Source organism: Nilaparvata lugens, chromosome 13 (genome assembly GCF_014356525.2).
Source record: "Nilaparvata lugens isolate BPH chromosome 13, ASM1435652v1, whole genome shotgun sequence".
Taxonomy (NCBI): domain Eukaryota; kingdom Metazoa; phylum Arthropoda; class Insecta; order Hemiptera; family Delphacidae; genus Nilaparvata; species Nilaparvata lugens.
The window spans coordinates 19,625,432-19,769,610 of NC_052516.1; the positions used below are offsets into that span (position 1 = coordinate 19,625,432).

General features: G+C 34.3%; 7 protein-coding genes across 11 annotated transcripts in view; 2 read left to right on the forward strand and 5 right to left on the reverse strand.

Moving 5' to 3' along the window:
• LOC111050703 overlaps positions 1-21,811 on the forward strand; it is a 159,674-nt gene extending 137,863 nt beyond the window's left edge. The window contains 8 exon segments of the mRNA XM_039440380.1: positions 8,272-8,457; positions 9,426-9,588; positions 10,337-10,508; positions 11,365-11,470; positions 12,206-12,416; positions 13,623-13,796; positions 15,032-15,106; positions 16,491-21,811. Coding sequence (XP_039296314.1) covers positions 8,272-8,457; positions 9,426-9,588; positions 10,337-10,508; positions 11,365-11,470; positions 12,206-12,416; positions 13,623-13,796; positions 15,032-15,106; positions 16,491-21,811 — 6,408 coding nt within the window.
• Positions 21,812-34,852: 13,041 nt separating this feature from the next.
• LOC111057014 lies at positions 34,853-45,783 on the reverse strand. Its single transcript, XM_039440013.1, has 8 exons — positions 45,455-45,783; positions 44,719-44,920; positions 43,424-43,515; positions 41,834-41,983; positions 39,588-39,806; positions 37,609-37,825; positions 35,960-36,062; positions 34,853-35,079 (listed from the first exon to the last, which is right to left on the reverse strand). Exons 3-8 carry the CDS (start codon positions 43,496-43,498, stop codon positions 34,884-34,886), a joined length of 960 nt encoding a protein of 319 aa, XP_039295947.1. The 5' UTR covers positions 43,499-43,515; positions 44,719-44,920; positions 45,455-45,783; the 3' UTR covers positions 34,853-34,883.
• Positions 45,784-48,281: 2,498 nt separating this feature from the next.
• On the reverse strand, positions 48,282-50,426 carry LOC120348794 (S-phase kinase-associated protein 2-like). The gene is made up of 2 exons (XM_039440014.1): positions 50,243-50,426; positions 48,282-48,942 (listed from the first exon to the last, which is right to left on the reverse strand). Exons 1-2 carry the CDS (start codon positions 50,417-50,419, stop codon positions 48,937-48,939), a joined length of 183 nt encoding a protein of 60 aa, XP_039295948.1. The 5' UTR covers positions 50,420-50,426; the 3' UTR covers positions 48,282-48,936.
• A 3,484-nt stretch (positions 50,427-53,910) lies between these two features.
• LOC111057013 (S-phase kinase-associated protein 2) lies at positions 53,911-70,068 on the reverse strand. 5 transcript variants are annotated; one of them, XM_039440016.1, is made up of 7 exons: positions 69,910-70,022; positions 68,830-68,935; positions 68,196-68,469; positions 66,082-66,592; positions 63,590-63,877; positions 56,665-56,854; positions 53,911-55,364 (listed from the first exon to the last, which is right to left on the reverse strand). In XM_039440016.1, the coding sequence occupies exons 1-7, from the start codon at positions 69,936-69,938 to the stop codon at positions 55,359-55,361; spliced, it is 1,404 nt and encodes a 467-aa protein (XP_039295950.1). In that variant the 5' UTR covers positions 69,939-70,022; the 3' UTR covers positions 53,911-55,358. The 5 variants fall into 5 exon arrangements, with proteins under 5 accessions (XP_039295950.1, XP_022200121.2, XP_039295952.1 ...); XM_022344429.2 differs by lacking the exon at positions 56,665-56,854 and adding an exon at positions 58,989-59,178 and having other exon boundaries at positions 53,956-55,364; positions 69,910-70,025; XM_039440018.1 differs by lacking the exons at positions 56,665-56,854; positions 69,910-70,022 and adding exons at positions 58,989-59,178; positions 69,392-69,674 and having other exon boundaries at positions 53,956-55,364.
• LOC120354046 (60S acidic ribosomal protein P2-like) lies at positions 64,619-65,185 on the reverse strand. The gene has a single exon (XM_039440019.1). It carries the CDS (start codon positions 65,168-65,170, stop codon positions 64,634-64,636), a length of 537 nt encoding a protein of 178 aa, XP_039295953.1. The 5' UTR covers positions 65,171-65,185; the 3' UTR covers positions 64,619-64,633.
• A 2,227-nt stretch (positions 70,069-72,295) lies between the features above and the next one.
• Positions 72,296-103,916, reverse strand: LOC111054589 (E3 ubiquitin-protein ligase RNF167). The gene is made up of 13 exons (XM_039440381.1): positions 103,534-103,916; positions 94,090-94,261; positions 93,025-93,198; positions 89,199-89,394; positions 84,447-84,558; positions 82,742-82,856; positions 81,728-81,778; positions 80,488-80,616; positions 79,343-79,517; positions 78,812-79,023; positions 75,840-76,197; positions 74,073-74,205; positions 72,296-72,768 (listed from the first exon to the last, which is right to left on the reverse strand). The coding sequence occupies exons 3-12, from the start codon at positions 93,187-93,189 to the stop codon at positions 74,129-74,131; spliced, it is 1,590 nt and encodes a 529-aa protein (XP_039296315.1). The 5' UTR covers positions 93,190-93,198; positions 94,090-94,261; positions 103,534-103,916; the 3' UTR covers positions 72,296-72,768; positions 74,073-74,128.
• A 23,438-nt stretch (positions 103,917-127,354) lies between these two features.
• Positions 127,355-144,179, forward strand: part of LOC111054586 — a 17,996-nt gene continuing 1,171 nt past the window's right edge. Inside the window, exons 1-4 of the mRNA XM_039440020.1 lie at positions 127,355-127,494; positions 129,440-130,003; positions 131,123-131,222; positions 143,190-143,291. Coding sequence (XP_039295954.1) covers positions 127,445-127,494; positions 129,440-130,003; positions 131,123-131,222; positions 143,190-143,291 — 816 coding nt within the window. The 5' untranslated portion in view covers positions 127,355-127,444. The remainder of the gene's footprint in view (positions 127,495-129,439; positions 130,004-131,122; positions 131,223-143,189; positions 143,292-144,179) is intronic.

Consider the following 144,179-nt stretch of genomic DNA (forward strand, 5'->3'; position numbering starts at 1 on the left):
CTTGGCCCCTGTGACTCTCCAGCACTTTTCTTGTCATGATTTTGAACAATGTAATGTGTATATATTTAAATTATATCAACAACTGGCACATTTTCAAAGAATTCTTCAAAGTGTTTCATAATGATTATGATTGACTGATTTTGGATAATAAAACCTCAAATTCAACAAAAATCTCCACTGTACTTTGAACGAAAATCTCAAGGTTTTAATATTCGAGAAATCCTCCATAGTTTGAAATGTTAAGGTCAATACAATATTTATTCGTGTTTCCATAGATCACGAACATTATTAGTGTTTCCATGATCATGCAGTTTATGAATTGATGAATTGCATTTAATATATTATTGAGAAATGATTTGAGATTTCTATTTTTCCCCACGACCAATTATATAAAACTTATCCAAGATTTCTGTTGGGTTTTTTCAGTATTAGATGCATTATTAACAATTGCAGAAGTTAAAAATCTTTGAACCTTCCTCAATAAGCACTAGAAAATTACAAATAATACAAATATAATTTAACCTCAAATAAAGCAGAAAAGAGAAGATAACTAAAAATCGAAGATACAAAAACCTAACCTCAAAATCTTCTGCTCGAAGCCTCTCGCTGTAATGACACAACAATGTATGACGTGAAAATGTATCATGCATGTTAATCATCCATGTACTACCGATAGTGGCCAGCCAAAAAGTACTCTTTGAGTTGAAGTTTGCGACACCTATCGGCGGAAAACAGAACTACAGTCAAATAGTTATAATGTCCCACGTTGGATGACGGTAGATACAATTTTTCCGCGTTGTCACAAGCAAATATATAAAGTAAATATCACTTCATTTCATCCAGTCAGCACTCCTTATGAATAACACCATCATTCACCATTCAACTAATACTGACAGTTCATGAGATTTTTCTCATAGTCAGCATTTCTTATGGAATAGCACCAACGCTGCACATCCAACCAGAGATGTCAGATAGAAGTGAATCTGACTATAGTCCTGTTATCAGAGTTCCGTGCACTCCTAAATGCTTGATGTACATTGTTTTAGTTTGTCATTTTAATTAAAGTTTCAACGATGAGCGCTGAGTACACTCTGGGGTGTTTTCTATTGAGTGTGACATAGATTCTGATTGAAAATAAAAATGAGTGTTGACAATGCAACTGAGAGCTGAGCAGAATGGGAAAGTAGAATGGATGAAGTTCCCTCCTCGGTATTTTTCTGTTGACGGATTTTAATTAACTGCAAACTACCGGAGAATTTATTCTTTCATTGTTTTGTTTATTCAATTATTTACTCATTCATTTATCAGGCTACTAATATTTATCCAGAATGGAATGATATTCGAACCAATTAATATGTTAAATTAATTATGTTTAATATAATGAACAACAAAAAATAACCAGTACTAAATGTAGGATCAGAGACAAATGACAGTTGCATAAGTAAACAGCTGGATATTTTTAATGAGCTACATTGAGATTGGTAATTTTTGAACAACATATTAATACTACATCTTTACTCTATGGGAGGATGTAATCCTGCATAATATGTCCACATCTTATTTTGGATGAGTGATTTATTAGAAATATGATGTGATGGCCAATCTTTCCGGTCAATGTTCGGCGGGTAGTATAACCGACGCCTTCCATGCTTCAAGATTAGCTGCTCAAGAAATCCCTTTTGAACTATTCGACGACACTACAGTCTAATTTTGAATATTTGAACTATTTCGACGACACTACAGTCTAGTTTTTTGAATATTAGTTATTAAAACTGGTAAAACTGGAAATTTTCAAAGTGTTGAAATTGGATTTCAAAAATCCGAAAGCGCTCCACATGTGAGTACTAGTTTTATAACTAATATTCAAAATTAGACTGTATGTCGTTGAGAATAGTTCAAAAACGGATTATTACATGCAGTTAGTCATGTATAGTGAAATAGATGAGTATTAAGAAAACCATTGTACATAGAAGGCTCATGATTCCCCTTATCATCCACGTTTCTCGAACAATAAATTTGTCTCTCTTCTTCAATAAATCCAATGCATGAATTTCAATGAACCTAATAAAATAATTCCTTTACAATAAATGCGATATTACATTATTATGGTACTGGCACATCTTTTAAAGTTATTCTCATGGATTCCCTTGTTATTCTCGTGTCATTTATTCTTTGCGAACCTTCCCTCCTTCAATATTCACTTTTCTTCTCCATTAAATCAAACCAATCTATGAATCTTCGATTGGTTTGATTTATGAATCAAATCACCTCCCTTTGATCATAAATGATGGGTTATATTCTCGTGAAGATAATTTAGAACTAAAACTCATCGAAGCTTGGTATCATCCATTCTATTCTTCTGTAGATATTTGAGATTATGGAAGTCTTTATTTTCAAAGTAACACCTTATCAGTGTGGGTTAGATTTTATTTTCAATAATACTGCTCATCACTCTTATTGAAATATTTAAATTAAACCTTCCAGCTCCGGAAAATATCATGGGTCATGAACACAAATTTTTGGATTATCTTATTCACCCTTTCACAGACATACGAAAATTAAATTGAATTACCTTTTGATCTTGATCCTGATCAAGATTTGCTTGAACTACAGAAAGCGTCGCTGATTAAAGAGGTGATCTCAGCTTTTTCTTGATATAAATGAGATCTCATTTGAAGAGAAGACTTTCTGTCCTGTAGTGAGATTCATTGCAAGCAGTCAGCATTGTTTGAATTGGAAGCATTCATTTAATTCATTAGTAATGCTGACAGTTTGAAGTTGATTCCACTGTGTTAAGACTAACTTTCAAGCGTCACTATTGGTTTAAATTGGAAGTATTCATGTTATTTATAAAACATTCTGACAGTACGACGTGAAACTAAATTCCCCATTTATCCAGCACCAGTTTGAGACGCAGGTTCAAATCTTTAAGTCTATTGTCTTCAAGCAGCAGGCGAACACTAAGATTTATTAGCTTAATTAAAATGTTCCTATAGGAGAAAATGTCATGCTGTATTCTTTATTGGGCGACCTGACGTGGACAAGCTTCTACCAACTTTAGATACAAGTAGATTTTTGTTGAAAGTAAAGCGCAGCCTCCCAATGAATTCACTGCTGGACAGGGATAGAATACCGTTAATTCTTATAGGAGTGTTCATACATTGATCAACTAAGAATGTGTGAACAGTCACATAAAAATCTGGTGTGGTACACTCACACTACTTTCCTTGCTCATTGATCTATAAGCCTCATTCTTAAACGAGGATAATCGAGGGGAATAACATAACATTATGCCGATTGGCGGCTTAATAATTTTATTAAAACTACAATTATACTATTGTTATTGTTTTCAGAGTACATTTTCCTTTGTTTGAATTATGAAATTAAGGATTTTTTAAAAGTTGTCAAAAACAGCTGTTCTACAAATAAAATATCGACGTGTGTTCTTTTGAATAAACTGCTCTACCCACCTACCTCAAGCACGAGAAGGAGGTTACAAAGTAAATTTCTCAAGAATGGGGTGGACCCCCTGTTAGTTTCTCAGGAAAGAAACTCATTCTAGTTTATAGAGCTGATATATAACTATACAGGGTATGAATTTGAAAAAAATCGGTCAAGTCATTTTTGAGAAAATCGTGAAAACATGTTTTTATTTTGCGATTATCCGTCATTTTTCTCAAGAATATTACGGAGCTCCTGCAATTTTCCAAGAAATGAGACTCATGTCAGTTGATAGGGCTTATAAATAGCTATCCATGGTAAAAATTTGAAGAAAATCGTTAGAGCCGTTTTCGAGGAAAACCGTGAAAAACATGGTTTTTTAGTGATTATTCGCCATTTTTCTCAAGAATATTACGGAGCTCCTGCAATTTTCCAGAAATGAGACTCAAGTCAGTTGATAAGCTTATAAATAGCTTTCTAGGGTATAAATTTGAAGAAAATCGTTAGAGCCGTTTTCGAGAAAACCGTGAATAACATGGTTTTTTAGTGATTATCCGCCATTTTTCACAAAAATATTACGGAGCTCCTGCAATTTCCCAGAAATGAGACTCATGTCGGTTGATAGGGCTATAAATAGCTATCCATCGTATAAATTTGAAGAAAATCGTTAGAGCCGTTTTCGAGAAAACCGTGAAAAACATGGTTTTTTAGTAATTATCCGCCATTTTTTCCGCCATCTTGAATTGAATTTTATTGAATTTCTTATTGTCGGGTCCTCATGGTATAAGGACGTTAAGTTTAAAATTCCAAGTCAATCGGTTGATTAGGGATGGAGTTATCGTGTTCACAGACATACACACATACACACACACACATACACACACACACACACAGACCAACACCCAAAAATCATGTTTTTGCACTCAGGGGACCTTGAAACGTATAGAAAACTTGAAATTTTGGGTACCTTAATTTTTTTTGGAAAGCAATACTTTCCTTACCTATGGTAGTAGGGCAAGGAAAGTAAAAAGGAATGGTGGTCTATATTTGCTCTTTAAAGCGAAGAATAATTGGAAAAGGGTGATTCAAAACCAACCTAGAGTTGTACTGGTATATTTAATTCATCTCTTATCATTTTGGTAGAGAGTTGGTGGGAAGGATATTTTTAATATTCTCTCCAAAGAATGATCATTGATATGTCCAAAGCTCCGCCAATTCATGTAGATGCATAACAATATAATTATCTATGGTTATTTTATTACAAATTGCTTTTTCATATCATATACAATTCAATAATTATTTTCTTAGTCTATATTATGTAAATTCACCTATAATTTTGCTGTATTGTAAGCTATTATATATAAGTGTATAAGCCAGTATAATATATTTAATCTACATAAATAAAGTACTCAATCAATCATCTCTTCTATTACCCAGATACAAGCACAAAGGCTTTTGTTGACATCACTCACAGGAAAAATCACTAATACGTTAAATAGTAAACATTAAAGTGGGAATGTTGTGGTTTGTAATGAAAATGTAATGAAGTTGATTTTGAAAAATAATTATTCAGTTGACTGTTTAAGTTAACTACTATTCATGAAACGATAGTAGACGAACTTCACCTGATTTGTACTGAAGTAGAATACACAATTATTCATTCATTCATGCCCATTTTATTTATACAATGCAGGATTAAGAAAATTGTGTAAAACCTATTATGGTGGAACAGTACCATTTATGTGAATTCAAAATGGGCTGGGCATCGAAGCATCTACTTGAATTAATATAACTGTCCTGTATGATAGAATTATCTATGAGATAGCATTCTCAGCATTGGTTGAATATGATGCTATTTATGTGAATTTTTGAAAATTAAGAGTAAATCTCACTTCAGACTCCAATAGTGAATATACAGAAAAACCATAGAAAAAGAATATTTAATTCAAGAAACCAGTTTCAGTAGTGCCTAAATTAGTGCCTTACAGTTTTACCTGAACTAGCAAACATTTTCTTGATATTGACAATGGTGTAACAGTGTCACAAATGGTGATGTTTTTCCATGTTTCAATCAACAGATTCAGTACTTCTCAATGGATAATTTCTCAGCCAATTGGCTGAGATAATTTCAAGTATTTCATTCGATACTGACGTCATTCAAGGAAATTCTACCCTCATTTCTACGCCCCCATTTCAAACTCTACCACAAAGCAATTGATTTTCTCTTGAATGAGCCCACCCATATCTATCAAGAGCAATCTATTGTCAGATGAATCCATACAACTGGAAGAAATCAATAGGATACAGGATATGAGTGTGGAAGATATGAAGATATGAGAGTGTGTATTTCCCGCCTGAAATATATATTTCCCACCAATATCTTCCCAGCTTTGGTTTCGGTTTTACATTCTCCTCTTGATAGAAACTCTGATCATGAGAGAAATGTTCTAGGTTTTCACTGATAATTTTCCATAAAATGAGACTCATATCACACATGAATTTATATTACAACAAAAATACAGTTTACAGATTCGTTTACAAACAAATTAATTTGTTGTTTAATGCTGTTTTGGTTTTCAGACAGACCAAATTGGTTTCTCATTCAACCCATTAACACATTTTAACCCAAATTCCACAGGGGTCTCTCCCCACTCTCAGTAAAATTTTCCTCCCTTGTCTATTACTTCCACTCATTTTCAATCCTCCTGAGCTTTATAACGCTTTCTATTTTCAATTCATTATCATTTTTTTCTATTTTCCTATTCTAACTCCTTTTTTGCTCTTCACACGTTATTCGTCTGATCTTATCTCCCACTCTTGAAATCTCTCCTTAGTACCTTTCCTATCGTTATTTTTTTGTTTCGATTTACAATAGCTATTCTTAACTCTTTTATTAAATATAAACTCTCATTTCTTCAAATTTTAATTTTTTTCTAGTCTTTGTCATCTGCTTATCTCGCATTCTATGTCTTCTTCCTACTATAAGCAGCTTTCTCCCTCATTTTCATCCGCAATTTTTGCTCTTCTTCCTTCTTCTCTTCACTCCTTACTATCAAATATCTTACTACGATACCCTTTTTAACAAGCATTCATGGTATCTTAATATCAAATAGGGTAGACTGAACACACTCTCTTTCTTTTGATTTCCGTTTTTTTCATTAACTGCTTCTTCCATATCCTTCTTCTCTCCCTCTTCACCTTTCTCCATCGCTGTCTACTTCTTCCTCTTTTTATCATTCATACCTTCCTCCATTAATATTCCTCTATTCTCGCCATCTCTCTCCTTGTGAAAATTCTCCTTTCATCTCATTCCAGTTCAGGCTTTTCAGCGCGTCGCTCTGTGTGTTTCTATTTTGAATTTTCAGGTTGAATAAGCTTGACATGCAATCTGGGCTGTTTTTGCGAGCAGGCTGACACAAATAGTAGCAAATATATACATAAATCACTGGATTCATTGGATCTTGAGTTATTTTCAGCGGGGTTCCCTTCTCGTAAATGATTTTGCTGCATATGTATTATTTGAGTTTCAAACTGTCTTTTCATTTTCCTGTTACATTTATAGTTTATTCCGATTATGAGATCCTCCGTCTTAGTATCCTTCTGTCAAAGCCTCCTAATATTTCGAGAAATTTAAGTTTGTTTTACTATATTAAATCTTTTTACGATTATTTTCATATCCCGGATCGTTTACTTCGTTGAAATATCACTTTCAAGTGTTAGACCGATTGATAATGTGTTGATATCTTTGCAAACAATTTACATATACCCTCCAGCTCTATGAATTATATTTCATTATTCAAATACATGGATTTTTTCATTGCATTCATATTCAAATCGTAAAGTATAATCTTTCTTTCATGTATTGAAATGTGCGTATAATATTTTTTATGCACCACGAACACGCGCATACAGCTTTTCATCAGCTGATGCTATGAGTATAATATCTGTATCAATATTTTTATTTATTAAATGTGAATAAATAAATCGTAAGCTGCGTTTACACCAAAGTTGATAACAAAATGTTAATAGCTTAATCCTAATAGATTCTATTAGATTGAAAACTTATCATAGCCTACACATGATGAACATTTATGTGTTTGTCAGTCAAGTTCCGTTTAATCTAATAGAGTCTATAAGGATTAAGTTATTAACATTTTGTTAATAACCCAGCTTTACTGTTTCTTACTGCAAATACAGGATATATGCACGTGTTTGTGGCACATCATTCTGTACGCACCTTTATACGTATATAGAACATTGGTTTTGCGCAATAATTGAAACTACAGCATTCTCAAATATTCCCCTTGCTTGTCATCTTCCTCCAGCCTCTTTCACTTAAATTGAAGATAGTACACTAATCTAAAGCTGCGTTTACACCAAAGTTATTAAAAAATGTTAATAGCTTAATCCTTATAGATTTTATTAGATTGAGCATAACTTATCATACACATGATGAACATTTGTGTTTGTCAAGTTCCGTTCAATCTAATAGATTCCATAAGGATTGGTGTAAACGCAGCTTTAGATAGATAAATGAATAGGTGCATTATATGCATTTGAATAGACCAATATGCCTTTACATTGCCAATAAATTTTGTATTTTTACTCTATAATTTACAGATGTTGTGGGTAAAGTGATGGTGATGGAGTGATGGAGATTTGAGGCTCTTATCACTATTCTATAGTTCTAAAAACTATACTATTTTATAGCTCTATAGTTATTTAAGTCTTGATTCTTTCAGAACTTTCAATTCCAATTTTCATTTCATTTTCATTTTTCATTTTTGTTTTTCATTTCTGGTGATAATATTCTCTGTCCTTTTTTTACAGGATCTGCACCGCACAGGTTGCAGTTTATTCTGCGGTGTCTCGGGTCAGCATAACCAGGCAGTATTACGCAGGGTGCTGCTGGCCTATGCCAGGTGGAACAAGGCGGTCGGCTACTGCCAGGGCTTCAATATGCTGGCCGCTCTCATCCTGCAGGTTATGGACAGATCCGAAGCCGATTCTGTCAAGGTATACCGACCCAGCAATATATCCTAAAAATATTGAAAATTAGTTAAAAATTGAGAGAAAGGCAAATCAAGAATGGCACTATCACTCTTCATAGAATGAGAAAATGGCAAATTATGAATGGCACTAGTTCCCTTTATAGCATGAGAGGATGGCAAATCAAGAATAGCACTATCTCTCTCTATGTCATATGAGAATGATTATAGAATGTATAGATGAATGATCAATAATATCATTTCATTATTAAATCCGAAATAATTGAAGTTTGTTTTTTTAGTTTAAAGACAAATCGTTTATCAAAAATTACTAGTGTACGAACAAGAGCTTTCTTTTGTATTGACGAAATATGAATTGAAACTTTGTTACGTTTATTTTATATCGTTGATGATGATCTGATAGTTTATATGCTGGTTGCGCAAATCAGGTTGAATTTCAACCATGATTAAATCCACGACTACCAATCAGAGAAGGCTATTTTGGAAAGAAGACTTCTCTGATTGGATCTTGTGAAATTAATTATGGTTAACATTCAACTGGCTTTTGTGCAAGAATATTTCTTTGATCAAATAGGTATCTGATAGTCCAAAGCCAGGTAGGCATGGACGTTTGATTATTTCTTATCCCATCAAATCACCCACGCTAAAACAAGTTAAAAGCTCATTTAGGCAAGAAATAAAAGAATCACACCATTATGCATTATGCATCTTTCCAATCACGGATGATGACGGCCTAGAATAGTGCATGCCACACATGTCCATCATGTGATCTATCCTACCACTAACCCGGCGAAATATCGGACATGAGACGGATCGGAACGCTGTATGATAGGTGTGGCCCCAGCTTAACACGGGTCCAATAGGGAAACAAATCTTTGTCAAAATTTAGTCAAGTATTTATGACCTTGTTGCATATGACTGTATAATGTAGCCCTTGTTCTATTGCTCACCCGTATTCTATTTTCCAATTGCCAGGTTATGATCTACCTGATAGAAGGTGTGCTGCCTGAGAGCTACTTCGCCAATAACCTGCGAGGTCTATCAGTGGACATGGCTGTATTCAGAGATCTGCTCCGGCTGAAGCTGCCTGTGCTTTCCAAGCATTTGGAACAGCTGCAGTGTGACTCAAAAGATGCTGGTCAGTAGAAAAATTAATGTTATTGTGACTGACCAAAGAAAATGATATAATGTTTTCGTTCTCTTATCCTCAATGATAGGATTGATAGATTCATAAATAAAAGGAATTTTGTCAAAGATGCTGGCCAGTGAAAGAAAATTAACACTCTTTTGACCAAAGAAAATAATATAATGTCTTCGTTTTCTCATCCTGTTTGGTAAACATTGATAGTTTCATGAATAAAATAAATTTACTGACTTCAGCAAATCAATTGATTATAATTCATCAATTCACATGAAATACGATACAGAACATGAAAATATTACAACTCAAAGGCCAGGTTGCATGAAAGCCTATTTAATTTTAATAACTATTAAATTCCACGAGAGCGAATGAGAGAAGGTTTTTCTCAGAAGACGGACTCTCTGATTGGCTCTCTTGGCATTTAACTGGAATTTAAAGTTAGCAGACATTTGTGCAACCGGGTGAAAGAGTTTTACATCTTAACGCCGAAACAAACCGTTGATGATAGTGTTCACACATTGACAGAAATTCAGCCCATGTTTGCATAGTGAAATTTAAATTTGGTTGTATTATTGTCCTGAGCATTATTCATTGATTGATAAATGAAGATGATGGTAAAAGCTATATAATATTTAGTTATAAAACTTACTGCTATAATATTTAAAAAATGTTGAAAGTTGATTTTAGAGCTCTACTTCTTCAAGTTGAATAAATGAATGAATAATGAATTTTGCGTGTTTTGCAGGCAGTAGCTATGAGCCTCCCCTCACCAATGTGTTCACAATGCAGTGGTTTCTGACCCTGTTCTGTAACTGCCTGCCTCAGGAGACTGTTCTCAGGGTTTGGGACCTCATCTTCCTTGAAGGAAACAGTGTTCTCCTTAGGACTGCACTGGCTATATGGAGTACACTATCCGAGTAAGTTGAATTAACCAACAAGTTTAGTAAACATTTTTAATATTAACCAACAACTAACTATCAACCAATATTTACTATTTCAATATTCCAGAAATTGATTAACAAGTTTTGTAAACTCTTTCAATACTACACTAAATGTTTCACGTTTATTTGATTAGTACAGGTAGTGAAGACAATGAAGCGATATTGTGCTAACTACATCACGAAAATGGCGGTTCATACATCGCAACAAATTGTTTTCTTCAACAAATAGTAGAATTTTGGAAAACAAACGGAAAATCCTCAAATGACAAAAATGTAGGGTATGAAACATACGATGAAAATGTAGTAAATGAAACTTTGTCACAATAACCACAAGTACATTCAAAATTATGAGTTTTCGGTTGACACACCATTACCAATATTATTTGATAAACTAAACTTCAAGTGAAGAGCAGCAAATTTTAAAGTAGTATTGAGCGAGCGATGTAGATTATATAAATTATATATTATTAATAATATATTGGTTTGATTATTAAATTATTATATTGGTAGATGTATGACCTATCAGGTCGATGATCGTCTGCCATTGGCTAGACAAGCCACTCGTGTTCATGTAAACGTCACAGCAATGGCGGTTCATGCACCAAACATAGTAATGAAATAAAATTTACATTTGACAAAAATCCAAGGTATGAATATACTATACATACTGAACTATATGCTCTATGAACCAATTGCTCTATAATTTCTAGTTAATTAAACCTTTCTTCATTTGATTTGTCAAGCATCCAGTGATATGAGATATGACTTACTAGAATCGAAATGTTTCAAGTCAGGATTAAAAGTTTCAAATGTAATAATTATTCATTTTCAGCCGCATCCTATCAGTTGAAAGTGCAGACGAGTTTTACAGTATAATGGGAGTTCTAACTAGAGAGATGCTTGAGTTTGGACTCATGGATACCAACAACTTGATCAAGGTATTTATTGGTTCTTTCTTTTCAAGTAATCATAGTAATAGTAATATCAAGTTTTCGTTCAACCGTGAGAGAAATAAATATGTCCGTTTGTTCCATTAATAGATAGGGATGATATCAATAGCATGGAGTGCGAAAGAAATAGGTGATGATTTTGGTAGTGGATAAGAATGAAGTTTTAATATTCAAAATTCATGCGATTTACAGTTTCGTATCAAGTGTATTTTCTTCAGATACTCTTGTTCAAAGTACAATACTTTGTTCAAAATCTCTGGATTCTCCTCCCTGTGTAACCTACTGGTTCAACTTACAATGATAATAATAATACTTTTCACAGTAGAATTTTAATTTTTCCAAATTAGCCTATCTTTATACAGGCATTCTTCTTATCTTCTCAATCATGAGTTTCCAATTTTACAAAAACTCATATAATTTAGTGTCGTTGCACAAAATTAATTCTATGAGAACCAATCAGAGAAACCTCCTTTTCGAATCAGCCTTCTCTGATTGATTCTTCCCCAACCATTCCAATGAATTGTGTTTTGCGTATCATTGAATAGATAAATAAATTGTTTCTCATGAAATTAACCACTATTAAAATTTAACCGGCTTTTGTGCAACCGGGCCCTAGACTTGGAATTCTGGGCATTAACCTGTGCAGTGTATATCTTTCATATCTCTATATCACCTCTATACATTGTAGTAAATCTATTCAACAAATGTTGATTGACTTTGAAGGCGGTAGTGACGATTACACTGCCAGAGCTGAACGAGATGCGAGAGAGATACATGTACAACATCACGCCGTGGACTCAGTCTGTGTCGACGGTTGCCAGACGAGGATGGAAACTGTTCTACACTGATGAGGACGATGAGACAGACGAAGATGACGAGAAGATCGCCATTGCCACCGCTTATGCACTGTTCAGATCACCTAAAAGGAAGCCAGGTCAGAATCAAGTCAAACACGAATTTCATACATTATTTTTTGGCCATATTGGACCACTTGAGTCATTCAACTAAAATCGTCCTTGGTTCTGAAGCTGTCTGGCTTTTCAATCAGCCCAATATTTCTTCATTCTCTCGGATCGTTGTCGTCTTTCTGCATCAGTGATTACAATCTCCCTGTGCATTTTTGGCAAATTGAATGTGTGCGTTTAGTAAATAGATTATTTTCACTTTATCAATGTCATCCTCAACTTCTAAGCCTATTTCTTGAAGATCATGTTTTAGTTAATCAACATACTTCTCACATTTCACTTTTTCAAGTAACGAATTACAAGCTGTTTCAGAACTCGATTCTCAGGCATTCTCAGAACATGGAAAAATGAGAAATTCGTTGCTTTTTCATTATACTGAGGATGGGCTCTACTTCCTTATAGACAGTCTCATTGGTTGCAATTTTCCAGACTCCATTCTTTTGATAACTTTCATTTATGATAAAAGTTCTTATGGACCGTCTTTCTGTTTTGCTCACCTGATCTGTCTTGTTCTCATTTCTGATTTTAAAGAGAGTTCGTGATGGAAAACATCATTGAACAATCAATTATATTTATTTAAAGGGCTACTTGATTACTATAGGTAGCTTATTTATAGAATTAAAAGTACCCTACATATTTTTTTGACATGACTATTTTGGACACTATTTTCTTCCATTATCAAGTACCCAAATGAATCATAATTATTAGGAAGTAAACAAATATTCTAATTCTTCATACAGTTAATTACAAGTTTATTGAAAAACAATTTTTGGCCGGGTAAGAGTGTAGTCAGTATGGCAGTGTACTACCAGCGTCACATACCTTCACGAAAAATAGCATCTATAGTGAGATCCACGTTATAATGACAGTGGATTAAGATGGGAGAACAGCGTTGCCGATTCTCTGCCTTGATCAGTTATCTTTCTACATTGTCAAAAACAGATTTGGCATCGTTGTGGAGCAATAAAAGGATAGTACTACCTGCTTTGTCGAATAATAGACAAGGATAGCAAAACCAAAGTTGATCAACTACTGTCATTATAACGTGGACCTCACTATAGGAATATTGGATTGAGCTAACATTTAAATGTGGAACATAAACGCCCTATACCATGGGACATCTTCTTAAGATATCTTTTCTCTATGGTAATAATGATGCTTTCTATAAATTTCAGCCGCCTGTAGCGGCCAGTCAATTGTGGGCGTTGGTGCACCTCCCAGCACTGCAATGAATCATCTCCTCTTGGGCAAGTCAGCCCTGGTCAACAATAAGGGCAGAAGGTTGGGGCCTCCACCGGGAGCAGTGCCCGCGAATGCCAAGTCTCCACAAACCAAGGATAAGGATAAGAGTGAGTAGTGCACCTTCCAAATATTTCTGGTGTGTTAGTTTTTTATTTGTACTTTTTAGACCATAACTATTATGGGCTTCATAGTAACGCTGAATTTATTTCCATCATCTTCAGAATGCATGACTTCTATGCATTATGGGAAGGATCTATTTTGTTTGCATTGTTCACCCCACAAGAGACAATTCATCTCATTTAGTAGAGGCTTAATGTGAATATATAAATATATACTTGAATATAATTTAGTGAACTCCTATTTCAATAGTCTCCCTAGTTTTGAATAAAAAGATCCTGAGTTACTTGCTTACGATTAAAATCAGTTTGCACCCATTTGATTGCTTCAGTAACTTATCATCAATTGTTTTGTTTGTTCTGTTAGTTTAGTTTCGTAGTACTCCTTTTCATTTCTCCTTTTTTTAATTAACTTGTTCATAGTATCATAGTAGTACCGTAATGTAATTAAATATAATTATTGTCATCGTTGGTAATTGCAAAACCAATAGGTTCCATAAGCATAACTATTAAATAACTATGCGAACTTTGTTGTTCAATTAGTCTGATGCTTGTTTTATTCATGATCTTGCTTTCTTCTTTATAATTATAATCTCTTCCACCTCATCTCTGGAAAGTTTCCACTTTTATTTTTTTAGGTACCTACCTACCTAAGTTATAGGTATAACTATCGTATAGGTTAGTTATAATTATCAACTCGTTTGTAATTTTCTTTGTGTCTTTGTTTGATTTTTTTTAATAACCTACCTGCTCACAGGTTTTAAACCTATGCAGGTATCATTTTCCCTCAAATATTACCCGTAATTATTTATAATAAACATTATATTTATTCTAGCAGCAATGTTACTTTCTCATCAATAAACTATAAATATATAGCTACATTTAGCATCAACTTGCTAATGCAATAAGTAAAAGTTCCCTTATTGTTTTTCGTTTTCTTTGTTTGTAATGTTTTTTTAGAAAATAAAGTTCAAAGTTCAAAGTTCAAGGATACGGGTATTCTTAAATTTTCAACGATAAATTTAATTGGAAGGATAATCTTGAATTTTCCACGAATGCACAGCTACCTGTTCGAACTCTGATGCTCGAAATACATGTTATCGTAAATTAAATGATAATTTTCTCTAATAAATTATTATTCAAAATCATTTTTAATTGTGATATGCATTGTTCTCAGTAGGAAGCCTCATTATTTCATTGATCTAACGTGTGGTGTATGTTTGAAGGTGAAAACAGCAGGTCAAGCTCGGAAACCTTGCACTGGAGAGATGAGAGAAAGTCAAAAGCTCAACAGAAAACCGGTAAGAGAGTCATGTTCATTCAACTCCATACAAATATAATATTTTTCGGTTCCATATCATTTGAATAAGAACCATTCACGATTCCATATTCATTTATTAGGTCACGAACATCACAATAATTATAGGGAAGGTTTATGTCCAGTTTTCTAGATTTCAGGATACATTATAGTTACTGGGGATAAGTTGATAACACAATATTAATGACCAGGTTCACAAAAGTTTGCTGAATTTTAAAAGAGATTAAATGCCACGAGTATTAGTCGGAAAAAGGTTTAAAAATTTACTTTTCTGATTGGTTCTCATAACAATTAGTCACCATTAAAATAATTGTTTGTCAGCACCTATATTGCTTAATGCTTGAAATGGTTTACAGCCTCTAAATTAAATGCCTTTGTTCTATATGGATGTACATATACTGGTAGGAATCTATCCAAGCATCATATCTTCATAACATGAAAGAACTAACTACTGAATTTAAAATAAGAGTAATTTATCAAGATGAGAGTTTATATTAACTGCAGAGTTCGATACTCTTCTATTAGATACTGATGTTTTTTAATACATCCAATAGAATACAGTCATACTTAATTAGGTACCTCATACTCACAATGAATCTTGATCTATTTATTTATCTGGTGATTGAGAGAGTTGTTATAAACCTTTTTTATGCCAATCTCTAAGATATGGAGTGGCTGTAGTCGAATGGATTGGATGCTGCTTGACAATTAAGTGGCCCCGGGCTTGAAACCCAAACCGGGTTCGATATTTTTATTGAGCCACTCCCGTGATCCGGATTGACACATTAATGCGTCGATCCTGACTGCCAAAAAAAAAAACAGTCGTTAGGTTATGTCAGAGGCACTAAAAATGATAAAGTGCGTCCTGAAAACTCTACACCAGTCCTTAGCCAACCAAGTTCGAAAGCCTCCTAAATGGCTGGGCTCTCAACTTAGGAATAGAGAGTCCCACACAAAGTGGCCTTAGCTTGAAAGGCTCATATCTATGTGTAAATAATACATTCAACCGTCCTTTAAAGGAAAAAACCAGATTTGGTTCCATCATAAATTATTATTTTTATCATTATTGACTGCTTTATTTTATGCTTATCATCAAAGCATTCTGAATAGCTTACTGTCAAAATAAATTCTTATCATACTGCAGGAGAGACTCTTCTCGCTCTTCTCATCTCCATATCAGCGAAATCTCTCAGTAAGACTTTTCCAAAATAGACTTCAAATGAGGCAGTTAATAACTATAATCAAAAGGTTCTCGAGCTGAAGGACTGCTGCATGAGAATAAGTTTATAACTTTATTCCTTCAATTATACTTCTTTTTCATACTCAAACTCCTTAATAACTGTATAAACTCCTGTTGGATTTTGCAGAGCCAGGTTCCCCAGGGTCCGAGTCACCCTCGACCTCATCCTGTTCCTCGCGACGAGGCAGTCAGTCATCCTCGACATCGACCGAGCTGTGCGACGAGCCAGGACGAACCTCGGACTCGGAGGACCAATCCTCGGAGTGTGCCGAGTTGGCGGCAAGGCCTCTCTCCCGAAATAGCCTCCAACATCCGCATCTGTCGGACTTCAGTGAGGAAGACGAAACACCGGATGTTGTCGACAAAAAACGACAACAAGAGAAAAGTGTGACTCTGACAGAAACCAGGTCTGGAAACGTGGACAGTGAGACAGAAACCAGGTCTGGAAATGTAGATAGTGTTGTTGGTGATGACAGTATACAAAATAAACTTGTAGATAGTTTGAACCAAAAAGGAGTGGTAGTAAGTGGAGTAGTGGCAGATGTAGACAATGTCCTGAGGTGTGGTAGTGGGAAAGTAGCTGTAAACAAGAAAAATATACTTGTGGAACCTCCTACTAAATCTAGCGTGGTACAATGTAATAACACAGTAGTGCAATCTTCTACTAGTATGGTGCCGTCCCTAATCAAGAATATAGGCTCTGCATCCTCAGTAATGCCAATTGATTCTCAGGTGGTTCCTAAGAATAAGTTGTTGCCTTCTCCCAATGTAGTGTCTACGTCTCCAACAGTATCTAAGTTATCAGCAGATAGTTCCAAAGTAGAATCCTCTGCTACTAATAATAAATTGCCTTCTCCCAATTTAGTTTCTAAATCTCCAACAGTATCTCAGTTATCAGCTAAGAGTTCCAAGGTAGAATCTTCTGCTTCTAATTATAAATTGCCTTCTGTTGGAAATCAAGATTCTGGATCCTCAGGTGTAGTTGTTGGTACAAGTGGAGAATCTTCAGTTTCAGTTTCATTAAAGTTGCCTTCGGCTGTGGACGTCACGTCTTCAGAGAGTAATCCTGTAAAATGTAAGTTGCCCTCTCCCATTAAGAATGGGGATGTGATGGTGAAAACTATACCGTCACCACCAAAAGTGGAATCACCTTCTTCACAGCACCTCAAATCACCTCCGCCCACAATAAGGACACCAGCTCCACCACTGAAATCATCACATTCTTTGAAATCACCGCGCTCACCCAAGTCACCTCTGAGTCCTGGTGGTATACAGAGTGCGCCCCCAGTGCAGGTCAAAGATCACGACGAACTGGACAAAGTTCTGTTTCCGTTTGACCGCGACTATTTGACCAAATATAGCAATGAAGACTCTGACCACATGTGTATCAGTAGCTGTCCCGCCTCACCATGTGCCTACATCAATGAACTTCACATTGATAACAGGAAACGGTTATCGGACACCACCATGCGTTACTACGATTTCCCCAGCACAGGCTCGGGTATAAACAGTAGAAAGACCAGCAGTGTTTTGTCGCAGATCTCCCCCTGTGAACTGAATGAAGAAGAAGAGGATGAACTGGAACGAGAACTGGCTGAAGAGAAGGAGAGAGCTAGAGTGGAACAGCTGAAAGAGCCTCTCTCTTTATCCAGTGACGAAACAGGTGATAGCAATAATTTATCACAGAAACAGAGAAAATCTGTCACACATGATGAGGTGGACTCCAATGAAGAGAAAGACCTACAGTTGAGGAAAATCTGGTTGGAGAGCTGTTCAAAAGATGACATTTCTGTTTTTGTTGAAGCATTACCTCCAAAAAATAACATCGAGGAGGAAATTATAACTGTTGAGCCCATAGTTGAAATAATCATCAATTCTAATTCATGTGATGATATTAAGAGCTATGATGATTTGTGTAATGCAACTTATGTGAAAAATGAGAGTGACAATGTGGATTCTAACCAGATCACTCCAACAAATGATTCATTCATAAGCAATATTGAAGGGGATAATGAAGAAGTAATAAGTGATAGAACAATAGAAAAAAGCAATAAAGATGTTTTAGACACAAATTTTGGTAGCAATGAGAGTTCACCAATGAGGTTGTCCCCTGATGCTAGTACTATTTGTGCTGATATTTCTGATGAACAACTTAGAATCAGCGACTCATCTCCCTCTCCCACAATAAGAGCCTCCCTAGAAACGTCACCTACTCTGACAGGAAGGCGTGGCAGTGAAGTGATTTTGAACCAAATTTTGAAAGAAAATCTGGAGATAATTCAGAAGATACAACACACCAGACGAAATACATTGATATTGCACAAGGAAGACTTGTCAGATATTGAAAATGAAGATGCTGTGAAAGGGGGTGAAGATACTGAAAAGGACATCACAACAATCGAACGAATTTATAAAGAGGATACATCAAAGTCTAAACAATTCAGCTGTGAGGAGATCACTAGAAAATTTGATGATTTAACCACAAGTATTGATCTCAATGATTCAAAGTCCAAGGAATTCATCTATGAAGAAACTGAAAAGAAATCAGATGTTTTGAAAGCATTAAGTGTTGATTTTAATGATGGAGTAATAGATAAAAATAACTTGGAAAATGAAAAATTACAAGAAAGTGTTAGTCCTGGAAGAATTATGGATGATACTGAAATCGGCAGAGAGACAACATTAACATCTTCCACAAAGGATTATGTGAGAGAAACTGTTGGTGAAAATGTTCACAGAGAAGTAAAATCTACTCAAGAAAATGTGACGGAAGAAATTGTTACTCAAGAAAATGTAATAAAAGAAATTGTTACACAAGAAACTGTGACTAAAGGAATTGGTAGACAAGCAATAAAATCATGTGATAAAACTGACTCTGTAGTTGACAAACAGCTCACAGAGGAGACCTCATTGGAGAAAACCATATCAGTGGAGAAAAATGTTGTTGACAGCAATAAAATTTATGCAAATCAGAAAATTCAAGAGAATAATAGTACTGACAAAAATTCGAGTACCTCCACTGGTAACCAAAGTATGGAAGAAGACAGTAGTGGAGGTAGTAGAGGTGCAAGAATTGATAAAGATTCAGATGAAAGCAGAAGGAGGAGTAACGATTCCGAAATACCTTCCACTGAACGTGAAACTGATAGCTCCAAAAAGCAAGGACGTTTTCGGTTTCTAGAACAATCCAGCTCGACTATTAGTTCAGCCTCGCTAGACATCAGTTCTGATCTGAGTTCCAGGAAATTCTCTTCAGACATTGAAGCGTCTCTAGAATCCGGAGCTGAGACACAGAGACCTGTAACAAGAAAACTGAACAAAGTGAGTAAAAGTAGAAGCTCTTTGGAGGATGTAGATGATGAAGAACTGCCTCAAAGCAGGAAAACCAGTGAGGTTGCTGAGATGAGGTTATCTGGTGATATAGGATACAGAAGAAACTATAGTACAACATCTGATGAAACTGAACTGAGTACTTTTGACAGATCTTTTGTGAGTGAATACGAACAACACAAGAAGGCCCCTTCAAGGAAACATACAGACCCTGATGAGACACCCGAGAGTTACTGTTCACAAATGAGACAGCAGTACAACCGTTCCAGGAGACCCAGCAAAGAAGTGTCAACTCATTACTCAACCGAGTACTCTCTGGATGATGATGCTGGGAAATCCGAACCTAAACACACGAAACTCACTCAACACTATTCATTTGAATATACATCTCAAAAGAAAGTATCTGATCCTTCCTTCTACGATTTCAAAACTAGAAGAACATCATACTCACTAGATAGTGCTCCTCTGATCACTGAAACCAAAGTGGATTCATGGCATGCTGAGAGTTTAGATTCAGCCAAAGGTAGTAGAACGTCAGTTTTATCAGGGTCGGATGAAGGAACAAAAACTGGCAATAAAGGGATGGGAGATTATGAAGATGTGTCAAAATTCAAACGTTGGAAGAGTTACTCAGTGGATACTGCAGACGATAGAGCATCAAAGTATACTAATAGGAGAAGCTGGTCTCCAACTAGTAAAAGTGTTGGGGAGGATGTGATGTCACCCAAATCAGAAATGAATAGATCTAGTTCATCAAGTTCTTATGATTTTGACGATGCTGATGTCAGCTCATCTAGGGTTAAACGTGAACGCCAGTCAAGAACTGGTTACAAGAGTTCAGATGAAGATGGGAAACGGTTTAAAGATAGTAGTGGTCGCTTGTTTGAAGAGGATAACGATGATGATTTCTTGTCAAAGTATGTGACACGTAGAGGAGACTTGAGCACTGATTTGCAAGAGCCAAAGACAAGCTCCATGTCTGCATACTCGTCGTCGAAACGGTTCAACTACAGTGATCGCCGGTACACTGTTGAGGATAGGCTGGCATCACGAGAGGGAAGTATCTATAGGTCTCTGTCACCTCAGACAGACCTGTTGTCTTCAGAGTCATCGAGTGGCAAGAAATTGGGTGATGACTTTGAGCGCTGGAGACGAAACCGCACAAGGTCGGTGAGTCCCAAACCTGACACTAAGATGTCTGACGATGTCAGTAGTGGTTACGGTTTGAATAAATACAAGAGTAGTTACCGCTGTGAATACACTTCCATAGATGAGTTACCCCATAAAACTGATGATGGCTTCTTGGGGCGGGTTCGTTTGGAATCCACAAGAAATGTAGTTTCATCTCCATCCTCACTGACATCCTCACCAGTGAGGTCAACTGGTAAGAAATCCGAGGACTACTCTCCAATGAGATTCAGGAGATCCGCAACAATATCCGAGACTGATGATCGAGTTTCAGACAACAGCGTTAGTAGATCGTTACTCTCCAGGATAGATTCTGATGATGTCAGCAGTTACAAGGTGCTTTCGAAGTCGAAGACAGTGGATTACGATGATTCCAAGACTAGTTTGTATTCGAGGGAGCCTTCATTGAGGATATCTTCTACACGGTTGTTGTCCTCAGATGAAGGCATCTACCGGAGTGGTAGTGGAGGTTTGGAGGATAAAGAGAGGAGGAGCCGTTGGAAGTCGAACGAGGAACTGTTGGAAGAGGTCGATGACCTGAAACCTGCTGAAGACGACACCTACCAGTCGAGAAGTAAATACGAATCTTCAAAATACACTCCCATCAAAGATTACAGTTATTATTCAAGTAGATCTGAAGCCAGAGATGTTGTTTCTCCACCTAGGAGAACCAGTCCGCTGGCTAGAAGAGATGATTGCGAATTTTCTAGTAGCAGGAAATATGAGCAAGAAGGCAAACTACCCATAGAAGTTGTGCCAACTAAAGGTCAACTATCCTATTCGCGTTCATCCACAACGTCTAAGGACTTTGGTAGACCTTCACCACCCACCAGTCCTTCTAAATTCAAACCGTTCCCATCTAGGATTTCCGATAGGCAACCAAAAGAGCTAGGGGTTCGCCTAGGGATGTATTCTCCTAGCTCAAAGTAAAATAAATTCAAAATCAACTAATTTTTAAATCAATTTGGAGAAATAAGTACTGTTTGTCTAAGGATGAATTCTCCTAGGAAAATCACCTAACATTAGTAGATTTTTTTAGGCATGCTGACATTCAAGAGTGAAGTATAACTCTTGAAATGCTTCATTTTGAACTTAATTTCTGTGAGGCACATTTCTCCTGTGATAATGTATTGCAAATGTCATTGGATTTGAAATGTTCTGATTCCTTCTGGTCTATCTTGAAGTAGTTGGACAATATCTATCTGCGTAGTGAGGAATGAAAATAATTTGAATCATGTTTACTGGTAAAGTGTTCATGTTTTCAATAGTATACTAAAATATATTTATAGGCTATTATCCTGCAGTGTGTGGTTCAGAAGAGTATTACTGGATAATAATTTTGTATTGCAAAGAAGTACTTAATCGACTACTTCCACCAATGAGAAGATTGATTTTTTTATTTATCAATTTATTTATCCACTCACTACTACTGATAATTATATAATCTGGTATGATACTCATACTACTATGAACATTAATACATGGAAATTACCAAGATTACTATTGTTTGATTTTTGTTTAGCTAACAGGTTTTGATTTTTGTCCAATTGAACAGGAATGATTATCATAGAATGCACTGAGCTCAATGGACTGTGTTGATTGAATAGAGAAATCGGTCCATTTTGTTAGCGGAATAAAGTTAATGAATTAATCCACACAATAGAGAGGTCTAATAATTGACCTGATTTCCAATTGATTCAACGCCAGTCTATAAGTAGAAGATAATGTGAATTGTCATGAGAAAACCTGCTATGCTGATTAGAATTTTGATTTTTTTTGAGTATAAGTATTCCATTGGTTTTTATTTTATAACATGGTGACCAATTTAATTTTGCTTCCTCTATTGTTTTATTATTTCAGAGAACCAGAATGAATTAGGATGTGAGAGGAGGCGTATGAAGAAAAAAATAGACGTTATTCGCAAAAAAAATGAAACTGCTTTTGTATAAAAAATCACCTTTATTCTGTTGTATTATATTGTATAATATTATTTGTGGCTTTGTTAGAAAATTGAAAACAAAATTTAATAAAGCTATTAGTAAAAAATCAACTACTTCTAATGAGAGTGAAATAATCAGTCTTTATTAACAAAATTAAAAATTTGAAAAGAGTTTAAAAATTTTTTCAAGAGTTAATAAGGCTTTCATCATGGAAAAATGACAATAAGTTAGTGAAGATAGTCTTTAGACCTCTGTCTTTTTGAATTAGTTAATTTTTTTGTTTTCTAGGGAGGACAATAGATTATTTAGCAGTATTCATGAATGTTGTTTTGTAATGGTTGACTTTGAAATAGTTCAATAAAGATCCATTCTCTAAGATCTCTTATTATTCTTATATAATTAGAGTACATTTATTGTTTAGGTCTATAGAATGGATTAGGTCAAGAATAAGTTAAAACCATCAGAATTGATGTTTCCGTCATCGAATTGATGTGAATTTTAAATCAAGTTGCAATATTTTGACGTCCGCAATGATAAATGTGTAAGATTAAGATGTAAACTTACTACATCACATAAGAACAATAAGGTGAAGAAAATACTGTATTGTAATATCTGCATTTTGAAAATGAATAACATCTTGAAACGTCTGTTGTTAGGAATGGCTTTGATAAAATGCGAAATTCTTGAATATATATTATTACAAGCCTTTGTAAGATAGAGTATTGAAGAATTGAAGTGATAGGCTGTTTGAATGTGAAGAATTTGTAAATCTGAATCTGTCGTCTTTGTAATAATTATTAGTCTAGTCTAGCTGAAAATTATAAACCCAAGAAATTGGAACAGTATTCAATTTAAGAACAAAACGTTGAATTGATAAACAATTTGTTGGCCATAAAGACACGGAGAAAAAAAATCATTTAAGAATTATATTCTGAAGTTGTTAAAGTTATGGAAATGTTAATATTGTATAAAACAGGAATAAAATAATTTATTCAATAATTTTGTGTGATACAGTCAAATATGTAAGGATATATCTTTCAACTCTCTATTATTAGAAGGAATTAATGTAATTTCATCTTTTGTATAGGTAGGGTAAAACATCTTCATAAATTTAATTCTAAATCTCAAGTCTAACAAAAACTCCACACTTTCAATGTTAATAAAATTATAACTAAAAATTCGTTGAAATGAACGAGTTTAATAATTTCAACAATCCTGTTTGATCATCTTCAATGATGAATAATTTCACATTGCATTTATTTATGCGATATATTTGATATTTCATGATTCACAACTTCAATAATTCAAAGGAAAAACACTTTATACTCATACTAGGGTACTGGAATATTGGAATAATACCTTACAGTATTTGAGAATATTGGGATGTTTTTTTATTTCATGTACAGTTTAATGGTATCCAACGGATTAGAATAATTATTGAATGTTCTAATTTTTTTTTCTCTCACTACATATGAATTAACTTTCAGACTTGGTATACAATATGAGAATACATGTAAGGATAACTTATTATGTTATGCTACTACTGTTCAGTTAATCCTATGAATGAAAGACTATGACTTGACATTTTATCTGGTATAGGATTTTAGATTCTTTTAAGATAGGCTATTGTAAAATAACATTAAACATCTCTGGCCGACAAATATTTATGTATATAGTATATTAATAAAATTGTTGCAATTCATTAATTTTATTTCAAAACCCTTGATATACTTTTTTGGGCAAGTTATATGCGTTGCTGTGAGAATTCACCACTGAAATAATTAGTAATGTGGATGCTAGTATATATAGCGGCTAAAACTGTAGCTACTGATTCCCACAAATCAGTGAAAGTAACCAGCACAGTAAAAATTTAATTTCCATGAATTCTGATTGGGCTATTCCACTTATCACGGCCGAGTGAGTAGCCTACCATTAGAACTTATGGGAATGATATTCTCATTGTACCGGTCACTTCACTGACAATGATATGAGGGAATCCTGGTTGAACAGGGAAATAGACGAAAGGCGAGCGCAGTCCTATAGTGAGGTCCATGTTATCATGGCAGTGGCGAAAAATGGGAAAACAGCGTTGCCGAATCCCTCTGCTTTGTCAATGCCTTTTATAGAGGATAGCTGATACCGGTATATATGATGTAATATGAATATAAATAAAACATAGAAATTCAAGTACCCTTTTAAAATTGTTCAATCACGACATGTTTCAACTTTATAATGCCATTATCAAGTCAATGGACCGATATAGGCGAAACATGTCGTGATTGAACATTTTTAAAAGGGTACTTAGATTTCTAATTTTTATTTATATTTTAATAGTACCCTGAAGAAAAAAAGACAATGATGTAATATCAACTGGTCATTCTTGTTTTAAATAATCAATTGAATTTTATTCATGCAACGGTCGTGGGGAATTGCATAAAATAAAGTAATTATACATCAAATTGAAGAGAAGTCAATTCTCTATAAGCATGGTATTTTCATCAAAAATTAAAAAGGTATGAGGTCAAAAAAAGCGGAGAATTGGATGAAAACGCGTTTTTTTTCAAAAATGACACACCTTGAAGCTTGAATATCCTGTATATTTTCCTATTTTATGTTGTCTGAGTAATAAAGTATTTTTGCATGAAACATCACTTTCGGGATTCCTGCAGTGAATTCTTAAGCTGCATACACATATACGCTCTTCCAACCCGCACCGAGCACGCTCCACCCTCGTACCGCCCTCGTTCCTCCATCGAAACACAGTCGCTCCGCCCCCGCACCCATCATGAACGTTACGGAAGATGTTAGATCTTCTAGTGTTCCCCGGTCGAACCACTGTTGCTCCCCGGTCGATCATCAATCGCTCTGCTGGAGTGACGTTCGGAAGCGGAGCAGAGCGAAAGTCTGTACGCACCTTTAGATGTTTGGTGAAAGTTGATTTGTATGTTGTTTTGTAGTCAAACGAGTCACAGATGAAGAGTGCTTCTCTAGTGTGTCTCTCAAGATGTTGGGTGAGGCATGCTTTAATACTTTGTAATTACAGAGGTGACAGCTGTACTGTACGGGGTTTTATAGAGTAAAAGGTAAGTATCAATTGATAGAGGGTCCATTACACCACAAAGGATATCTTTTTTGATGGAAAACCTCCCATTGAATCCTATCTCAGCAGGTCCCTGAGACATCACAGCAAGTGAATGGCACTTTCAATGAGACCAATTAGGAGCTATAAAAGGGTGCAAAAACTTCATTATGAAAATTGAAGAAGACAGTTGGGTGGTCGACACTTATCATGATTACTATCCCCAGATTCAGGGTCAGCTGCACCTCACAGGAGCACAGATGTGCCACTTGCTAGTATGGCTAACAGGAAACTGTTTAATTGTGTCATTCGTGTGTAATGATGAATGGGTCTCCAATATAGAGGTTCTTCCAGAATCTTATGTTGATCAATATCTGAGTACAGTAGATTTAACATCTGAATAAACTATGAATAAACTCTACGTTGGATCATCTCCAGAGTGTCAATCAGCTTATTGAGAAATGTGAAGAGTTCCAAGTTGGTGTATACTTAGCCTTCGTTGACTATAAAAAAGCATTCGATTCTTTGGAGCACCAGTTTCTGTTCACGACTCTACAAGCGCAATTAGTCCCATCAACATATGTTAATATAATAAAACATTTCTACAACGGCAGTACAGCAAGACTATTGTTGGATAATCCGGGAGAGAGTTTCTTTATTCAGAGAGGTGTTAAGCAGGGTGACCCACTCTCGCCGGTGCTCTTCAATGCTGCTTTGGAAGAAATTTTCCGACAATTGAAATGGGAAAAATGCGGGATAAATATTAGAGGAGAATGTTTGAGTCATTTACGCTTTGCAGACGACATCATAGTCATTGCAAAATCGGCCCAACAACTGCAAGTTATGCTCACTGATCTGTCAGCAGCTAGCAGACGAGCTGGCCTTTCTATAAACCCCTCAAAAACCTATTTGATGACAAATAGAAAATCGGAAGCTATCGTTTTGGATGGATGTCCACTAAGGTGGGCGGACGAGACTATTTATCTTGGGCAGCTAATCTCATTCAGTGACAGGACGGAGAGAGAAGTGAAGCGGAGATGTGCGATCGCCTGGAGTAAATATTGGGCTTTAAAATTCATACTCAAGAATAGAAACATTCGCACAAGTACAAAAATGGAGATACTAAGGAGTTGTGTTTTCACTACACTGGTCTACGGCTCGCAGACATGGGCTTGTAAACAAAGTGTTTTAAGAAAAATAGGAGTCACCCAAAGATCCATGGAACGCAGCATTCTAAATATCAAAAGATTTGATAAGGTGAGGAACACTGAAGTTCAAGCGATAACCAAATCAGAAGATTGGGTGAGAAAGGTGCGGAGTCTGAAGTGGAAGTGGGCGGGCCATGTGGCCAGATTGAGCGACGATAGGTGGACGAAGAGGCTGACGTTTTGGCAGCCGGTCGGCAGAACACGCAAAGTCGGCAGACAGCGAGTCCGGTGGCAAGACGACATCGTCAAGGTGGCCGGTGCAACGTGGATGCAGTTGGCGGCGGATCGAGACAAATGGTGTGACCTGGGAGAGGCCTTTGCCTAGTAGGGGCTTGGTTTCCACAAAAGACAAAAAAAATGTATCTAATATTCTCAATTAAAATAATTTATTGTAAATATATATTCATTTATGAAGAGAATTCATTAAGTAAATTATGAGGATATTCTTTCCATATTGTGTTATTGTATAATTGTATTTGTGAAGTGGAACAATAAAGGCTTTATTTATTATTATTTATTATTATTATTAAACTATTATGTTTTTTCACATACTTTGCTATAGGCCTATATTTTTGCAAATAAATTTTAACAAAGATGTGAAAATTGCGTGCTATGTGTATTGACTTTCAACTTTTGTTATTTTACTTAACCTGCTTTGTGGCAGTTTTTTATTTTCTTGATTTGTTCACTTGTAGACATACATATTATGTAGTATGACAACATCATGAACAGAAACACTTTATTATTATTAATATCGGGGGACCGAGCTTTGCTCTGGAGTACAAAAGCATAAAAAATGTATTACGAAAGAATTTATAATATATTTGTAGTTCATACAGAAAGGTTTTATCTAATCACAGTGGATTGAGATTAATTCCCAAAGGAATGCAGACATTTCTCTCACAAAGGCCCGGTTGAATTTTAATCCTGATTAATTTCACATGAACCAAATCAGAGAAGACCATTTCAAAAAGCTGGCTTCTCTGATTGGTTCTACTGGAATTAATCAGGATTAAAATTTAACCGGCTTTTGTGCAACCAGCACTAAGTACCTGATTCAATGATTACAAAAGTTCAACAGCTGAGTCATAATATTGCCTCAGTCCCACACACATGCACTCGCTCACTCACTTCCATCATCAACAGACGACGAAATTATCAGCTGTTTTTCCAAGGATGAATAATTATTAACCATTTCATGTTCTTCAGCGAGTTTTCCCAGGGATGAGACCTAGTGCAATCGAGTTTTTATATTATACAACCCTATTAGATGTATAAACCTACTACGTTTTCAAGATCCAGTGATACAAACATAATAAAAACATATGAACAGAAATTGTTCGTTTAATAGTATAGGATTAAGGAATTGCATCTTGAGATGTGCAAGTTTCATTTGATTTGAAAAATACTTCTCAATTTGGTCAAAAATATAAGTAGATTTGGCACTATCTGTTAATTTCTTTCAGTATTAGGCTGGATTATTAATTTTCTATACAACAAAACATGAAATGACTAACCTGAATGACTTTCAAAGCATTTCACGCTAAGAAGGTGTTTTGAATCTTGATTGGATAGAAATATTATGTCAGATTATTTCAATATTTCTGAGTATTGAATTAACTTGAATTCACAACCTCAAATCTATTAGATATTAACAGTTTCTGTTCTTACAACAATTTGCTACAAAACTAGAGGTTTTTAAAAATAACAGTGTTCAGACAGAGGAGAAAATAATTTGAACATGTACATACTAACGTAATTACCAATTTTAATGTTATCAAAGTACAAATATATTGATTAGTTTCACTCAAGCAATATTTTATAAATAATGCGTCAACAAATTTAAAAAATGCTCTTATTACTAGTTGATTAGGTATTTTATAATACAGGCCAATTCGAATTTTAAATCTCCATTTTTTTTTATGGAAAATGAGATCTTTGAACAAGGGCTGGGAATTTAGAATTGATCGTGGAGCTATTCATTTAGACTAATTCGAATCGTTCGATGAATTACATTTTTTCGAGAAAAAATGTAAAAAATGCAGAGAAAAGGAAGCCATTTTTTAAATCTCAGTAGAAAAATGTATAAAACAATAAAGATAGATACTAAAGGGGTCGCAATAAAGATATGCATGAAGACACGTTTCCCTAAAATTGTGTGATTTGAACAATTCCTAAAGGTGGGTTTTCGTTTGTGCGTATCGTCGTTCGGCTGCTTATGCGTATAGTCAAAATAGAAACTTTCCAAACAATAAATCGTATCTATTCACTCAGTTGATATCGTACGTCGTATTACAGTATTTTAATACCAAATACGATATCAACTGAATGGTTATAATACAAATAGATAAGATTTATTATTTGGGAAAGTTACTATTTTGACTAATTGCATACGCAGCCGAACGCGGATCCGCACAAACGAAAATCCATCTTTACATAATAATAAGAGTAATTAAATTGTACCAATTAAGGGGAATAATTCCAACTTCTTGAAAATACCTGGTCAATAAATATTATTAAAAAGTATAGTATATTTTCAAATTAGTGTAAACCTTCTAAGTTGTACTATTCATTACTTTTACGAAGATTATTACGTTAATTCACATACTCATACAGGCTCAAACTACTAAGTATCATTCAATGTAATGCCAACTCAAGAATTGAAAGATTTCAAACCTAGGGTATTTTCATACCCTTTTGTACGATTCTCAACCTGCAATAACTTCCAATCTATATTCCTATTAGCTATGCTAATCTATCTATAACTTATATTCTTAAGGTATATTGGTGTTCCTATGATATCATATTTCAACTACAGAAAGATCACGAATTCGTAAACTTATTTTATAGTATCTGAATATCAGGATAAAAGGCGTTGCTAGCAGTAATTAATTTTTTTAAACCTTGTAAATATAGTAGGCACTAATCAAGAGGAGGCACAACCGAAAGATCTATTGACAATTTACAATAAAAATATTCTAAGTTATACATTTTTGCAAACATTTTACATAATTCATACAAATAGATAACAAAATTATTTCACAAACCTTAGACTAAGAAATCTATACTGGAGTTTAATGAGCTATCAGTTCTAGAAGCAATCATTGTTTTGTTACTATATTTTCATATGAGATTTACTTTGATAAACTGTTTACATCAATACTTGTGCTTATCCTTATTGACTGTTAATCATTGCAGTATTAATCAAAAATTTAAAAATGGAAACTGTTGATTTCAGCTTTCATTAATAACTGATTTTTATGTATGTATTGTTCTAATTTATGCATAAGTCTATGAAATATTTATAATGTTGTATTTGTACTGTTAGATTCTATTTTATATGCTTTGTTGATGACAAAACCTTTATGACTTAAGCTCGGGACACATATAACCGCACCGAGCCCGTGCCGAGGTACGGCCGAGCTACGTCCGTGACACGGTGATGATGATAGGAGAACACACATATCCGTGCGACAGCCGAGCGGCAGCAGTGTCTCAGTTCTGTAGTGCTACTGTGGTCTGATTTCTGAATGTGTTAAACTATTGTTAATAATATAACACTATTAAAGCTTGTTACATCCACTTTAAATTCATATTTTTCAATTTTAAACTAATTACCTGTAGACACAGAAGATGAGAATCATAGTGCTGGTATATATTTCGGTGCATAACAGTACCACAATCAGTCATGTATCGTAAATATATATCAGCAATAAAATTGTTGAGGATATTCTGCCTCATGTATCTAAACGTAATTAGTTTTAAATTTAAAATTTAAGACATAGTCACGGGTTTCTTCTTTCACACTTTTTGTTGTTTACTTTATTATTATTATAATTATATTACGCCTATTATACCTTTGGCTCAACTTATGATTTGGTTATACTTTTACTTTTGGTCTAACTTATTTTTTCGTTCAACCATATTTCTCATCACTCTGATCGTACAAAAATGAAAAATTCCTTATCTCTTCAATCAGTTTTTCATTCTCCATGTTGAACGAGGCCGCACCGTCTCCGTCAAAAAGTAAATTGAACTAGTCGGTGACGGCGCGGGCACGGCGCGGGCAACAAGCACGGTGACGGTGCTGACGCGGTGCGGTAGTATGTGTCCCTACACGTTTGAAAGCATTTTGTTTTCTCACTCGCCGTAGTACGTTCGTCACTCGGCCGTGCCGCGGCGCGGGCTCTTTGCGGATATGTGTGTCCCGACCATAATTAGTATTTAAAGTATTGCCAATATTAACCTAAATATAGCTTATGGTTTCTATATAAATAAGGCAAAATTTTATCTTTCAAAGGTATTTCAACATAAGTATTGAGCTCTATTTGACATTTTTATAAATCAGCCTTGAGAATAATTGGGTTCATTAATATTGACGACCTCTATTCAGTGGATTACCCCTACTTATTGTTTTATTAAGTACAGTATTTCACTATGGAACAATTCTGTACTGAATTATATTTCCCATCAATTCCAAAGTGTATATAAAAATCTATGTAAATACTTACGCACCACAAACACACGGCATACGCGTTTCATCAATTGATGATATACAAATTATATTACGTATCTTACTGCATTTGTACTGACACATTATAAATCTTACCAGATATCTGTACAAATACATTATCTTCTTGTATCCGTACAAATACAGATATAATAAACATAATATCAGATGATGAAAGTGTACGGAGTGAGTTCGTGGCGCGTAAGTTAGTGCACAGCTTGAGTGGTGTACAATTTATTGATAACTACTTTGTAATATTATATTACGGTATTTATGCGAGTAATATCCTACATCATTAAGTATATTATTCGTGCTTGTAAAAGTTTTAAAAATTTATGGATTATAATGTAGGCTAATAGTGAATACTTTAGATCTATTTTGAATAGTTCGTTTGATATTTTTAAATAGTTTCTAAATACTAGAGATTATCACAATTTCAATATAGATTTTATAGCATGTTCTATTATCCTAATTTTAGAATATAATTTCTTCAAAACTCTCTGGCAATAGTCTATATTTTGAAAGCAGTGTAGGATAATTTGAAATAACCTTTAAAATTCATGAAAAAATAAACGCTTGTTCTTTCTTGATAATTTAGACATTTTACGACTTCTTTATCTGGCTCTAAATTCAATTAAAACTCTTTAGAAAAAAGTTTTATTGATGAAGAGACATTTGTTCCGGAGAAAAGAAACTTGAGAAATGCTATTAATAGATCTGGAAACTTATTAAAGCTCTACTTTCCAATATGTTTCTGCTTTGCAGGAGAGAGGCAATTGGCTCATATGGGAGAGTTCACACATGTCTATTCTACCAATGTGTGAATAATCCCATAAAAAACAATTACATTATTTTTTGTGTCCAGTAGAGCAAAAATTCACAGACAAACGAATAGCATTTTACAAGATTCTAAAAAATATTTTTACAATCATAATCGTTTTAATATTAATTGACCATTGCAGTTGAAATTTTCATCACTGCTGCAAAAATATATTTTCATCGTTGCTTTGTGTATCATTGAATCAATTAAAATATAAATAGTTTGAAAGCAAATCTATTTCTAAAAGCATGAACATAATAGGATTGCTAGTGTCGTGGTAACCCATCCAAGTATGAACTGAGCCCTTGTTACTGAGCTTTGAAAATATATCACATAACTAAATATTACGAATTCCTTATTACTCTACAGACAATTTTATAATTTACATAATAATTACAAAGTTTAAAAACATTAGAATCAAATATACATTTTTTTACAATCAATACATGGGTTCGAAATGAAGGTACTGTATCCTTAGTTTGATATACATACAAATATATTCAAAATTTAAATTCTGTGAACTTTACTTAATTGTAAACTATTAATAAAATGCAACTGTTAAAATATGAAAATTTTAAAATCGTGTATTCTAATGAAAATCCTTGATAATCACATAATTGTATTTTTAAATTGAAATAGCAAGAGGTTTTTCTATTAGCTCAATGTCCGTTTCTTCCAATCAATCATTTCTCGGATACAGATCCAATATTTTAATAAAATTATTCAAATCTTACAATCATCACACCCAACTATTGAAAAATATTCGCTAATATAACGATCACATCATGAAAATGACATTTTCAAATGCTGTATATTATGAAAATAATTAAATTTTCACATAAGATCTTTATGTTATTAATACTATTTCCATTGTAATTGTCATATATAAAACAAAATTATTACTGTTCTATTGAATAAAATGATTTATAAAATTATACGAATAAGATAGAACGTAAGAAAAGTTAGAGTAGAAAGTTAAGAAACAGGAGAAAATCACTCAATAATCATCTTCACTTCAATTTAGACTTATATAAAGGCGAATTGAGATAATTAAGAATGGTTGAGAAACCCTTATTAAAACCATTTATTAGACAAGATAAAAGTAAATTTTTGACTTCTCATTTAGGCCTACGGTAAATTATCTGTTCATTACAATAGGATAGAACCAAGAAATATAATCCGAAACTTCTCTTCATGATAATTTTTATAAATTTTCCAAATGGAGTTTGGTATGTAACTAATGTGCTACTATGCTGAATAGATAAATGGAGAATATTCCATTTAATTGTATTTCCACAAGCACAAAATCAAAACAATGATTGGGAGAGAAATAATAGGATTAATCCAAAACTGTTTCTCTCCCGCATTTAGATTATATGCTTTTAAAATCTAAACGAGGTTATGATACCTATACAAAAAAAAATCTGGTGTGGCGCACTCACACAACTTTCTGATAAAACCTTATGGAAGAGGTTTCCTTGCCGTTATGAAAATTGATCAACTGACGCTAGTGTTCCAGCGCAACTTAAGTCTACTATTTAAAGATCTAAGCCAGCTGGTGACAGGACAATAACGCTGCAGACACACGAAGTCTGCTATCTCTTCATAGTGAATGATTTAATAGAATCAACAGTTGCCAACAGTTTGCAATTTAATAATCTTATTTTCTCGAACTTCGAGCTTATTTTCAATTTTAGGTGAAAATTAATTGTAGAGATTTTCATGCTCAATCTCTTCCACCTGAATTTTTTTGTTTAAATTGTATCTGAAGCCTGATAATTGGGAATCTAAAATCAAACTTTGCATGAATGGGGCGCAGCTCCTGAAATTTTTTACAGATATGGGACTTGTGGTAGTTGATAGAGCTTATCAATGTCTATTTTAGGTATAAATTTGATCAAAATCGTTGGAGCGGTTTTCGAGAAAATTGCGAAAAACCCTGTTTTTGACAACATTTTCGCCATTTTAGCCGCCATCTTGAATTGCATTTGATTGAAATTGTTTGTGTCGGATACTTTTAGTGTAAGGACCTTCCAAATTTCAAGTTATTCCGTTAATTGGGAGATGAGATATCGTGTACACAGACGCACATATACTCATACTCATACACACACACACACACACACACACACACACACACACACACACACACACACACACACACACACAACACACACACACACACACACACCACACACACACACACACACACACACACACACACACACACACACACACACACACACACACACACACACACACACACACACACACACACACACACACACACACACACACACACACATATATATATATATATATACACATACACACATACAGACCAATACCCAAAAACCACTTTTTTGGACTCAGGGGACCTTGAAACGTATAGAAATTTAGAAATTTGGGTACCTTAATTTTTTCGGAAAGCAATACTTTCCTTACCTATGGTAATAGGGCAAGGAAAGTAATAAGACATAAAAGGATACACTCATCGTAGGGTGATATGTCGAAATCCTGTATATCTCCTTTATGCCTCAACACCTCTCCTAGATATTCATGATGATCTGGATATCTCCTATACCTCCTCAACACTCCGCCTTCACATGCCGAGTACAAAAGACTGCCCTGTGATGTGTACCTGAAATAATTTGAGAATATCACTTTAATAATATGCATCAATGATTTTTAATCAATACTGTTTGAAATTTAAATAAAAACAATTAGGTACAACCGGATCCTAACATTCTAATTCACTTATTTATTTATTTACAATGCAAATGACACTAATGTAATAAAATTGGGAGATAAAATAATAAGGTGGTCCTTGTGCTATAAAAACTAATGGACCATAAAATCTGTAGGTTTAAAGGTCCATTTGATTTAATAAATGTCCTAAGAACCGGGCCTTAATAGGTACTTTTTCTCAAAACTATTTGAAAATAAGTAAATCATCTATTGAGAAAATGAAATGAGTGAGCAGATAAGGGCATAACTTTTGTTAGCATTTCGCTGCGTTTACACCAAAGTTGTCAACAAAATGTTGTACACAAATAGATTTTTAAAAAACAGTTGTCTTTTCATTTTTTTTTTTGAAAATTGTTTGCTGTTCTCAAATAATGTAGAGCAAAAATGTTGTCAATATTTTGCCCAGAGAGCATGATTCTAGAGGAAGAAAATTTTGTTGGCAACTTTCTCAGTGTTTCCCACACTGAGTGAAACATATATTTTTAGAATGCAATAAGTTGACGACAAAATATTGCTGTGATTTTTAAGAAATTGGCAACGAACTGCCGCGATTTGTTGACAACTGAGTTGACAACTCTTGTGTAGACGCGGCTTGATCAATATTTCAAATTCAAATTCTTTATTTAACAAAACAAGCTATAGATTACAAAAATTTGTTAATCGCCCATATGGACCTCAAGCGTCTGTATTTGGGTCGCCGAATCAGTAGTCGATCAGAGACATTTCGACTAATAGATCAATATAATATTAAAAATGTTGATTGGAATAGCTACCTCAATTTCCATACAGGCATATCTTTGTTTTCTTTTAGTTTTTCTTGGTTTCCGGTATCTGGCACATACGCTGATATAATATCACCACCATTCATTATCACACCTGAAAACAAGAAAAATATTCTTAAAGCATAATTTAAAATTCAAGTAGGTTGATGTTTGATTGGGATACGAATATTTGATCATGATTGCTGGATAAAACCATGTTGTAATTATACAATGAGATCTTCTCATTGAAATCCTAATAGAGATCAGAGAATTATTAAGACGATTTTTTAAAATGAAAAACTTTCCCTCACTGGAGGGAAACCCCCTATATTTGATTAAATTTGACATGTCGTACACCGTTTGAGCTGTGCTCATCAAATGCGGTTTGACACGTCGAAATAACAATAATAATGGAATTTTACGGTACTTATGAGTTCCATTATGACAGGTTTGAAAAAGAGTTTTGAAATACTGCTATATTATATCAATATAGTTTTGTGACTGTAATGTCTAGGTGACATGGTCTTAATGGGAGCTTTCCAATGAATTCTGCCCATTTGAGCAGAAAAAATACCAATGGATTATATGGGAGTATTTTTATAAAATTACTGAATGAATGTACTGTCAACTACATCATTAAACCGTTAAATTTATGGATGAATATACTGACTACTAATCTAACCTACACAATTAAATTACTGAATGAATATACTGAATTCTACACTAAAACTATTAAATTACTGAATGAATATACCGAATACTAAACCTATAAATAAATTTTTCAATGATATTGTGTACGTTCTGGGAACACGAAAAATTGGTAAATTGTTCATAGTCCAGTGGTAAATTGTTCAATCACGTGACTAGTGCAAAATGTTCCCATGGAACGCCATTTCAAAATCGTTGGTTCAAGCTTTTGGCGCGCACTTATGAAGTTTATTTACACCAAAATTTGTCGTTTAATAGATACGTGAATGAAGAAAGGCTGTTTTACGAACTTACCATTTAGAAAATTGTGCATTTCTTTCATTCCATTAATAATAATAATAATAATTTCTCTGATTACCAATGAATTGCAACCAGAGGAGTTTATTGACAAGACATATACATAATTATTATATTATACATACAAAAGTTACTAATACTAAACTTAATTCTAATTATGATAGAAGAGTTCATTACTCTCAAATTTTCTATAGAGAAAAATTTATTTAACGAATGGATATCAAACATCATTTTGTTGGTTATGCATTCTAACGCTATGTTATGGTTAAAAAAACAAACAAGCTATCAGCGCATGTGCAGAGAAGCAAGCAGACTGAAATTCAATTGACCAATGAGAGCTCTGAAAGTTTGAACTGTTACAATTTACCAGGCTTCGACTGTGGAGCAGGAACTTGGAACTGGAACTAGTTTTTGGTACAGAATCTGTCAAAATTCTTCCCATGGGACGCGGAACTTTTTACCTAGTAAATTGTGAATCGGACAATTTACCAAATTCCATGTTCCCAGAACGAGCTCATTGACTTGGAAATGACATTAATGTTGAAAGATGTTGTGAGTAAAAAAAAGGTACCTATTCGAATTTTGTATTTTAATTTATTGATAATTATTCAATTGAACATTAAACTATAAACTGACTGAGTGAATATTTGACTGACTATTGAATCCGGTGTCGTCGTGCGCCGAGTGGTAGGGCTCGGGGGTGGGGCAGACAGTGTTCACCGAGTGGCCGGCGTGGTACGTGTGCAGGAGGCGACCGTCCAGGGTGCACACTTTCACCGCCCCCTCCGCCGAGCTGCTCAGCAGGCCGTTGCAGCCGCCCCACGGCCAGCCGCCCCCCAGGAAGCACACGTCACGGATTATGCTGCCGTGCAACTGCAATCACAAATCATCAATACAGTTAAGGTGAACTGAAAACATCATCAGCCAAGGCTGTGTACCACGCTATTGGAAACGTTTACTGGTGACACAGTTTTTCGATTTGGATACTATCATAGAGGAGAGATAGGTAGATACCAATCAGTCAAGGTTGTGTACCACGCTATTGGAAACATTTACTGGTGATATTTTTCACTGTTCTTCGCATTTATAGCTTTAGTAGATATCCTATGGTATAGGTCGTTTATGTTCCAAATTTCAAGCCGATTTTCCGTTAACTCAAGCCGACTACAGTTTTGGCCGGGTGAGAGTGTAAGAACGGCACAGTAAGAGAGAACGTCACGAAAAACGACTAGGACTATCGGTTTAATTTAACAGTGAAATTTAGAACATAAACGCTCTTTACATGAGATATCTTATTATGCTATCGTCTCTCTATGATATTAGGCGATGCCACATCCACATGTTGGCCTAATGACGGCCAACGACGATCAGCGCCAATGTGTGGATGGGTGGTTTGTCAAGGCTGACTACCGCTCACTAGTAGATTGCAGACTGGGCCAACATGTGGACTGGGCATAATACATTTCCCTCACAATGTAATGAATAAATAGCTCGACTCACATCGTAGACAAAATCAAGGGGCAGAGGCATGTGGAGATCAAGCAGAGTGATTCGAAAAAGCGAATAATGCAGTGCTACATCAGCATTATATACGAAGTTACCAAATGTAACTGCAGACAATGGGCCATATGAATAAAGTTGAGCATTTGCTTATACTTCTAAAATATGGAGCATTTGCTACATTCTCTATGAATAAACGTGAGCAAAACCTTTTGCTCATGCTCATCAAAAAAATAGTTTGAGCATTTGCTCAAAATAGTAAAAGCTTTTGCTCAAAATTGTATGAATAAACTAGAGCATTTGCTCAACTTTTGAAGCAAATGCTTCAAAAAAGGCGAGTCTAGTCTAGAGCAGCTTATCACCTTTTGCTCATAGTAAAATGGCTCAACTAATTCGTAAGAGGAAGAGGAAACTATACCAGATATGATCACAACCAATAGTTGAGAACTATAAAACTCTTTTTAGATTCAACCATGATATACATCACCATTATCCCTACAAAAGAATAAATACAAACGATAGCTATCTGATATAAAGATAGCCATCACAAAATAGAAAAAAGGCATTTAAGAAGATGAGAGTGTAGACGATAATAAAAAGGTTATTGATATTATAAGAATAATATGCTGAAGATTATTATGGAGATGACATTTTTTCACAAAATTATTTCAAAATTCTAAACTCAACTAACCTAAAACTCTATTCATAAATAGAAAACAGAGCAGACGACGCAAACACAAGCGGTGCCCCCTACTTGCATATTTAGCTATAAAAACAAAGTAAGGCTACAAAAGCGAATCAGCTGATGAAAAATCTTTAAAATACGTGAGCATTTGCTCCAGAGTTCAGGAGCATAAGGTAAGAGTATAAGGTAAAGCTTAATCATATAAAAATGAGCAAATGCTTTTGCTTCTACCTTTTGCTCATGAGCAAAACCTTAAGCTCCATGCTCTTGCTCATGAGCATTTTCTCTGATTTTATTCATATGGGCCAATGAAACGAATGACTCACATCATCGGAATAAATGAGTAGCAACATGATTCACACCATAAGCAATTTGTATGGTAGACAATCGAATAATCACAGACAGAAACATGAGCAATTTAAATAGTAGACAATGCAATGAATGACTCACATCGTAGACAAAGTCGAGTGGCAGGGGCATGCGCAGATCGAGCAGAGTAAGCCCCTTTCCGTTGACGGCGACCGACACGGCCATGTTGGGCTGGGTGGGGTCGGCCGCCAATCCGGTGCGGTCCTGGCCGCTGAATGCGCAGTTGTCATAGGCCAACAGCTGCTCCCCCCTCTCCACGTCCACCACTGCCAGGCGGCGGGCCGTTGTCGCTGCCAGGATCTACAAAAAGAAATTACATTCAATATTAAAGTCATTTTAAAGCAAAGTCCACGAAATAGCTTCACTAAGTGAAGTCCACGTTATAATGGTAGAAAGATAGGAGACCAGCATTACCGATTATATGCCTTGCCACTGCCTTCTACAAAGGATGACTGATACAGGTATATCCGATGTAATATCAACTGTTCATTCATGTTGAAAATAATCAATTATATTTTATTCGTCAAGAAAATATTATATTTTTCATAATTGAGATTAAATTGCCTATTTATTGAAGAATTATACTCTGTTAATTTCTACATTGTTAAAATACGACCTGACAAGGTTGCAGAGCTGGAGAAGTATTATAGCACTATCTGCTTTGTCGAATGATAGAAACACCAATGTTAATCAAATACTGCGATTATAACGTGGGCCTCAGCCTCACTATATAGAGGATAGTTGTCTGTTGATACCGGTATATCTGAAGTAATATTAACCGTTCATTCTAGTTGAAAATTATCAATTATACTTTATTCGTCAAGATAGTATAGTATTCAATGATTGAATAATAAATTTTCATAGCTATTATTTAAATCTATAGTAGAGCAGAGACAAAAGAATTATTAGCTCAAAGCTTCTATTCAAAAAAATAAGTAGGATTCTGGATAGTTCAAAAGTTTATGTACCTAAAATCTTATTTACTTCGAATAGAAATATATTTGGAATTGGATAATAAATTCTATTCATTACAGGCATTAGAGAAGGATTTTTTCCTATTTCGAATTGAATAATAAATTCTATTTATCACAGGCATTGGAGTGGGAATTTTTCTTTATCCGTTGCATTGAAAAGTGCCACATGATTTCTGATAAATATACCTTCATAGTTGAAGGACTTACCTAATTCTGATAAATACATTTATTTATTATAAGAAAGAAATATTTAGTGAAGAAGTTTGGTTATGTAACCTATTATCCAACTATATATTCGAAATAGGTATTACATAATACGTTATGATAATGATACGATGTATTGATGATACAGGATGTAATAATTATAATTGTAATAATTATTTAATGTGATAACATTAGTAGATGGAATACTAAGGCAATCCTTGTGTTGTTTTCGTGCCTCATAACTATTCTCGTCTTGAGTTATTCAAATAGCCTAATGAAACTCACTGTAGCTTACTTAAGACTGTGCAAAGGCTAAAAATAAACTTTCTACTGGTGATATTTTTTAAAGTTTTTCGATTTGTATAACATCAAGCTATCAAAATAGAAAAAGTTTTCTCAGGAAAACATTTTTCCGATCATTACTTTTTGAGATATGAGCGCCTAAAGTTTAAATTTTTGAGACAGAACATTTCAAATTCGGTAAGAGATAAATCCATGAGATCTAGAGGATAGATTCTTCATGATATTGTTGATCTAGTAAATCAAAAATTTTCTGAAAATATCAATTTTTGAGAAGGTTATTCAATTTACTAAAAATAACTTTTAGTTGAGTTATTTTTGGTAAATTGAATAACTTTCTCAAAAATTGATATTTTCAGAAAATTTTTATTCTACTACATCACAAAACAAAAATTTTCAGAAAATTTTTATTCTACTACATCACAAAACAAAAATTTTCTGAAAATATCAATTTTTGAGAAAGTTATCCAATTTACTAAAAATGACCAAAAATAACTTTTAGTTGAGTTATTTTTGGTAAATTGTATAACTTTCTCAAAAATTGATATTTTCAGAAAATTTTTATTCTACTACATCAACAATATCATGAAGAATCTATCCTCTAGATCGCATGGATTTATCTCTTACCGAGTTTGAAATGTTCTGTCTCAAAAATTTAAACTTTAGGCGCTCATATCTCAAAAAGTAATGATCGGAAAAAATGTTTTCCTGATAAAACTTTTTCATTTTGATAGCTTGATGATATACAAATCGAAAAACTTTATAAATATCACCAGTAGAAAGTTTATTTTTAGCCTTTGCACAGGCTTAATGTAAGTTAGTATGTAGCTGAACTGTAGGCCTACTCACCCTTGAGCCATCCGATGTGAAGCGGACTGCATTGACATTTCTGGCGAGGGTCATGGTGGTGATCTGGTAACACATGAGCAGCTCCATGCGGAGAGCCGAGTAAAGATTGACCTTGCCATCGTAAGCACCCGAGCAGAAAAGGTAGCGGTCCTAGAACACAAACAACTTCATGAAAATATATTTTTAATTATTACTCATAATATCAACTATTCATCGACGTCTAGCGACTTGAGCACACCAGTGATTCAGTTGCTGCAAAACGTTGGTGTGTAATGGTCATAAAATAATAATGGTTCTAAGTAGCCTAGGTGAATGAAAAAATATTTTCAATTATTACTCATAGTATTAATTTTTTCGACGACTAAGGGCATGTGCACACCAGTTATTTAGCTGCTTCAAAACTTTGGCGAGGAATGAAACACAAGGGTTTCCATCTATCTGGCACACAATACAATACCGTACAATATAATATACATTCATAGTACAAAACAATATAATTATGAACATGTGGGAAAACTAGGCTGAGCCTAAAATTAGAGATTAGTCTGTTTTGTACGGTGACTGCAGTGAAGCATTGATAACACAATCACCAAGGTCCTATCTCTAGTTGACAATATTAGGGACTGTAGCACAATGAAAGAGCAAATCTTCTCCAACAAAAACATTTTAGAACATAAAATTTGAGATGTTTGAGTTGAAAAAGAATGTTATAACATTGACTTGACTTAATGAATCTTAAGAAATTCCATTTTCTCCTATGACGAAATTCAAGCTTTGTATTGTATGTTGAATTTCTATGCAAATCTGTTCTCAACATTCAGGTGAAGCTTGATGGAAGGCCTTCAGTTGCAGCTATTGTCTGAAACCGCTGAAGGAGAGATGAATGTCTATAGTGAGGTCCACGTTATAATGGCAGTGTACGATTTGCAATGGTGTTGCTATCCTTGTCTATCATTCAACAAAGCAGATGGTGGTATATCTTTCACGCTTTGCGATGTTGCCACATCGTTTATCAACAATGTAGAAATTCAACTAATTGACAAAATATTTAATCTCAATCATGAAAATTTATTATTATATCTTTAAAAAATATATTTTCTTGACAAATAAAATATTATTAGCAATTTTCAACAATAATGAACAGTTAAATTGATCAGATATACCAGTATCAGCTGTTTGGGTGGCAAGGCTGAGTCTGGCAACCCTTCTCTCCTATCTTCCTACACTGCCATTATAACATGGACCTCACTATAGTGTACCAGGTGTCGATTCTCGTAGATTATCACCTGCAGCTCAGCAACTTAGTTGCTCTGGTGTGCATGTGCTCACACCCTAAATAATAATTATTGTCGATACAACAACTCAAACAGCCATTATTTGTTTTCACACCGCTATCTCGCCGACACGTCAGGACAGAATATAATTCACTCTGATGGACAGTATTAGAGAAGGCTATGGTTTTTAACTGCGCGAGATCTACTGTTCACAGAGCTACTAGTTCTAAAGAATGAATTTCACAAACATGAAATCACTCATGTTGAAGTGGAAATTGTAACCAAATTGAGACAGATACTGATTTAGAAAACTCACCCGAGGACTGAAGGCAACTCCTCTAACTTTGTTTTGATGGAACTTCAGAAACTTTGGTTTCCCTTCTTGCTGCATTTCTTCTCCGTTACTCTCTGAAAATAAAAATGTTGAGAATTATCGTGAAACCAGCTTTCAGAGTAAATATTATTCATAAACAAAAGTTAGGATAAAATAGAAATTTAATAAGAATGAATCTTGAATACTTCCACACATATTGATATTGTGGAACATTACCATAATTGAGAAATACTGATTGTATCCTGATTTTCATTTCATTATTATATACAACTTTTTTCATTGTACTTACTCTACTACACTTTTTTATTAAACGGCAATTTTGTTTTAAGTTAGTGGAATCGACAAATAAAGTGGAATTGACAATTCAATATGTTTCTTTTTTTTCAAAAATTCCAAAATTTCTTTATTGGTTCTTCAACAACAGTAAATACCTATACAAAAAAAACTTTCAGCAAAAATAAAAGAAACCAATCACCTGCAAGGAAAATCCTGTGCGCAGGTGAGAGTTGCTAATACAAATTTAATAGAGTCATTAAGAACTTACAAAAGATGAAATAAGAATTTATATAATATAATATTTAATAAAAGAAGATTGAATAAGTGGAATAAGGGTGAAAGAAAGAAGGTGAAGAGAAAGAATACAATGAAAAATACAAATGATAAAAAAAGTTCATTTTTCAGATAGAAATTGAGCATTTTGCTAAATATTCAATACTTAAAAAATTATCATATTGAACAATAATTATGAATTATACGACTAAGGCAATTTTACATCAAATAGATTAGATACGCTTATTATTCATTTTATAGCTGAGTAGGTCTTGGGTTTTAATGCTAAGATAAAGCATTCATTATTTAATCTGAGAGTTGCAATAAAAACTTATTTGAATTTGCACTCAACAATTTAAATTTATGATTTAATTAATTTTAAAATGTGTATTGTAGGCTACATTTGGCAATACAAGCAACACACGTCGGCTACTAGGATAAATAATTCATTTCTCTTGTTATCCTCTAAACTAAAAAGCTCATAATGAATATTATTCAATCAACTATTTCAAATCTTATATAAATAATAACGGTTCAACTTCACTATATTTATTTTACTTTTGTTGCAAAGAACTATACTCTTGGAAAAATGAAATATGTTACCGTACGGTACTCATGACCAACAGTCTAGGTTAGGATCTAAGTTTCAGTAATTATTGTAATAGCTATTATTTATAGAGAGTTTTATAGAATTTGATCTGGCGGAGAGATCAGGTATGTAAACTTACCCAACAAAGTTGAAACTAAGTGCAAAGAGTACCCGGAGACGATATGCAGGACTTACAGTATGCACCCTAACAAATTACAAAAGACAAACTAACGACTGTCTATCAGACTGTCTAGCAAATACTATATATACGACGAAGAACCAGGAAATCGACTTCCAGTTTTCCAAACAGCAGCGACTTGAGAATCCGCCATTGCTTGCATCTGTAAAAAGTAACAACAAAAATAATTTACAAATTGAAATCCAAAAGATTTCAAGAGCTAGCAGACAGAGTTAAAGATAGCTTGTACTGTAACCTGTAAGCTGACGATAGTGGCGATTCACTCAGATAGTAAAACTAGTAAGTAGGCTATGTATTGGAAATTTATATATGGGTACCTATGGTTTATAGGTAACTATTAATAAAAATGTTAATTGGTTATTTCTCTTTTTTAGGTTGAATATAATAAAATAAGAACCAGCAAAAAGCATTAGCTCTAATTTTAATAGAAAGTTTTCAAAGTCAATGACATTAGAATTGATTATTATCAATCAATATTAATAAATAGAATATATAAATGTGAATATTGTACTGATCAGTCTTTTTATTTTATGTGTAAGAAACTCAAAAAGAGGATCTAACCTAAAACAGTTCAATGACCTCTACAGCTTTTGTACTTATTATTACTACAATATGTTAATATGATAAAAAACTTGATATGACGAAAATTGTTATTGGTGAAAAAGTTAAAATTTACCTGAATCATCATTAAAGTAAAATGGCTAAGAATGATGTAACGTTACTTGCAGAACTTCTCACATACAAGTAGATACCTCCAGCAGTGTACAGTCTGACACAACCATGTATAAAAACTTCTGATGCAAGTTGCAAAATGCAATGCTACAAAGTGTTTGAAATTAATGTGTTTGCTTGTTAAAAATGTAAATACAATTTAAAGCAAACCACTTTAAATACAATCACTAGCACTTGAAAAGTACAAAAGTATTCAACATGAATATTTATTTGATAAGAGAAAAAACGAAGGACCACTGTTGTTATTGAACAAGACTGTCCAGTGGCAGATCACAGATGATTACGAAATGAAAACATTAACAGCTGATCCAACCAAAGAGGTTCAAAATAATAAAGTTTTCACTCCTCAACTGAATAATTATTATATCAAACTCTTCAAAGAATTTATTCAATATTCTCATTCATAATCACAGGATATTGATGATATTAATGTTCTATGAAGCATTCACATATTTTACTAATTATTTTTCCTAACCTCTTTGTTGAGGTAATGTCAAAATCAGCTGTTTTTGATACAAAGTTAATTTTTGATGATACTGTATCATCTATCATCCAACCTGTTACAAAACGTTGTGTATCACTGTATCACAACATTATATTGCAGTAATGCATAATTTTCTTTCATTTCATTTATTTGCAATACAAATGAGACTAATGTAATAACATTGGTAGATAAAATAATAAGGTAGTCCTTCCAAATTTGTAGGTGACACAGTCCAAGATGAGGTTAGAATTCCACGTGTACAATTTTCACAAAATTCTAGTCCAAAATAAACATGAAAACTATAAATTTTGAATTTAGATGGCTTGAATTAATAAATTGATTAGAAATATTCCACTCAATTACCACTTGTAACAAATAATATTGAGTTATTTTAAAAAGTTTGGAACCATTGAAGACAGGCACGGCCCTAGGGACTTTGCCGCCTTGGGCGAGATCGGCAACTGCCGCCCCCCCCCCCACCACAAGTATCCCGTCTTTAATTGTTAATCCCGGGTTCCACCCCTCCTTGAGCGATCGCTTAACGCCGGTTACACATGCGGTTTCTGCCGGGGCGGTAATTTCGCCGTCGCCGCCGTTCGAGCAGTAGTCTATGGACTTGAATGGAAGCTTACACACTGGGCGGCAGAAACGCCGCGCGGCTATATTGCCATTGTCGGCAGCTGTGCAGCCGTCCACTGCCACTGCGGCTGGCGGTGTTTTTGCCGCTCTTGTCTATGCAGTGGCGTACGTGACCAAATGGGTGTTAACACATTTGGCGGTTGTCTACCGTCGCCGCTGATCAGTCGTCTTACCCAGTTGCTCCAAGTCAGAGGTCTTTGAAAATCAGCCTTTTAATTTGTGTCTTGTTGTAAAGTTTGTAAGTTGTTTATAACATTTATTTATTGTTTTAAGTGGTTGTGGTTGACGAGTGTGAGAAAATGAGTAAGTTAATAGACAATGAGTTGTTAATATCATTTGTAGAACAGATGCCAGTTTTGTGGGACAAAACCCTCGACATATTTAAGGATCGAGATGCAACAAGGAATGCGTGGAAGGAAGTGTGTATGGAGATTGGGGGGGATTTTGAAACTCTGGATGACAAGGAAAAAACTGTAATATGTTGTATATCGCTGTCGATTTAATAAAAACGTTCATTTCAATGAATCCAAGCAAGGCGATTTCTCTGCTGTCTTCTTTTCCTTCGACGGCACAACAAAAGTGGTAAAAGTTGTTGCCTTTCCATTTTAAGTTAAACACTTAATAAGATATACTTTTGAAAAATGTGCAAAATACAATTAACTGAACACTCATGAAACAGAGAAGTCACAATACATTTGCAATGAAGAACTACAAGAATTATTTTGGCTATTGATTATACGTGGCGGTAATTTTGCCGCTCGATGTTTGGCGGTATTTTTTCCGCTGAATGTGTAAGCTCGACTTTTTTTCGAGGCGGCGACGGCAGTTTCGCCGTCGTGGTTTTCTAGAATACACTTTCGATAAAATCCTTATAGGCTCGCTCAGGAGCTCCTGCAATTCATTATTCTTGGACAATTTATAGAAATCTTTGGAAATTATTATTTCCAGAGATTTAATTAACAATACAGTATATGGCTGTGAAAACCAGTTTATTCTATTACTGATAAAATTGGATGGTAACTCTCTTAATAATTTAATACTGATAATTAATAAATAGATATGAGATTTGTACTCTATGGTATTGGGGAATAAAATGAATGGTACACCATAAAAAATTTGATACATATATTGTATGAATAATATTAGAGTCAGACAAATATGGAAAATATATAGAGCAACAAAACATATACAACAAAAATAAGAACAAATATATCAAGATAAAATATCACAGACTAGTACACTATTCTATAGCTCTTTAGCACGAAATATTACCATGTGCTTTTTTAATTCATTGATAATACGCATTTATTTGTATGCAGCTTATGGTATCGACTTGCTGTTCCTTGTCGATTTAGGCAATCTCACTTTATATCTTATTCCAAAAAAAATCATAGAATAATAAATCGATAAATCAAAGATTATAAATATATTATTTTCTGTAATTTTCAGTATATTTCTTAATAATATATATATATATATATCTCAGGGCAGAAGGTTCGGCCTCTGATGGAAATAGATAAATCAATTTATCCAGTGAACAAGAGCTACATTATATTATTACAAATTATAATATGAAATCAATGATTGAGTGAGCGTTAGTATTACAAACTTAGAATTTAATATTCCTTTAATTTGTGTACCTTTGGAAGTTGAATAAATAAATAAATAGATAAAATTTTCATCAAACGATAATAAGATGGAATTTATTGGATAATAAGTTTGTTATTTACGATAAAAATCAATGCACATTGATATTAATGCGAAGGAATTGATAAGTTAATATATAAGTACAAAATATATGATTGATTATGGAACGTTTTGCAACATAATATAGTATAAAAAAGTAATTCTTTCTTAGATTATACGTAATTGGAATTTTTTATTTATTAAATGATTTCCAATTCTTTGTTTCAAAGAAAATCCATAGAAAATGACTATGATAAGTATTTTGGTAGTTCCAAACAATGATTCCAGTTGAATCCTGAAAAGATGCATTTTCCATGATGTGAAATTCAATTGAAGATATTTTCCAACTCATTTATTTTACCATTCGATATTTCTATATAGCACCTTCAAATAATAAAAATCTTGAAGAAAAAACTATTAATTCCTTTTCCAAAAATGGCATATAATAAATTGCTAAACAATCGAATAACACTGAATAGCTCAGGATGAAGCTTTCAAAACCTATATACGTTGAGAAAAATTGCATAATTAATATTAATAATACATGTTATGTACAACAGTTGATAATAGTGAAGTATGTTGGGAAATCAGTCGGTATCATCAACAGCTCGCATGCTTCAAGCCTGTAAAAGAGAATCAAATTTTAATTCAACAAAATTTTGAATATTTGTAAGGGCCTCTTTACACCTGCATATTTTCTATAAGGCTGTTAATAATATGTTAGTTTTTGATATGCTATTGAACATATCTTGTGGCTAGCAAATATGTATATGTAGTCAAAATTTAAGGAATTGAGGTTGATAGAATAACTCAAGATTAGATACTGAGGTTGATATAATAAATCGCTAATTCGGAATAAAAATTTCGCTAACTTTCTCAAAAAATGTTTAGGTGTAATGTGGCCCTAAACTAGACTGAACCATCAAGAAATAAAATAGAAGTTCAATTACCCTTTCAACATTAATGACATTTTCAAGTGAGTGAAATATTTTTATTTCATTTCTTGATAATTAAGAGTTGCACTAACCAAAAAGGAAATTAGATTAAACCACTACAGCGTAATTACACTACAAAGTCAATTTTGGTTTCTGAGGACTGCAGCGGTTGAGGCCCGTGTTATTAACCAAACTTCAAATTCAATTCTTGTTTATTCCAGCTTTATTTAATCCTGAATCAGCTAAACTTAGTTTGAACTGCTATTGAGCTTACGAGCCTATGTCAGATAAGGCAAAATTTAATAAACAGATGATGTGCCAGTAATGGGTTTGAATCCTGTCAATTGCTAGCTCGTTTGACATTTCATACTCATTACCCATGCACAAGTAAATGTGCAAACAATGTAAGGGTGCATAATTCAGCAAAAATATTCACTGTAGGCCTTCACTGGTATTAGAAAATTGTTCACTAAATTGTAAAATTTGATTGAAATCAGGTTTTCTCATAAGCATATATTTACTTAGTCTCAAGAAATGAAAAAAATCCAAGTACCCTTTTTTACTCACAAAAATTCAATTTTCTTATTCTGTAGGATTTGGAAGCCATCTTCTCAGACACTAAAATTATTGACAGAAGTTTCAGAATTACTTAAAAAAAAACACACAAAACTACATGACTCAAATAATAATTCTACAGTTTCAAATTATGAAAAACAGCCTGAATTAGAACGTTATCAAAATTTTCCAGCGTCCATATTCGATGTTCCATTGAATTATTATTTTTTATTAACTTTAAAAATTAATAGCTTTTTGAAATCCAAGTATAACTTGAATAAGGTTAAAAATAGCTACCATATCAAGTTATTCTAAAAGTGAAGTACTTGTTAAGTCCTGAAAAGTGAATAAATAGGCCAAAATGATATTGAGAAGAATATAAATAATTAAATAATATAGGTAGGCTTTCACTATTTTTATAAAGGGAACTTACCACACTATCCCTAGTCTTGAGACCCCAGATAGACGTTCTACGAATTCCAACTGTAGGCCTGGCAATAGTTGAGAACTTTGTTTTGTTAATGCTCATTTTGCTCAAACACTTTTGCAGCATCTCAATTTGTTTATCATTCAGCAAACCAAACACGTTGAAGTTGGTTAGTTCTGGCATAGCCTCTAGATTACTGCAAAGAGCAAACAATGAATAAATAGACAATGATTCTTTAAAAATATATACTTTTCTGTGTTATTGTTTGATAAAATATAAATAGCAATCTGCAGGAAATCAAACTTATGCGAGATCTTTCACAAGAGTGATCTATATTCACAAAAAACACTAAACAGAATACTACACTAAATATGATAGAGATAATGATTGTCATACTGTTACTATTGCTTATTGCTCTCAAGATAATGCTCTTCAAACAAAAAAAAACTTGTATCAAATTAAAAATTAGAATTGTTTTTACTCTTTACTTTGGGAAAAACATCGGATGACCGATGTCTAGGTAAAACCATCGATAAGTGAAAAACATCGAACAGTAAACATCGATGTTTTTAAACATCGATGTATCGATACCCATCCCTAATAAATACATTTGAATCGGCTCTCTATTGCCGCCCATCGATTACTACAATTTGATTGGTTCATGCAAATTCGCTACGGTATACATGCGCCTAGGAACCTCCTACTTCCTTAATACTCTAATTTATTTTTATTTGGTGGTTTAAGTACATTTATTACATATAGTATATTTTTATAAGGTTTATAAGTTGTTTCTCCCTCTACAACAATTAGCCATGTGCTTTTTTAAAGTCCTCTAGTTGCATTCCATTTGTTTACAATAAATTTTTGCCAAGGTGTCTGGCTAGATTCTACGTTATGCGACTTGATCGATCATTGTGTCGCCGATCAGTAGGTATTTTAAGCCTAACCTCAAATTTTCCAATACTTTATATAATATAATATAAGTAGCAAATAACTTTCTATTTCTATTCTGCTGTTCTAATTTCAGCCATGATATCTGATATTATCTAATCTTTTAATAATCGTTATCGCATTTGGCGATACTAGACTATTATTTCACTTCAGACCTATAAAATTCTTCCAAATAGGGATTTTGCTTGCCCATCATATTTTAATATGTTACAACTAATACAGAGTGGCCCAAAAAGTTCGTATTTTGGTTTCATTTTCCAGTTTTCAGTTATTTCCGGCAAAATCAGTGATCACACAGAAAAATTTGCTCTTGCCTTTTTCAAGATCATAAAATTCTGAATGTAATGAGATCATTCGAAACTCTCTATCTCCAATGAGTACTGAGTTATGATTTTTCAAATATGAATGATATTTTAAGAAAAAAAATCAATTTTGATCATATTTAGTATTTGATCAACAATATATCCCGATTACAATCTAGATGTAAAATTCAAAATCCCTCTGGGCGTAATTTTGTGCTCTGAAATCTGAGACTAGGTAGAGCGCTCTATCTCATATAGATTTCCAGGTACACTTGTCAACAATGCTCATTGTATTGTGAAAAACACCTCATTTTTAGCTTCAACCATCATCACCATCTATATTGTCCTCACAGTGATATTTCGCACAATGATATAAGCTCATGAGATCATGTTCTATGAGAATTACCCATTAGTTGCACTTAATTTCAGTATTTCCCAGTGGAGAGGCGCGCGAGGACACGATCAAGGATCGCTTAAGGATCAAGCTATCAAAATGAAAAAGTTTTTTTTAGGAAAACATTTTTTTTTTCAATCATTACCTTCTGAGACATGAGCGCCTAAAGTTGAAATTTTCGGGACAGAACATTTCAAATTCGGTACGAGATGAATCCATAAAATTCAAAGGATGAATTCTTCATGGTATTTTTGATTTAATAGAACAAAAATTTTCTGAAAATATCAATTTTTGAAAAAGTTATTCAATTTACTGAAAATGACCAAAAATAGTGTTTAGTTGAGTTTTTTTGTAAATTGAATAACTTTTTCAAAAATTTATATTATCAGAAAATGTTTCAAAATTTTCTTGTTTTATTCAATCAACAATACCATGAAGAATTCATCTCGTACCGAATTTGAAATGTTCTGTCCCAAAAATTTAAACTTTAGGCGTTCATATCTCAAAAAGTAATGATTGGAAGATAATGTTTTCCTAAGAAAACTTTTTCATTTTGATATATACCGGTACAATTCGAAAAACTTTGAAAAATATCACCAGTACAAGAAAGTTTATTCTTAGCCTTTGCACAGCCTTAAGACGTAGACTGCAACATAGTATTAGGCCTACTTAACTTGCTAAGTAATTAGAACTACAATTTCTACAAGTTTGTTCAACACACCTGTTTAATTAAGTAGAACTTGTCTGACCTTAGCATGGAGAAATTCCTTCACCAATTCTTCAAGATCTGGGGACTGAACTATTTTATGTTCGCTAGACCACTCAGACGTTCCTGGGACATTGTTTATCTTAGAAAAGTCTTCATTAGCTCGAGGTTGAAAAGATTTTTATATAATTTTACCATTCACATTTGATATTATGAATTTATTATTTATTTGTATTTTAAAATTTTCCGTTCCTTTAAATTTGCCGCCCCCAAAACCTGCCGCCCTGGGCGGCCGACCGGTCCGCCCACCCCTGGGGCCGGGCCTGATTGAAGAAACACAAACTTGTAAACAATACACCTTCTTTAGATTATAATATTAATATTCTACAATGAATAATGAGTAAAGACTTGTCCACACCGATTTGGAATGATAGCGGAACAATTTTGAAGCCCTGGGTGTGCGCAAGAGTTTTTGATGGCAGCATACCGTCACAGTATAGCCTATAGTGAGGTCCACGTAATAATGGCAGTGGATAATGATAGAAGAATAGCGATGCCGATTCTCTGCATTAATTAATTATATTTCTACACTGTCAAAAACATAATTGGCATCGTTGTGGACCTGGAAAAGGATAGTACCACCGGCTTTGTCAAATGATAGACAAGGATAGCAAAACCAAAGTTGATCAATTACTGTCATTATAACGTGGACCTCACTATACTATATCTACCTATTCTGCGATACCGTACTCGGACATTAATTCACAATAGTGCTTTTACAGCATGGCTTTAGATTTTAAAATGTTGAAGCTATGTAAAAACTCAAATTAAGGGAAAAATGCCGATAAAAATTCTAAAAAAACCTGATTAATATATTAGTAGTTCTGTGAACAGTAGACCTCACGCAGTATTCTCATCCACAAGTACCTGATTGAAACTATAGACCTTATGGAAATACATCAATAGACTGGCTTCTCCAAACATCTGTGTAATCACTTGTCAGCTGATTTATGATGAATAATTCTATAGTCTGATTTTTACGGTAATATTGGCGTATAAAGGAGGCTCCTTTTATAATATCCTTGAAATGCAAAATTTCCAAAAACCTTGTATATACGTCGACGCGCAATTAAAAAAGGAACATACCTGTCAAATTTCATGAAAATCTATTACCGCGTTACGCCGTAAATGCGCAACATATAAACATTAAGAGAAATGCCAAACCGTCGACTTGAATCTTAGACCTCACTTCGCTCGGTCAATTAATTATTACGGGAAAATAGGATTTGGAACATGGACAATAAAATAATGAGCAGAGTAAAACCATTTTGATACAATATTTAATAAACTCTAAATAACATCACAATTTCTTAATATTTCCTCACACTCACTAAATGAGTTTATCAATTAAAAATACAATACCGTACATAACTAACAAAAGTGCTTTCTTCCTAAAATTATTTAGGAGATAAGTTGAGGGAAACAAAAAAATAAATGACAAGGAATCGAACACATAAATATGACAGTCTTCTACAAACTAACCCAATCGAAATAATGCAATTATTAGGAAAAAACAATAAACTATTCAAAGAATAATTCAGTAAACCCCGATTTAATTAAAAAGTGACTTGCTTCATTTAAGGTAAAGGTGATATTCATTGACACCAGCACTGGCTGAATGGGCAGCTTTCATGTTATATGAGCAACGCTGAATATGAATAAATAAATGCTGACAGTGTAAAGTGAATCTATGAACCTTAATCTTATAAATGTTCTGTAAAAAGAATGCTATCATTTCAGATAATAAGTTACATTCTATTCTATTTAACAACCTTTTACATTCTATTCTTTTGTGCCAGCGGGCTAACGTATCTCTTTGACTTAGAACAACCAAGTTCATACAAGTGACTGAAAATACAATTTAACAGACTAATTAATCACCATGAATAATTAACAGTACCTTAAATCGTGGTTAAGACCGAATACAATATTATTTCAATTTCACTTCTATCAAGATAACATTCTATCAAACATTCCAGGGTTTCAAGTTATGGCACTTATAGAATAGACAATATATGTTATTTTTATGTAAAATTGGTGTTGTACCGTTGGAAGTTGAATAAATAAATAAATAGATAAAATTTTCATCAAACGATAATAAGATGGAATTTATTGGATAATAAGTTTGTTATTTACGATAAAAATCAATGCACATTGATATTAATGCGAAGGAATTGATAAGTTAATATATAAGTACAAAATATATGATTGATTATGGAACGTTTTGCAACATAATATAGTATAAAAAAGTAATTCTTTCTTAGATTATACGTAATTGGAATTTTTTATTTATTAAATGATTTCCAGTTCTTTGTTTCAAAGAAAATCGATAGAAAATGACTATGATAAGTATTTTGGTAGTTCCAAACAATGATTCCAGTTGAATCCTGAAAAGATGCATTTTCCATGATGTGAAATTCAATTGAAGATATTTTCCAACTCATTTATTTTACCATTCGATATTTCTATATAGCACCTTCAAATAATAAAAATCTTGAAGAAAAAACTATTAATTCCTTTTCCAAAAATGGCATATAATAAATTGCTAAACAATCGAATAACACTGTATAGCTCAGGATGAAGCTTTCAAAACCTATATACGTTGATAAAAATTGCATAATTAATATTAATAATACATGTTATGTACAACAGTTGATAATAGTGAAGTATGTTGGGAAATCAGTCGGTATCATCAACAGCTCGCATGCTTCAAGCCTGTAAAAGAGAATCAAATTTTAATTCAACAAAATTTTGAATATTTGTAAGGGCCTCTTTACACCTGCATATTTTTTCATAAGGCTGTTAATAATATGTTAGTTTTTGATATGCTATTGAACATATCTTGTGGCTAGCAAATATGTATATGTAGTCAAAATTGAAGGAATTGAGGTTGATAGAATAACTCAAGATTAGATACTGAGGTTGATATAATAAATCGCTAATTCGGAATAAAAATTTCGCTAACTTTCTCAAAAAATGTTTAGGTGTAATGTGGCCCTAAACTAGACTGAACCATCAAGAAATAAAATAGAAGTTCAATTACCCTTTCAACATTAATGACATTTTCAAGTGAGTGAAATATTTTTATTTCATTTCTTGATAATTAAGAGTTGCACTAACCAAAAAGGAAATTAGATTAAACCACTACAGCGTAATTACACTACAAAGTCAATTTTGGTTTCTGAGGACTGCAGCGGTTGAGGCCCGTGTTATTAACCAAACTTCAAATTCAATTCTTGTTTATTCCAGCTTTATTTAATCCTGAATCAGCTAAACTTAGTTTGAACTGCTATTGAGCTTACGAGCCTATGTCAGATAAGGCAAAATTTAATAAACAGATGATGTGCCAGTAATGGGTTTGAATCCTGTCAATTGCTAGCTCGTTTGACATTTCATACTCATTACCCATGCACAAGTAAATGTGCAAACAATGTAAGGGTGCATAATTCAGCAAAAATATTCACTGTAGGCCTTCACTGGTATTAGAAAATTGTTCACTAAATTGTAAAATTTGATTGAAATCAGGTTTTCTCATAAGCATATATTTACTTAGTCTCAAGAAATGAAAAAAATCCAAGTACCCTTTTTTACTCACAAAAATTCAATTTTCTTATTCTGTAGGATTTGGAAGCCATCTTCTCAGACACTAAAATTATTGACAGAAGTTTCAGAATTACTTAAAAAAAAACACACAAAACTACATGACTCAAATAATAATTCTACAGTTTCAAATTATGAAAAACAGCCTGAATTAGAACGTTATCAAAATTTTCCAGCGTCCATATTCGATGTTCCATTGAATTATTATTTTTTATTAACTTTAAAATTAATAGCTTTTTGAAATCCAAGTATAACTTGAATAAGGTTAAAAATAGCTACCATATCAAGTTATTCTAAAAGTGAAGTACTTGTTAAGTCCTGAAAAGTGAATAAATAGGCCAAAATGATATTGAGAAGAATATAAATAATTAAATAATATAGGTAGGCTTTCACTATTTTTATAAAGGGAACTCACCACACTATCCCTAGTCTTGAGACCCCAGATAGACGTTCTACGAATTCCAACTGTAGGCCTGGCAATAGTTGAGAACTTTGTTTTGTTAATGCTCATTTTGCTTAAACACTTTTGCAGCATCTCAATTTGTTTATCATTCAGCAAACCAAACACGTTGAAGTTGGTTAGTTCTGGCATAGCCTCTAGATTACTGCAAAGAGCAAACAATGAATAAATAGACAATGATTCTTTAAAAATATATACCTTTCTGTGTTATTGTTTAATAAAATATAAATAGAATAAAACTTATTTTGTCACAAAATTGTGTTTTTGTGACACAGTACACAAACAATACAGTATTATTATTATTAGCGTATGTCTTTCAATGGTGGGGAGACCCAAGGGTAGTTCCACCTCGCCGTATATAGTCCAAAGTTCCCTAATAGGAAACATTGGGATACCGGACACTAAGATTATAGTGAGCACAATACTTTAAATTTAAACTTCGAAATAAAGATTTTTTTTTGATAAAAAGTCCAACATATACAAGACCGAAACAAAACACAAAACCACTAAGCCAAATTGAGGAGTTTGATGGAAGAAGGACACTAAACCTAGCGCCGCAGTGCAGGATGGTTTCTCACAGCTTGGCGTTGTTGTCATTTGAGATGGGTGTCTGGCTTGGAAGTGTTTCGGCCGCATTGCAGGATGACTGTTAATGGTTACCGGAAGATCAACAGCTGGGTTTTTTCGTTATTTTTCGTGATAGAGAAATTCTGATTGCAGATTCGTTCTCAGCGACCCCAAGTTTAGCCTGAAGGCTCAGAATGAAAACAATGTTTTTAAATAACTGAAAATCATCATGAAAAGTCATTAATATGGTAGTACACCACGTTTCTGGAAACTTTTTACTGGTGACTGGAGTTATTATTGATTATAGGTATAACAAAAATCAAAATAATCGTGAGAAAGAAAACTGCTGATGAACGCGAATAAGACCGCCACTCCATTGTTCTATTGTCTCGGCCGCTCGCATTCCCACCAACGCTGCTATTATTTGCTGTCTCAGTGCCTAGTCCGAGTCAGACAAGCATCCAGCCTGCACTGCGGAGCTAGGTTAAGAGCTTCAGGCCCTTTTTCTGTCAAACTGCTTAATGGATCGCCGCCATTTTCTCTATATGTCAACAAATTTACATACCACTATGTTTTTTTTCTGAACAATGCGACGATTTTAAGAAGACAGTGTATTTCACATCGTTTTTCTCAAAACATGGTTTTTGCACATGGGCCCTTCTTCCATCAAACACCTCAATTTAGAAAATATTAAATTTAGAGCCGAAAATATCTATCACGTTACAATTTTTCAATGACATAATAATTTCAAACAATACAGTTTGAAATACAAACAAATTCAAAAATAAACAATGATAATAAACGTTTTCAGCTGTGAATAACAAATAGTGAGTAGGTTTTTGATTTTGTATTCAAATTTTTTAAATAAGTGCAACATTTCTAAAGTTTTTAATTTATTGTGATACATTCTGTAATTTATTTAGAGTATAAAATCAACCTTCAAAATTCAAAATTTTAAATCATCATTCTTGGACCGAAAATCAAGTGACGAAGCAGTGATTACATAACCAGACCTTATCTTTTGGACAACATTACATTTTATCACAATTTTTGGAGAGAAATAGTAGGCCTACAGGCTCAGCCTAGTTTTTCCTCCAATGTCATAATTGTATTATGATTATAGTATTTTATACAATAAATGAATAAATAAATAAATAGATAAATAATAATTCTCTGTTTTTGTGAGGGATGTTGGCGTGGATATTAATTTCAATTTTTGAATGAGAACCAGTTGATATTGTCAAAGTTGATCATTTATTAAAATAATCCGAGGTATTAGTTTTGGTTGTTACAGAAGTTCAATTTTCTTATTCTGTAGGATTTGGAAGCCATCTTCTCAGACACTAAAATTATTGACAGAAGTTTCAGAATTACTTAAAAAAAAACACACAAAACTACATGACTCAAATAATAATTCTACAGTTTCAAATTATGAAAAACAGCCTGAATTAGAACGTTATCAAAATTTTCCAGCGTCCATATTCGATGTTCCATTGAATTATTATTTTTTATTAACTTTAAAATTAATAGCTTTTTGAAATCCAAGTATAACTTGAATAAGGTTAAAAATAGCTACCATATCAAGTTATTCTAAAAGTGAAGTACTTGTTAAGTCCTGAAAAGTGAATAAATAGGCCAAAATTATATTGAGAAGAATATGAATAATTAAATAATATAGGTAGGCTTTCACTATTTTTATAAAGGGAACTTACCACACTATCCCTAGTCTTGAGACCCCAGATAGACGTTCTACGAATTCCAACTGTAGGCCTGGCAATAGTTGAGAACTTTGTTTTGTTAATGCTCATTTTGCTCAAACACTTTTGCAGCATCTCAATTTGTTTATCATTCAGCAAACCAAACACGTTGAAGTTGGTTAGTTCTGGCATAGCCTCTAGATTACTGCAAAGAGCAAACAATGAATAAATAGACAATGATTCTTTAAAAATATATACTTTTCTGTGTTATTGTTTGATAAAATATAAATAGAATAGAAACTTATTTTGTCACAAAATTGTATTTTTGTGACACAGTACACAAACAATACAGTAGTATTATTATTATTATTATTATTATTATTATTATTATTAGCGTATGGCTTTGAATGGTGGGGAGACCCAAGGGTAGTTCCACCTCGCCGTATATAGTCCAAAGTTCCCTAATGGGAAACTGGACACTAAGATTATAGTGAGCACAATACTTTAAATTTACACTTCGAAAAAAATTTTTTTTTTTATAAAAAGTCCAACATATACAAATCCGAAACAAAACACAAAACCACTAAGCCAAATTGAGGAGTTTGATTGAAGAAGGACACTAAACCTAGCGCCGCAGTGCAGGATGGTTTCTCACAGCTTGGCGTTGTTGTCATTTGAGATGGGTGTCTGGCTTGGAAGTGTTTCGGCCGCATTGCAGGATGACTGATAATGGTTGCCGGAAGATCAACAGCTGGGTTTTTTCGTTATTTTTCGTGATAGAGAAATTCTGATTGCAGATTCGTTCTCAGCGACCCCAAGTTTAGCCTGAAGGCTCAGAATGAAAACAATGTTTTTAAATAATTAAAAATCATCATGAAAAGTCATTAATATGGTAGTACACCACGTTTCTGGAAACTTTTTACTGGTGACTGGAGTTATTATTGATTATAGGTATAACAAAAATCAAAATAATCGTGAGAAAGAAAACTGCTGATGAACGCGAATAAGACCGCCACTCCATTGTTCTATTGTCTCGGCCGCTCGCATTCCCACCAACGCTGCTATTATTTGCTGTCTCAGTGCCTAGTCCGAGTCAGACAAGCATCCAGCCTGCACTGCGGAGCTAGGTTAAGAGCTTCAGGCCCTTTTTCTGTCAAACTGCTTAATGGATCGCCGCCATTTTCTCTATATGTCAACAAATTTACATACCACTATGTTTTTTTTCTGAACAATGCGACGATTTTAAGAAGACAGTGTATTTCACATCGTTTTTCTCAAAACATGGTTTTTGCACATGGGCCCTTCTTCCATCAAACACCTCAATTTAGAAAATATTAAATTTAGAGCCGAAAATATCTATCACGTTACAATTTTTCAATGACATAATAATTTCAAACAATACAGTTTGAAATACAAACAAATTCAAAAATAAACAATGATAATAACGTTTTCAGCTGTGAATAACAAATAGTGAGTAGGTTTTTGATTTTGTATTCAAATTTTTTAAATAAGTGCAACATTTCTAAAGTTTTTAATTTATTGTGATACATTCTGTAATTTATTTAGAGTATAAAATCAACCTTCAAAATTCAAAATTTTAAATCATCATTCTTGGACCGAAAATCAAGTGACGAAGCAGTGATTACATAACCAGACCTTATCTTTTGGACAACATTACATTTTATCACAATTTTTGGAGAGAAATAGTAGGCCTACAGGCTCAGCCTAGTTTTTCCTCCAATGTCATAATTGTATTATGATTATAGTATTTTATACAATAAATGAATAAATAAATAAATAGATAAATAATAATTCTCTGTTTTTGTGAGGGATGTTGGCGTGGATATTAATTTCAATTTTTGAATGAGAACCAGTTGATATTGTCAAAGTTGATCATTTATTAAAATAATCCGAGGTATTAGTTTTGGTTGTTACAGAAGTTACACCACTATCAATATCTAGTGAACTAAGTCAATCTCAATACAAGGGAACTCACGTGGACTGTGAGAAAAGTAATGAGACTGACTTCATTCTAGCCAACGTTTTTATTTTCATACAAAAATGTTTTCCCCTTCAAAATATTTCGCTTGAGCAGCTATAGCCTACACTCATCGTCTTTTGCACCCTTGGTAGCAGCTTTTGAAATCAAAAGATCTTAATTGGAATGACTTTCAACTTGTAGGTCACAATGTTTTGAATGTTCTCCAGAGTAAAAAAATGATGGCCTTTTAAGAAATGTTTCATTTTCGGGAAGAGGAAAAGGTACCTAAGGCCAGTACTATTAAACCGGGCAAGTGCCTTTTCCTCTTTCCGAACTAGTCCAAAAATACGCCATTTTAGAACTCTGGAGAACATCCAAAAGACCGTGACCTATCAGTTTAAAGGCATACCAATTGAAGACTTCCAGTGCTGCTACCAAGAGTGAAAACGACGACTCGGCCGGTTACGTCCGATGAGCGATCAGGGAAAAGTAGTCTAATGAGCGATCCATTGTTCAGAATAATAATAAGGATAGGCAGACGCTAAGAATGGGAGGACTTGGGTATCAGGGTGTCATCAGGGACAATGACGGAGGATGGCCACAAGCGATAAATGGGTAGTGTGAAGTGTATACTCGCAATACGATTTTATATTGATGATGATGATGATTGAGCCTACCACCTTCCATAAAAAGGAATCAGTTGTTAAACAAAGTTCGAACAGCTTTCAGCTTCGAACAGTTCAAATTCATCTTCATTATAGCCTATATATAATACATTTATTTATAAAAATTTACAATTCCAACAAGTTCTGTCAATCATCTGCATTCCTTCAAGTGAATGAGTAACACTACTGCAAATAGATAAGTATAAAGTATCTCACAGATATCGAGAAGATTTAAGATCAACTTCACATCTGAAGCAATCTACATCTACAAGCTATCTGCCTATTGTTATTATGAACAATGGATCGCTCAGTGGACTACTGTTTTCCTGATCGCTCATCGGACGACACAACTCGGCAGATGTATAGCTGCCCAAGGGAACTATTCTGAAGAGGATAACATTAATGTTATTAACATTATCAACAACTTGGCGAAAATTGTTGTTTGAAGATAATAGAAATTTTGTTACTTATGGAATTAGTCTCATTACTTTTCTCACATACCCCGTGAATACCAGTTTAGTGAGATTGACTTGGTTCAAACTTTGTTCACTAGAGGTTAATAGTGTCGTAAGTCCTGTAACAACCGAAACTAGTGTAATGTAGCCGATTATTTGACATGAATTTTCACAATCCGAGAGCATCCATTGTTTAAAAATTAAAAGTGTCAACGACGGTGAAAATTCATGACAAGTAAAATTGGACTGGAAAATGTATGGCTCTTGGCAGTCGGTTACGAGGACGGGACCTGGAACTATCTACAGCAGATAATCGGGCTCGGCTCTACCCCTCTGTTCGGAGACACCATTTTCCTGGTTCAGTGAGTTGCTAATATTATCAATTTCATTATTATATATTATTCATCTTTTTTTATTGAAGGCAAATCCTGTAATTATTCTATTATTTGTTTAAAAAAGTTTTCCTTATATTATTTTATTTGAGTTTCCAGTTTCATTTTGAGTTACAATTTAATTGAATCGATTACTTAGTTATCCAAAATATAATCTGTTTTGTTTATTCTTTCAAAATATAGTTCCTTTCTCATGAGTTATAGAGTTAGATCAATTTAACCTCTCGCAAGCCAAGCGATTCCCCCATTATAAATTACATTACATGTAATGAGGGAATTAAGTAATGTGGTAATTGGGGTTATATTATGTATGGTAATGAGCTGGTATTATGGTAACAATTTATAATGGGGGAATCGCTTGGCTTGCGAGAGGTTAAATTGATCTAACTCTATAACTCATGAGAAAGGAACTATATTTTGAAAGAATAAACAAAACAGATTATATTTTGGATAACTAAGTAATCGATTTAATTAAATTGTAACTCAAAATAAAACTGGAAACTTAAATAAAATAATATAAGGACAACTTTCGGCTACATTACACTAGTATATCGGATTATTTTAATAGATTATTGGGATTTCAATATCAACTCGTTCTCACACAACATCTATCACAACATCAATCCCACAAAAAAATCTAATTGTTCATTTTCATCTATGTTTACAAATAATCTGTAATATAATAAAGGAAAGAATGGCATATATACACGTACGGTATAGGAGATACACGAATGACGCATCATCACGTCTGAACTACTCAACTGATCAACTTTTAATTTTGCATACAGATTCTAAATTTACCGAGGGTGGTTATAGGCCTATTTTAGATTCTTCAAGATTTCAGTAGGACAAGTTTTCAGTTTGACAAGCTTTTGATTGGATCCTTGCGGAGCACGGGTTAACTGCTAGTCTTCTATAATAAAGGAAAAAATTGGCTTATACACGTACAGTATGGGAGATACACGAATGACGTATCATCACGTCTGAATTCTAAATTAACCGAGGATGGTTATAGGCCTATTTTGAATTCTTCAAGTTTCCAGTAGGTCAAGCTTTTGATTGGATCCTTGCGGAGCACGTGTTACCTGCTAGTATTGAATAGAAACATATTTGAGATACATACGGGTATAAGGAAGGAGTAATCTTATAGCAGCGACTAACGGACAACTGTTGCAGTTTGTCGAGGTTCTCAATGATGACGTTGAAGGTTTGTTCGGTGATGGCGACACAGTCGCTGACATCCAGGTAGACAAGTGACCGACATCGGTCGACCAGTTTCAACGCTTGCTCGTCCTTGAGAGCCTTGCAGCCGCTGATATCCAGGTGAGTGATGTCCGGGTTCACTAGCGAGCAAACGGCTTCCACACTGTCGCCCTCCAGTTCTGTCCAACCGAGGTTCAGTTCTCTCAGTCTGTAACAGAACATAGAATAAGTTTGTTTCTCATTTTTTGAATCAACATCAAGTAGCTCATTATTTTAGTTTTAAATGATTAGTGAGTGTAATTTCGTTACTGCTAAAATCAAAACTTCTCACCAGGAATACAAGAATGGGAATTTACACTACTCTTATAAGACCAGTTGTCACATATGGCTGCGAAGCATGGACAATTCTAAAAGAAGACAGCAACGCTCTGATGGTCTTTGAAAGGAAGATAGTGGGGAGGATATATGGTCCTGTGTATGAGAATAGTGCGTGGAGACTGAGGAAAACCGGGAGATAGAAAGGCAAGAATATTCCTCGATTCATCAAGGTTAGAAGGATAAGCTGACTGGGACACTTTGAAAGAATGACTGAGAACAGGATGCAGAAAGTCATGTTGAATGAAAAATTAGATGCAGCCAGAAGAGGAAGGCCGAGAGTACGATAGAAGCAGGATGTGGAGAAGGACCTTGGAGCGATAGGAGTCAGGGGCTGGAGGAGGAAGGCAGGAGATTGATTAATTATATGCCTTTATTAGGGCGGAATTAGGACTCCTGGTCCTCTCCACCACACAACCCTACAGAGAAAATTGGAGAATGATTGTGGTGGAGACAAAAGCCCACATCGGGCTGTAGCACCAGGATAAGTGAGTAGAGTAAGAATGTAATTTCGCTATTTAATTTAGATTTCATGCAATCTTTCTTCACCCCGAATTTCTTGTTTTCAAGTATTTGCACTGAATTCGGACTAATAGCTAACGTTTTGAACTAGAGTATGAGAGTAGGAAATAGTGGTAAATATTTTATGCTCAGTCTCAAAGAGACCGAAGCCCATGTCGTTATCTGATTGGTCAGACTCCTCCTTCTCGGCCCTCTCCTTCTCCTTCTTCTCAGGAGCTGCGGCCGCCACAGCTGGGGCACCACCTGCAGCCACAGTTACAGCTGCACCGCCGCCGGCCGGAATCGATGCCGACTTTTCCTTGCCTTGTTTAATGAGTTCATCGACCGACTTCCCCTTGAGCTGCCCGACGACAAAGTTCAGCTTCTCGCTGTCGGCTTCGATTCCGACGGAGCTGAGGATCTTCTCAATGTCGGATGAGGAGGGGTTCTCCTTGCCTCCCAGGACAGGAAGGAACAAATTTGGGCTGTTCCTGTTGGTCCTTCCCCAATCATTTTGATGAATCGTGTTTTGTGTATCATTAAATGAATAAATAATTGAGAAGTATTGAAAGGTTTTGGGTAATACTGTATTTGAACCATCATTTACCGAACTGTTTCGTTTCATCAAATTTGATTAATTCCAATTTGCAATATTTAAAATTGCAAGCAATAAGATAACAAAATCACATAACTCAACGAGATGAGAAATAACAGGCAATAGTCTATTTTTTCTTTTCCGACTATTGTATTGTTAGCTCTTTCCAATTAATGAATAAATAAAAATATAAGTTTAATAATAATGTATTCTCCACTAAATCATTACTGACCAACAGAGATACCTTGATCAAAAAAGATTCAAAGTGAAGTGATTTTGAGGAAAGTTGTTATGAGAACTGTATTGAGCGTCTACATTGCTAAGTTGTATCCTAAGACTGGCTGACAGCTGAATTTATTGAATAAGGAGGTGTACACACCGAGCGGTCAGGCATTCCGAATTCCAGCAGTCTCAACAGGATATAGATAAATTTAGAAATATGAATGTGTATGTGTGAATCTCTATGTGTGTAAATGTGAATCAAGTGTTTGTACAATTACGGTCTCACAAGTTGATCCCTGGACCGGACCGATTTACCCCAACCCAGCATCAAGAAGCTACTATGCATAGCAATAACATTCAGGCCCGGATTTTAGGGCACATTTTAGAAACATCCATTTCTGTAACTGTTCAGAATCATTTTTTTCACTTGAAATTACTTACAGTTACGAATTCCTTCAATATAATTGCCGTGAAGGTTGAGGCATTTGTCATAGCAGTGGGTCAGCCTACCAAAATCCTCTTTATGAAATGCTACCGCACTTTATAGCACCAGTAGGCCTACTATAAAAGTAGGTTTATTCTTCTAACAGAAGAATAATTTGATCCCTAACTTGTAAGATCGTATTTGTAAATATGATAATACTTCCATTACTGTGATTTTTCTGGGTTCTCTAGCAATTAAAATTGAAATAAATACTATACTCTACAACACGACTTACCTCTTACAATACTTCATTATCTCGGTTAGCCCTTCACAGGACACCATGTAACACATCACCATATTCAGTGTGTCCAACTTCTCGTTTTGGGCCACACTTTCGCACACACTCCGATCCGCACAGCAATGCTCCAAACTGAGCTTGCGCAGATCGCGGCACTTGGACAGCAAAACCGCCAGGTCAGCAGGATTCACGACCGCCATGCTCAGGTCGAGGTACTCGACTCGCCACCAGAAGCTTGTCACCATGTCGACGCACTCGGCGAATATGGGCGAGCAGATTTCGACAGTCGGCATCTTGACGATGCGCGAGTTGCGGGAAATGATGTAGGCCAGAGTGTCAGTCTGGAAAGCGCGGCCTGACAGATCGAGCCGCGTCCACAGGGACTCGTCGTAGGCCACATCTCGCCATCTTTTGCAGACTGAGGCGCAGTCTGCGATGCTCTTCTTCGGCAGGAATTGGAAGATCTGCAGGATCATTTCGTCCGAGATCTTTGTGAAGTGGTTGGGTCCTGCAACAGTCAACAATTTCGAAAGTTAGTGTAATGTTTTGGATAGGAATTGGAAGATCTACAGCATCATTTCGTCGGAGATTTTTTTAATTTTTATTGCGGATGATTCACACATGAACTTTTTGCTTGAGCGTGGGTAATGGGAAGTGCGAGGGTGAATTATGAGGTGATCAAACGTCCATGCCTATTCGATGGGATTCGAACCCGCGACCAGGTAGCACTAGCAGACTGAAGGGTGCAACGCCTTAGTCAACTCGGCTATCTGGCCGGCATTTTCGTGAAGTGTTTGGCTCCTGCAACAGTCAATAGTGATTTCTATCTCCAGTGTCATTCACGTTATCTATTCAGTAGAAATGATAGAGGACGACATGGTTGCAACTTTTATTTTTCCATCGCCTTCTATGGTGAAATATGATTGTATGGTAAGAAAGAGATTTTGTGACATTTCTCCATAATTGAAAGAAAGACGTTGATGTTGTCAATACCACTGTATTTGTTCAAAATCAATTCAAATTACAGAACCAGGTTTCATGACAACACCTACCACATATTCTTCAGCTGAACTGATGTTGATTGTTATTTATAACAATCATATATAGTTCAGCTGAAGATGTGACAGGGGTTGTCATGAAACCTGGTTCTGTAATTTGAATTGATTTTGAACAAATATAATAGTATTGACAAAAATATCCAAAGTCATGATCGTTAGCCAGGTGTTCCCGGATAGATCGCGTCAAAAATAGAAAACTTCAAACATCAACGTCTTATTCTTTCAATCCTTTAGCGAAAGTGTATTTGAAGAAGTGACATGTATACTTCCAACAGTTCTACAGTATACTTCAAGCGATTCAAGTAATGCCGATATCAATTGTTGATTATTGTTCTAGTGATGATCAACTATATCTCAAATATATAAAATTCACCAAGAAAATATACCCTTTCATGATTTAATAATACATTTTCATTATAAATTGAGGTTCAATGCAAACGCACACAACAACAGTTGTACGACGACAGGAGACAGAAAAATCCATCCTCAGGTTCTCAGTCTGACTGCAGATGTGTGCGTTCGCCTTAAATATTCTGGTGGTCAATCATATTTCTACATAGCCTGCAAAATTTGGCAACGATGCGGAGTAAGAAACTGATGGAGCTATCTGCTTTGTCAAATGACAGAAAAACAATGTTAATCAGGTGCTGACTTCATAATATAAATCTCACTATAAATAGAATTGTACTGAAATTGGATAATAGTGTAAAATATGAATTATAGTGTGGATCTCTTTAAAGCATCAACATTTCTTATGAATAACGCCAACACTTATTCAATCAATGCTGACAGCATTAACATGAAAAGAATATCACTATAGGTATCATAATTTATGAATTATTACAAAGTGATGATAAGACATTCACTTTATTAAGTGATATTTAGCGTGGTTAGTGTTATTGAATTGGTTTGTTGTTAATGTGTTGGTTTCAACACGAAACTGCTGTAGCCTATTCTGATTAAATTGATTATAACAAAAACCGTATTTTTCAATAAATTACTCTGAATGTAATTTCTATCATCCAGAGAAATTACTATCATAATTATACATACCCTCTTGACTTCTTCTTTTGCTAGTGGAGCTTTTCTTACGACGACGAAGAAAATTGGTGCAGTCATCAACCTGAGTCTTGGACTCCACTTTCACCTCAGTTTCAACTGGCAAGTCGCATTTCAACTCCTCCTTGGATTCTATTTTTTCCATAGATTTCAGTTTGATTTCTTCGGGATCGTGACGCCCATTTGTGACTAGATTTTCCATAGATTTAGATTTAATTTCTTCGTCTGCATGGCGCCCATTTGTGACTACGTTTGACACGTCCACATTCTGTAGACAAGGAGATGATATGCATGGTTCAAATATAAATCAAGGTTAATTTAGAGTACGTTTTATAAAATCTGGACAAGTAATGGGTTAAATCAATATCCTATAATAGGCAATTGTTTACAAAAATCTATTAATGCCAATTAAACAAGATAAGACATATATTTTATTTCAATAAGCAGATAACATCTGCCAATAGAATGCACTGAAACAACAAAAGTTTAAACCGAAGTCATATTTTACAAGTTTACTAATGTCTGGGTCGCATTTCCGATGTACATAAGTCAGCATTAAGTTAATTATTACCAATAATAAAATTAATAAAAATATAACTAGCATTCTGTTTAATAAACCTAGACTTACCTCATCTTTGAATCCATTTGTAACCAGGTCTGATTCATCGTTGCTTATTTTACACCTCTTGTTATTGTTATTTTTTGATTGCATTTTGGAGCTAGATTCTTCTTCGCTAATAACAAAAAACAAAGTTTTTAAAAAAGTCAAAACAGTAATAGAAAAATAATAATTATAAAAAAATAAAAATAAAGTTAATTTATTTAACATTTTAATAGTGAGCTTGATAATATTTGGTGAATACAGTCATGATTTTAGCAAGTTGAAGAAAAAGTTTACCCAGTTATATCGAGGTTCAAGTTATTGCAAAAACAGAGAAAGTAAAGATAAAAGGAAATATTTTAGATTTAAATAGTGAGTTTTGTAATAGTTAGTGAATACAGTAATGTTTTTAGCATGTTGAAGAGAAAGTTTAAACAGTTAGGCCTACCTATATCAAAGGTTCAAGTTATTGCAGAAACTTAATTCTAGAAAATGCAGAATAGCTAGAATTATGAAATAAAAGTTATTTATTTATATATGCTGCATTTTTATCAGTTAAATAACTGAAGTTTAATACTAAAAATAATACCTTGCTTTTGATTAAATATCTTAGTAATGCATGTTACACGCATACGATATAACCTCAATAGGTACTTCAAAAAGGAGGGAAGTATTTATGTGATCTAGGTTAGAAAAGCTTCAACTGTGACTCACAAATCATCAAAAAGTTTGATATTTCCAAACTTAAAAATTAAAAAAGGGTTCAAATATAAACATAAAATTAACGTGTCATACAAATTTGGAAAAAATAACCTATATTCTAGGACTACATGCAAAGCACCAGTGCTTTCCAGAAATCTACAAGGCAGACGTAGAAATAATGTTTAGAAACTAGAAAAATATTCTCAGTACTTAATATTTGACAAACCATAATCTATCACCAGTTGAATGATAAAAATAAATTTTTATTAGCAAGGGCTTTAAATGATAAGATTACATTGCTAGTTTGAGTAAACATAAGAGTTGTTACAAGATGAGTCAAGTACAATCAAACATTTCTAAAAGTAATCTCAAGTTCAAAATAAGGATTATAAATAAAAATAATACCTTAATAAAGCGTCTTTAGATCTTCTCATAATTTTTATGTGGTTTTTTGACAAATATAGAAAACTTGAAGATTTCCCTCCAGGTTCTGCTTCCAGTTTGATCTTGTAAAACTTTTTCTGCCACGGCTAACAAAATTTCCCTCCGTTTTGAATGAGCAATGTGACCAACACACTTTTAATTAGTAATTTTTAGGATAAATTATTATAATCGAGTCTTAATCACTTAATAAGTCTGAATTATAGCAATTGAAAAATAATTTATGTTTCGCAAGAAACTATTTGAAGCAAAAGAAAGATGTTTTGAAGTCATTTTGGGTGAACAATAGTACCAAGAAAGTGGAACAACGACAAGATGAGCTGTCTCCTATCTACATAGACGACAAGGTGAGACAGCTTCAATATACACCATATTATTTTCGAGTAGCCTAGTCTTCTCATAAGTTAAGCTGTTTTTCGATTGTCCTTAAATACCGTCGTCGACCACGACAGGGTAAGGATCTCAGATTGGGTGGATTTCAATTTGTCTAAATAACCTGAAGATTATGATCAATTATGTTTTAATGGGGGAGGAATATGTTTAATTGAGTTTATACTTTTAAATAGTAATATGTTTATATTTTTTAAAATGTTTTATTCTTGAATAATAAACACAGAAAATGGAAAGTTATTTGTTCGGTTTTTTAGCACACTTGAAATTTGGACAATATGAATGTCAACACTGCTTGTCATCGTCGACTGCGGAAATTTACGCAAAAACGAAAATGCACCTTATTTACAACTCTCGAAATCCATGAAGTGTACAATAAAGACCTTTTTATCATTTATCTTATTGGGTACATCAAACGAAATCTTGCTATAGTGAGTCCACGTTATAATGGTAGTGTTTGTTTAGCAATGGTAGCCTATTGCTATCCTTGTCTATTATTCAATATCTTTCCCGCTTTGCTCTGTTGCAAGATCGTCTTTTAACAATGTAAAATTGATAATTAACAAAATATTGCATCTTAATGATGAAAATTCATTATGAAATTATTGAAAAATATAACTGAGTATTTTAAACGAGAATGAACAGTTAAAACTACATTAATAAACCTGTATCAGCTACTGTCTATATATAGAAGGAATTGAGAAGGCACAGGATCGGCAACGTTGTTCTAATATCTTTTTCCACTGCCATTATATTATATATGAACCTCACTATAGTGGTTTTCTAAAATAGTAGCGGATTTACTATTCATTGATCTCCGAGGAGAGGTGTTCAAGAATCACATTTTCAGAATTTTGAACAAAAATTGTATTTTCAATTATTAATATAACAAGAAATTTCTCAGTAGACTTAAAAAAATCACTGTAACTACCTACTACCGTTCAACAGTAAAATCAAATAGAACCAAATAACACAGCACATCTTGCCTCAGAACTAAGTTAAATTGACAAAACTAGAAACGACTCAAAAAAAGAGTTTTGTTGTGTTGAGAACCAAACAATATGCAAAATACTACCCAACAAACAAATCAGTTCCGCTCAATTCAATTGAGAAAAAAGTGAAATTCACTTCATCAGGAATCAGCCCAGGTAGGGCTGTAGTATTGGGGAGTCCGATGGGTATCAGTCATCAAATCATCTAACAAGAAGACCAAACAGAGCTGTTCTTTATTAGGGTAGGGTTCAATGCGGTACATCAGATTCCTGTTGCTTTCAGAAAGTTCAGTGGTACAATATCACATATTCAAATCTCCATCAACTAACTTCTTTCCAAACCTTTCTCAAAAATCCTTAACTGAAGTAAACAGCACGAAAATGGTCCGATGAGAGTTGATGCAACGTTGCCGAATACGTTCTTCACAGCTGAATATAAATAAAAATTAATTTATATTTTCACGTTTTATGATAATACGCCTGACAAACAAATTGATTAAGTTCATAGGTATCGTGGGGGGGAAATGAGGGGTGACTCCTACCAATAGTATGTAACGGTGTAGCTGTCTGCAACGAAGACTTGATGCCATGAAACTGGAAAACTTCCCATTTGTTTCAGTATTTCAAGAAATGATCAAAAGATGTACTTGATGAACTGATAACTTGTCAAATTAAAGTAGAACAACCCAAATAATGCGTTGCATTTAGTGTAATGTGTTGCTGGCTTTTTTCAAACCCCTTGTACCGGATTTTACAGAATAAAATGTGGTTCAACGTTAACCTTGTCAAGGATGTGAATAATGAAGATATTTTACTTCAATAATCACTGTAGTTTTTCATATTAATCACGACCTATAAACTTGGATTGATCAATCCAGGTACTCATATAGGAGGTCCTGGATAGATGAAACATCAATACGCATTCACTTTTCAATGACAGAGGAACATTTGAAATGAACAGGAGGTAATTATACGTGAAAACTTAATTTAATACATATTAACATAATATCAGTTAAGAATATCATCCACACTTGTTTCTAAAATGAGAACTAGATATCATATATAATTTCAATAATATATCTTCTAAATAAAACATAGTGCAGTAAATGTTAGAATGTTCGTCGTGATATTTTTTGTTTTTCAAATAAAAAATATTAATAATAGTAGCTTTCCTTCAAGGGCTAAAATATATATAAAGGTACTATAGTTCATACTGCATTACACCATTGCACAAATATATATATACAATATCACACACTTGGGTAAACATTGGTTAACTACGCGACAAAATAATTTCACAATATGAAATATTTGTTTTCAGTTCAATTGTTTTTCTTGACAGCTAAATAATTCTTTAGGAGTCCACAAAGTCAATTTTTAATAATCTCTCGTTCCAGGCTGATAATGAGTTGAGTTGTGAGCGTTTTGAGATTGAATAGATCTGAAAAAATAAAATAAGATTAGTATTTCGTACAGTATTATGATTTTCTCATTTACAACACACAAAGATTAATAGAATAAATTACAATAAAACAGTTGTGCAAAACAAACACAATAAGAAACAATATGCTGTATGTTGGAATGTGATGGAAAGAAACAAGAAAAGTACCTTGCAAACTTGTAGAGGTTTTATAATTGAATAGCATGCATTGAGAATATCTTGAATAAATGAATCAGATTATCTCAATATTGATACTATTTTCATAATTATTGGCCCAGTGGGTAAGAAGAAGAAGGTATAGGAAGCAAGGATGATGTAGTCAGGTCGGTCACAGGTTGATGTATTTGTAAGAAGCAGAAAGTACGATTTCAAGGTTTTATGATTTATTTATTAATGTGTAACTTATAGCCGATTATATTTCTGTTGATGTTTTGAATTTAAAAATAATAAGTAATACGCGATGATGAATATATATTAGCCTATAGACTAAAGAAATCATTTTAAAGAATAAATTTCATGTTAAGAGCTGTAGTATGTGCTGAAATGTGCAAAATTGTGATATAATTTAAATGTTTTTACATTTCTCATCGGCAAAGTTTGAACTTAGAAGAGTCCATTCTTGAAAAGACGTACTATGCCGGCCACTAACGACAGGACAAACCTGTCGAACATGAGTGTCATCGGCGAAGGCTTCGGATAGAATTTTTTGAGGTTAGGTTTTTGTCTTGAATTTTTTTATGTTTATTTTTCTTCACTGCTTAAATTAATTTTTTATAATTATGATTTTCAGTGGTTTATTCATTGTTATTGGTTCTTTCATTGTTTATTTTAAGATAGAAGCTGCTGTTTTCGTTTGAATCCTTTCGCCTGAATGTCTTTTTCGTTAGAAGACATGTATTTTCAGACATTTTTGACAGACTTGTCCTGTGGTTAGTGACCGGTCTAAGGATACACAATCTATTAATACATTCGACTGTAAATGAAGAAAATGAAAATGAAATTTCAGCCAACAATTAAGCATGTAAGTGGAATAATTTTAATATATTATTTTCAATATTTTGATCTCAAACTGTGATAGAAGACAAAAAACAGGTAATAAAAATTCTGTCAAGATACCTTTTAGCGGGTTGATGGAATTGGCTAACTCGGAACTCGCCGACTCCATGTTAAACTACCGTATGAATCAAAACTGCTCTGATCGGTGTAGTATTGATTCATATGGCAGTTTAACGTGGAGTCAGCGAGTTCCGAGTTAGCCAATTCTATCAACCGCTTTTAGCACATGAAAATGAAAAAATACATACCTAGAGAATACAGAGATGGTGAACATCTATTAAGTCGGCAATAGTGGAGCAATCAGTTATCGCTTCCAAAATTCCCATAATTTTTTAATAGCAGCAGTATTGGTTGGTTCTTCATCACCGTTTTCACTATGACCTGGGGAACAAATTGCAAATTTATAACTCAAAAGATCAATGTAGAAAAATTTCCAAATACAGTAAATACAATAACTAGCGTACATTGAATTGAGTTATTAAGTTTAATTCCACGAAAACCAAACAGAGAAGCCTTCTTTTCCAAAAAATAAAAATAATAATAAATCTTCTCTGATTGGTTCTCGTGGTATTTAATTATGATTGAAATTTAACAGCCTGTTGTGCAACCGGGCCTAAGCTAAGCGTCCAAAATGGTTGAATTTCAGTGAAAGTAAGTGAATTCGTATGGATTTTTGTTGATGGGAGGGCCCCACCTCGCCTTATATAATTTGGAGCCGTCAATGGGCGTCACGACTGTTATAATATATCATCCAGGACCGAGATATATACATACTGTTATATATACAACATGCCCATTCTATAACTCGGGAGTTACCTGGCTAAAAACTGTTGTTCATATCAGAGTTTGAACCCGGGGTCTCTAGCCTGTTAGTTAAGCAAGCACTATCCCCTCTGGATCAAGGATCACTCCACTGAACTTGCAAACTTTCAGTGAGTTGAGGCTATTTCACACCGTCGTTGCTTAGAATACGTATTTTGAAAGACGTAGCCGTCATATATCCTAATGCTAAATCTACGCTATGGCGGTTTGAAATCAGCAAATTGATTAACATTAGGAGATAATACGTCAGCTACGTCTTTCAAAAGGCATATCTCAAGCTACGCTACGGCGGTGTGGAATCACCTGATACACCAGATCTAGCTCATGATTGGGTCGGAAACTTTTCAAACTGCCCTTGTAAATGAATGTGATAATGATAGAGCTTCTTAAAAGTTAAATTACTAGTACTCTTATTAAATTTCCATTTTGGACACGATTAGTTTCAAAATAATATTATTTAAAAAAAAAACAATTCTTTATTATACTACTTCATAATGGAAAGTTTAACCGAAACTAGTCGAGTCTGATATGAATATAATAAAAGATGAGATAATATATCCATTTGTTCAACACAGCATATCATACAATACAAAACAATAGACAAATAAAAATTGTCATAGAAACTAATTTAAAAAAAGATATTGGAAGAGCCCTTTCAATGAAATATGGATTTAAAGAACAAAATTAAACCGAGTTAATAAAATAAAATACAATGTGCCTATTAACATAAAATAGCGTATACTGTATCTGTATAGGCGCATTATATTTATTTATACAATAACATTCTTAATTATGAATAATTGGGGAAAGGAACAACAGGCTTAAAGCCCAAAACTGTTCCTTTCCCAAATTTAGATAGAAATTGTCCAAAGATAGGACAATAGTAGGCTATCTCGTTTCAATGTTGTTCTGTAATATTTTTATATTTTATTGATATGAGGGTTCTTTCAATACCTTCTTTTAAATTAATTTCACTCTGTATATGAGGGTACTAGTAATGATTTTTAATTAAACGAATCATAGCCTCTTTTGGACTAATTTTCAATCAAAATTCGGGAACGGAATAGTAAGGGCTATAAGCCTGTTATTCCACTTCCAATCATTTTATGATTAAGCTATGTGTTTTTGTCTCTGTTGGATAAATGAATAAACTCGCAAGTAGTCCTATTGAAATGAATGAATGAATAGCTCACTTGGTCCAGCAATAGCAGTAGTTGGCACCTCCTGGTGATCCTCGACGTCGGCATTAATGGGCAACGACACAGACCCAGGGTCATTCACAACCCCAGCATCATTCACAACCACCACCCGGCGAATCACAACCACTCTCCGTCCCTGCTCGTCCTCTCTCTCCTCCTCTCCCCCTGCTCCACCAGCGCCTCCTCGCGTCAATGCCTCCCTGTTCTCCTCGACGAAGCGACTAAGATCGAGGCAGCGTTGGATGCGCAGCGCTCGAGTCGACTGCATCAGTTCGGCGAACGAATCCACCGAACTGGCAGAGCGGTCATCTCCATCACCCGTGCTTACCGAGTGCGCCGATGCTGTGTTGGTCTGCAACTCAAATAAATAAATAGATAGATAAACATATTACGATGTAACTTGGTTATTGCGGCCTTAGCCATAACGTCATAACTGATATAACGTCATTTATTTATAGGTCCCGCCAAACAGCCAACAAACGATTTTGCTACATTGCAGGGGTAGGAAAGGATAGAGCTTCAATCAATATTACAGTGTAACTTGGTTAACTTGGTTATATGCCTCAGGCATAGCGTCATCACTGATATAACGTCATTTATTCATAGGTCCCGCCAAACAACCAACAAACGATTTCGCTACATTGCAGGGGTAGAAAAGGATAGAGCTTCAATCAATATTACAGTGTAACTTGGTTAACTTGGTTATATGCCTCAGGCATAGCATCATCACTGATATAACGTCATCTATTCATAGGTCCCGCCAAACAACCAACAAACGATTTCGCTACATTGCAGGGGTAGAAAAGGATAGAGCTTCAATCAATATTACAGTGTAACTTGGTTAACTTGGTTATATGCCTCAGGCATAGCTTCATCACTGATATCACGTCATTTATTTATAGGTCCCGCCAAACGATTCTGTTATATTGCAGGGGTAGAAAAGGATAGAGCTTCAATCTACGCTACACTATGATTTAACAGCAGTGTCTAAATTGCTCATGGTATGTTATGTTTTGAAGGGACGGATTCAAGAATCCAAAGGTTCAAAGAACTTCACACGTCAACCGAAGCTTATTGTGTGTCCCAAGTATGTTAGTTGGGCGAACCAATACCTGTGTTCTTTACAAGATCCAGGAGTTTTTTCCCCCTATAGTAACATTCATTCATCACCTGGTTGCTTGCAGCCAAACAGAGCCTCCTTGCCCCTAGTCCCTCGCAATCCAGTTGTATATGTTTGGCAGTCTCTCCAGACTGATTACAAAGCCTACACATCTGACTTTCATTTCTCAATCCAATTGTGTGAAGATGTTTCCTGAAGTGGCCATAACCAGTTATCAGAGCAATCAACTGCTTGACCTGACCTCTACCCGACCTCACAAGCCAGCTGGTGGAGTGAGAGCTTGCATCTGCTAGCAGCCTTTTGCCAAGTGCTTGACCAGGGTGACCTTGCAATTTCTGGTGATGTAAGTCCCTGGACCATTTACTTATTGTGTGAGAGGCAGTTGTTTTACTTATACCACAGCTTGGCTCTGGACCAAAGAATGGCATACTCATGTAATGCTCATGGTAACACAAACTAAAAGCATAGAGAAAAGATAGCATAGATTATGCTAAAAGGCTATTAAAACTCAATAAAAAACTATCAAAAGTACCCTTTATTGTACGTATTACAATAAAATAAAGGGTACTTTGGATTTTTTCAATTTGTTTTAATAATCAGTAGCCTTGAAAAGAAGAGTGAATACTAAAAGGTTATGTTTATTGATGTCTGTAAGGTGAAAGGTTAGATTAGGGGGTTGAGGTTTTCCTTTTAAATTGCAATATCCTGGTATTATTCAATTGTTTTGATGATTTTAGATCATAAACACAGAGAACAATAACAAGACCGTTAACTGCGCATGCGCATTACGATTTATTTTGGGCACTTGTGTTTTAACCAGTGATAAGAATAAGAATGATTTAATTACTTCAATGCATACAAACAATGCTATCGGTAAAGTCAAATTAATAATCTATTAATATAAAAATATAAAGGGAAGAACTGACTTAATAGGAAATCCACGAATGACGCATCATCACGTCTGAACTACTGGACTGATTAACTTGAAATTTTGCAAATAGATTCTTAATTTACCGAGGATGATTATAGCCCTATTTTAAATTCTTCAAGATTTTATTACGTAAAGTTTTCAGTTTGTCAAGTTCTTAATAAAACCCTTGCGGAGCACGGGTTACCTGCTAGTAATACATTTGAAATCTTGAAATAATGAAATGTAATGCAAGTTGTACTCGCATGTTGCCTACGGTAGTATAGAGTTGTGGGGAAGCACCACCGATTTCCATTTCCAAAGTTTTCAAACTGCAAAAGAGAGCTATTAGATACATGGCCGGTTTCAAGTATAATGAGTCTTGTAGAGAGGCCTTTGTTTCTTTAAATATTCTTACCTTACATCTACAAATTATCAATTTTCACCCACTTCCATAACTCGAAACTGGCCACAAATGCAGAAGTTCACAATTATAACACTAGAAGTAGAAACAGACTAGCTGTAAGACAGCATAGGTTAACATTATATGAGAAAATTCCTTCTTAAATTGGTGCTAAGTTATACAATAAATTGCCTGCCTGAGTTAAAGTCCAAGTCAATGAGCGTCAGCTTATTCAAAAAGAGTTAATACAGCTTTCTTGCTGCTAAGGCTTACTATAGAGTAAGTGATTTCTGTAATCCTTAGTACATATTAACACTTACAAGTTGTATAAATACAGGTATAGGCACATTGTTTTAATTATCTCGGTTTAATTTTGTTTTCTAAATTTATAATTCATTGATGTAAGGTATAATTCAATGACTTATTCTAGATATTTTCTGACGATGCTCAACTGTTTATTGTATTGTACTGTATGATATACTAAGTTGAATAAATGGATATCTTATCTTAAGTTATGAGCCTGCACTGCAACTGACCTGTCGTGAGGTAGTGAAAGTGCCCCAGTTTGTCGGGTACGGCTGCGACCTGGAGCCGCCACTGACAAGCGGTGTCGTGTCGTTGTCGCTATCGCTGTCCGAGTCTGACGGTGACGGAGGCGGTTCGTTTGCGGCGAACACCTTCCGCTTGCAGACGGGACACACGCGTCGCTTCCGCGTCAGCCACGGATCTATGCACTTGGAGTGATATGCTGCAATCACATCAATTATGTTTGTAAACAGACAAAGAAGTGAGATTTGGTACCACTTGCACAGTGTCAGTTTAAACTAAATTTAACTGGATTCTGTTTTCATATCAAGAGTCTCTTTCGTCAAAATGTGGTTCATTTCGAGTTTAAGCCACCAGCTGATTGAATCTGTAAAATAATTTACAGGCGATTCACCTGTATTGCAGGACCTTTTTGGAAGTGTGATAAAGTAATTTGTTTTACAGGACCTGTAAATTGAAAAAAAAAATGTTATTATTGTTTAAAGCACAGTATACATTACAAAACTGTGGTACGAACTGACCATGTGAACAGGGCAGAATTCTCAGTCTATCTCCCTCGATATAGTCTTCCAAGCAAATGGCACACGTCTCATAGGGATCGCCCTTATGGAACTTGGACGACGGAATTTGCTTCAGAGACGCATAGGGCAGTCTATGGCGCCTCGCTCGTCTTCTATCTCTTATGCATTTCACAACCTGCCACAAACAAAACATAAATCAAACAATCTTAAAATTCAAACAATGTTAAAAAACAAAACTTGAAAAGTAACAACCTTATTTCAAACTGTTACTAATCTAATGCACTACCTATCATTCATATAATTTGTATATAATTCAATGTAAAATAAGTAAAAAAAATGAATTTGAGAGAGGAATAATGGAGAATTCGACTGTTCTTCATCTCCTTATAAAATGTTAATGGTAACTCAATGATTGACTAGAAGTAGTATAAACAAACAAAGAAAAGTCATATAAATAAAGTTATTCAATCCCAAAGGTTTACAAACAAAAATAGATGTAAAATTTCAAATAAGGGCTTGGTTTGAAAAATAAAATAGGGTGTTTTCAGTGTTTAAAATTAGTGATAAAATGGAAAGTAGTGTGTCCTACACCAGTTTTAAAAAATCATGCCTGCGCCAAGTTGCTTGCCTAGTTGCTTACTGTTTATAGGATTTGAAAGATTGACAGTTTTTGGCTAATTCTGTAGCTCTCTCCCTTCTATGATTTGTCCACAACTTCGCCCTTAGGCTCAACTCACACTTACGCGACTCAGGTCGAGAAGAGATTCGACTCTAGTCGAGAGCATGTGTTTCCAAATGGTGACACTCAGACCAGTCGATTCTTGTCTCAGCGACGTAGCCATTTGAAAACACATGCTCTTGACTAGAGTCGAATCACTTCTCGACCTGAGTCGCGTAAGTCTGAGTTGAGCCTTAATGTTATAAAATGCAAATAAAAAGACATTTCTTTTTCTCAGCTATTGAATAACTTCATTTGTAGTTGTATTAATAAATAAATATGATTTGAAAATATCAAGTTGAGTTTAGTTTTGCCAGCCACGGACAAGTTTAGCAAGCCTCTGTTAATGAAGCGCAATGCTGGTGGCAGTGTTAAGTGAACGCGTGAAGCTGAGGCAAAGCAGAGCTGCAGTACTGACCACACCAACCATGAAACCGAGCATGAGGAAAAAGCAGAGGCCGACCACAATGGCGAAGGGCAGCAGCAGGTTGTCCACGATGAACGGGTAGTCGTTGTTCACTTCAATAAAGTACCTGCAACACGCAAACACAACAATTTGCAATAATTAGTAGACGAAACTCTCAGTAGGCAAAAGAATAGTTTCAAATTGTATCAACAGAATTCGTATTCATTGTTCAAGTATCAACAGATACATTAAAGCCAGTTACACACATCGATTTTTTGCCTTCGTTAGCCTAAGAATTCTATGGTCCGGTTGCACAAGAGCCGGTTAAATTTTAACCATGATTAGATCTAATAGAATTTATAAGGACGACAAAAAAACGTACGTCCAAAAATCGTTGTGTGTGTAACTAGACTAAGGCCCGGTTGCAAAAAAGCCGGTTAAATTTTAACCATGATTAGATCTAATAGAATTTATAAGGACGACAAAAAAACGTACGTCCAAAAATCGATGTGTGTGTAACTAGACTAAGGCCCGGTTGCAAAAAAGCCGGTTAAATTTTAACCATGATTAGATCTAATAGAATTTATAAGGACGACAAAAAAACGTACGTCCAAAAATCGATGTGTGTGTAACTAGACTAAGGCCCGGTTGCAAAAAAGCCGGTTAAATTTTAACCATGATTAGATCTAATAGAATTTATAAGGACGACAAAAAAACGTACGTCCAAAAATCGATGTGTGTGTAACTAGACTAAGGCCCGGTTGCAAAAAAGCCGGTTAAATTTTAACCATGATTAGATCTAATAGAATTTATAAGGACGACAAAAAAACGTACGTCCAAAAATCGATGTGTGTGTAACTAGACTAAGGCCCGGTTGCAAAAAAGCCGGTTAAATTTTAACCATGATTAGATCTAATAGAATTTATAAGGACGACAAAAAAACGTACGTCCAAAAATCGATGTGTGTGTAACTAGACTAAGGCCCGGTTGCAAAAAAGCCGGTTAAATTTAAACCATGATTAATTTCACAAGAACCAATAAGAGAAGGCCTTTTTGATAAGACGGCCGGATTTTCTGATAGTAAAAATACTACTGAAAAATTATTTCCGATTTTAGTAGTGACAGTGACAATGATACAGAAGCGGAACTGGCTGGGACTCTTGCTGAGGTATGGCGGCCTCCTTGTGACGGCAATGGAAGGGTCAGTGTAAGGGTGAGAGGGTGCTGGGGCGGATGAGAGTGAAGATGGTGGATGATATCAGGGCAGTCTATGGCGCCTCGCTCGTCTTCTATCTCTTATGCATTTCACAACCTGCCACAAACAAAACATAAATCAAACAATCTTAAAATTCAAACAATGTTAAAAAACAAAACTTGAAAAGTAACAACCTTATTTCAAACTGTTACTAATCTAATGCACTACCTATCATTCATATAATTTGTATATAATTCAATGTAAAATAAGTAAAAAAAATGAATTTGAGAGAGGAATAATGGAGAATTCGACTGTTCTTCATCTCCTTATAAAATGTTAATGGTAACTCAATGATTGACTAGAAGTAGTATAAACAAACAAAGAAAAGTCATATAAATAAAGTTATTCAATCCCAAAGGTTTACAAACAAAAATAGATGTAAAATTTCAAATAAGGGCTTGGTTTGAAAAATAAAATAGGGTGTTTTCAGTGTTTAAAATTAGTGATAAAATGGAAAGTAGTGTGTCCTACACCAGTTTTAAAAAATCATGCCTGCGCCAAGTTGCTTGCCTAGTTGCTTACTGTTTATAGGATTTGAAAGATTGACAGTTTTTGGCTAATTCTGTAGCTCTCTCCCTTCTATGATTTGTCCACAACTTCGCCCTTAGGCTCAACTCACACTTACGCGACTCAGGTCGAGAAGAGATTCGACTCTAGTCGAGAGCATGTGTTTCCAAATGGTGACACTCAGACCAGTCGATTCTAGTCTCCGCGACGTGACCATTTGAAAACACATGCTCTTGACTAGAGTCGAATCACTTCTCGACCTGAGTCGCGTGAGTGTGAAGTTGAGCCTTAATGTTATAAAATGCAAATAAAACGACATTTCTTTTTCTCAGCTATTGAATAACTTTATCTATCTGTAGTTGTATTAATAAATAAATATGATTTGAAAATATCAAGTTGAGTTTAGTTTTGCCAGCCACGGACAAGTTTAGCAAGCCTCTGTTAATGAAGCGCAATGCTGGCAGTGTTAAGTGAACGCGTGAAGCTGAGGCAAAGCAGAGCTGCAGTACTGACCACACCAACCATGAAACCGAGCATGAGGAAAAAGCAGAGGCCGACCACAATGGCGAAGGGCAGCAGCAGGTTGTCCACGATGAACGGGTAGTCGTTGTTCACTTCAATAAAGTACCTGCAACACGCAAACACAACAATTTGCAATAATTAGTAGACGAAACTCTCAGTAGGCAAAAGAATAGTTTCAAATTCTATCAACAGAATTCGTATTCATTGTTCAAGTATCAACAGATACATAAATAAGCCAGTTACACACATCGATTTTTTGCCTTCGTTATGAATTCTATGGCCCGGTTGCACAAGAGCCGGTTAAATTTTAACCATGATAGATCTAATAGAATTTATAAGGACGACAAAAAAACGTACGTCCAAAAATCGATGTGTGTGTAACTAGACTAAGGCCCGGTTGCAAAAAAGCCGGTTAAATTTAAACCATGATTAATTTCACAAGAACCAATAAGAGAAGGCCTTTTTGATAAGACGGCCGGATTTTCTGATAGTAAAAATACTACTGAAAAATTATTTCCGATTTTAGTAGTGACAGTGACAATGATACAGAAGCGGAACTGGCTGGGACTCTTGCTGAGGTATGGCGGCCTCCTTGTGACGGCAATGGAAGGGTCAGTGTAAGGGTGAGAGGGTGCTGGGGCGGATGAGAGTGAAGATGGTGGATGATATCAGGGGGGAGGGGAAATATTTCATGCTGAAGAGAATCGCACAGAACAGAGAGGAATGGAGAAGAGGGAATCATGTATGGACCTGCCCTAGGGAAGAACACTGATGATGATGATTTAGTTGTGTGTTCTTTTAGCAGTGTTGGTTTAAGGACTTTTAGGTTTCAAATCTCTTTTGAATTGAAGATGAGTTCAAAGAAGAAGAACATTACGGTAGTATTATGTCAATGATAAGGAGGAATTACATATGGGGGAATTTAGCAGGTAAAGCTTCAAGAAACATTCTTCTCTTCCTCCTTGCCTTTTCCCATTATTTGGGGTCGGCTCTCCTTGATCGAAGTGTCCAGTTCGAACGATCCTGGGTCGTCTGATTTTTCAGGTCCAACTGCTTCATATTTTAAATGAACGAAAACCTAGCCATGTGAGACGGGGTCTGCCTCTGCCCCTCGGCTGTGTCTCCATATCAAGTACTTTCCTTGTCATATGATTGGGTGAACGTCTATTTACATGTCCATACCAGCGTAATCTTCCTTCCATTATCTTCTCATTGACTGGTGCCACCCGGAAACTGCCCCGAACATGCGTGTTTCGAATACGGTCCAGTCTAGTCACACACCCTGCCCATCTCAGCATTTTCATTTCAGCAGAATGGAGTTTCTCTTCCTACTGTTTTTTCAGGGACCAACACTCACTACCATATAGCATTACTGGTCGCACTGCAGCTTTATACACTTTTCCCTTGATGGGCACAGGCATTCTTTCGTCGCAAAGTACCCCCGTTAGCTCTCTCCATTTTATCCATCCAGTGTTTATACGGCTTGAGATGTCAGCATCTATGCTTCAAGAAACATTCTTATAACAGAAAAATTATAGGGCAACAATAGATGAGAGAAGTATATTATTATGAGAGAAGTTAAGTTAGTAACTTATTTTAGAAGGCGTTATTAATAGCCTACCTTGAATTGAAGTTATACAGGAATTAAATATTCATTGACATTGTAATAAAAATATGAAAATTGATGGAAACTTACGTGTTATTGGGACCATATATATAGCGCTCCTTCAAATGGAGTCCAGCATGCAGGCCGATAAATACTGCTGTTATTTGGAGGGGGGCACCATGCTTATCTTCAGACATAGGTTCTACAAAAAAAATAAAGAGAAATATACAGACATCAGAGAGAACATGTAGAAGAATGTGAGAGTTCTGACTTGTAATAGACATATCTTTACTTATGACACAAGTTGAGTAGGCCTAATTACATTATTTTAGTAAATATTAATTTGACATATTAAAACGGTGCATTTTGATACACCTCAAATTTATTTGAAAAAATAATTGCTAGGTCTCATTGAAAGAAACCAGAAACATTATCATCAACTGTACTATATCAGTCGAAGGCAAGAGATAAGATAATAACGACTCTAAATGATTATTGGCAACAGTACGAAAATGGAAGTCATTTTTTAATTATTTTATGAAAATAATAATAAAGAATTGAGGTTAGGTTCTTTGGTAATAGCGCCTGTCGGCAACATCAACAGCGGTCAAGCCGTATATCTGAAATTCAGTCAGATACCTTCAAGCAAAATAATTGCAAGCATACAGTACTCAATAAAACGAGGACAAAGGGGTTTTGTAAATTCTAGCATACCAAATAAGGGAAAACACAAAAATATTTATTGTATAAATACCAGTAAACAAAACATATAAAAATTATAATAGAAATAAAGGGAAATGGGATTTAGTTTTAAGAGCGCAGTAATATAGAAATACATTTTGTACAAGAATTAGTGATGCACCAATCAGAGTCTAGTATTCGGTAGGCGCTAAAAATATATATTAATTTCAAAAAGCCACCACGTGGTCTTTTTTAAAATTGTAAAAATATGTTATCATTGTGAAATTTATGTATAAGTGTGATTTGCATGGGGCCGGATTCAAATGTGAAAAATATTTGTTCATTTTAATATATTATGTCTTCCCTGTCTTCATATTGTGAACTATTTGCTAGAGCCAAATTCCGTCATAAGGATTTGGTGGAATCCACCAATCATAGCAAGTATTTAAATTATATGCAAATTTGTAAAAAGGTAGTACGGTAGGAAAAGATGAAAGCGAGATCTCTCACTTGCTTGCCAGGGGTTACCAGAGTCACCAGCAAAAATTGAGATCCACAGACTGAACCCTTATTTAAAGTAAATTATGCCAAAGTTTAAATTTGAATTGTATTATTGATTAAAATTCTTATAACTCAGTGAAGTCGCTATATGACAAGAGTTATTAAATTAATTATTTCCCTACTGGAGAAGAAGACATCAGCCCACCAGACTAATAAGGCACAGGGCACACAAGGCGGAATCCATGCCACATCTTTAAGTTTGGGAAAAATCTTTGCACGTGAGTTATAGAATGTTTCAAAGGATCATCAGTGCTACGAATTTGTGAATTAATAAAGCTAGCTCGTCGAAGGTTATATTTGAAAATCAAGCTTGATTTATAATTTTGCATATTTAATAAAGATAAGGGAAAGTCTTATTAAGAACGCTAATGAGAATTAATGATTCAAGTAGTCCAGAATTTATTATTATCTATCAACATTCAATTTATTCTATATGCTCATTTTAATATTTTGTAATATCAGTATTATATAAAAGAATTACCAAAAAGCTCAAAGTTCCTAAAAGAATTTATTTTATCTAACTTCCACTGAAGGCCGAACTCAAACGCTGAGATATAGTAATAATATTTAGTATTTAATATTGTTGGAATACAGAATTATAAATTTTATTTGACAAGCGAAAGCAAGTCGACAGATTGAGCCATATATATTATACACTGATAGTAAAAATACAAGATTTATTATTTGATGCTAGTAAGCATAATACAATTTTTAGTGAGCTACCACCGTGATATTTTTCGTGCATATATTCTCATATTGTTTTTATATTTAGTCTCATATTTTATTATTGCTCGTTGAATCTCTATGTAAAAAATATAATAATTATTATTGAATTTAATTCCATCTGTAAAATATATTATTTTTATTTGTTGAATGGTGTACCTTTCATTTATAATCCTGTCTTCATGCATGACCAATCTCTTATTAGCACATTTTCTCATTATTGACATATTAATAAAATTATCAACCAACTACATTCTTCATCGAATGTGTTGGATATGTCAGCGATATACAGCATTGATTATCAAATCTTCAGAAATATTACGTTCTCAAGATTTATTTAAATTGTTGAACATCATTACTGAAATTAAATTGACTGAAACACAGGGTCATAGAATTAAGTTGAAGCAATGCTATAAATTGATAGAAATTATAAGGAATTCTGATCAAGTGTCGCCTTTGATCCCACTCAGTATTATCTCACATTGCTGACCCCTTTGTCAGATGGTAGCGAGTTGGATTGGTGTCGATATCATATTGTCTTCACAATATTTAGAACCCTTATATTTATCTATATCTTCAGCATCTATAATTGCGGAGTCATCCAGAGCAGCTGTAGGAATTACAGATTGATAAAACGGCAGCAGTTTGCAGCGATTGAGAGCAGAATTTTATATAAGCTCCTTGAACAGCTGGTAAGAACACTTTGGTATTTTTTATTTCAGCAGGAGTGAACGTAAAAATGTATTAATCTCATTTGCTCTACTGATTACTGCCAGCGGGGCATATGTACCACCAAAAAGGACGTTACAATATATATTATATCTTTTTTTATGAGAGAGGTTGAGTAACAACTACATTATTTTAGTAAATTTTACTATGATATTGAATTGAAGTTATTCAATCATGTTGACAGTTCAGTTTCGTGAAATTTGCTCTGGGAATCAGAATATTCACATGAAGCTGATGTGATTACGAAAGCAAAGATTAGATAAATTCCACTAATTGTGCGATTTCAAGTTACGTTACAGCGAGTTGAGTTTTTCTTCCAGTCAAGTTACGCTTCCATTTATTTCAAGTTACGTTTCCGTAAGTTGAGCTTATCTTCCACTAAAGTTACGTTTCCGTTTATGCGACCGCGATCGAGATATGTTTGGTTTTAGTGGAGTCCTCACACAATTGCAGCAAAATGTGTAAATACTTCCATAATAATCAATCAATGGTATTCTTTCTCGGTCGTCAGTCGTGATCCAGAAACGAAAACATACCTTCAAACATAGTGACGCCTGCTATTATGCACACAAAAGAGCAGGCTATGCCATAGAGAAAAGATAGCTTGAGTGATACTTGTATCAATTGTCTCTGGTTATGCTTATTCAACGTCTAGATATACAACAAACAGGAAAAAAAACTGATGAGGTAGCAGAGTTTTTAGAAAAAATGTTGAATGGGATTCGAATGTGTCCTCAACTTACTACTGTGACATGGGTGGGATTTAAGTACTTATTTCATTGGTTTATTTTTCGGTTTTGGATTTAAGATTTTCAAGGAGAAAAGGTCATGATAAGCATGAGTATTTTTTGTGTAGTTGAGAAGTTGATATTGTGGTAATTATTCATATTGAATGAAAAAGACTAAGATATTGTCAAAAAACCACTGATTTATTGAAATTAGAAAGACCGGTCTAATAAATCAGTGCTTTTTTGACAATATCTTAGTCTTTTTCATTCAATATGAATAATTACCACAATATCAACTTCTCAACTACACAAAAAGTGAAACTAGCAAGTCAAGCTGAAAAAGTGAAGTTATATTTCAAATTGAAACTCAAGTATGGAGTAGCAGAAAGGAACATTTTCTTCAATAGACAATGCTTGAAACTGAAGGTTATACCAAAGTATGTGGCAATAGCAACCAACAACACTTCTACTATTGCACAGAAGAGCATAAAAACCGCCCAGAAATTTTGGATTGTACTAAAAAGTAAATTTTATTATCATGGCGATTCTGTTGCTTAAGCCGCCATTTTGTCACACCGTTGAGGGGGAGGAGACTGTCTAGCTAGGCCAATGGCAGGCGTTCATGCCCTCGACCAATAGCAGTACTCGCCTACTAGTATAAATTCTGCTGCTCTTGTATTTAGTTTTAGTTTATCAGAGATTGACAATGGTGTAATAACCGAAACCGGTCTTTCTAATTTCAATAAATCAGTGGTTTTTTGACAATATCTTAGTCTTTTTCATTCAAGCATGAGTATCCTGAGTTGGGGGATTGAGAGTGGGAGTGATAGCTGTGGGAAGGCTGTGCCAAAAATTATAACTGTTCATAATTAGCAATCATTTGTTGTAATGTAGTAAAATTCGTAATGTTTTCGTATCTGGTTAGCAGAATCTTATTGGCAGGTTGTTTCTGTAGAAATAACATTTTGATAAAATTTTCAGTATATTTTGCTACTGGAGATAACCATGTTTGTCTCTTCAGGAAGCTTGGACTCAATTTTATAAATTGGGTAGGTCATGTGACATGAAGAAGGCCATTTTATTTATTTGAAATCACCTGTAGAGCCTGAAATTTGCAAATGGTGGATGTGTTTCTGAGTGCTGTTTATAAATAATTTATAGTTTTTAGATTTACAATAAGTTTCCAAGTTTTAATTGTAGTTTTAATTTATTTTATTAGTTTTAAATAGTTTAATAGTTCGATGGTTTTTTGTTTTTGAATCGGCGATAGCTAATGTCATCCCTACTAATGTCCCTGTGGTGGGTAAACCAAAGAAGGTTGATTCAACCTAAGGCTCCTCTACACTTGAAAAAGTGAATAAATTATAATAGTGATGAATGATAATAATAGTAAATTGATAAACAAATATTTATAACTTACCTAACTCATCAGAATCATTATTATGCACAATTGCGATACGATAATTAGCATCTTGGGCGTTCTTCACTTTCTGATAGAATGTGCAATTTCCCCTCTTTATCAGGACCGCCCAATGGATTGATTGGTTAATCAGAGCGGTAGGGTGTTTTGGTAGGGGTTCGCATGCATACTCTGATTCGGCATAATGCAGCATTGCCTGCGAAATTGAATTAAACTTAAAATATCGAAAAATCGACAGAAATAGAATTGAACAGACAATAATATAAATAATTACGTAGAAAAGTTTAGAATAGAATATAATGAATTCTTTATTTGTTGATGTGGCGAAGTTTGGACAGTAATGTTCACTCTTCCACTCAACCACGTCGTTAGCAGAAAATACTAATACAAATAGTTTGGTATACAATAGAATAGATTTAGACGTATAGTATAAAATAGAATATAATATTTTATTTTATACTGTACACAAGTATAGCATAGAATAGATCAGTGTAGGCTATACTTCACAGAACTTTACTATAGAATACTTCACACTATCATTATTGACCCACAAATACAATAAAATATTTGGCCTTGCAACAAATCTGCTGGGCAGTAGAATAATATCATTGGTTCTCATGAGTGTTCACACATTCTATCCTGCCATTATGTGAACACTTCCATCAGAACCAATAGTATTCTTTGCTCACCAGATCAGAGTTTAGTAGGAGTATTCTTTCAAGGTATAGCTTGGAGTCTGCCGTAAGGCTGGGTACACAAAAGTGGGGGAAAATATAAGAAGCTGAATAGATTGAAAGTCCCGTGGGAGTTGCTGGTCTCCTAGCGGGCGCCTCCCCAGGTGGCGGATAGGGGGATGCCTCCTAGATATAGGGGGTACCGGGGAAATCAAAAACCCGGGGTGGACCAAAACCAGCAACTAAACTGCTGCCTTGCAGATGGAGTTCAATGGATCTTCAAAGGCTAAGGGAATAACACCTAACAGAAAATTGGCAGCTTCGTTGTAGCTCGGCATTGGTTTGTCAAAGGCTAAGGAAGAATACCTGAAAAAATTACCTGGCCCTCCAGGTTGGGGGTTGGGCGTGGAGCCAACCCCCCCCCCCTAAAAAGCACTTTTTACGAAACCTCAAGAAATGCCTCGGAAAGTGGACTTCCAAAACAATTTTGGAAAAAGAACCTTGACTTGATTATGGGAACGTGGAATGTTACAAGTTTATATAGAAGTGGAGCCTTGAAGGAGCTAACCCAATGCATGCAGCAGTACAGGTTGAAGGTGCTGGCCATCCAGGAAGCAAGGTGGACAGGGGTTGGAGTTTTTGACACTCGGTCACATGTTGTTATGTATAGTGGGAAAGAAGACAGGCATGAATTGGGCGTTGGATTTATAGTACAGAATGATATGGAGGGGAATATATTGGATTTTAAAGGCAGTGAACGAGAGAATCTGTGTTCTGAGGTTGAAAACTAAATTTTTCAACCTTTCAATAATAAATGCGCCGCATGCTGAGAGTGAAGACAAGGATGAGGACACCAAGGATGACAAGCTAGAACACAGCAAGCTAGAACAAGAGTGAACAATAGCACCCCATCAACTGATATCAAAATCCTAATAGGAGACATGAACGCCAAAATTGGTAAAGAATTGGCTTTCAGAGAAGTAGCAGGAACACAATGTGTCATATCCTGCATGAAGAAAGCAACGATAATGGAGTGCGCTTGTTGGACTTTGCGGCATCAAGAAATATGATAGTGGCCTCCATACAGTTCCCCAGGAAAAATATCCTCAAGTGGACATGGACCTCTCCAGATGGACAGCATCATAATCAGATCGATCATGTCCTGATTGATTAAAGATCAGCATCTATGTGAAGATTTATAAATGTAAAGAGCTGTAGAGGTGCAGACTCAGACCATTATTTGGTGAGAGTTTATTTCAGATGCCGAATTAGAAGTGGGGAGAAGGCTAGATCACAAAGACTGAACACAGAGCTTCTGAAGAGAGAGGAAGAGGTGAGAAAATACCGGCAGGCGCTTGAAAATCACTTACAAGCTATTACAAATGCTGAAGAGGAGGATGAAACAGTAGAGGAGAAGTGGCAGGGACTGAAGAGAGCTCTCACTGAGGCAGCAGATGAGACCATAGCATATAAGCAACATAGAGACAGCTGGGTTGGTTTGATGAAGTGTGAGAGGGCCATTAGAAGAAGGAATTAGAGCCGTAAACAATACTTAGAGAGACCAACAAGGGTTAAGAAACTTATATTCCAGCCTGAGGAGAGAGTCCAAGAGCCTTATCAAGAGAAAAAAGCGAGAATATTGGAATGATAAGGTTACAAAGATCCAAAATTACTTTAAAAACAGAGATCCTCGGGAAGCATTCAAAGGAGTGAACATGTTCAAGAAAGTATATAAGCCTAGAACTACGTTATGTAAAGACGTAGATGAGAAGCTAATAGGAAACAGAATGGCAATAATGGAGAGATGGAAATCCTTCTTTGACCAGCTGCTCGATCCGGACACTGAGATAAACATAGTAACAGATCCAAGGCTTGAAAACCACGAAGAAGAACAAATGGAAACTCCCACAATAGACGATGTCTGGAAGGCCATAAGAAAAATCAAGATGAACAAAGCACCGGGGATAGATGGAGTGCCTGGAGAATTGATTAAACATGGAGGGGATGAATTTGCGCAGTCTGCTTCAGCTCATTAATATGGTTTGGAGAACAGAAAATCTACCACAAGAATGGAAAATGAGTATCATATGCCCATATATAAAGAAGGAGACAGGCTAGAGCCGAGCCTAGAAACTATAGAGGCAAATATCTCCTATCAACTACATACAAGGTATTCACATCAATCTTAAAAGAAAAAATAGAATCATATGCTGAGAGAGTGATTGATGAATATCAAGCTGGCTTTAGAGCAGGAATATCTACCACAGATCAACTGTTCGTGAGCCGACAAATGACAGAGAAGTTTTGGGAATACAACATAGATGTCTACCACTTATATATAGATTTTAAACAGGCCTATGATGATATCGATAGAGAGAGGCTGTACTCAGTAATGCTTGATCAGGGTATATACCCATAAAGCTGGTTAGACTTAAAATCAAGATGAACAAAGCACCGGGGATAGATGGAGTGCCTGGAGAATTGATTAAACATGGAGGGGATGAATTTGCGCAGTCTGCTTCAGCTCATTAATATGGTTTGGAGAACAGAAAATCTACCACAAGAATGGAAAATGAGTATCATATGCCCATATATAAAGAAGGAGACAGGCTAGAGCCGAGCCTAGAAACTATAGAGGCAAATATCTCCTATCAACTACATACAAGGTATTCACATCAATCTTAAAAGAAAAAATAGAATCATATGCTGAGAGAGTGATTGATGAATATCAAGCTGGCTTTAGAGCAGGAATATCTACCACAGATCAACTGTTCGTGAGCCGACAAATGACAGAGAAGTTTTGGGAATACAACATAGATGTCTACCACTTATATATAGATTTTAAACAGGCCTATGATGATATCGATAGAGAGAGGCTGTACTCAGTAATGCTTGATCAGGGTATATACCCATAAAGCTGGTTAGACTTCTTAGGCTTGCAATGGGCAGGTCATGTAGAGCGCATGCCAGACATGAGGAGCCCCAAAAAATGTATGTAGGACAACAAGGTGGAAGGAGGCATGTTTCTATCCCTCATTTAAAATAATATAAGCAGTCTACAGATATTGTTCATAAACTTACTCACTCACAATTCAAAGTCCAAAATGATAATAATTATCAACTAATTTTTTGAATTTTTATGTTATTCTCACCTGTATTCCCTCAGAAGTGACCATGATTCCGAACCTGGCCGGCATGTCTCGGAACTCTGCCACTATCTGAGTGGTCTCTCCATCGTAGACTAATATGTTGGCCGTCACTGACCTGGCCAGGCACAGCAACATCAGCCCCACACCAAATCCCGACATCACTAGCATCTTGGCTACCTGGTCGAGAATATTTCAAAAACAAAATGTATAACATAATAAAGGAACGAATTGGCTTATACACGTACGGCATAGGAAGATTATGTTTGAAGCATCATCACGTCTAAACTACTGGACTAATCAACTTGAAATTTTACATATAGATTCTTGATTAACCGATGATGGTTCTAGGCCTATTTCAAACTCTTCAAGATTCCACTCGGTCAAGTTTCCAGTTTGTCCAGTTTCAAAATAGACCCTAGCGAGCGGAGGAGCACGGGTTACCAGCTAGTCTATACTATAATAAAGAGCTGGCTTATAAACGTACGGCATAGGAAATAACGATTGACACAACATCATGTCTCAACTACTCAACTGATTAACTTGAAATTCTGCATATAGATTCTTAATTTACCTAGGATGGTTATAGGCCTATTTTAAATTCTTCAAGATTTCAGTGGGTCAAGTTTTCAGTTTGTCAACTTTTTTAATGGACCCTTGCGGAGCACGGTTTACCTGTTAGTCTTGAATGAAATTAATATAATGATTAATCACATCAATGATTAATTTAATCTTAAATTATTTATCCGAAACAAGTGATACTGTAGAGTGTAGACACATCTTTCAGCGAACTTGAATTTCATCAATTTTAGAAAGTTGTGAAAATCAACTGAAATTTTGCCCGTCTTCCAATAAATTGAAGATAATCGAATAAGGTAACAAAACTAGAGGCACACTATTTTCTCACACTGTAAAATACTCCGATTTCATAATATTATTTTGTAGCAATAAGATTCACTCCACTGCCAGAATTTCTTATGCAAATAACATCAATGCTTCTAAAATTCAACCAATGCTGAAATTTTCAAGTGAATCTCATAAGAGAGAAAATTTAAATACAACACTGCTTACCTAAAACTAGAATCAGGAGATGCAGTTGGAATTTTCAATGTTCAAACGTTGATTTGCATTAGAAAAACTGAATTCGTCCTTGAAACGTCAGCTTCTGAACTATGTTGGCGAATCTCTAGGAGAAAGTTATCAACTCGAAGAGGTGTCAACATATTTGTGGACTGTTTTTCACCTGCAACAATTAGAATATTACAATTTTAAATTTTAGAAGTATAAGTTAAAACACGCCGTGTTTTTAAAAAGGAATTGATGAATTAATTGAATAAACTAGTTGATTAAAAAATAGCTGGTAGATTATTTAACATCCCTGGAAAGATACATACCATAAGAAATATTGAACTTGAAATAAACAAAATGTCATTGAGAGTTGATTATAATATTAAATTTAAAAGTGTTTTAATTGTTAACAGAAGTGAAAACCCAGTGAATGAATGAAGAAATGAGTGAATGAATTCACGTTGATTGGTTAACCAATCATAATGATTTAACAGATCCATGACATCACGACCAAGTTGAGTAGAATAATAATTATTATTTCATACTAGATAAGTATAAGAATAGATTGTAGATAATATTATAGATTTTTATAGTGCCACTTCTAACTGTCAGAGTTACTTGAAAATAGAATCAACGCTACTCATTCAAGTAATGCTGACATTAAGTGATTCTCACTATACAAAGTTAACTGTAATCTCTACTAATTACTATGGACTACTGCTATAAATAGATTAGGTCAACAAATTACTGTACAGATTAATTTAAATTATCAGATTTCCTTATCGATAATATTGTAGTCAGTGCTAACATTATTTGCAGTGAATCTCAATATAAACCAAGTATATTCAAACTATTTTGACAGATTGGAGAGAGAAGGGTGATCGAGAAGATCTTGGATAAACTGGAAGGAGAAATCGTTGCGCAAATATGTTGACAATGATAAGAGGGTGATTGAATCATCCAAACATCTATTCATTTCAATGTATTTCTTCAATGAGGGTTGTAACTAATCCTCACTGTCCATTATGATAATGTACGATAATCATAACAATGATTACATTAAATTTCTCTTTTTAGATTACAATATATTTTAGGTTGACTTGGATACAGTAATACACAGTACCACTACTACTAATAATAATAATAGTATATACAGTAATAACTGTATAGTATAGTATCAATAATATAGATTTGATGAATTTACAAATTATAAAATGAAAATCGTTGAACGATAAGATGATGAAATGCAGTTTAAATGAGATAATGATGTGTTGAATCTATATGAATCAGCACAGTTTTATCAGATAACCGTCCGTTTTTGGAAAAGGGTATAATACTGATATCCTTTCATTTTACAATACCTAAAACTCAACTTTCTATCGTGATACTTCTTGGACTGCAAATAATATTGTCAACTGTAAGGCTGGCCACAAACAGTAAGACATGTGTGTACAGATATCATCATACATTGGTGTGTCATCACAGCGAAAGGCTTCGAGCAAAATTTTTTTGAGGTTAGGTTTTTGTATCTTCGATTTTGTTGTTAATTTTTTTCGTTGCTCTATTTGAGGTTGAATTATTTTTGTATAATTTATTTTTGTTGTAATTTTCCAGTGGTGTATTTATTGTTATTGGTTGTTCATTGTATGTTAGAAGCCTCTCGCTGATGACAAACATGCATGACAAACATGTGTTTGCATCATAAACATGCATGTACACACATAAAACACTTATTGACATGGGCTGCTTTTAAATTGATAAAACAAAATAAATCTTATAGCACCCTTTATTCTTTAAAACGCTTTAAAATTGTTTAAAATGTTTTTAAGAATAAAGGGTGCTATAAGATTTATTTTGTTTTATTAATGTACACACAAGTTTATCATGCATGTTCTACCGTAAGTGGTCATACTAAGAACAGAAATAGTGAGATTCAATCTATACTTTCAGAATTCCTGATGATTAACACCAAAACTTCACATTTAACTAATGCTGCCAGTTTGAAATGAATCTAACTTAACCATTGAGAGATGAATAACCAGCACCACAAACAACCAACCTATGATCAATAAATTTGATTGATAAGGAGATCCAAATTTACAAACGATTATACTAACGGTTACCAATAAAGGGAGCTATAAATTACCATCAACCCAATTATGAGTCAATGCAAAAAATATTGTCAGTTTTTACAACCATCATTTGACATTTCCGCAGTCAATCATCTTCAAGTCTTATCGGACATGTTGCATAATGAAGACACTGCTACACTCCCCACACTAACCTTGAATAGGTGACAGAGCAACAATTCGTCAACATGGGTTATATTTTTTTGCATACATTACTATTTAGTAAAAACACTTCACTTATATCGGCTACTTTTGTAAAAATTAATAAAAACAATATAAAAACTTGTAGTACCCTTTATTATTAAAAACTTTTATCATATTATATTATATAGTATCAACTTGTTTATTTTATTTTCTACATTTTAACTTAACATGACCTATAGTCGAAACTAGTCGTTAAAATATTTTAAAGTTTTTAATTATGTTAAAGGGTGCTACAAGATTTATAAATTACTATTTAGCTATTCTATAGACAGATTTACTTCAAAACTGTCAGTATTGGTTGAATGGAAAGCGTTGATTGTTATTTATAAGGAATTCTGACAGCAGTGAATCTCACTTAGGATCTACAATAATTTCAACTGCGAAAATTATAAATATAATTCTTATTATTGTCACAAACAGTTATTGAAACTCATGAGTCAAGGTTCTTCCAACAATAAGATTATCTTGAAACTGTCAACATGTGTTGAATGTGAAATAGATGTTATTTAAAAAAGGATTGCTGTCAGCTTGAAATGAATTTCACTGTAATGGAGACTACTAAGATAGTAGATTGTTGTAAAGAATAGAATAGAATAGAATAGAATGACTGCCTTTATTTTATACCTGGGAGGGCGAAGTTAGGGCGCAGTCGGCCCTCTCTTACACTTAACTATACTGTTATAAGATAGACTACTGCTGAGATCTTATCGAGAAAAATCCGAATGACAAAATTGTTCAAACATTATGCAATAGAATTTTTGTTTGATCATTTTTTGACAACACTAAAATTTAACAAAAAAAAGTCCATCTTCTAATCGATCAAAACATTGAGTCAATGCGAATTGCTAACTAGTGTCTGCTCCAAGTTTGTAAATTGAGGTAGAAACATTTAGATAAGAGTTGTTTTAGAGTTAACTTTACATAAATCTAGATTGGATTTCAGATATTCAAGATTAGGGTGTTAGAAAAATTGTCGAAAACAAGAAAATAAAAAAGGGAAGAAACTTGACAAAGTTTCAACAACAACAAGCAAGAACCGGTTTTGAAATAAGTTTATAATGACAATGTAAATAACAGAAGAGAACTGTAGTGAAATTCACTTATACTGTCCCATTCCTCATAGAATACATCACTGTTTCCCATCCAACTAATGCTGTATGTTTTGCATATAGGCAACATTACTATTAACTGTTCTATAGTGAAAACTGTCAGCATTATTTCAATTGGAAGCAATAATTATTATTCAACGAAAATCCAAATTAAATGCAGTAAATTTCCATCTATCTGTTTGTTGTCAATATTTGCAGTAGAAGAAGTCTTCGGGTGATTTACAGGATTCAATTTGGATTTTCGTTTAATAATAATGATTAATTCATCAGCATTTGAATAATTGCAATATCTCTGTAATTTACATCTCTTAATTGGAAGCGTTGATATTATTTATAAGGAATGCAGACAGTCTGAAGTGGTATTACTGTTGTAGGTTGATTTTTTACAAACCCAAAATCTGAAGATGTGTAGTTCTAGCTGATTCAAGTATTAACCCAAACATAATACTGTTGAATTGTAGATGGTAACTGCGTAGGCCTAACTTGTAACCCAAACATAATACTGTTGAATATTGTAAATGGTAACTGTGTAACTTGAAGAGTACAGACTGACTAATAGGCCTACACAGCACACACAGCTCTATAGGTCAATGAGAGTGAATAGAAGAAGAGAATCTATTATTAATCGATGATCTCTGTTCTTGACATTTGCAATTTATCAAATAATAGTTTCCCGAACTATTGACGTAGTGTATGACTGTAAGACTGCAGGCTATACGGCACACACCAGTGAATAATTGATTCTTGACCTAGGCTTATCTTGTTACATTTTATTTATTTACAAAATGAGTTCAGTTTCTTTTATCTTGGCTTACTAATATTTGTTAGGTACTTTATCTTGCTACTATAAAGTAACCTGCATAGAATCTATAGTGAGGTCCACGTTACAATGGCAGTATTTGCTTAACAATGGTGTTGCTATCCATGTCTCATTCAAAAAACCAGAAAGCGCTATCCTTTCCTAGCTCCGCAAGGTAGCCAGATCGTTTTGTAACAATGTAGAAATATATTTAACCAACAAAATATTTAATCTAAGTTATGAAAATTATCTCAAGTTATTCAATTATTTAAAAATATATTTTCTTGAAAAATGGAGTATAATTGATAATATTAAACTAGAATGAACGGTTAAAGTTACATCAGATATACCGGCATCAGCTATACTCTGTATAAGGCAGTGGCTAGGCAAAGAATCGGCAACACTGTTCTCCTATCTTTCTTCACTGCCATTATAACGTGGACCTCACTGAAGAATAGATTTATAGATATAGACTGGTCAAAAAGTATAAGATATCATTTTTTCCCCTTAATAAAAATTGAGAAACTAAGTGATCCATAAAAAACCAACTTAGAGTCGGTGTAACCCGGATTAGATTTCCGATCATGTAAGGTCTGGGTTTACACTTTTTACTGAGGATGATTCCCACATGGGCTCCTGGCTTGTGCATGGGTAGCCTACTGAGACGGAATGATGATAAGCGATGGGCGACCTTACAGCTTAAAGCTGGGTTTTCGTTTGTGCGTAAATGCCGTCGTCGACCACGACCTAAATTATTATGTTCAATTATTTTTTAATGGGAGAGATTGAGTTTATACTTTTTTATACTTTTAAAAGGCAATATGTTCATATTATTAGAAATGTTTGATTATTGAATAATGAACACAACTAATGAAAAGTTGTTTGATCAGCTGTTTTGGCACACTTGAAATTTGGACAATATGAATGTCAACAATGCTTGTCCTTGTCGACTGCGAAACTTTACGCATAAACGAGAATACACCTTTAGGTGGATGACTAATTGTTTATTTAACCTTATTAAAAGTACATTTATTTAATATTGATGCCGTTTTTTGCTAATGATGCCTACATTAGCCACAAGACTTGTGCTTTGATAATGAGTTGAAACAAGTAGTTTGAGACGATATAAGATACGGTACGGTAAGGTAGCACACGATGAGATGGACCCTGGTTGCCATTTGAAACAATGAAAGCCAGGTACCATCTCGTGATGCACCACCAATAGCAGAATGAAGTCAAGACTTTCCAAACCAAAAGATACACCAATACATCAGTATAGAATTCTCACTCACAGTTCATGAAACAAGAGTTGATAATTATTATAAGGAGTACTGATTCTAGACCTATATGAACAATAATTTAAGTTTGGACACTAGAGAAACCAGAAATTAGAAACAGAACAATCTTATCAAATTTAAAGATATCAGAGGTCAAAATGCCGTATATTCTATTTATATGATACATTACTAATTCTCCAGTAGTCTAATTCGTTTGTATTTGACATTTCAAATCTATGTAGATAATAAGTACTTATGAATATATACTGGGCCCGTTCTGTGTACATGGAATGTGGTAAATTGTCCGATTCACAATTTACCAAGTAAAAAGTTCCACGTTCCATGGGAGGAATTTTGACAGATTCTGTTCCAGTTCCAACTTTCTGCCCCACAGTCGAAGTGTGGTAAATTGTCCGACCAAGGAGGATAAAGTATGGTTCCAACTATCTGAGCTCACATTGGTCGATTATTGTAGTATGCTTGCTTCTCTGCGCATGCGCTGATAGTTTGTTTAGCATAGCATAGAATACATACCGTAGAATGGGTTGAATAGGGACAGTTTTTCACACTTTTTTCTCATAACTTACACAAAAATTATTTTATTCTGTGTGTGATCCACTTATGGCTTTCACTCCTGGTATAGGTATCTCTTGGATTAAAAAATTTTTCTTGCATCCACCCTCTTTTTCATTATTATTTTTTTTATTGCTGCCCCTATTCACCCCAATGGTGGGGTCAATGGGGACGCAAGTGTGTATAGCATGTACGTTTTTTTTAGACCTATTATGGGGTGGATAGGGACACAAAGGACCTTATTAAGAATAGAATAAAATATTTTTAAATATATATTTAATAAAAATAAACTAAGAAAATACATTTGAAGTTAAAAAATATTCGATAAAAAATGAAATCCATAATCAAGTCATTAGAAGCTACAGAGTATCAGCCCTTCATTGAAAAAATATCTTCCTCTCTTACTAGAGGGGTCTTTCAGAATTTTTAAAACTTGCTCCTTTTTGAATTCGCAGACATCTGGAAAAATATAAACATTTTGCATTTTCACGGAATCTTTTTGTCGAAGGAATGATCCCATGAACTTATCACCTGAAACTTTTTCTTCAACCTTCCCAATAAATACTTTCACCCCTGTGCCATATTGAAATTTAACTCGCACCCAATTTCCTTCTCCTCCTCAAAAACGTTGACTACTTCAAGATAAGTCTTTAAACTTCTATAAAACCAGCAGCGAACACCAGTTTTAGGCAGTGTCCCTATTCACCCCACCTCAACATCCAGATGGTCAAGATTAAAAAAAAATCTAGAGTAAATTTTATTCAGTTGAAGCTTACATATTTAATGTGTTATTACTTATTAGAATCAGTAGAATTCATAGAAAAATACTTCAAGCTTACTAAAAAAAGTCCAAATGTCCATACAAAACTTTTCAGGTTACGTTTCTATCTGTTCAAAGAAGCAACAAGAAGCACAGCTGCCGACAGCATAGAAATCAAGTTGAATAGATGATTTTTATATTAATGTGTACAGAAAAATCCCCTCTATCAGAATAAATTAGGTAGAGCTATAAAAATTTAATAAGAAAGGAGTTATTGAAAAATTTTCAATACTCCCAGTTTTTGTCCCTATTCACCCCTGCGTCCCTATTCATCCCCTTTTACGGTAACCAACAATATGATGTTTGATAACCATTCAGTAAATGAATTTTTCTCGATAGAAAATTTGAATACACAATGTGTACAGAGAGTAAAATTTGAGAGTAATGGAATAAAATAAATTTACACTTTTCTGGACGGTAGGTTTGTAAAACAGCCTTTCTTTATTCACGCAGCTAGTAAACGACACATTTTAGTGTAAATCAACTTCATATGTGCGCGCCAAAAGCTTGAACCAACGATTTTGAAATGGCGTTCCATGAGGACATTTTGCACTAGTCACGTGATGGAACAATTTACGATTGGAACTGGAACAATTTACTGTACACAGAACGTACAGACTATGAATCACAGGCTTATAACTTAAAACATAAGGAAGCTTAATGTTCGGAAACAAAACTCTGGTTACCGTACTTATTTCTAGAATTTGGCTAGATACTATACTATGCTTCTCTTAGAACCCGTCAGCATTGCTTAAATGTATATGCGGGCGAGATCGGCAAACGCCACCCCCCCCCCCACCAAGAAGTATCCCGTCTAATTGTTTACTCCAGTGTTACACCCCTTCCTTGAGCGATCGCCTAACTATAGTGTCTCCGCTGTGATGCGATTAGGCAATTCGCACCACAGTGTTACAGTGACATAATAAATAATTATTTATTTACTAGGGGTCCCAAGAGTAAATTGCAATTTGAAAATTATTTTTGTTTCATAAACTGGTTTATGTTTCCAGTTGCAGAGATAGTTTTTAAAGGCCGACTTGAAAATTCCCTTTGCATGGGAAAATTCCTTCACCAATTTATTTTTCAAGATCTAAGGACTCAGCTATTTAATGTTTGATGGAAATCATCGCTAGACCACTCAGACGTTCCTGGGACATTGTTGATCTTGAATATGTCTTTATTATCTTGAGTTTGGAAAAGCTTCTTTCTCCACTCGCAACTATATCACTGCTAGAGTCAATAAAATCCTTAGAGCAACACTTACTTTAGGCGCGATGCCATGATCAAATTAATTTATAATTTTTAATGTTTCTTTTGGAGAACTGTTAGGCTTTATAATTGTTAATAGAACTTTCAGTTCGTCTCTTAAATCCGTGTTAATGATATCTTTGGAATCATTGAAACTTAGGGCATCACACAATTTTGAACATTTGTCTGAACTCATATTAGGAGGCATGTCTTTAACTTTGCTTATATCGTACAAAAACTCAAAAAATTAATATATAAATAATTCTACTATTCACATTTAATATTATGAATTTATTTGTTTTTTTTTTAAATTTTCCGTTCCTTAAAATCTGCCGCCCTGGGCGGCCGCCCGGTCCGCCCACCCCTGCTTATAAATATTGATGTTGTTTGTACAGGAATGCTGATAGGCCTAGTTCTATGTTAAGATCACATTAGTCTAGTCATAATGTGAATCTAATAATCTATTCTACATTAAACAACTCTATTACAAGACTAGTATTAGTATTACAAGACCAATACTCCCTTAACAAGAAAAAAATAAATTCTAAAATTGACTTTAATTAAAATATATAGCTTTAGAATAATTGCGTCCAAGGCACAAATTGCAAATAGGGCCGACAAACATAAAGAAAATATTTGCTGCATATAAAGCGGACATGGTAGGCTATTTTTATCAATAAATTAATTGGACCTACCTATCTAATACATGTACCTTACATGGTAATACAATTTACAAAATAAAGCTAGATTTAAGAAAACAGTTTGAGAAAAAACTTTGGCAATTGATATTATGAAATTAATCAATTCAAATTATTCTAATAGACATACTACAAACAGATTTTAATTGTAGGCTGAATAAATTTTAATCCAATGAAAATCTGCCAGGTGCTAGTTTTTGGATCAACCTCTAACTTGTCAGTGGTTTCAAAAAGTAGAATAATAAAATAAACATAAATTCTGGCAATTGTTAATAAATCCTATGAAACAATTCAAATATTAGCAACTTTGATATGTATTGAGATATTCCAAAAATATGCTTAAAGTAAACTTTGAGGTTTGAAAGAGTTCAACTTATTAATTTATTCTGTAGTCATTTTGAAACATTAGAGTTGAAAAGAATTTCTTTATAAACTACTCGTAACTTTCAAATAAGTAAAAATTAATTCACAAGAGGTCCAATATTACAGTAGAGCATGATAGAACTTGACAATTTATAAAATTGTAATTTTCAAAACAGTGGCCTAGAAAAATGACAAAATACAACCGAAATTAATTATGCTATACTTACCAGATTTAGTATGCTAATTGAATTGTCGTCAATATAAGAGATTATAAGGCATTCCACATTTATTTAGGATTATAACACTATAAAATTTATGTCAAACTTATTATTCAAGTTCAAAGAATCAAGAGACAGACAGTGCAAAACTGTACCTGTTCAAAATTCACTACTTGTTTATCACCACAAATAAGACGTTTTGTCGGAAAATAAAACTGTATTATAATGGCCAAAGCAAATAATTTTGTAATAAAATAAATAAACACAAGATTTCACGTCTAAAATGGATTAAACAAAGAAAATTCACATTTTCATCAACCGAATAAATACGCATTTATCTCGTAGTTCAGGCCAATCCAATGCCTTGCGAATGCAGAGCAGAGTGCAGACTGAAGTCACGTCCACTCACAATCTCACAAATCCAATGCCTTATAAATATGTGTGTATTGTGAATATTGGAACTGCCAAACTGGGAGACCGACAATCTGAGACTACGCCAGACTGGGTCGTTTTAACGTCCCAATTATTGCTGGGCTCACACTGTGTGACCTTAGCAAGGCATTTGCACCCTGGACCATGCTACTCTTTTGGCCAAGCTCACTTTCTGCGGAATTGGTGACAGCCCACTGATGCTTCTCCGTTCCTACCTGGAAGGACGTGAGCAGATAGTGCTGGTAGCCCAGTCAATGAAGGTCCAAAAAAGCAGTTTCGATCCGAAAATTAAATAAAAGCTGAATTTCCCACCATCGATAGAACCCTCCCAGAGGGTCATTCTCCCAAAAGTCCCAAAAAATCCCCTTGGAGCTTTCCGCCCCAACCCCCCAAAACATGAAAAATGCAGGTAAACACGGGAAATCAATTATCTCTGTAACCATTGATCGGAAATAGTTCTATTATACGCCATTCGATTTGTTGCATTATGGACTACAATATTAGTTATACTCATTTTTTCAATAAAATCAACAGTTTTCTTGATAAAATAATATATATGTAAAAATTTAGGGGGGTTTGTGATTTGATGTTTTTGTTTTCTTCGATTAACTTCGAAACAAGTAGTTTTGAAGGAAAATGAGCCAAATAATTAATGTAGCCACTGTCATTGCAAATCCATTGATGTATATTGTTATGTATTTGCGATTCGATTTGACGCTGTGGAAGGGGAAACAGTCGACGCGGAACGGCGCGGCTGACTCTCTTAGCCATAGTAAACTGCAAACTGGAAATCAATTATCTCTGTAACCATTAATCGGGAAAAAATCTATCATATGTCATTCGATTCGTTACATTATGGACTAAAATATTAGTCATATTCATTTCCTCAATAAATCAAACAGTTTCCTTGATAAAATAATATATATGTAAAAATTTAGGGGTTTTTCTATTTGTTTTTTGTTTTCTCCGATTAACTTCGAAGCAAATAATCTAAAGAAAATTAGACAAATAATTAATGTAGCCACATTCATTGCGAATCCATTGATGTATATTGTTATTTATTTGCGATTCGATTTGACGCTGTGGAAGGGGAAACAGTTGACGCGGTACGGCGTGGCTGACTCTCTTCACCATAGTAAACAGTAAAATACAGTAGTAGGCCTACTGCTTTCTAAGTTGCATCTTATTCACACTATGGCGCTCGAAACAATCAATTTTGTCTATTGTTTTGACATGCGATGAAACTATTTTTTCACATTTTAATTCTCTAAAATCATGTTGTTGTTATATATGTGCTAAATCATGCATTCTATGACAGACAAAGATATTGTTTGCAACCGATAAAATATTCATACTATTACATAACATAATACATATTTAAAATATGTGTGTATGATCATAATTCTATGCTAAAATTTATCATAAGTTATGAATGTCAAAAACTGAGATAAATCATAGATTAGTCTACAATAGTGTTAACAGCGGCAATTTCCTGAAAAATCATAGCGTGTAGTGTTTGCTGTTTTCTACAGTTAATATTCTCCAAGCTGGGTTGATAATATACCTTCAGTTTAGCCAAATATATGTGACGGCTGAGGCATAAAAAAATTAATACATTGGGCTTATTGAGTTGAAACTTTCTATGATTCTCTCTGTAAAGTAGCTTATCTTCCGTTCTTACTAGTTGAATCTACATTATTTATACAGTCCAATATGAAAATTCAGTAGATTCTATAAATGAAAGCCATGCAAACATACAAATTAAGGAAGAGTAAGCATGCATAAAAGGTAGGAAAATCATGAAAGTGTTTCACATTTAACCACAAAGTACCCTACCGTATAAGATTAATTGAAAGATGATTCATCATCTTCTATTATTTTTGTTAACATATCGATTTTTCACCTCCACTCGCATCTTGTCATTCATTACACAAGGTTGGCAGAAGCGTTTCTTTATGTCGATTAATGTTGATTGAAATTGATTTTAATTAGGGCACCAAAAGAATAGATCATTTTCTATTTGAAGCATTCAAATTAAATCTATTGAACATGATTTCTTATGACTTAGCATTCACAGATTTAGTTGGGTGAAGCTATTTGAAAAATGTACCTGATTATCAATTTCATGGTTTTTATACCGTACCATTCTAGTTCATTGTGATCATTGAAGGGTTGAAGTGATGAGTTAGTTCAAGTGAATTCTAGTACACAAGTATATTGTGCTTATAATGGGCTCTTCTTTATTTTCTATCGATGTTTTGCTTCAGTAGGTAGAGAAAATTTAAAATGTTGGTTTTACATTTTATAAGCTTTATAAATAATATAAATTAATGGTAATATAAATTTGATAAGTCGCATCCAGTATTAAATTAATCGATGTTGATTTTCATTCTATCGCTTTGTATCAATGTTACTTGCACTGTTTGCAATTCATCACTATTCTCTCAAGAATTAGTTTTTTATGAATTTCATGATCTGAAAATTGAAATTCAAATGCTATTTGGATGACGTTCACATTCCACTGGTTTTTTTACAATAATTGTTACGTTGAAGAGTGAGGCAATTCAATCCATTTGGAAGTAAAAGGAAATCACAGTGCGATTTGAACAGTGGATAGTAACTTTGAAATTCAGTTGCTCAATTCATTTCGGCTTGATACTATCATTCTAATTATAGTTGATCAGAAATATGCATTGTTTATAATGTTCATATTTCAGTTTGACTAATCTTCTATCACAGTCTCGCTTTCATTCATAAACATGATAATCCTAAATACGTTGATTACCTTAAAGATGTAGCTTATCTTACGTCGAACAATGTACAATCAAACAATTTTCATAAAATTACTATTATGATGATCATTGGAATAATTTCTGCCTGTGATTGAGAAAAAGTCATTTTATGAGCCTTGAAATTCGTACCTAGAAAAATTCGCATTATTACTAGAAATTTTGTTATTTTTACTATTTATTATAGGTACTGTACATTGATTTTTGTGATTATAGAGATCAACTACTTTATTCTGAATCAGGATAAGGATAAATAGGGAAATTGTGAGATGGGGATAACATCCACAGTTATATAGCATAAATTTGAATGCTCTGATAATAATGATTGTGAACGGAGCTGCAATTCTGGCTTGGTATTGCCTCTTCATGTTCAGTGAGAATAGAAAGCTTCAGAGTAATTCGTTCTCACTATATGTGATAATATTGGTAATATTTAGTAACATTTGTTAATATTTTAACCGAATGTGCAACAAATTAATCTACTTTCAGCTTGAAAATTTACAACTTATTAGGAGTACAGTGTTACCATATAGTATCTCAGGTAGGCCCACCCTTTTATTTTTTTTGTTCACGTGATATGATGATATACATTCCATTATCAAGTGTTTAAATTATAAAGAGTGATGAAACAAGATAAAACACAAGAAAAGCTATGAAAAGAAATTTTGAATCTTCATTTTTCACAAAATAAGGATAAGATGAAGGAGTCGGACACATAATATATCATGAAACTTCGTTGAAAAACATCAATATCTGAAACTAGAGTTATCAAATTGTGTTACCTCTGACTGCTATGGAGAAGGCACACTTCAAATTAATATAATAAATTCTGTGAGCAAACAAAGATTTTTATCATGAGCATGGTTAAATCAAGAAAATTGTAATATTTTTTTTGAGTATTGAAAAGTGAAAATCTGTATACAGCGCATGTCAAAACAATAGGCAAAATTAATTTTTTCGAGCGCCATAGTGTAAATAAGATGCAATGTAGACAGCAGTATTATTCTGTTTACTATGGTGAAGGGAGTCAGCCACGTCGGCTGTTTCCCCTTCCACAGCGTCAACTTGAATCGCAAATACATAACAATATACATCAATGGATTCGCAATGAATGTGGCTACAATAATTATTCGTCACATTGTTCTTTAAAATTACTTGCTTCGAAGCTAATCGGAGAAAACAAAAAAATCAAATCGAAAAACCCCTAAATTTTTACATTATATCATTTTATCAAGGAAACTGTTCGATTTATTGAGGAAATGAATCCGACTAATATTGTAGTCCTCAATTTAACGAATCGAATGACATATGATAGATTTTTTCCTGATTAATGGTTACAGAGATAATTGATTTCCAGTTTGCTGTTTACTATGGCTAAGCGAATCAGCCGCGCCGTTCCGCGTCGACTGTTTCCCCTTCCACGGCGTCAAATCAAATCGGAAATACATAACAATATACATCAATGGATTCGCAATGACAGTGGCTACATTAATTATTTGGCTCATTTTCCTTCAAAACTACTTGTTTCGAAGTTAATCGAAGAAAACAAAAAAATCAAATCGCAAACCCCCTAAATTTTTACATATATATTATTTTATCAAGAAAACTGTTAATTTTATTGAAAAAATGAATAGAACTAATATTGTAGTCCATAGTGTAACGAATCGAATGGCATACAATAGAACTGTTTCCGATCAATGGGTACATAGATAATTGATTTTCCGTGATTACCTGAATTTTTCAACTTTGAGGGGGGCTAGGGGGGAAAGCTCCAAGGGGATTTCTTGGGACTTTTGGGAGAATGACCCTCTGGGAGGGTTCTATCGATGGTAAAAGGTGCAGCTTTTATTTAATTTTCGGATCGAAAAAACCTTTATTGACTGGGCTATGGTGAAAGGTGTGAGGTCTCATCGTCTCAAGTCAGATCAGTGAGCTGTTGGTTCCCCAGGGCTCTGTACTGGGGCCTCTCCTGTTTCTCATCATGATTAATGATGTTGCCCTTTTCAGAGACAGGACTGTGGTGTGTTATTCTGATGACACCTCAATGCTGGATATCAGTGGTGACATGACTGACTTGGGCAGAAAGATGTGTGCTTCTGAGAGGGCTGTTGCGGACTGGTTTTGGGCAAATCTCTTCCTTCTCATTAGTGAGAAGACCCAAAGAATTGTGTTTGGCCTCAGGAATGGAGTACTATATGATTTCCCTGCAGTGAAGCTCTTTGGCTTTGCTCTGGACCGTAAGCTTTCCTGGGGCGGGCACATTCAGGTAGTCTGTGGCAGGGTGCTGTTTTTGCTCAGGAGCCTGAGAAGATAATTGTGTACCAGAGGACAATCTCCGCATGTGTTACTTTGCCTTTTTTCAAAGTGTGATGGCATATGAGATCACCTTGTGGGGTGATGCCTCTGAGGTAAAAGATATACTGCTGGTGCAGAAGAAGGCCATCCGGATTCTTTATGGGCAGAAATTTTAGCACATTGTAAGCCTCTTTTTTGTGAGTGAAAAGATTCTCTGTGTATTCAATTTTTACATTTACCTGTCAGCTATAAAGGCATTCCACAGTGTCTGTACTTTGCCTACCAGGGGTGATGTGCATGATCTTGGCACCAGAGGCAGGCTGAGGCTGGACCTGCCATATTGTAGATTGGGGAGGACCCAGAGCAGCCTCATCTACCAGCCAGCTAAAATTTTGAACAAGCTGCCAGTTTCAGCCAGGACTCTGCCAGAGACAGTCTTGAAGAGAAACTTATTATTATTATTATTATTATTATTATTATTATTATTATTTTAAAGTATTTTTTTTTTAAATTTCTTTATACATTTTTGAAGTATTATGATAGAAGTTTGATGGTTTTCATTTTTATGATATGAATTTGATTCAAAGACGAAATAAGAACCTAATATAATATTCTGGAGAGCCTCTTGAATGAGACGAATTATTTTTTCAATTCAAAAAGTGACTGATAAAGCTACTACCGAACTACTAAATTCGAAACTCAAATGCCTCAACCACACTGCTAGAAAGTTGATGAGAACTGTTGTGTGGTACTTTTTTATTTCAAATCAATTAGTTACAAGGTATACAACAATTGGTGATGATTCTGTACATGAAGTCAGTCTTTCAATTAATAAATGTTGAATGAGTGGAAATTGCATTTATTCAATTGCTAATCGATGAATAAAATTATTAATTCAACGAAACTCCAAAGTTGAATATGCCAGAATTTCCATCTAGCTTTCAACCCTGTTGTCAGTATTTTGCAGTAGCAGAAGTCTTTGGGGTGGTTTATAGCATTTTATAGCATTCCACTTTAGATTTTCGTTTAATTTTTTTTGTTCCCCTCTTGACTACAGACTCAGGGACGAGTCTTTCAGCGGGATGGGTGATATGTCACCTGGTCATATGGGACATATATATGAATCATATATTTATCTCATATTGATCAGGATTTTAGAGTTTCAATTTAGAAAAGTTTAATGAACAGTGTTTTTGTCTTTGAACAATTTTTGTCATCGACAGAAAGATTGTTTATTTCATTTGTTGTCAAAATTATTGTAGCTTCTCTTTTTGTTTTTAATAACAAACGTGCTGCTTGTGCGACTGATAGAAATATGTATTTAAAATGTCTTCATGTTTGGCATTGACTGAGTTATATTTAATACCCAAAATTTTACTTTTGGAGTGTGGTCAGTGTGTGAGTTCGTTCGTTAGGACTGTGAGTAAGTCCGGCTGTTCTGGTGAAGGGGATAGATTTTGTTCTTGTTTTATAATACAGTTTTCCTGTCACAGTTCGGGCAGTTTAAAGAGAATTGTATTATTGAATAGGAAGGGATCTGAACCCACTTCATTAGATCAGTTTTTTTTATTTTTAATTAATAATTAACGTCGCGTTTCAACCAGTGGATGCCAAATTGGGAAGCCATTTTCATAAAGGTAGGTGACTACTCAGTCATTGTTTTAAATTTTTCATAACCACAACAAATGAATCTTCACTAGCAGCAAAGCGAGTAGCCCTTGAAATATTCATCTGTTTATTATTATTTCGTTATTTCTAATTATAATTCTAATTTTGTACAAATAATTTATTGTTTGTTTTAAATATCAAAAACCTGTACGATCTTTTCTTGTTTTTCATTTTCCCACCCTTACATATTCAGTGAAGGCACATTTTGCTTACATATTTGGTGGAGGCTTCTCCCGCCATCCATATCGTGCTTACATATTTGGTGGAGGCGCCGGATATCGATCCCGGTACCTCTCGCTGAAATACTTATTTCTCATACATTTTTTATTGGTTTTTTTTGTTTAGTGATACTGTGGTCGTGTTTTTTTCACATTCTTATTTAAATTGAATTTGATTTTTCACCTTTGAATTTATTTTCTTGAATTTGAGATTTGTTGTTTAAAGTTAGCTGTAGAGTTTTATGATTGCATAATGGAAAGTTTAGTAGTTTGATTTTGAAAGTTGTTTTTTTATACAGTAGAATTTATTATAATTGTAAATTATCCTTTCCTAAAAATTTTCCTTGAATTAGATTTGAAATTTCTTATACTCATTCATATTCCTATAAGTAGTAGTTCTCATATTACATCTTCTCGACTTTGGACTTTGCGGGAGTATGTGGACTTCACCTCGAGGACTTCGGGACATCGCGGGATTTCATGGACTCAAGCACTCAAGGACTTCGTGGGATTTTGAGGACTTCACGGGCTTCTTCGAGATGACTTCAGCTTCAGCGCAAGGCGACTTGTAAATTGTCACTACACTCTACGCGATCGATTTTCCTGAAGATCTGGAGGATATTATGCAAGCAGAGACGTTTGGCTGTTAACACAAGCAGGGCCTGAATTTTCAACACGTAGTATGCTGTACACTACTCAACAACGGAGAGGACATCAGGCGCGCTAATCAGAGCTTCCGTATAACGAAGAACAAACTTCATCTTCTGTGGAAATCATAACAGATGAATTTCGATGCTGGGAGATTTCATTATTTTGGCGGCTCGATTGGATGGCAGTTGGATGAATTACTATCCAGTGACTACTTAACTACGGTACCGTAGCCTATTACCGGTTGGACACACACATGCTACTACTTGCGAGCTGAGCTGCGAGAGATTTCTTCGACAGTTGAGAGACGGCTCGACTTCAACCTTGGATACCTTACGATCGTCATCTTATCTTTGGTGCATGGTTCAATTTGTACCTGTGGCTGGAGGTCTGAAGGAGTTGAGGAAACTATAATGATCATCAACGAACAGCGGACATACAAGAATCGGACAAATATGGGAGGACTTCACATACAAGGACGACTACCAGTTCATCGCTCAGAAGATTGAAATATCATCTACATCTTTGAGAACTACTTTAACCTATCTACATTCCAGAACCCCTAAAATTTGAATTGTATTTGTTGAAAAGATAATTTATTTAGAGAACTATTATTTGTGCAGCATAGTTTCATTTTGAATGTTTGTAATTTAGTTTGAGTAACCTACCTTTCTATGTAAATGTTTGATTCCAATGTATAGTAGCATTATCAAGTCAATCAGGCACACGTTTGTTCCCGGAGTATATTATTTTGTTTAATTTTTTTTGTTCCCCTCTTGACTACAGACTCAGGGACGAGTCTTTCAGCGGGATGGGTGATATGTCACCTGGTCATATGGGACATATATATGAATCATATATTTATCTCATATTGATCAGGATTTTAGAGTTTCAATTTAGAAAAGTTTAATGAACAGTGTTTTTGTCTTTGAACAATTTTTGTCATCGACAGAAAGATTGTTTATTTCATTTGTTGTCAAAATTATTGTAGCTTCTCTTTTTGTTTTTAATAACAAACGTGCCGCTTGTGCGACTGATAGAAATATGTATTTAAAATGTCTTCATGTTTGGCATTGACTGAGTTATATTTAATACCCAAAATTTTACTTTTGGAGTGTGGTCAGTGTGTGAGTTCGTTCGTTAGGACTGTGAGTAAGTCCGGCTGTTCTGGTGAAGGGGATAGATTTTGTTCTTGTTTTATAATACAGTTTTCCTGTCACAGTTCGGGCAGTTTAAAGAGAATTGTATTATTGAATAGGAAGGGATCTGAACCCACTTCATTAGATCAGTTTTTTTTATTTTTAATTAATAATTAACGTCGCGTTTCAACCAGTGGATGCCAAATTGGGAAGCCATTTTCATAAAGGTAGGTGACTACTCAGTCATTGTTTTAAATTTTTCATAACCACAACAAATGAATCTTCACTAGCAGCAAAGCGAGTAGCCCTTGAAATATTCATCTGTTTATTATTATTTCGTTATTTCTAATTATAATTCTAATTTTGTACAAATAATTTATTGTTTGTTTTAAATATCAAAAACCTGTACGATCTTTTCTTGTTTTTCATTTTCCCACCCTTACATATTCAGTGAAGGCACATTTTGCTTACATATTTGGTGGAGGCTTCTCCCGCCGTCCATATCGTGCTTACACAATTAGTAAGTAATAAAGACAATAGTAGCCTTAATGGTAGTCTTGTATCAGTTTTATCATTTTTGCTACTTTGTCATCACAACTTTTTCAATCCAAATATATATATATTAAAATCTCTAGTACTTAGTAGATTTCTTTGTATCGAATATATATTTTTATCTCAGGGTGCAAGATTCGGCACCTGACGGAATAGGTAGAGCCATTCATCTAGTGAATTAGAGCTATGATAAACTATCGCAAATTATATTGCAAAAATTAAATATCATATGCATATGTTTTAATAGCCTAGATTTTATACTTCTTTGATTCAATAGAAATTTCTGAAATATTGATCTATATTTTTCTTTCAATAAAATACCTTTAATACTAATTTTACTTGCGCAAGTATTACTCTTATTAATTTCTTAATTTATAATAAAAACCCTTTCGGCGAGCTAGCTTTGATCATCAGATTAATTCGAAGCACTAGGGCGCCCATCACTAATTCAAATTTATCACTCACGTGTCGAAAATCTTCTTGTAAGCCGCCGATGTCGATCCAACTCCATGTGGTCCGGGAATATGGTAGCCGGAATCGTCTCCTCCAAGGGGTTATAAATTTATTTAAAAAATGAAAATGACTTCTGCTTCACAATAGCATCACGAAGTCTTTTAAGAAATTTAATAATTGATTTAACTTTAACTTTTACAAAATCATTAGTAAGGTACTACGCTCTAAAATATTTGGGGTCCTCTTATGGTGGCATTTGGCTGGCGAGTGCTGGTTCTCCTTTCTCAAGTTTTACCGATCCTATTTCCGACTTTCAAATTAGCATAAAATTTAAATATCTTAGTCCTCCGCCATTTAGGTTCAAATAGATCTTACAAAAAATACCAAAATATTACTTAGATTGTATGATTAATAATTTCTTTGCTTTCGAGCCATATCGATAACATAGACTATATAACAATTCAACATAGATTCCGAACATTTATAGAAATATATATAAATATTTTTGAATTGGCCTACAATTGCCGCCTATTAACTGCCGTTTTACTATTGGTGCATGCAAATTTTATTCGGTATTCATGCGCCTGGTACCTCTTATTTCCTGAATACATTAAATTATTTTTATTTGGTTTTTTATTTATGCTCTTTACATGCTAGCTAATATTCTATACATTAATATTAATTCCATGCTACTTAATAATTAGCCACGTGATCAGGTGTTTTTTCACATTGCACACCATCTGATTGCAATAAAGCTCTGCCAAGGGGTTTTGGTCAGATTCTACGTTTCTCGGTTTGATCGATCTCTAGGTCACCGATCCGTGAATACATGTACATAACCTCAATCTTCAAATATTTTATATAATAATCTATTTATGAGCAATAAAATTCCTTCAAATCCTTTTTAGGTTTTTGTACCATTTAGCCAGAACATGCTGATGCTATCTAATCTTAGTTATTATCTATTTGGCGATATTAGCCAGTTACTTTATTTTCAGACCTATTACTGTTTCTGTTAGGGCCTTTTATCTACCCAGATTTAATACTTTACACGCGCCCCTGGGTTTGAATTCAAAATATTTGAGAATCACAATGTTTTTAATGAAAACCCACCCTTCAATACATCGATATACACTATACTTTATTTATAAATTATACTCTCATACTTCTATCACAGTTCGCAGACATATTTGCTGCATCTCCTTTATACCTTTATCAAATACAATAACAAATTCTCCTCCTCAACACACATAAAATATCATAAATATAAACTTCTAAACGCACTCCTCCTGACAACACTTAAAACATAGTAATTTTTAAATTCGCCGCTTGCAGGGCCGCCAACCTAACTACACACATTTCATAATTCTCATAAATGATTCCTTTTAGACAATAATTTCGATTCACAAAACTTCTGGGCTTATATCTTATAGTATTTCTTAGGTCTTAATATAAATAATTTTTTATACATCAGGTACAATATTTTTCCTTTGCTAATGGCTCTTTGGTTTTTTGGTAGCTTGTATTCACTTTAGGTCTTTTCAGGTAACAAACGTGGCATAATTAAAAGTAATAAATATAAAACATATAAATAAATATACCGACATTAATAAATATGATAAATAACAATAATAAATAACAATGATAAATAACAATTTTTGGGGTAACTATACTTTTTCATAATCATATGTTTGCAGGCATTACATATTTGATTCAGGTGGCCTTGCCCAGCTGGTCACTGATTCTACAGAATTTGCTGTCGAATTTCATAATTAACCTAACTGCTGCATTTTTTTCTCTTTAAAGGTAATTTACAAATTTTAAATATACTATCCCCGCTTGTGTCCTTTTTTAGTGGATGTAGCTAATTTAATTACACATTTAAAAATTGTTCTTTTTCTTATTGCAGGCTTCTAACGGTTGGAAGGAATTAAAACACTGGATTGTTGCCATGCGGTTCTATGCCAAGATTAAATTTATTAAGGAAGGTTAGTAATCAGTTTGATAATAATGTTTTCCTTGACTTCTTATCATATTTATTTCAAATTCGATGATATTTCATGTAGAATTGTTGTGATTTTTCCCGTATCTTGGTTTTTTGCTTGTAGCTATACTGCTGTAGGCCGTTCGGTTATCTGCTATCCGTTGGTGAGGCTGTCCTAATTGATAATTTATCTTCATGAATATAAAACCCCGGTATCTGGTATACTTTTCTAAACAAATCCTTACTTCTTTTATAATAATTCCTTTTAATCCATTCTTTTTCCAATCATCCTGCACTCTTAACTCATCATTCCTTTCATTTTCATTTAATACTCTTGATCTCGTTTCATTATAAATTAGTAGGCTCACAACAATAACTATTTCTATAATATTAACTTTCCATTCATCAATAGTAGATTCATTTAACAACAACAATACAATATTTTTCCTCTTATCCACAACACAGTCTTTTATTAATATCACAGCCATAAACAACATTAAACACCATATGCAAACATTTATCATCTTTTCTATAGCATAATCTCTTATCATATAGTTGTCAGGTACTTCCATTTTATTAATATAATTCCTTGTTTCTCTCACTCTTCTTAGACACTTTCCATTCTTAATTAGTTCCCACAAATAATCCAATTTATTGTCCGCGCATGAATCGATAGTAGTCCTTTTAATAGCTTCGGTTCTGTCCCATTTATTTGATCCGTTTTTCCGGTCACATCGCTGATTTGCCCTCTTGAAGCGAATGTGCCGCGGATGCACGCCGTCGGTCCGCTCCTGTCCTCCTCGGTGTCGGTCCGGTGTTCTTCTTTGCCTCTTGTAGCGTGCATGCGGCCTCCATCGGCGCGCGCGGTTCCTCCGTTTCTTCCGCCTTCGGGCCTTGCGGTGCATGTTTCTCTTTCTATCCTGTATGCTGTCCTCTCTGTCCTGATGTCGGCCGGGTGTCCTCGGGCGCTTCCGTCTCCGGGCCTTACGATGCATGCTCTTACGGTCCTGTATGCTGTCCTCCTCGTCCTGATACCGGTCGGGTGTCCTCGGGCGCCTCTGTCTCCGGGCCTTGTGGTGGTCGCTCCTCTTGTCCTGGATGCCGTCCTCTCGTTCTTCCATGGGGTCCTTGGTTTGCCGTGTGGTGGAATGATGCGCGGGTGTAGGCTCTGTGTGCGGATGCATGGTGGTGGTCAAAACAGGTAGTATAGTGGCGGTCTCCTCCTGGTGACTGTTTATTTTTGGCAGTGGTGGGATTTCAGCATTATTATAGTGTATCGGTTCTTGTTGTAGGGTTGTGGCCGGTAGTGATTCTTCGGTGGCGGGTTGCTCTTCGGCGGAGAACAGGATACTTAGTAGGGATTGATGCTTGCGGCTGGTTTTTGGTGGTGGTTTATCTGGTATTGGCTTTTGTTCTTCTAATAATATTTCCGGTAAATCATTTCTAAAGGTGGTGTATGATGTTGAAATATCTGGATTTTCTTTGTTTGTTTCTTTGGAGCTTGTAGGTGTTATATCGGGGGTATCATATAGTCCTGGTTTATTAGCTGTAGTTTTCTGTATATCTGGTGGCGGGTCGTTGGGTGCTGGGTTCCGGGCTTTTTGTTGATTCAATCCTATTGCATGTGCTAATGTATAATTTGTGCTTACTTGTTGAGGTGGCGGTTTATAATTTCTGTTGTATTGTTCTGTGTGTGATTATTATTTGAGTTTAATCGATCACGGCCATCATAGTGATTCTTACGGTTGCTCTGTTGGGCATAGTGGTTGGTTGTGCGATTTTGAAATTTTTCATTATTCCAGTTACCATTTTGCCTGTGCTCATAGCGACGTTCAAATTGAGGAGCAGATCGGTAGCGATCATATGATACCGGTTCATAATTTTGGCTGTTATACTGATTAAATTTTGAGTTATGTAGATTTGGTGCGTATCTCTGGTCTGAACGGTGGTTTGATATTGCCATTGCAGACTGTATGCCATATAAATGATTTATCAGCTGCTTACAATCAGTAATGGGTTGTGTGGCGAGTGCCATTCTAACTTGATACGGTAGCTTCTTTAAAATAATACTTGCTAATGCCGATTCATTAATGGGCTCGCTCAATTGAGAATTTTTAAACTGTAGGGCAGTGACGAAAGTGGTACATGCACCGTCTAAGTTAGGGTTGAAATCGCATGATATGATGTCCGCTAGCACGTCCAACTGTTTACTTCTGCTCCAATACTGTTCCAGGAAGACAGCTACAAACTCATCCAATGATGTAAATTCATGGGCTCTACTCCGAAAGAACATCAGGGGTTCGCCAATCAATAAACTAGTCAAACGAAGACGCCAAAAATTCCAAGAGGTAGGTGCAAGAGTTTGTACTAATTTTATCTGATCAATGAATGGTTGAGGTTGCAAATGGCGATCAGTATTATCAAATTTTCCTAGTCCTTGTAATATACTATGTACGTTGAGGTTGTCTGTTTGAATCCCTTGAGGTCGTTGTTGAATATGATTTTCTAATGCTGATATTTTTTCCTGTGTTATCTGCCATTGACTATTATGTGTAATTTTATTTGCATTTATTTCTTGATTTAATTGAGTCAGAGTGGATTTTTGAATTAGTAGAGTTCCGTTTAAAGCTTTACAGGTTTCAGTATTTTGATTGATGCTACCTTGCAGTTGGTTCATTTTTGTGGACGTATTAATCTGTTTATTTTGTATTTCTTTAATACTGTTAATATTTTTGTCAACTGTAGTTGTTAAGTTTTGATTGGCAACGGTAATTTGTTTGTGGATTTCTTGGTGGCAATTGGCCTTAATGTTATTGGTTATATCCTGAATGGGTGTAGTGATTTGTATGGTTAGGTTATCTATCCTTTCATTGAGTTCACATGTAACCGTATCCAACCTTTCCGATAATCCTGCCGTAACTTTATCCTGATTTTCGTTTTGTAGAGTTATCATTGCTTTTAATTCTTCCCTATGATTCTCTACTTTAGTTTCAATATTATCCAACCGTTGTTCTACTGATTTTATAGCGCCTGCGGTCTCTTTCATGCCCTGTTCCACTGTTTGTTTATTTTCCTCTTTTACTGTAGCAATCTCTTTTTTAATCTCCTGCATCATATTATCCATTGTTTTTTGTAACATAATATTGAAAGTACTGCTAGTTTGTTCCATTATTACCTTTTGAAGCGGATCTAACTCTGTGATTGAAAATATACTTTGTTTGCTCAGGTGTGACTCGGCCTCCGGCGATGCGGGTTCTGCAGGCTGCTCCTCGCCCCCTTCAAAGTTGATCTCTACTATCCGTTGATTCAATGGTGTGTCAGCGGCGTCGATTCGAGTGGATGATAGAGGTTGCAGACCTGGTGGATCGAAGACTATCGACCCGACGCTTCCTGGTTCCCTTTCTCGTGGCATATTGGCATCTACCGTGGTGGGGTTTGATGTGCTTGGAGTCGACAAAGTGGGATCTGTGCAACCGCCGTACATATATGAAACTTCAGAGTTTGCGGGAGTGTGATTCATTATGTCAAATATGATAAATGCTAATTAAACAGTGATAAAAATGATAAGCGAAAATGCTTAAAAAAGAGACACAAACCGGGACTTACAGTGAAACAGTGATGTGTAAAGTGTTTGGATACTCATACAACAAGGTATTTATACTTAAGCTTTTTTATAATGCTCTAGCGCCCCCAATGTTTTGTTTTAATTTATTCTTGGCTAGTTTACAGGCTGAGACTTATTTTCCAACCGGCTTAAACACATAATATATTTTTGACTAAAAAGTAATAGCAGTTTAGGCTTATAAAATATAATCTCTCTCTATAAACATGTATTTTTTACAGTACTAATAATATAAAATTTTCTTTAAAACGTATAATTTCTCTTTATTTAAAGCTATTGATTCCCCAAAAAGTAATACAAATTTCCCTTCGCCAGTTTTCCTCAAACTCGTATAAGTTATCTATAATTTTCAATATGGTTATTGACTTAATTTCAAATAATTATTCAATGAGCTTGGCTCTCATCATCAGTCCCATGTTGGTACGGCATGTCTTTATGTCACGTTATTCTTTATATTTAAATAACGATTAGCCTCCTGCTTGGCATCAGTCGGTAAAGCATGAGATTTGATATAATTATATAATTAGGTCGTGGTTTTCTAATAGTATTCAGTCTTAAATCTTTCTAGGCCTAGGTATGGCTTCTCCTATAACTCTTGTAATTCAATAAAAAAAAAATATATATAAATATGATACTTATACAATAGTGTTGAGGAATAATAAATAAATTGCACACCATAAACGTTTCATACATATATTACACAAATAATGCAAAAAATAAATCGAGGCAAAAAATATATATAGAGCGATAAAAAATATAATATAAAAATAGAACGATAATTGAAATCAATAAAATATCACAGGCTAAACTTTATATTCTAGATTTATGGCACGAATCATTACCATGTGCCTTTATCTTAAAATCATATGCATTCTGTTGCATGTAGCTGCGATATGCGCTTGCTAATACTTGTCGACTTGGACAATTCAATTAAAAATGTGTGCTTTAAGATCAGCTTGATAAATTAGCCACTAATAATCCAAATATATATATATTAAAATCTCTAGTACTTAGTAGATTTCTTTGTATCGAATATATATTTTTATCTCAGGGTGCAAGATTCGGCACCTGACGGAATAGGTAGAGCCATTCATCTAGTGAATTAGAGCTATGATAAACTATCGAAAATTATATTGCAAAAATTAAATATCATATGCATATGTTTTAGTAGCCTAGATTTTATACTTCTTTGATTCAATAGAAATTTCTGAACTGTTGATCTATATTTTTCTTTCAATAAAATACCTTTAATACTAATTTTTACTTGCGCAAGTATTACTCTTATTAATTTCTTAATTTATAATAAAAACCCTTTCGGCGAGCTAGCTTTGATCATCAGATTAATTCGAAGCACTAGGGGGCCCATCACTAATTCAAATTTATCACTCACGTGTCGAAAATCTTCTTGTAAGCCGCCGATGTCGATCCAACTCCATGTGGTCCGGGAATATGGTAGCCGGAATCGTCTCCTCCAAGGGGTTATAAATTTATTTAAAAAAATGAAAATGACTTCTGCTTCACAATAGCATCACGAAGTCTTTTAAGAAATTTAATAATTTGATTTGACTTTAACTTTTACAAAATCATTAGTAAGGTACTATGCTCTAAAATATTTGGGGTCCTCTTATGGTGGCATTTGGCTGGCGAGTGCTGGTTCTCCTTTCTCAAGTTTTACCGATCCTATTTCCGACTTTCAAATTAGCATAAAATTTAAATATCTTAGTCCTCCGCCATTTAGGTTCAAATAGATCTTACAAAAAATACCAAAATATTACTTAGATTGTATGATTAATAATTTCTTTGCTTTCGAGCCATATCGATAACATAGACTATATAACAATTCAACATAGATTCTGAACATTTATAGAAATATATATAAATATTTTTGAATTGGCCTACAATTGCCGCCTATTAACTGCCGTTTTACTATTGGTGCATGCAAATTTTATTCGGTATTCATGCGCCTGGTACCTCTTATTTCCTGAATACATTAAATTATTTTTATTTGGTTTTTTATTTATGCTCTTTACATGCTAGCTAATATTCTATACATTAATATTAATTCCATGCTACTTAATAATTAGCCACGTGATCAGGTGTTTTTTCACATTGCACACCATCTGATTGCAATAAAGCTCTGCCAAGGGGTTTTGGTCAGATTCTATGTTTCTCGGTTTGATCGATCTCTAGGTCACCGATCCGTGAATACATGTACATAACCTCAATCTTCAAATATTTTATATAATAATCTATTTATGAGCAATAAAATTCCTTCAAATCCTTTTTAGGTTTTTGTACCATTTAGCCAGAACAAGCTGATGCTATCTAATCTTAGTTATTATCTATTTGGTGATATTAGCCAGTTACTTTATTTTCAGACCTATTACTGTTTCTGTTAGGGCCTTTTATCTACCCAGATTTAATACTTTACAATATGTAATATAACAAAGCCCATTCAATACAGTTAGTTATATTTAATACAGAAATGGCAAATGAAATTGCAATGGCAACAGTTCACATAGAATAAACATGAACAGTTTGATCTTCACCCTAGTAATAGGAAAATATTATTGTTCACTCAGAAATAACTTATTATTATAAGCAGAGCTTCAGTTATCATAATATTCTGATTGGATCAGAGATAAATATATGAAAAAATAATATCTTTGAATAAATTATATATTTTTATTACAATATTACATGAAGTAACATTACACATACTACGGTATGCAAGCTCTATGGGATTATCGAATACATAACATATAAATTATGAATTACATAAGTATAATATGATACTGAATAAGAGAAAATATAATACAGAATTCAACAAGAACGAACTTTGAATGTTTGAACATCAGAAAATTTTCCTCTCTTAAATTCTAACTGACAATAATATTAGTTGAGCATTAAGAAAATAATATGAAGGAAGTACTTGAGAAATTATCTAAAGTTACAACGACGGTACAATAGCCATGGAAGTGAAGTCTATCACACTATGAGAAACTTAAAACAAAGAAAAAAAATCTGGTGTGGCGCACTCACACAACCTTCCTTGCCGTTTTGAAAATTAATCACCTGACGCTAGTGTACACGCGCATCTCAAGTCTACTTATAACTTATAAACAAGGATCTGAGCCAGCTGGTGACAGGACAATAACGTTGGAGACATACGAGGTCTGCTATCTCTTCATAGTGAATCATTTAATAGAATCAACAGTTGCCAACAATTTGCAATTGGATGATCACATTTTCTCAAATTTTGAGCTTATTTTAAATTTTAGGTGAAAATGTTACTGAACATTACTTGTAGAGATTTTCATGCTCAATCTTTTCCACTTGAATTTTTTTGTTTAAATTGCATCTGAAGCCTGATAATTGGGAATCTAAAATCAAACTTTGCATAGATGGGGTGGAGCTCCTGAAATTTTTATAGATATGGGACTTGTTGCAGTTGATAGAGCTTATCAATTACTTTTTTAGGTATGAATTTGATCGTATGAATTTTCGTGTCGGATCCTTATATTGTAAGGACCTTAAGTTCAAAATTTCAAGTCATTCCGTTAATTGTGAGGTGAGATATCGTGTACACAGACGCGCACATACACTCATACACACACACACACACACACACACACACACACACACACACACACACACACACACACACACACACACACACACACACACACACACACACACACATACACACACTTTTTTGGACTCAGGGGACCTTGAAACATATAGAAATTTAGAAATTTGGATACCTTAATTTTTTCGGAAAGCAGTACTTTCCTTACCTGTGGTAATAGGGTAATAGGGCAAGGAAAGTGAAAAGATACTACACAATAATGTTGTACATGCTCTCTACATCTTGTTTGGGCATAGCAATTGGAAAAAAATAATCTACGTTTAAACAGATATGTGGTGATCCTGTAAGTGAAATTTCCCCTGACCACTTGTTTAAGAATTTATCTTGCAAAAAAACAAACAATTTGCGGAAAAAAATGAGTTAGGCCTTGAAACCTTTATCTGTCCAGCTGCATCACGAGTCAACGGCCCCTGCCACCTGCCATGGCTTACTTTATATAAGTAAGCTTACTCTATCCATAGTAGGCTATGCCCCTGCCCAGCAATAAAATCTACTGTATCGAAATACATTATCGTAAATAAATACATTACAGTATTGTATATTAATCCACTGTATTATTCATACATTGTGCAATAAAACAAAATTCAATAATGATATAATGTGGAAATTCCAATATATAACAGTTCAATTCAATTCAAATTCAAAAAGTATACAATATGACATTACTTTCTTGTGTCTTATAAGTTACAAGAGTCCGTGTGTTTAGAGGAGGAGTCAATGCCACAATGGGGTAGGTAGAACCATAGAGACACAATAGCGTAAGTAGATATCCCATGGTATAATGAGTTTATGTTGCAACTTTTACTGTTATCTCAAGCCGATGACTGTCGATTGTTGTCGATTTTTACTGTTTTGTTTGGGTGAGAGTGTATGAACGGCACAATATGAGAGACTAACAGTGTCACACAGCTCCAAGGGAAAGAACTATATATTATGGACTATCGGCTTGAGATAACAGTAAAAGTTACGACATAAACTCCCTATACCATGGGATATCTACTTAGGCTATTGTTTCTCTATGGTAGAACTTATATTCTACACTACTTAAAATAGGGTAAATAATTCAATTCTCCATAGCTATATTGTAGTTCACAAACATATTTGTCTTCTCGAACAAATTTAAAGTTGAAACACATTATAAAACATGGCCAAAAAATAAGTTCAAACCCCAGTTTATGAAAATTGAATAGATTGAATGATAAAAGATAAATCATATAATATGAAATATAGATTGTAAAATTATTTTAGTATTATTATTAAAAATATTAGTTAAAGATATTCAGTTAATATAATTTAAGGAATGAAAGGTATGTTGTACCATTTACTTCAAATAATTTAGCCAGAAACACCTCAATCTAAATTGTACCAAAAAATTTCAATGATTTACCCGTTAATTGTGCTGAGTTTGTTAATATGCCCCTATTGAAAAGAAATTTAAAAATTTGGCTGAACAATTACACTGTAGATGTAGTAATTCATTACTAATGTATTGTATTGTTCTATTTTTTTGTATGTATAAGTTCAGGTTGACTATACATTATTATAACACTTTTGAGAGCTGAGCCAACAATTAATTAGTTAATATCATGATAATTCTAACTGTTAAGTAAATTCTTGTGAAAATAAAGTTCACTGATATGTATATTTATATTTGAATTTACATGACGTTTCGTATATTATGGTACCTTGTCAATAAGCAGCCTCTTTGAGGTTCGCTTGAGGTATAGCTTATTTATTCAATAAACGTTTTTTTATTTTCTATTCTATTATTTATTTTATCATTTTTACAAGAAAGCATTGACCGGGAGAGAAAAACTAAGGATAGGCCTACTCCTTGTAGCCTACTATTTCTCTCCCAAATTCAGATAACAGTCCGAAATAGGGCTATATTAAGTAGCCTAATGTAGATAGATGCATAATTAATTGTGGTCCATATTATCAGATTTATATGATTCACAATAATAAAATTGGGAAAAGTACACTATATTATACAAAATATACTTTGACAAATTTAATCGACAAATGATGATAGGCTATACAGCAAGATATATTATAATGGGAGTTATTCCAATACTCATCAATTAGAACTTATTTTACATTACTCTACTACCGCATAACTTGACAGTCATCTATAATCTATAGTATTATAATACTATCTTAATACTCATCTTATTATTTATTAATTGCAGAATAATCTTTTCCATCGATGAAAGCAATCAAATTGTGCATCAGTAGAGAAAAAAAAACAATTTCATGATTCAAACTATTTGACTGTAGCGGATGGGCGGATGTGCCACAGTACCGCAGTGGTACATCTGAGCCTCCTACTGTCAGATTATATGTGAATTACTGAACAATACTTCAATCTTTATACTGTATTTTCTGTTGTGATTGCGTAGGGGGATATTGACCTCCCTATAGAGCCAACGAGTATGATCAGAGTGCAGACACGAATGATAATAAAAGTATATTCAACATTATATCTTCACTATGGTATGACCATCATTACAGCAATAAGACTAATAATTATTCCCCTGATTGTTTTACAGAAAATGATTGCACTATAATTATTTCAAAGAGTCTATCTGCTCGAATAGAAATTATTTTCAAAATCACTCTGATCAAAACAATGTTATTTTTGGGTGGATTCACAATCATGATTTTGTAATAGAAAACTGCTTGGAAAACGAAATAAAGCTTTCCCTAATTACATATAATCTCTATGCTTTAACCATCATTATTACGACCCAAAAATGATTGACAACTGAATATCATGTAATTACGACGACAATTGCTCTTATTTTTGGTAAATCAGTGGGTTTTTTGGGACAGCAGAGCTCATTTAAGTTGTCTCCTCTTTCATGGGTTACCTACTTTACTTCCACTCTAAGTTTAAGGTGGACAAACTTGGTTTGAGTTCACCCAACATTTTTGAAGCTCAGACTATTCTCTGTGAAACCTCTTCAAAACTTTGGCGTAGGATCATTATTGGTTTACTGTTAAAACAGAGCAGACAACTTGAGATCTTTCAGGATTATAGAAAGATTGAGATTACTTTGGAATAATTCCATTTGTAGAACAAAAATTATTCACAGTGCAGAGATGGTGAGTTGGTCTCTTATTACAATGTAATATCACATGCCATGTGAGTAGATTATGTGTAGGAGACGAAGTAATTTGATAATTCTTTCTAATGTTTCTAAATTATTTATCATTTTGGAGGATTTGTAATCCAAAATTATAATAGCTCACTATATTTTTGCATTCCACATTCAATCTATTTTTCACTGATATTGAGTTACAAGATATCTCATAAATAGTGTAGCTTGATCTTATGCTCCATGTTATTGTTTCACAGAGTGTCCAAAGAAAGATATAACAAACAAAGACCATAGATTCTACATGAAATTTGCAACAAAAAATGTCAAATAAAATTTTCTCACATCGAACTTAGTTTTTGAGATATACGGTATAGAAATTGTTCAATTTTTTTGAAAAATATCATTAACTAATCATACAAAATATCTAATTCTGAGGATATGGTTGGATAGCGGAAGAAATTCCCCATAAGATTCATATAGATGAGAACTATCCCATAAGATTCATATAGATGAGAACTATCCCATAAGATTCATATAGATGAGAACTTGATAGATGAAACTTTTTTGACGTTTTTGAACTTTTTATGTGTGCCCGAAGTTGAGAAAAGTACATTTGTTGAATTCAAATTCAAATTTCAAACAGTTTGAACGCGCATAAGAAGTTCAAAATCATCAAACAGAGGATCAAATGATATGAATCTTATTGGCGATTTATTCCGCTATTCAACCATAGGCCTATCATTAGAAAGAAGGAATTCGATTTTGTCTTGTAGTTTTCTAATTATTGACGTTTTTCAAAAACATCGAAGAATCGATTATATCTCTAAAACTAAGCTTTCAAAATATCATTTTTTGTTGCAAATTACATGTAGAATCTATGGTCTTTGGCTGTTACATCTTTCATGGGATACTCTGTATATTGAACACGATGTTACTCTATTTTTTTCTCTTCTCCAACACACCCAACCACAAAGCCAATGGTTTTTTTATATTTGTAACATTTTATTGTATTTTATTTGTTTTGTAATTCTTTGTCATTTTGTTTTGTCTTGTTTTTTTGTGTTTCAATAAATTGAAATTGAAATAACATATTATAGCAGAGTAGGAATGAATTCATAATTGCTTAATGTTGAACGTATACAATATGGTTTCCGAATATGGTTTTCAAGGCACGAGTGGTAGAGAAAGCTACAAAGAAAATGAGAGAAATAATGATCAGTAGAGGCCATGTTGAAGGACAAAACATGGAATTGCTGGCCAAGTTCTATATCTTGCTGACGGTAATCTTTATATCATACACAATCTTGGACATATTCAATCTGGAAGCTCATCAGCTTGAAGAGAAAATATTTCGTTTCAAAAACATCAACATGTTGATATGCGGTCTGGCCTATCCTCTTGTGGATAAGGATACGTACAGGTGAAATTTACCAAATATTTATTGAATATCGAGTTAATGAAACTATGTGCGATATTGTAATCTATATAGGGTACTCTATATAATAGTCTATAGTTAAGGGAAGAATTGGCTTAGGCCCTACACACGTTCCGTACGGGATAGGAAATTCAGGAATGACGCATCATCACGTCTCAACTACTCTACTGATTAAATTGAAATTTTGAATACGGTATTGATTTTCAATTTACCGAGAATGGTTATAGGCCTATTTTAAACTCTTCATGATTCCAGTAGATTGAGTTTTCAGTTCGTCAAGTTTTTAATTATACCCTTGCAGAGCACAGGTTAACTGCTAGTTTGAAATAGGGAGTGATTGAAATATTGAAATCATTTATGATTACCGGTATTGAAATCTATAACGGGAATAGTGTTGATTTGATCCATATTTTTTTGTTCCATGGTAACTCTTTTCCAGTTGAACACGATCATACTTATTTTTCCTGTACTAGAATAGTTAATAGTTAGCACCTTGAAGTATTTTTCATTACTAAATGTTGGTAACATCAACGTGTCGATTGAATATTGAGTTGCTGTGATATGTTGTGAATGAAAATTAATCGATACAAATAATATTGAAGTGATCTCTAATATTCGTTTTGGAATGAATATTTTTTGCTGTGCAAAGCTGCAGTTGAATACTGTTTTAATTTGAATATTCACGGTAATCTGTATGATAGTTGAGTGAATCCACATATTGAACTATATGAACGAACTATATACGAATTACATAAGTTCGTATATATTGAATCATGAACCATATTCAAACTTATAACATAAAATAATTATTCTTCAACGTTTTCATCCAGCCCAACTCCGTATATACAGAAAACTAATTGAACTAGTGAAATATATTTATTACTAGCAGGTAACCCGTGCTTCGCAAGGGTCTTTCTTAAAACTTGACGTAATGAAATCTACAAGAATTCAAAATAGGCCTATGTACAGTGAGTCAGACATTCTATCAGGGCTCGAATAATTTTGAAATTCTAATTGAATAAAAATTAAAGAATATTATTTCTTCATGTAAATAACAACACCTTCATTGAAAGACATATTAACTGCATGCGTTTTCATATTGCCGATACAGCATTGATGAAACTGTATACGTTTATTTAGCATTTGTCTCAAAAATTGCTCTAGCTGAAAAATAATAATCCATGCCACGTGTAGGCCTAAACATTGCATCAGGAAAACGAAGTTTCAAAACTATGTTTTTCAGGTAGAAAGCAATATAGAAACAGATGTTCCTTTTTTAATTTCGACCATATGATTTGGTGATTTTTTAATGAAATCGAATGTACCATTAAAGAGATTTAAACATTAATTCTGAAAAATCTAGAAGGAAAATTAAAATTTGGGCTTCTAGGTGCACGAGATTGATATTTTTAGAATGTATGTGCAAAATTTGGAGATCTAAATCATTCCCGTTTTTCCGGTATGCAATCCACAAGTTGACATGTTTTGATGCGAACAAACGAACAAACACAACCCTATTCTCTCTTGTTATATAGATAATATTGATATTCAAATGTGGGTAGCTCATTATAATCTGTTTACTGATGTAATGGATTTAACTCTCACTCAAAAACATTCATCATAAACAATGCATAGATACTTCATAGTAGGTATATTGTAGACAATAATACATTTACAAAGGAAATGGCAGGGAAGATGTTGATAGAAATGATTAAAATATTTACATGTAGATTTTCAACTGAAATCACAACTACAAAAAAAGTTACATAATTTAGTATAAGAGAGTATAGATTGTTACAAATCTTAGAATGGCTATATTTTTTTTAGTAAATTTATATTTTTCATCCCAGAGAACTAGAATGTTTCAGAACGTTTTCGTAGAACAAATTTCAGTACTTTTCAACAGTCTAAATCTAAATCTTTTGTCTAGTTTGATATCACATGCAAAAGACCAAGGACATCATGGTGCCTCTTCATATCACTCAGAATCATGGTCGATTCTGGATGAGAAAATGGAAAAAGAGTTGGATCGTATGAACAAGGTGCTCTACTCAGTGGTCGTTTCATCTTGTGTCACCTTGACGTTTGGACCTCTTGTGGCGGCCATATTGAAATATTACCCTGAAATGCTAACTGGATCTCTGCACGCAATCAAAGTGACTGAACTCACTCTACCCATCAACTTCTTGTACCCTGAAGAGTACGCCAATTTAGCCACATATATATTTCTATATGCTTTGCAAACTTTATATATGTATTTGTTTGCCGGTTATATGTACTGCACTCTCACCTCTGGATTGATGGCTATGAAAACGACAATCTATGACATGAAAGAACTGTGCCTTACTGTGAAGGAATGGGACCTGCACCAAAATGGATTTGGCAGACAGATTCAGAGTTATGGAGTTTCGAGCTTGTCTACAGAATTCACTGATACAAAACTGCTGAAGAGTTGCCTTATCAACGTGATTAAAACCCATGATCTTATCTGTAGGTGAGTTTTCAACTATTCATATCAATATTGTAGCTGAAAATAGCTCAGTCGAGAGTCAATATTGTAGCTGAAAATAGCTCAGTCGAGAGAAATAATAGGTAATTATTTTAAAAGATTATCAACTACACGTGAATATCCAATTATTTCAATGAATTCTGTAGGCCAGGTTAGCCAAGACGACGCTGCACCCTTCAGTCTGCTACCGCTACCTGGTCGTGATTCCAATCCCGCCAAATCCCATCGAATAGGCAGGACGTTTAATTATCTCATCACGTTTAAGTTAAAACAGTTCAGGCGGGCATCATCCAAGAGAAAGTTCAGCCAAGGGGAACAATACTATTTTTAACAATTCACTAAACATAATCATGTTCACTGAATTGATAATTGAATAGTTAAAATCAGTAATTTAAATATTTTGTTTTCTTCTTCCTTTACATCCGTGTACTGTCAAGAACAAACTTTGCAAATGAGTTAAGGACTGTTCGTGAAATGGATACTGTAGGAATGGATCTAAAATCTACAGTATTAATTAATCAGAATCAATGCTAGAATAAGCTTGACACCTGTTGGAGAAGGACAGTGTGTGGCAAGAGACTGTGTAAGTGATAGAGAAAAAATTAAAATAGAAAGACCACTAGAACTTGAAGATGCTTGCTTTCGCAAAAATTAAATTGAAACCGTGCTTAAATGCCACATTAACCAATCAGAGCCTCCTTATGAAAACCTTCTCTTATTTGTTCTCCTGGCATATAATCACAATTGAAATTTAACAGGCTTTTGAGCAATCGGGCTCAAGTTATGAACGTTTTTCATAGTTGACACTGTGGTGTAATGCGGGTTGCATAGACGTACTTTCCAAGGAGCTTCATTCAAGAATCAAATTCCTGTTCCATATTGAAATTTAATTATGATTCTCATTATTAAAGTTAGAGATCTAACAGGAATATAGAACATTGGGGGTAGACATAATCAGTCGATTCACTATGTAAGGCTTTCAGTAGTTTTTCTTAGCAATATAATTTGAACCAAATTGTTGCGAGACTATCATACATATAATATTCATACATTTTATGAACATGTTTCCGTATGTCTTGATATTTTATCAATTTCTCTTTACAGGAAAGCTAGTAATCTAAACAAGAACTTGGAAATGATGTATACTATTCTCAACAATACTATCTGCTTTCAAATCTGCGTGTGTTTATATTCTGCTTCAAAGGTAACTTAAAGGTTATAATAAAAGTAAATAGGTCTAGTAACGTAACTAAAGTATAGTAGGCCTAATAAGTAAAGCTAGAGTATAGGCTACATGGAGAATATTTTTTACAGTATTAGTAGCCTAGCTCAAACTCAATTTCTAATTTATTCTTCAAAAGACATATTTACAAGATAATAGTGTAAGGAAATAATAAAAAGTGTAACAATAATACTCCCTGCGTGGATGATTCGGTCGTTTGCAGGGAGGAGTCGAACTAAATCATACAGTTAAAATACACTGATTTGAATTGAGAGAATTATGATACTTAAAAAGAGTTTAGGAATTGAAGTAAAAATGAAACGTGAGACAGACTTTATAATGATAAAAACATTATTGATCTTATCGGTACTGTTCAGCCCTTGAAAATTAGATCTATGACTAATGAAGTTTATTGCTCAATTTATGTAGGTCCACACCTAGGGATGTCAATCCCGGGACTGATTTCCAATCCCGGTATTTCGGGATTATCCTATATCAATCCCGGGATCCCGGGACTGATCCCGGGATTGGCAAAAATCAGTTTAATTCATTTTTTACCAATTGTTCCTCCTCAATTACATGTTCAGTAACAGTGTGTGTAGATGAAAAAGGGCCGATTAAAGAGGGAGAGGCTATCATTAAAATGAAAAAAAAAAATACTTGGGAATAATATTAAAATTGAACATTCTATTTCTATAAATGTTTTCAAGATTAGGAGTAACTGTTATATTCCATGTCCTACCTTAAATTTGCTGTATCCTAGATGATAGTGAGAACTGAGGAAAGCAAGATAACTCATCAGAGTCTTTTTTATGTAGAACAAGAGCATTTCTATCCTACATCAGGACGGGATAGAGCTCACACTTTAATTACGTGAAATACTGTAAAGTGAATTAATATCACTTGAATTAATAATATTAATAGTAAAATAGAACACTTTTTGTAAGACCATAACGCCATACAACCAAACCATAACGCCATACCGACCAAACAACGCGAAAGCTGAACCACTACACTACTAAATGAAATTTCGAAGAGCAAACTAAAATATTTACTTGAACTAGATATTCTACTTATAATAGAGAAAGAGAAGAGGAATAATTAGACAGAGAGTGAATCGTTTAGTGCTTTTTTATTTCTGATTTCTGAAGTCTTTTCAAAATTCGGAATGCATTTCAAGGAAATGCCATCAGCACTATTGCAAATATTGCACCGTCTAGACTGGTAATTATGGTGCTGTGTAAACAAGTTTAGAGACATAACAACCATTCTGCCAATTATGCGAACTGATAATGCGAATTCTATTAAGCCAATAAAGAGTACAGTATACAATCAATATTATGTATATGAAACTGTAGGCTGTGCCTGTAGAATGGATTAGTCAAACACTTAGAACAATAAATTAGTTATAAAAACTCATATTCATCACCGTAAATGAATTCAATATTGAATTGTTTTTTGGAAAAATATGATTCACAATTTCAGGTTTACGATCCCGAAAATCCCGGGATTGACGCTGAAAAATCCCGGGATTGTTAGGTATTAAAAATGGACCGGGATCCCGGGATTCGGGATCCCGGGATCCCGGGATTGACATCTCTATCCACACCGTATTATTCCTTCAAATTATACAATCATCATCCACCATACATTGCTCCATTATAGTTTTGATATTTGTTGAATGATATCAAACAATCCAGGACTTGATGGAATCAATAATAGAACATTGAAGTCGATAAAAAATGTAATTGTAAAGCCATTAATTCACATATTTAATTCAAGTCTGTCAAAAGGAATTTTTCCAAAAGCTATGAAAGAGACATGTGTTAGACAATTACATAAAGGAGGCGACAAAACAAATGCCACCAATTACAGGCCTATTCCACTTATAAGCAATATTTCTAAGATTTTGGAAAAACTGGTCTTGTGAATTACATGAAAAAAAACAACTTACTATCTAGGAATCAATTTGGCTTTCGTGAGGGGAGGAGTACAGAAGATGCGGTATTAGAATTCATTGTCAAATTTTGTCACAGATAAGCTAAAAAATAACAAAAAATGTGCAGCAGTGCTCCTGGACCTAGCAAAAACTTTTGACACTGTTAATCACAGTTTGCTGCTGGAGAAATTAGAAGCCATGGGAATTAGAGGAGTTCCTCTAGAATGGTTTAGATCATACCTCTGTGTCCGGCGTCAGAAAGTCAAGGTTCAAGAACATCTCAGTTCAGAGGAAACGATAATGTTTGGGATTCCCCAAGGAACAGTTCTTGGGCCAATTCTGTATTTGGCATATGCAAATGAGCTATGTTCAATTAAGATAAGAGGGAGAGTAATAGCTTTTGCTGATGATACGTGTATACTATTTGAAGGAAACACCTGGGAGGAAGTTTTTAATCTGGCACAGGAAGAATTGATGAGAGTCTATAAATGGTTGAGAGAAGATTTGCTTACAGTAAATGCAACAAAAACGAAATTTTTAGCCTTTTCTCTGACGGATCGAACAAGACCACCGGATTCTTCAATAATTCTACATCACTGTGGAAGCACTAACAACCCGTGTGATTGCCCTTCAATTCAACAAGTCAATGGAATAAAATATTCAGGAGCAATAGTGGACAACAAATTCAAATGGGACAAGCACTTTAATCTATCAATTACCCGGATCAGGAAGCTTCTATACAAATTCTATCAACTCTGTAAAATCCTCAACTATGAGACATTAAGAACTGTTTATTTTTCTTCAGTGCAATCAATTTTAAAATACGTCATAATTATCTGGGGAGCTACGAATTTCATACATGTTGAACCTCTCTATAAACTTCAAAAACGAATACTAAAAATAATAGGCTTCAAGGAGAATCAATTCCCCACGAACATTCTTTTCAAGGAAAGTAAAGTACTGAGTGTAAGACAACTCTACATCCAGGCTATCATCACGCCAATGAGGAGAAACAACTAACACATAAGACTGGCAGATCATAACCATCAAACAAGGCAGAGAAACACGAATTTAATAGTACCAAGGATGAACACTACATTTGGGCAAATAAACTACATATATTTGGGACCAAAAATCTACAATTCAATACCAAGTTACGTTGGGGAAGAATTCAATTGACACAGGTTCAAGAAAAGTTTATTTTCCTGGTTGGTTGATATTGGAGTGGAAAATTGTGAAAATTGAGTTAGACTGTAAATATTGAAACTATTCATTCTTCATCCTTTCCTTTCCTAGTTTTTCATTTTTATAGAAATTAACTTTCCTATTATTATCCTCAATAGAACATTAATATTTTATCTACTAATTTCATGATTTTGATTGTATTATAAATTTTTACTAATTTTATTATAAAAAACTTTAATCCCATATCAGTGAATGAAGTTTGTGAATAGTAATTATTATAACACACAACAAGCAACTAATAACTTATACCCCAACACATATAATTTATAGTGGGGTGTATATTTATTCATTGGATTATCTTTGCCTATTAAGAAATCATTCAATGCATAAAGCTTCATTGTTTTAATTGTTATAGTATTCTAATTTGTAATGTGATTGTTTTTGATGCAATTGTTTTTGATGAATAAATTTTATTTGAATCTTAAGTAGTAGATGGGTGGATAATTTTCTCATTACATTTTCGTCTCAAAATTTTCTCATTTGTCAGTTACTTAAATGTCTGAGATGATTAATGTTTTGTCAGAGATGTCAGAGGCATCTATGAACATCTAAAGTATAACGCCAATAAATATCTTTCAATCTAACTGAAATGCTTCATAAATAACTCAACTTACAGATAGTGACAATGAATTGAGTTTATTTATTATTTGTAGGGTCAGTAACAAGAGTGTGATGTTACAATTTTCTCCCTGAAAAATCAAATCTCCGATTCGATATTCAAGATCGATAAAAGTTGATGATCAATATCAATATCTCTATAATCGTAATATCATAATAGAAAAGTGTATATACTTTTTTTATCAGCTGTTTAATGAGGTTGGAAATATTCAATAAATTTCTATTTTTAAACAGGATAAAGGTTAAATAAATTCAAAACAGATTAAAAATAAAGTTTATTTGAGAATACTAAATGGTAGAAAATGCAACTAAATATTTCAAATTTTTAATGTTGGTACGGATGATGTCATAGGGCATAACCAGCGATTTCTTTGTGAGTACGCCCTTTTCTCGGAAGCACACTTATCAACTGATAGTTGCAGACCAATGGAGAGAAGGCCTGTCTGGAACAGGCCACTGCACAATCGCCAAAGCTGTTGCTCACAGCCCTCTGCCTGAGATGACGTCAGATGTCATGAGCACGGAGTTGGTTTTTACTAAACCTTTCTCTGTGAAATACTGCTCTAGAGAGGAGTGGAAGTCTGAGAAAGGGGCCCTATCCCAAAAGAGGCAGCCTTGTCTGGTACACAGACGGTTCTCTCATTGAAGGGAAATCTGGCTACAGGGTGTACAGTGATTCACCTAGAACACAAGTTTACGCAAGTCTGGGACAACACTGTACCATCTCCCTGGCAGAGATTTGGGGCATCATAGCTTGTGCCAAAATAGGCATTGCCAGGCACAATTGCAATAAGCATATAGTAATCCTGTCAGACTGTCAGGCAGCCCTCAAGGCTCATGACTCCAATGAAATCAAGTCCAAATTGGTGTGGGAGTGCCACAAAACGCTCAGCAGGCTTGCCACTTGCAACTCTGTGCATCTTGGTTGGGTACCTGGCCATGTAGGCATAGGAGGTAATGAGCGTGCAGATGAGCTTGCTAAGCGGGGTTCTAGTATGCCATTCCTTGGCCCAGAGCCGGGCTGTGGCATAATTAAAACAACTGCCTTCCACACAATAAGTAAATGGTCCAGGGACTTATACCACCAGCAATGGCAGGGTCACCCTAGTCAAGCACTTGGCAAAAGGCTGCTGGCAGATGCAAGCCCTCGCTTCACCAGCTGGCTGGTGAGTCTGGTAGAGGTCAGGTCAAGCAGGTGATTGCCTTGATAACTGGACATGGCCACTTCAGGAAACATCTCCACACAATTGGACTCAGAAATGGAAGCCAGGTGTGTAGACTTTGTAATCAGTCTGAAGAGACTGCTAAGTATATCATACTGGATTGTGAAAGTCTTGGAGCTAGAAGAAGGGCTCTGTTTGGCTGCAAGCAACCAGGTGAGGAATGAGATGTTGGTATAGGGAAGAAACTCCTGGACCTTGTAAAGGACACGCGAGTTGGTTTTCTCAATTGAAATACTTAGGGACACACAATAAGCTTTGGTTGACGTGTGAGGTTCTTTGAACCTTTGGATCTTTGAATCCGTCCCTTCAAAACAAAAACATAAACATGAACATAAAACATAAACATAAAAGCTTGTTTCAAATTAGAGAATGTCTATAATACTATTTTCATGAGACCAATAGATTTCCATGAGATCCTTACTGAAATAAATTCTTTGAAGGATGGTGAGTCTCCTGGTCCTGATTGTATCTCCTCACATCTTTTAAAAAAATTGCCGTTCCATTGGTTCCAGTTCTATATGGTATCTTTAATGCAAGTATATATACAGGTATTTTTCCTGATCCCTTGAAGATTGCCAAGGTGATTCCTATATTTAAGAGTGGGAGTCGTTTGGATCATTCAAATTACAGACCAATATCTCTTTTGTCTGTGTTCTCAAAAATATTTGAGAAGATTGTGAGAAGGAGAATTTTTCACTTTTTGAAGAGTAATAACTTTTTCTGTAAGAGTCAGTTTGGATTTTAGGAGGGTTTGAGTACTGAAATGGCATTATATAACTTCATTTCACAGATTTATTCTGGATTGAATGCAAGAAAAGTAAAGTTTTCTGGACTATTCCTTGACATAAAGAAGGCATTTCATACGGTTAACCATTCTATAACCATTCTATTCTACTTAAAAAACTAAATACTGCTGGTATCCGTGGCCAGGCTTCAGAATGGGTGAAATCATACCTTGAAAATAGGCAGCAGTATGTTTCCATTGGAGGTGTGAACAGTAACATTCTTAGTATTAGCAATGGTGTGCCCCAAAGATCTGTTCTTGGACCCCTACTATTCCTTGTGTACATTAATGACCTATTCTCTTACAAGTTCAATGGCATTGCAACGTCTTTTGCTGATGACACTGCATTCTCTTACTCATCTAAAAATGTTGAAGAACTGCAAGTGATGATGCAGCAAGATCTTGATACACTCCACCTTTGGTTTAATTAGAATAAGTTAACACTAAATAATGCTGCAAGAACAAATTACTTAACTTTTTCTTTGTCATCACCACTCATGTTAAATGTCCCTATTTTCTATCATGAAATTGACTGCAATAGGATGCAGTGTAGCTGCACTGTTGTAGAAAGAAATCAGTCTATAAGATATCTTGGGTTGGTTGTAGATGATAAATTGTCATGGAATATCCATGTTCTGGGTCTAAGGAAGCATCTATTCTACTTGTTAAGAGTTTTCTATAATCTAAGGCAATTCCTTCCCCCAAATATTTTGCGTCAACTATACTTTGCTTTCCTCAACTCCAAATTGGATTATGGGATAGCATGCTGGGCTTCAACTTACATTTCTCACTTCAAATCAATAATTACATTACAAAAAGCAGCAGTTCGAGTTATATTTAGAGTTCACAGACAAACCCATTCTTTTCCTTTCTTCAAATGGATAAATGCATTGCCTCTCTGACATAGGTACGTCTTCAAGGTCCTAGCTCTATTCTACAGGATGAGTGGAAGCTATGGTCAGCCCATGGTTGAGGGTAATCATTCCCAGCAAATGCGGCAGATAACTCTGGGATTGGTGAGATGCCCTAAAGCAAGCTGTACTCTCTTTCAGAAGTGCTTTCTATTTCTTGGGCCGAAGTTCTACAATATTCTGCCTGCAGAAATTAAAAATTTGAGAACCTTCAAAAAATTTAAATCAAAACTAAAGCCTTGGCTTTTCGAAGCTCATCCAAATGATGTTGAGGAATGGTTTATTGTGCTGCATTGAGCATGATTATACACCCTTTGAATAATTTTGTATCTCAAAATTCGAGTCCTATTAGGCATTTATAATTTTTTTAATGTGTGAATCTGTGTGTGTGTGTGTGCGAGTGTGTGTGTGCGCTTGAAGAACCAAACGACTCCTGCTTGCACTCAAGTGATATTTCTCTCACTTTGCAAGCTAGTATTTATTCCACTTGCATCAATATGCATTATTTTTTGGTTGCACAATGTCAATAATTATAATATATTTGTATTTTCAAGAAGATATATTTTATGCTCATTTGGTCATAATACAAAATTCCCTTCAAATTCCAAAATTTACAGTTTATTATTCATAAACAAATAGGTAATATGCTAGTTATGCATTATATACTTTTTATTTATTTATTTTTAAATGCTTTGTAATAATATTGTATAATGCATAAATATATACTATGTACTATATATTCATATTGTATTGCATTTTGAGCAAGTGAAATAAAATTTATTCGATTCTATCCTATTAACATAAACATAATCATAAACATAAACATAAACATAAACATAAACATAAACATAAACATAAACATAAACATAAACATAAACATAAACATAAACATAAACATAAACATAAACATAAACATAAACATAAACATAAACATAAACATAAACATAAACATAAACATAAACATAAACATAAACATAAACATAAACATAAACATAAACATAAACATAAACATAAACATAAACATAAACATAAACATAAACATAAACATAACATAAACATAAACATAAACATAAATGCCCTTTGCTTGTAACATGACTTCTCGATGTGTTGTGTAAAATTTAGCTTTGCTTGTTTCAAGAGATTAAGAGTTGGATTATTATGGTTTTTTTCAAGTAATTTTATTGAGATGAAAGAAACCTGTAACCAGAAAATAGAATTAAAATATACAGATAAGTACTAGTTAGTTTGTAAGAAAATCATATTTTGTGTCAATGGTTCCATTTGAGTGTTTTGCATTTCAAATGCCCAAGTTTTATAAAATTATAATTCGATTTGCTCTAGACTGGAGTTTTTATTCAGTTTTTTAACAGGTAACCCATTCATAATTCCTATTAAGATATTAGTTAAAGGAACCAATAGTTTTACTTAAGGTGACAGGTGAACATGGGCGCCGACTTATCAAAAACTTTGGGTGGGCTCAATTGCACCGGGGGGTCTGGGGGGTATGGAATACCCCCCAGGAACAGGGGGGGTCCGGGGGTACTCCCCCGGAAATTTTTCAAAATTTTAAGGTGCTCAGAAGCATTTTTAGGCTATCTTTTTACTTACACAGTATTAATAAACCAGGGAAAAAACCTCAAAACACAATACAATTTGTTTGGATGATGAGTAACAATCAAGTTTTGACTAAAATAAAATAAAAAATTGCTTTTTATTGAGCATATAAAATTTGTTTGAAGTATTTTTTCAACTTTTCAAGTGAAGATTGCTCATTGTTTTTGTTCTTTTATAACAACATTAAAAGTGTAATTAACAGTAAACCAATCAACTTCATGTATAAGTTTTAATAAATAGGTCCATCGCCTGTTATGAAACCTAGGCCTATTGAAAAATTTTGTTCTCAACTTAGCTCTTTAATAGGATAATTTGCTTAGAATTCAAAGTTAGAAAATCAAGTATGGATGAAAAAATAGGTAACAAATCTGACTGTTACTAAGAGGTTCAAAAGCTATTTATTTTAGGTAAAGGTTACATAAGTTTTAATCAAAAATTGAGTTCTTGTATTTTAAATGTATGTGTGTTTTTGTATTTGTGTTTAAAATACAGCCAACCTCTTTAAAAAATAATTTAAGTAGTATTGAATGAAATTATTGTAGCCTAAATAACAGAATTCTGAGATAAAGAATTGCTGAAAACTGTCTTTAAAAAACATGACATGAAAAATTGACATTAGAATGTAAAGTAAACAGAATTTGAGGCTTTACCTGAAACTTTTATCCTTAGAAGAGAAAACAGAACAGTTTGTCCTTAGAAGAGTGCAAAACTGGATCTTCTGACTGGATTCCTTTTAATGAACTCGTTGATGATTTGACAAATGTCTATTTCTTCCAAAATATCTTGATGAGCATGAGTTATCGCTAAGTTGTTGAGTCTTTTCTGTCCCATTGTAGCTCTAAGGTAGGTTTTGAGGCGGCGCAGGGCACTAAATGAACGTTCGTTAGTTGCTGACGTCACCGGCACAACTTGAAGCAGTTTCAAGCCTTTCACAAGTTCTGGTAACATTTCCTTCACACTGGGTTCTAGTTCAAAGTACTTTTTAACATCATTCAACGTACGAAGTTGCAGCTTCTTTTGTTTGGAAATGTCACTTAACATTGACAAATGTAAGAATAATCTGTCAGTGTCCAGATCATTTTGAAAAAAACTCTTTAGAGCGTGTCATATCACTTTTTTGTCCTTCGTTTAAAACAGACAGACACTCCCTTTCCACTGCAATGACCTTTGACAGTCCTGTTGCATCAAATCTGCTGGCAACACAAGACCTCACAGTTTCACAAATTTCAATGTATTTGATTTTAAAAAATTCAGCTGGTGTGTTGAATGTGTGGGGTACTCCAGCCTCCTTGTTTTCATACCGTTGAGGAATGCGGCGTTTTCTTGCTAGTTCCGGTTCAGCTACTGATGGTGGCTTCACTGATAGGCAAAACTTCCAGAAGTCCTCAAACCCTCCACGCTTTTCTTCCAAAATACAGACTAGGTTAATAAACATATCTTCTAAATCAGTTACGCTCAAATCAGGTGATTGAACTTTGCGATTTACGTCTTCAACTGGGTTCATTACATAGCAATAAACCTGTAAAAGGAAATAAGTCTTGAAAGTCAGCATTGATTCCAAAAAGCCTGCACATTTATAACCTGCTTCGTTCTTATCCGAGGAAGAGATGGTTTCAAACAACTCCAAAATATTTTCATAATTCTTCAAGATTTGTTGCACACTTGATGCTCTCATTGTCCATCGAGTTGGGCAAAGTGGTCGAATTCCTGATGTATCATGTAGAACGGTAGCATTGGCACTGATTACACTTCTGAATAGTTCCATCCTTTTTGGGGATTCTCTAATATTATTAATTAGATCCTTTGCAAGGTTCATAATGTCTCTCATACAAGTCAGGCACCGAAGACTGTCTTCAACTGCTAAATTAAGACTGTGTGCAGTACAGTAGACGAAAATGGCCTGATGTTGCAAGTTTAAAATTAACTTTTGCAGTCCATTAAACTTTCCGCTCATATTAGAAGCACCATCGTAGCACTGTCCTCTCAATTTTTCAATGGGCAAATCCAAACGTAACAGAATGTCATTGACAATAGTAAACAAAGTTTTAGAATCAGTGTTTGGCGTTTCATATAATCCAATAAAATCTTCATTGGTGGTCAAATCATCATTTACTGTCCTAATACAAAATGATACTTGTTCGTGGATCGAAACATCACTTGTTTCATCCACCATGATGGAAAAGTGTTCACATTTTTTAATGTTAGATAAGACCGACCGCAGAACAGACTGACCTAGCAAATCGATTATTTCATTTTGAATATCATGGGATGTCCATTTAAAACCTGAACGATTTAGCCAGTCTTTTAATTCCGGGACATCTTCTTTCCTGAGTTCCAATAGTTGCAAAAAATTCGAGTTTTTGTCTTCATGGCCTCTAACTGCTAGACCTTGTCTACATAGGAATTTCATAGTTGTGAAAATAGCAGTTAGCGCTAACCGGGCTTTTTTCATGTCATTATCTATTTGCTCATTTAACTGGGCAGCTACACTTGAGTTTGAAACAGTTGACAATTTAAGAATACTCTCCTTGTGAACATTGGTAGTTTCATGAGTGCGAAACTTTTCCAAGGCCCTTTTCCAGTTTGAAAAGCCGACAGAAGTAAAAGCATCTTCTCTCTTTAGAGTAAACTTAATAAGGCCTTTCGCTTCTGCATCTTTGCAAACTTTACAAAATGCTTTGTCAGTTTCATTTTCATATTCTAACCAAGAATATTTAGATACCCATGACTTCTGAAAGGATCTTCCCTTACCGATTACCTTTTTATTGCTGTTCAAATCTAAACTGTCACTATTACTGGGACTGGCAGATGTTCCAGGTACCACTACAGATGATTCCAGTGCTGGGAGTGGTTTTGCGATCTCATCAACACGCGCTTTTTTAAATACAAACTTGTCCATATTGTATCACTTACAATAATTCACTTGACACTCGATACTCCATCAATATTCACTGCTAATACTCAATCTCAATCACTCAATCACATCAATATAACGATACACGATGTAAACTGAACTAATAGGAACTGACTGCAAGTGTTTGTTTACTAGGGACGATGTCCCATTTGACGCGGTTCCACTAGACAAAGATGGCGGTGCTTCATCCCCTCCCTTGGCCGGCCGGGAGCAGTGACCTTGGCAAAAGTCATAGGCAACCTATTTATAGCTTGCTAACTGGTTGCAACTATAGAGCTACAAGTTGCGGGTTTTTTATTTTATGAAGTCTTTTGTCTTTACTTTCTAAACATTGAAATTGATTAATTTAAATTTTAAGGATGACAAGAATATTTAACAGTTATTAAAACGCTGTTTTCTGTTTTCAATAATTCCGATACTCGGTCAACTGTATACTTTTAACAGATTCTTTAAGTTAGACAATTGAAATTTTGGGGGGGCTCCGCCCCCCCAAAATTATTTTTGAGGGGGCTTGAGCCCACCCAGGCCTTATGGAGTCGGCGCCAGTGCAGGTGAAAACTATCAAACCAGTTTGGAAAATTTGATAGTACACCACAAGTACCACTGCAAGCTTTGTGGATGAAAATAGAAGAGGAACAGAACAAGAATTTTAGTAATATTAAAAGTGAATGATATGAAAGCAGTGATCATTTTTTTTTCAGATGGAAGATTTCGTTTTAAAAATAGAGCACATACTGCTTGTCCTCCCAATGGCAAGTATTTTGTTTCTATACTGTTCCAGCGCTCAACAACTTTTGAATGAGGTAAAATACTTTCCAATTGTGTTTTGAAATCTACCAATACTATATATCTATAAGTCAACGAAAAGTATTGTAGATTATGAAAATGAATGTCTGTTTGTTCCCTAATAACTTGAAAACTACTTAACAGAACGACATGAGACTTTGGGAATAAATAATATGTTGTGCGAACACCATATGGTTTCTGAACTGAAATTTTCATAGGGGGGCCAATAATAATAATTATTCATCAATCCATTCTACAGACCTATGTTTTTATACTTGCCGGCCAAGCACCGTAGAACGGGAAGATGATCATGATTCAAGATGTTGTGATAATATGATTTAGAATCTACATGTACCAGCTGTAATAAACAGGTCACCCGTGCTCAATACAGTTTGGAGTTAACGTGTAGTTGATTGGTACCAGCTGTAGATAATGGTACCTCAGAAGACCTATACAAAAATAAATTATCAGTCCCCTATCATTGAGAAACTGGAAAATGTTGGAAAAAATGATTCACCTCATGAAAGAGAGTTGTTCATATTCCATCATTAATTACTAAAGAATGACATAATAATTTACAATTTTTTGAATTCAGCTCAGCTGATATACATCCTAAAGTGGAAGATGGAAAGAATATGGAATTCTGTGTGATTCAAGTATGATATGAAATACATAGAATTTCTGGCGGTACGAAGTTCTCCGGGCCAGCTAGTTACCTATATTGGAGATGATAAATGATAATAGTAAAATTATTAACACCTTAGACGCCCTAGATTCAAGTTGAATGGAAAATTTAGTAGTCTACAAATAACATAATTCATAAAGTAGTGTGGAGTACAATCATTCTACTATAGTATCCATGGAAGCTGGATGGTTACTCTCATCCAATTTCCAACTACTTGTTT

Bases quoted from the DNA above. Each gene is read 5' to 3' on its own strand.
- LOC111057013 (XM_039440015.1), bottom strand. From the start codon at position 69,938: ATGAGAAGATCTAAAGACGCTTTATTAAG. The intron at 68,936-69,909 runs GTATTATTTTTA...TTTTGTTATTAG, and splicing joins TCTAAAGACGCTTTATTAAG to CGAAGAAGAATCTAGCTCCA. The intron at 59,179-63,589 runs GTATGTATCTCA...TGCTCTTTGCAG, and splicing joins ATTACTCCTTCCTTATACCC to TAATCTAGAGGCTATGCCAG.
- LOC111054589 (XM_039440381.1), bottom strand. From the start codon at position 93,189: ATGCTAGTGATGTCGGGATTTGGTGTGGGGCTGATGTTGCTGTGCCTG. The intron at 89,395-93,024 runs GTGAGAATAACA...TCAATTTCGCAG, and splicing joins TCACTTCTGAGGGAATACAG to GCAATGCTGCATTATGCCGA. The intron at 76,198-78,811 runs GTCAGTTGCAGT...TTTGAGTTGCAG, and splicing joins CTTTCACTACCTCACGACAG to ACCAACACAGCATCGGCGCA.
- LOC120348794 (XM_039440014.1), bottom strand. From the start codon at position 50,419: ATGCCAGAACTAACCAACTTCAACGTGTTTGGTTTGCTGAATGATAAA.
- LOC111057014 (XM_039440013.1), bottom strand. From the start codon at position 43,498: ATGCAGCAAGAAGGGAAACCAAAGTTTCTGAAGTTCCATCAAAACAAA. The intron at 36,063-37,608 runs GTCAGTCAAATA...TCTTGTTTTCAG, and splicing joins CGACGACACCGGATTCAATA to GTGTGATAATGAATGGTGGT. The intron at 35,080-35,959 runs GTAGCTATTCCA...AAATTATTTCAG, and splicing joins ATGCCTGTATGGAAATTGAG to GTACACATCACAGGGCAGTC.
- LOC120354046 (XM_039440019.1), bottom strand. From the start codon at position 65,170: ATGAAACGAAACAGTTCGGTAAATGATGGTTCAAATACAGTATTACCC.